The following is a 140,572-nucleotide window of genomic DNA, read 5'->3' as shown; positions in this document are numbered from 1 at the left end:
CATTTTTTAACAAGACCAGTGATTAAATATTTTTATAGTTCTATATCAATATTTTTTTTTTTAACCTCCGGATCCACCATTAGGCATTCATCAGAGGATGGATTCTATATCAATATTGAGAGTTCTTTACATCACACAGAAGGCTTTTTAAAAAAAAAAAAATAAATAAAAAATAATTTAAAAACTTCTTGCGTTCATAAAATTTTTTTGATGTAAGGATACCATCACATAAGAATAATATTTTTAAAATGTATTTATATTATCAAAAAGATTATATCAAGTATATATATTATCAAAATAAAAAATAAATAAAAGAAAACAGTATAACATTAATGTAATAGATTAAAACCAACAATAATGTAAATTGATACATCATTTGACAATTTAGCTTTATGTTAAAAAGTGTATTGTAGGTGTATGTTCTTAAATGACCATGCTCATAAAATTTTAATAATTTGGCTAACTTTAATTATCTTTTTACTTATAACTTTAAGACTACAATGTAAAATAAATAAAAACGTATCCTGAAAATGTTGCTAGCCATTAAAACAGAAAATAAATGTAAATAAATAATTCAGCAAGTTTGAGCTGTAATTCATAGAAAGTAATTTAAAAAAAGATAATAATCTTAAAATACTGAATATTTCAAGCAAGAATAGTATAAGAATGGCCAAAGATAAAATCAATAATTAAACTAATAATAAGTAGCATACCTTTCATTTACTATTTAAGTACAGAAACAAAAAAAGTTAAATTGAATAGAAAACAGTCAAATAACAAAAATAAACTAGAAAGTAATTAAAAATCTTGTTATATAGAGAGTTATTATTAAGGAATGGCTGTAAAAGGCAAATAATGAAATTGCCACTCATAATCGAACAAAGGTGTACATGCGTAATTACAAAGATTGTAACTTGATAAGATACATTACAATCACTGGTTAACCAGCATGTATGTGAAATTGAATCTTTTTTTTAATTATGTAAATATAAATAACATCTTTTTAAAATTGGCTACTTAGATAAGGATGTTTTTGGCATAAATTAGTTGAATTTAATTTCTTAAAAAATATTTAGCATGCGATACTGCAAATTAAAAGTAATCTTAAAAATAAATAGCAACAAATTAAATAGAATACAGATTTTATTGCAGCCATAGAATTGCGATAAAAATAATAGGTATCTTGGAAAACTATAATAATGTCACATCTTTTGTAAGATCAAATGCAGTAATAAATTGTTTTCCATGATTAAAACAAATGATATTAGAAACTACATCATTATAATAGTGGCAATTTGTAATAGACATCCTCAATCTTACCTATAAAAATTAAAAGTTTATCCTTCATAAACTAAAAGGTAATATACATGCCTTACTCTGGTTTATTCATTTAGTACAAAAATCTTCAATGAATACTGTAATTAATAATAATGAGGAAATTGTATTGACTGACAGTTATAAATCAGAAACAGCAGCCTACATTCAGATCAACACATTAGCTTTTTGAAAAAATGATACATTTGAAGATTTTTTCCAAATGGAAATATTTATAAAGAAAACCTTTGATTACTAATTTTTATATCCTCCGGCAAGAATGAATTTCAGAAAAAAATTTGTCTTAAGATGACCAAAATTTCAGAGTTTCTGGCACAATCAATAAGATCTTATAAGCCAGATCTGTCACTTAACGTCTGATCAGATTCTACTGGCTTTCTTGGTTTTAGTTTACAAGAAATAAGGAATAGCAGTGTTTACGATTCAACAGAAGTAGAAACACTAAATAAGGCTGATTCAATGTGTCTTTTCCTACACATATTTTCCAAAATGACCTTTTTATCAAATATATGGTTTCCTGAAAAAAATTTCCTCAAATCCATAATTTTTAAATTTTCAAACTGCTGTTATACTAATTTTTCTCATTACAATGAGTTGCCAATTAACAATCTTTTTTTACTAACAAAATTTCACATTATAATGGATCTTAAACCAAAATCATAGATGAAAAATTAATTTATAAAGGATTATTTTTCTTTTGGCGATTAATTCACCATATAACCTTTAAACCTTGTGGATGTAAATTTGTAGCATTTGAAAGCTGCCATACCTAACTGGGATTTGAACCTGGGACCTACAGATGAAAGGCCGAGATGCTACCACTCCAGATAATTTAATTATTTTCTAAAGAAAGAAAAAGAGTCAAACATATTAGGATTGTAAGGGATTGAAAATAAAATAAAATTGTGCAGTAGCAAAACAACTTTTTTAACACAGATATAACTACTAAAATTCAAAATCCATTAGCAACAGATCTTGCATTTTCTCAGCATGATCATTCGGCTAATATAGGAAAAGCAGCAACTGTGATATTGGAAAAAAGAGAAAAGAGCACCCAGATTTAATTCCTATTTAAATCTTATGCACTCAATTAAGAAGAGTTCAAAACGATATTTTTGTTCATTTACCAGAGAAAATTGAAAAAAAAATATTTCAGGAAACAACATGGACAAGACTTCCATCTAACCCAAAATCTTTGAATAATTTGATTAACTTCCTCTATGGTTTATTTACACATTTTTTCTCTTTTAAGAACTACAATTACAATTTAAATACATTTTATATTTTTAGATAGTTCAATCTACTTTCACAATTTTGGTAACTGCTCTAAAGAATAAATTGAATGTAGATGATTTAGTTGAAGTAGTACCACTGCCATTGGTTTATGCTTGCTATCTTCCAAAGAAAGTGTACAGTGTGCTGTATCACATGCTGCTAAGGAATATATCATTAAAAACTTTGAAATCAAAAAATCATAAGATTATAATTAAGAGATTTTTTCCAAATAGAGATTTTTGTTTTCCAAATATATTAGATTTAAACTGCTGTTATAATTTTATCAGAAAAAAGGCATTTGCTCCTTGTAACCAATGAGTTACAAGAAAACTATAATATATCATATAATAATGAAATTAAGTGAAATCACATATGCTAATGCCCTGATTTTTGTTCCGGTTGATGATGTAAAAAATACTTTTCTAATCTTAAGAGATACAGTACCAGACATATTACAACCAACAGTGAAATTCAATAATTTTATAATATGGCCATCATTTTTTTATAAGTTTAAATAACTCATAGACATCATTGTAGCAGAATTAAGCCTCGGAAAATAATTTAAAGATCTCAAAAAATAAATGACACAATATTCAAGATTAGATAAGTAATCGCAGAACATAAAAATTGTAAGGCTAAAATAATATTGATTACCTTCATGCAATAATTCATAATGTTGTGATTTAATCAACTGTATTACTGAAATTATTAATAAAATATATTTTTGGTTTTAGTTTACCAAATTGTATTTTTAAAAAACAGATTAAGAAAAATTAATTCTGTAAGTTTATTATACTGAAAAATGAACGTTTGGTAAATTGATTGTGGGAAAATATACAATAACCCAAATATCTTCTTACTGTCATAAAGGGTATTCTTCCCTATTAAATGTAATTCTTCCTTCTGAAAAATAATAGTATAATAGGTACAAAAATAAGTTAAATTCCCACCTGAAATATGCTAAAAAAATTTTTATTATAATTTATTTCTAAATATGGTTTAGGATACTAAAACTCCGTGTACAATTGCTGAGTTAATTTGGGATTCTACAGAGTGATTATAAATTTTACGGAAATCTCTTGGGAGATGATTCTAAAGCCAAAAGTAAGAAAAAAGTTCACACAAAAACTAGGTCAGAAAGTGGTTCTTTGGCGAGTTTCAGCCAAGCAGGTCGAGTTTTGGCTCAACCTATTTTCTGCTTCCTCTGTGAAAATAAACTGTACTAAACTTCTTGGGGTACAAATCAAAGGTAAAAATTTGTGGCTTCCTTATGGTTTTTGAACCAAGAGATTGAATAAAAGTGGTCACAGACCTGTATCTCTCTTAGGTTTTAAGAAAAACGGGGTAAAACACGAAAACGTTTTGTCGGAAAATACACTTTTTTAGGTTTGAAATAAAATAACTTTTTTAATTTACCAATAAACAAATAATTTCTAGTTAAGTATGTAAACAATTTAACGGTGAGAAAATTTATGTAAATAATGTATATTAAAATTAAACACAAATTTGAGAAGTTCAACCATAATTAGAAACAAAACATAAAAACTGGATTGTTAAAGTGATACGATTTTAAACACAACAATTTCCCACAAATGCTAAAGATGATAAAAATAAATTTTAAAGACATTCTTCTAAACATATTTAAAAATTTTTATTTTTTCATGGGTTTGCAATAACAACTGATTAACAATTAAGCTTAGTGTTTTGCATTTGAATATTATTTTGGTAGGTGTTTGTGCTATTATTGTTCTGGCAGAGATTTTTTCATTTGGAGAGCTAATGGACATGTTGTTCATCTTTGGTAAATTAAATAAAAATGGATTGGCTGCTGTGCATGAATACTGGGAATATTACCCAGATCAAAGAGTAAAGGTCATGAAACATTTGAGCATTTGGAGAGGCGAGTTTGAGAAACAGGTAAGCTTAAATCACAATGATTTGATGCTGGTCATGAGAAATGCCAATGATGAAGCAACATTGAATGCGGTACAAGTATCTCCCACCTCAAGCACCAAAGGTTTTCACATTGCTTTTATGTTTTGCAGTCAAGTGTGTGGTGAACCTTATTGGAAAAACAATTATATCCATTACACACAACACATCTACAAGAGTTATTTATTATACCACCTGATTTGGATAAATAGATGAAATTCTGTTGATGGTTAATTAGAAAACATGAACATCTTCCTGATTTCCTAAGTAATATTCTAATTACTGATGAATTCTGTTTTACAAGAGATGGCATTGTAAACGATCGAAAAACTCGCACTTGGGTAGCAGAAAATCCCCATGGGACTGTTTCAATGCACCTTTTTATTTAATGTACGGTGTTCTTTTCTTGGTGATTATCTCATAGGTCCTTTTTTTAATGCCAAGACTCAATGGAGAGCAGTACTTGTACATTTTGCAAACATATCTGATGAAACTCTTGAAAGATATTCCATTGGCGGATTTAGTTTCTCAATGATGGCACATCTGCTCACTAATGTCATGGTGTGATGAGTCATTTAAGTAACATATTTATTTAGTAAGCAATAGATTGGTCGAAATAGACCATTAAAATATGCATTGAACGAATGGTGACCACATTCATCAACTGCTTTGAAGAAATGTTTAGTCTTAGCAAGTAAATTTTGTTATTTAATCATTTTTAGAAAAAACAAAAGTATATCATTTGTATTTTTTTTAAATCTATTTTTTATTAATTTTCTTTGTAATTGAGTTTTTCATTTTCATTATAATGTTCAAAATTGCATGACCTTTCCGATCCAGTTTGTTTCTAATTAAAGTTGAATTTCTCAAATCTGTGTATAATTTTAATAGATGTTATTTACATCAATTTTCTCACAATTAAATTCTCTACAAAGTTAACTAGAAATTTTTATTTGTTGACCAGGGGCTTTTAATGACTATTTTCTAAACATAGCAGAAATAAATTAATGATTGTAACAGAGGTAGTGATGATCTATTTAAAAACAAATTTAAGACAGTACATAAAAATGCTATATTTCTCAACCCTACTGATCTGTTTGAAGTTCATAATTTTGACTTTGCCTAATAAGAATTTTGCTAGTTCAGATGATTTAATTTTCTAAGTTGATTACTAAAGAAATTTTTGATAAACTGACTTTTCTATGCAATTCTTCATTTAAGACAAGAAGTTTTCCTGAAATACTCAAACAAGCTGTGTAGTATTGATTTAAAAAAAGGGAACCCTAAACCCATTGTGAATTAATGGCCTATTATTCTTCTGTTACCAGCATCTAAGGCCTGTGAAAAAATTATCAAGTCTAGATGACTTTAATATAATGTTGAACAAAAACCTATTTGGTTTAGAAAAGATCTGAGTACTGAACAGATCATTTTAAGATTGTTTTCCTGCATACAAAATGACAAGACCTACAAAAAGCATTTGACATAGTCAAACAGAACCAATGATGATTTGAATAAAGTAGACATTAGGTGTTGTTGGTGCTGTAAACATACCCTAGCAACCGTTAACAACGCTAGGTTACCACCAAGATTTCAACCAAGTAATTAAAAAAAAAAAAACTAAAAAATTTCAAAAGAACAAGACAAAATAATAACAAAAGTAATGAACCAACAACACAAACAAATAAACTGAACAAGAAAACTAAGAAACTTTGAAGAAAAAAGAACGCAAGACGGAGCGGAAAAGAAACACAACCATGTGTTGGTGAGTACAATCAATGTCCTCCATCTAAGGTTATACGACATGATCCTAACAAAGATTCGATGCTGTCATGCTATTATTTATATGGATGGACAAATTTAAATACTACAGTTATAATAAAATGTATTTATAGCTCAATCGACTGAATTGTAGGACTGGGCGAGTGATTTTGAAAAATACAGTTCTTTAAAAACACTGATAATTTTAATTTACTATAAATTAGTAACAATGGGTTTTGTATATTTCACTTATTCTTGCTAATATTTTTCTTATTTCTTAATTATCTTTACATTTTGGCATTTGCATCAAAAAATAAAAAAGTATAATTTTTATTTCAACTTTCCCATTTAAAATTTTCAGACGACTGTGATTATACATAAGTTGACTAAAATTATCTCCATATTTTTAAGCTTTATTGACATCTACTTGTGTCATTCCAGACACAAGTCTGTTTATACTAACTAGACATTATAAACATGCTAGCAAAGAATTATCTCCCATAGATATACCAAATTCTTTCCACTATATCTTTACAGTAAAAGATTTTCTTTAATTTCCTCTTTATTAATGACTATACAATGTGAAGTATTAGAATTATTTCTATTACAAAGGTATTATGAAGGTTTTCTCGCATTTTTTTCAGTGCTTGTACAAATGTTATTTGAGTAAATATCTTGGTTGTGTGATAGGAATTCAATAGTAGTTCAATGATTTACAAGTTTACATGATTTTATCATAACAGTTCCCTTACAAGTTTTTACTACAATTTTTTATTTGAAGTAAAACATTTTATTCTGAATCTTGCTTTTTTATCCAAAAAAATGAAAATTGTAGAGCTAGCGTAAATAATGTAAAATAAACATTAGTGAAACTATACTAATTTTTATAATATTTTATCTGGCTATTTACAGTAAAACAGTCCAGTTCAAAAATAATGTAAAAAACTGGATTAATGAATAGAACTAACTGGAAACAGGAGATGTAAAAGAGGAAATAATTTGTTTTATACACATAGCGCATGTTTTTATATGTCTATTAAAAAAGTATTACAAGACAATATTACACTAGAATTATTTATTTCCATAACAATCATTATAAAAATGTGAACATTGGGTAAAACATGTGAAAAAGTATCTTAAGAATAGTTTTCTTTATTTTACAAATTATAAGAAAAATAAAAAAAAAACATGCATATATTATTTTTAAAAATGTGTAGCTCCGTACTTACAAAAAGACATGATTGTCACGTACAATTTCTTATTAATTAAAGTACATCAAACTTAATAAAATTTTACATACAAATATAAGATTAATGAAAATGAGAAAATTAATAACTTATCTACAAATGTAAAAAAAGTGCTCCTTACACAATATAAGCTGAATAATAAGTTAATTGTTATTTCATCCTTAATTCTATCACACAAAATTATAGTCGTGCAGTAATAAATAAATAATGTCAAATAAAAAGTAACTCATCAATCTATTCGAAATAATATACAAATCCTCATAAGCTTAACACCAATTATTATCTAATTATATAATAACAATGATTGCAGTAGTAAATATAAAATATACAAAAATCTAATGATTCAGCACTGTAAATCAATGGACGGAAATTTTATCAGTACATATTTTATTCTAAGACTAAGTAAATCACATTAAAGGTTTGACATTGTAATAAGACTGTATTCATATTTGAAAGTGACAATATAATTCTAAAACATAAAAAATTCTGAGTTGGAATATCTTTAGCTATGTACTACTTGATCTTTCATAAAATATGCAGAAACAAACTTAGTTAACAAGCATATTCACATATCAAATTACTAAAGAATATACCCAATGCCAGAAAACATAACATAAAAATGAAAAATTAAGTAAACAACAAGACTATTTTTAGTCTTTTACTTTTTCAAGTAAAAGACTACTGATATTTTTACAAGTATCAGTAAATGATATAAACATGGAAAATTCAATATAAACAGAAATAGCAATTTATCATCTGAGAATATATAGATCCTTCAGATGAAGAAAGTAAAACGAAAATAATGAAAAATTATTTCAAATGCTCATCTATGATGGGCAATTAAAAAATAAGTGACTAGCAAATATACAAACTGTTAAATTATTGAAACCCAAGTTTGCACAAAAAAAATCAAGTAGTGTCTAGCCCTTTATCACAACTGCCTAATACCAGAAAAAATAAGGGAAATGGTGCAGTTACACAGGCAAATAATAACTGTATGATGCCTTTTGTTATAAATAGAAAATCTGTATTTGGTATTACAACCAAATGCAGATAAAGACAATAGAAAAATGTTTAAAAGATTTGTGCTTTGTCAAATTTTGTTTAGTTAACTTCCTATAAATTTCCACTTACTACTAAACATCTATGAAAACACATGTATTATTGTATACTTTATGAAAACTGATCTGGAAAATATTGATTGACAGTAAAATGGAACAATTTGTCTTGACCACGATATTTCTGAGTTAAGTAATACGGATTCACCAAAACTTCATGTTATAGTGCAGGAAGTTAACACAATGGAATTTGATACAAATGTTAGTAGTGTTAAAAAGTCAATACAATTTTAACATTAACTTCATAGATTAAGAAAATTCAGACAAAGAACGGTTTCAGCATTTCAAAGATTAGGTTGTAAAAAAGTCATCCTCTTATTATGACAAAGGATGATAATAATTTTAGGCAACTAAACTTGCAAACCTACAAATCTTGGTAAAAAAGTAGATTACTCCTAGATAAGATGTTTCTCTAAGACAAGTAGAACACACAACAGAATTTTTGAGTGAGATTTGAATGACAGTCTTAACTTTTGTGAGAATATGATGGCTGTTGTTAGAAACCAAACAAGGATCTTCAGTCAAGTAGTCATCCATGCAAATTAGTGTGGTGGCTTATGGCAACAGGTATGTTTAAAAACACAGACCTTATTTATATGCAGAGTACATTGATAATGAGACAGTGCAGAAAGTGTTATACGTAACTAATTTTTTTGTTTAAAAATATTTACGGTCTATAACAGCTTAACTTATTTATACCTCAGAAGGAATGTTAAATGATTAAAGAAATGTAAACATTTAAAATGTGCATCAAATACACATATTACATTAATCTAACAATATTATTTTTTTAAATAAGCAATATTTACAACATAAAAATCTTATCCAAAAGTTGTCAGTTATAAAAGTACTTGTCTTTTACAAATTGTCACTTGTAAAAGAGTAACAAAAAACAAAGCAAACAAATCTCTAAATTATTAAATCTGCTCACTTCACTGTTCACACACATTTCACTTCACTATTTTCACTTTTACACATACAAACACAAATGAACATGAATCTTATATACCATTATCAGTAATTTTAAAAATAGTTAAATCTCAATTCTAGGTGTAAAAGTCGATATCCTGTCCCTACAGACAGCAATTCATGTAGATATTCAGATGAAGTTACTAGATGAATAGAAATTATAGGAGAAAATAATTTTTAGTTTGTAATCAAAATCTTGACTTTTATGAGTTGCTTGGAGTAAAACTTTAACTTCCATGTAACTCAGAAACTCGAACAGCACTTTGTTTTTTACTACAGCATTAACTGAAATATTTTGAAATACACAAACATACATTAAGCGTATATTATTGTTTTAGGTAACATGAAAATAAAAAATCGAGCTACCGTCTACAGTTTTCAATGTCCATTGTTTCAAATAATGTTTATCAAAGATTTCAGTCTACAGTAAGGTTTTTTCATACAACTGATACACATAGCTTAAAAAATCATATGAAAAATTATGATTTGTGTGCCAGTTAAAACCTATAGCTGATCATGAAAAGATTGTTCTTTACACAAAATAAAAATGATGGAAGCATGGCATACAACTAAGGCATATTCTTAACTTCTAAAGAACTTGTTCAAAGATGAAGAGAAGCTAATTAACATAAGTTAAAGTGTGCTTGTGGATGATATAATGCAGTCACCGCACTACTATGTGAATTTTTTTGTGCACAGACAGGGTAAAGGATTAAAAAGGAAGAAATTCAGAAAATGGTTTAGCTTATATTATAGTATTTCAATAATTAAAAATTGGGAAATTTTCTTTACAAAGGATATTACATATTCCTTGACAATTTTTCTTTTAAGTTAAATCAATGAAACAATTATATGTACTTTAATTACTGGAACTCAAAAAAGGAATACAATAAGAAGCATCGCAAGAAACCAACATTTGACATTGAAGAAATTAAATATAAGAGGGGAAATTATGTTGATGTTAGGCTATAGAAATTTTTTTTTTAGAAATCACAAGAACTGTTATTGTTATCATTAGATGCTGTAGCTAGCAATGGAAGAAAAAAAAAACAAATATTTACAAGCAACTCATAAAAGTGTTGATACAATTCTCCCCTCATGAAATGATGGAGAAAGGTGTTATGCCAATCATATAAAAAAATGAATTATAGACACAAAAAATTTGACATTTTTATGTAAGAAAGAATTCATTTAAAAAAATTTTCAACTCTTATATACTGTATAAATTAAATATCCAAAAACTATTTTCTCAGAATTGGATAATCTCAATGACAACAGATTTATCAAAAGTCTGGTTGTAGTTAAATGAAGTTAGGTCAAATTTATGTGAGTCTCTCAACACAAAAGTACAAATCACAAAGTATTAAACTGAAAGTTTTTGCAAGAACTTTGGAAAATGTCTAGCACAGATTAAAGAAATTAAAAGTTTTTACATATCATTAAAAGGAATGATAAACAAAAAAGAGTCACACCATAGATTCATTCAAAATATGTACAAAAAATAATATAACAATATTTTTAAAAAATATTTTACACTCATTTTCCAAAGTCCTTCTAGACAAAACCTAAAGGATTTGGCTTTACATCATCCTTAATTAAATTAAGGAGGATTAATCCATAGTCATTAAAAAATTAATGATATGAGATGCTTTTTCTGACACTGCTCACATGATATAAATAAAATATTGCTTTGTAAACTGTATTAATCATTCGCTGTATTTAAACTCAATATTTTCAGATAGGGTAAAAAACTTAGTAACAAAATACTTTATGAAACACCCAAAATTTGAAGATTAATAATACATAAAAATAAAATGGCAGCATGATCTTGACAATTACTAAAGTTGAAATATATATTTTATAAAACATACACCTCAGATGACATATAGTAATGAAAATAATAAAATAATCAAAAAGTAGAAAATCATATTATAAATATTTAGATGTTTTCTTTTATTCAACATTTTATTGTGGATAAACCAACACAAAGATTTACATTTAACTTAATTATTCACATATTTAATTAAAAATTATAATAAAATATTCAACAATTACACAAATAAAAATAGATATCTTCAATGTCACTTATAACCTGTACTTTTATGCTTGTATGTACTTTTATAAAAGCTGAATCAATGTCAGTTTAATTATAATGACCTGTGCTTTGCACAGAGCAAAAAATTTTTAATTATATGATATGTAAACAAAGAATACATGTTTTACGACCTCATGATATAACATTAGTTCAAAATAATATGGCTAGGCCTATCGATACAGAAAATATACACTCAAACATAACAAATAATCAACTTTTTACAAATACTATATAAAACAAATTATAAAAATAGCATTGTACAAAAACAGAATAGTATTCATTTCATAAACTCTAATATCAAGCCAAATAATTAAAAAATATTCATAAAATACTTGAGTATTTTGATTAATATTACATGTTCATGCATCATTATATATAGTATAAAAAATATTCATAAAATATACTTCTTAAAAAAATAATAGTTACTATCTTCAAAAAAATAAATATATGACTAATGATATAATAACTATTAGATATGGAACAATACTATTAATTCAAAGTGCGCAAGTAACGCATATGGACAATGTATTATTGTACAAACATCCTTTAGCATAATAAGATTGGTAACCTGCAACTTAAAAAGTATCTTCGACGAAGATAAAAAACTACTATCAAGTGAATGAGCATATGTGTCTGTAAGTACAAAGTAATATCTCACTTTCAACCTAAAATGGAAATTCAATGTCAACCAGGCTAGAATCAATTAATACTTGAGGACCACTAGCAGTCTCATATAATAATCATCTTATAAAATCAACAACTACAAATAAAGGTAATTTTGAATAATTGATACGGTACCAAAGATAGGACTTTTTCTTACAGAAAGCTGGTGTGTTTGCATTAATTATTTCCTTATAAAAAATTCTAACATCAGCACAGAGTATTTCAAACTTTAATCTTTAAACTGGTACTGAATAAAATGTAAAACACATAAATTGCACAAATAATAAAAGAAGTACTACATTCTCATTTTCTTATAACCCAGTTTTTAATTAGCAATGTAATTCTATTTCACTCAGTGCTGCAACGTATTTGGTTCAATATTAATATTAGGGTTGCCACCTATATAATCTTTCATACTCAAGTCCACAAAAAGCTCTTTTTTGTGGAAGAGTAAAATATTCTTATTTTTCCACAGAACAGATTGTAGCGACACTTTCTACGCCCAGAATTATTTTAAAAGGAGAATGTGTGTTTTATAAATTCAAAAAAAACCAATAAATGTGTTTTCAAGGAGCAATATATTTACTGCCATATCTTTTTTTTGTAGGTAATTTTATGACATTTTTATTATTTAATATTGTATGATTTTTTCATTTGTCAGAAATATGTATTCGAAAAACTTATGTCAGTGTGTTTTGAAGCTTAGTATACATGTTAATTTAGTTATCTAATCAACTGTTGAGTTTTATTTTATTATATTGATGTCTTTTTTTAAATACTGTTTCTGTAGATATTTTTTTAAATTTAATTGAAACAATTATTTAAATTTCATTTTTATTACAAAAAATGTTGTAATGCCATACTTATTTATATTTCCTTAAAAAAGACTGATCAAGTATTGTGGAATTTGTTGATCGTAATTTCTTTTTGAATTTTGTATTTAATATGTTTTAAGTTATTGATTTGAATGATAAATATTATTTCCTAGGCATGTGATATTATATTTAAGTGTGTATTATGAAAAATTATTCTATTAATTCGCTTACTGTACCTTGTGACTGAAATACTTTATTTTACCAACTGTTTTAAAAATGTTCACTGCTTCGTCTTAGTTTATTAAATACTCTTAATTAATACTGTGATCATATAGAGTTTATGTTATCCTATTTGATTGTACCTATTGTCATTTTTATAAGTTTTTATGTATTTTTTGTACATTATATTCCAAGTATCTTGTTTTATTTCACTATTTTCTCCAACTTCCACATCTTATCATCTATCATCAGTCCAGTAACAAAATGTCAGATCAGTAGCGTTATGTCAGTACGCTAATTCATCTCTAACTGGAATTTCCCATTGAAGTAATAATAATTAATCTGCAGGAAAATCATGAAATTAATCACTTACATACAGATTTTGAAAATAATCAAATTTTATTTAAAATCGGTGCTTTTGCTCTGTATTTTTCAAATATTACATATTTAACTCACAAAATGATAAAAGTAAAACTTTTTGTCATTTAATCAAAATATGCTGTAAAAATTTTTTTTGTATGTTTTATGTAAAATTAATAATTTAATTGTATATAATAAAATTGATTTTTATATTTACCATATTTTCCTTCAATTATTATGTCACAAAAATTGTTACCGAAATGACGCATTTTGTATAATCCGTAACAAGAGATTGACAATAAAATTGAAAAAGTAACGCTTTAGATCTGCTTCTATAGGTCTGATTTTATTGTACTGTTCTATAATTATTAGTTTTAAAATAAATAAATTATATTTTGGCTTTTTAACATTTTCTTTTTATTATTATCCCTCAATCTGAAAATGACCCCTAATATTACTCTTATTTTGCAAGAATTTAATTAAATCATTAATATAAAAAATTAATTAATAATATCATAACATCAGCTCATAATATCGAAAAGCAGGAGTGAAATAAAAGTTCAAGAATTATACAAAACTGAGAACTGAAGAACATTCTTAGAAATTGGACTCTATGACTCATAATCAAGATTGCATATTAACTAATATTAACATAAACATATCGATTTTAGCCTGCCTGATTAATGAATACTTTTTATAGTCATTTTTAACAGCTAAGTTAAATGCCATATTTAAAAAAAAAATCTTTGGTTAAAATAAAAAATACTTCAGAGAAGTGCTCATAGTATGAATTTTTGGTACTTGTTGGTTAGTGTCCCACTTAATTTATTTTCACGGTTATATGGACACCACCTATTTTCTACCTTTCTACCCTTTCTTTTGTCAAAGTGCCATTACAAACTTATATAACCTTAAAAAATGTTGATTTTTAAAAAATTCTTTATGTTAATTAGTTGAGATTACTGAGCATTAGGTTTTGTGTATCGTATGAAGTTCAGTACACGGAATCAACAGTTAAGTTATCAACATAACCTAATGCTTGCTAACCTCATATAATTAAGATGAAACATTCAAATTATACACAGTACTTGGGAGGAATATAAGCTTTTTAACTTTTTAGTGTTTCATTTTTTTTAACAGCGCCCATATTAAAAAATAAATTAGGTGGGACGATAATTGAAAAGTATTGAATGTTTTGTAAAGTAACAGTTATTTAATGACAAAAAGAAATATTGTTGTCTTTTCTACACTACTATTTAAATATTATTATCAGTAAGGAGAACCCAACACTAACAAACAAGCAACAATAACTAGTGTAAAATAAACCTAAAAATTTTATAGTAAAGATTTATTAATGTGAAGAGGAAACAAGTTTGGAAATTAGTTCCTCCACCAACACTCAACTGCACAGCCACTTAAGCAGGTTGGGAATTATATCGAACATGCAGTGGCAGTGATGCTCGAAGAGAAGGCATTCATGTTATATTGTCTCCTCATCAAATTATTTCTTTGAAAATCACTTCTGCAGTCAACTATTTAAAAAATATTCCATTTTAAAAAAGGACCTAAAATCTGTATATAAAAAAATACAAATACTGCAACAGAAGAATCCCTTGTTATTGAACTCATTCTTGAATAAAATCCATATCACCCTAAGTATATAATTCATTATTTACTGTTTGTACTCACCTATTTCACAGAATAGTATTCTACATTTTTTCTGATGAATTAAATAACATTTTTATAAGTATATGGCATGTATATAAAAACCATTACCTTAATGAGCTTTAATATCTTTTGAGATTCAAAAACGTATTATGTATTCAATATGTTCTAAATTTCAAACAATTACCTAAAAAATAATATTGGAAAAACTGCTGTAACAACAATTAAAATGATTGAACAACTTGTAAGTGCAGCTGTATTACAACCATCCTTACTGATACAGGTACAATACTCCATAAATATGTTATAAGAACCAGTACGCATCAAACAGAATCTTTCATCACCTTCAATACCTGGTTCTCCTAAGTATGCACAGCTTCGGAAATATCGCCATTCACCATTCACTGAAAAAATGTATTTATTACTACATCAGATATCTTTAAAATATTTATATAAATTTAAGCATTAAACAGTAACTATGGAGTATATCATTCCTACTACATTAAATAAACACATGATCCAACAAAAGTTCTGTACATCTTTATGACTGCAATTCTATTGATTAGAAGTAAAGTATAACATTCATACATTATTAGACACTGGTGGAAGATTTTAACAGTTATTGCTATACATAATGACCAACCCATTTTTATATTTTATGATGAGATGGACAATTTAAGATGAAACAAAAAAAACTACTAAGTCTTTTTCTTCTCTACAATCTTAATCTTTTACTTGTTCATAGTGAGTAGTTTCAGAGACACTGACTAAACTCTGAAACAAGTCATTTAAAATATTTACAAATATGTAAAACAACTGTAAAAGCTTTAAATAACTTCTCTAGCACATGGCTGTTGATCTCTCAATATGAAGAATAAAATAGCAAATACAGTGTTCCAAGTCAATGCCCATCAGCTCAATAAAAATCCACACAAAAACTTATAAATAGAACTGCATTTATATACAAGTAGGTGGTGAATATTACCTTGAATGCTGCAGTAAGGAATATCTATTCCAACTTATGAAGTTCATTTAAAGAAAAATGTTGAGACAATCTAAATTTACAAAAGTTATTTTTATACTTTCCCACCTGTTTAAGATAGACCCATCCATTTTTTAACATAGAAATTTAATGAAATCAACCGTTCTAATAATACTTAAGCTATCATACCACATCAATACTATGATTAGTTCAAGATCTATAACTTCACAACAGAGAGTGCAGCATTAGTAATATCTTCTCAATTAATCCTACATACACAAACGTACAAGAGGAATAATGCTCTACCATACTAGCATCTAATCATCATTTGTTTATTAACCCTTCATGGGCGGCAATGTTTTATGGCTGTAGGCGTAAGACATTTTCAAAAAAAAAGTTCATGCAAAAACTATTTAAAGTAACTCAAAACATGCATTCATGCATAAAAACAACATATAACTTGTGGTTTTGCTGAATTCTGCCACTAATCTGGTTAAGGAACACTGTTTAATTATTTTGCGAGACAAAGCTTAATGAAAATGGCACAAGTAATAATTTATATATTCTTTGCACTAGAATTTGCAAACTATAGGTGATGATTTTGGTTATGTTTTACATTGAGTTCTTTTCATGTAAAAGACAATGAATAATAATAGTAACATTGATGGTAATATAATAACAATAGCAATTTTGAAGAAGTAGTGCATCTTGGCAAGAAATAATATAATATGGTTTTATTATAATAATAATATAAATATTTTTATTCATTTCCTTCTGAATTTGTCTCAAAAATTTTGTTTGAATTCAAACGAAGCAAGCCAAAAATGAAGTTTTGGAAGGAACAGTTTGTAAAAAAATTAGTTTAAAAAGAGCAAAAAATAAAAAAATAATGCACGCATTATTACATATGCACGGCTATTGAACTCATCTGATAACTGATGTAAAATGGTTCCCAATCACGTTGTATCAGGAATTCCCACCTCAAAATGATTGAAAGAACATCTGTCATCCCTTGGTATTTATGTAACTACATGAAGACAAATAACTGATCACATTCAGACATTCATATATGGATTTCTGCCCTCCAGCATAAGTATAGGTAACCCATATACGAGTATCCACCCGCAAAGGGTTAAATGTTGTGATAAACACAGATTCTGCAAGTATAATAACATCGAAACAATTCAGCAACTATTAAATAAAACAATAGTATATCGCCTATACACTTTACTTCATTAAAAAAAGTTACTATGAAACTGTATAACTTAATAATAAAAATTAATTTTAATTATAAAATTCCAGGAAAAAAGCATTTGATGTAAAATCTTTTCATGAAAAATAGATCTTTGTTGTTATAACCACAACATTAATATAACTCCCTCTATATCATACTACAAGTATACACCGTGAACAATTTTATAATACAATAATTCCCTTTATGCTTTGTTTATTTATTTTTTGTTATGCTTGCACAAGCACTGTCAACATAATATTCATTTATTTTTTTAAATGAACTTATAAGCAAATTGTACTGTTAAAAAAATATGTAATTAATAACTCAATTTTGTTTTAAAAATAGAGTCATTTTATACTTAATATGTACCCTTAATTAAATTATAATGCTTAGAAGTAAATGGAGTAAGTAAAAAAAAAAAAAACACATTACTTTGTTCTGGTAGTTAGTATAATTATTAATAAATTATACCAGAATAACTTATTATCTCTCTTCCTGAAGATCAAATTTTTTTTTTGTTTAATAAAAATAATGTACCTCTCTAGAAGTTACAGAATTTTCACTGAAGGTTTTTTACTTCAAAAATCTGTTTCTTGCAACATCAAAGTACTTGTTTTAATTTGGTGGAAAATTTATTTGTAGAATAAATAATGAGTAACAAAAATGGTGATTCATTTTTTGCTTTTATTTAGCTTCATTAAGATTAAAACTTCCCAAACACCTATTTTTTATGTGTAAATTTTATTTTTTTAGTGTCACTTTTTACTACAGATGAACGTGATTAAACCACATTAAAAAAACTAAAAAAAAAACTTGCAATTTGTTAATTAATATAGGAGAATAACTCATACTTAAGTGAACCACCACGAAGTAAGTGATTTTAAACAAGAAACAAAAAATAAACTAATTTCCTAATAAATATTTAACAAAATTTCTGCAACTGAACTGGACTATTTAGAGCAATTAATGCTGTATCTGATATAAACCAACAGAATTTTTGTAGATTTTCCATCTGGAGTTTTAATAATGCTTTCTGAACTATAAATCTTTTCCACAATTATTAACTACCCCTCTCTCTCTTGTTTTTAATTAATTGGTATAAACATAGACAATAGTTATTAAATATATATATATATATATATATAAGATCTCTAACCCCTCAATTAATAATTTATATATGTGTAGACACATGTTTCCTGTAAGCAATTTATTAGATCCATCTTGAGGGAGTGAAGACCTGTAGAGATAAATAGTTTGGTAAGTTTTTTATGGGTGAGAAAGGATATTACTAGAGATGGATTTGCTTATCAACCTGTTTGGGGATTCTGTTTTCTATCTGTTGGCTTTACAAAAAGCCAAGGCTAATGTGCTTATTGTGAAAATCTTCTAACCCCTTCTTTTTACAAAAAAAAAAAGAGGTAATTTCAAATGAAACAAATAATTATGATAGTTTAGATAAAATTTAAATAATCAATGAATACTTTTCTATAAGGGAATATTTTTAATTTTAAGCCAGAACAACTGTCGATACTGACATCATTATAACTTATTATGTCACAACCAGTCCTGCAAGTCGGCCACTGCTACTGTGGAGAAAGTTTTTGATGGCCTGAATTTGCCAAAACAAACTCTGTTACTATCCAACAGCAATGCTTAAAAAAAATACTAAATGCCACTAACAAGATGATTCTTCTAAGATTAGAAAAAGCAATTAGAAAACACGGGAATCGGGTAAAATTTTCAGAAAATCTCCCACATCAAAAGAAAAGACTGACTATAACTGCGCAATATATCAATATAGTCTCGATAAGTCCACCAAGTCAGTGAGTTTAGAATTACACATTCTCTAACTGATCATGTGAAAAATTTTGCAGAAACTGTTGAATTGATGTATTATTAATTACAATTAGTACAACATTTAGGTGATGATAACAAAGTTTTATGTAAAAAATTGTAAATGGATACACAGGAATATGTTAATAAATAAGTTTTCTTTCATTAACAAATTTCTTGAGATGAATGTATGTTCTACATTAGTGGGAAGGTCAACAGACACAATGTCCAAACATGGGAAAAAGAAAACATTGGAAAGAAGTGCACAATATATATGCAATTCACCTAAAGTGAATCTGTTTTGGACTTTTTCCCATGAACTGTTCTGTTTTCACAAACACACAGTAACTGAAGGAACTTATCTCAAAATGTTAAGTGAATCACTAGTGTTTCAAGTCGAGGTAAATACTGAGAACTTCATTTTCGTACAAAAAGGAGCCATACTGGCAGGTACATTAAGAATTATCTGAATGAACAATTCCCAAGCTACATTGGCCAATACACAACTGACAAAAACATGGAAGGGATACTTTGGTCACCAAGAAATCCAGACTTTATGCCTTGTTACCATTTTTTTGTGGGATTTTATAAAAGACAAAATTTTTATTCTTCTCTTTCTTGATGCTGTAATGACTTACAATAACATATCACAAGCACTATTGCTAGTGTTGAGTGGGATATACCTTTATGTGTTGGGGATAAATTGGACTACTTTGTTGATAAGTGCACACATGAAAATGAGATACAGTATAGAGAGAAATTTTAAGAAATTTTCTACAAAACCATATCTTAAAAATAAATTTCTTACAAATCATCAAAAATGTCTGTTATTTGTAATTATCCTACAACAGAAAAGTCATAATAACTAACTACAGTGTGGCCGGGAAGTCACTGTTCCCCTAAAGTTAACAAAAAATATGAGTTAGGATATGTGTTTAGAACAAACAGTATTTCTGATGAGATCAGTTGGCAACAGTTTTTTACGTCACACACTCTGAGTAAAAGACATTTGTGCTGAAATGGCTGACACAAGTAGTTACAGCATCTAGGAGCGGTTAGTGACAATTGTATGGCTTCATGAACAACAACAACATACAAATCAAACAATGAAGCCAATTAGTGATATGTTTTGGCAATGCTTTAATAAGTCGCCACCAAGGAAAGCAAAAATGTTGGCTTAGGAAAGGCATTTGAATTAGACACTGTTAAAGGTAGGCTGCGGAGCAGACGAAAGTTAACATTCTAAAAACATGTGTTGCTATTGCAGTTTCCGTTGAACAATCCCCAATGAAATCAACTTGTAAACAGTCAGCTGAACTTCGTATACCTTGGACAATGCAAGACCGTATGAAAAAGGAACTGAAAGTTAGATCATTTCATCTGATGTTCATCAATGAACTGTCAGATGCAGAGATGTAACATCATGCTGTATCCTACTGGGTTTTACTAGAAACATTTTCCGGTGCAGTGCACCATGGAAAGGTGCTTTTTACTAACAAATGTGCAATCTCTCAGAGTTCATGTGCCAGAAATGTGTTTTTTTGGGTGAGAGAAAATCCTTATTATGCAACAGAGTTTGAAAGAAATCCATCGCACATATATGAGCTGGAATGATAGCTCGTCATTTGTTTGATAGGCCAGTGAATGTAAAAATTTATTTAGATGTTGAAGGCATGGTTAATACCACAGCTTCAAGAGAAGGATCTCATGGAAGGAGTATGGTTGCAGTAGGATGGAGCACATGCACATTTTGTTCTATCCATCTGCCTGTTTCTGAATGAAAAATTTCTACGACATGGGAGCCGTGGTACTCCAGTATCACCAGCTGTTATCATGGCCATCATGAAGTCATGATCTCACCACACCAGAGAATTCATTACGAGGAATTATCAAGGCACATGTATCTGCAGATTGCTACACCACAAATGAAGAATTGTGTGACATTGTGAGGAACGTCTTCAATAATGTAACACCAGAAATGCTCCGTCGCATGTCACAGAGGACATGGTGACATATGGAATTGTGCATGCAACATGAGGGCAAACACACAGACCCACTGAACCATTAATGCTATGTATCAAGTAAGTAAATAAATAATTCATTATCATATTGCACTTTTCATTTATAACTCATTACAAATTGTTAGTTCTATCTTTAGGGAGTGACTGTGGAGTCACTCTGTACAATAGGTTACCAGTACCAGTAGCTGATGCAGCAATTGAATATTTTGTATCCACTGCACTAAAGATTCTCATTTGAGAATACCACTTTTTACAACAATTAAATATCACTCCTTTCCTACACATAAGGAACTAGCTCTTAAAGTAAAAGAATAATTTTAAATGTGCTGTTTGGACAAACAATTAATAGTCTGTGAAATACAATATGGTAAACTACTCAAAATAACTGCAAATTAAAAAAAGATTTATTATGACAGTCAATTCAGAAAGATTACTGAACTAAAAATAAAGAATTTATACCTTTTTGACGAATCTTGCGACACATTGTAGGTCGAACATTTGGAACATGGGGAAGATCTGCTTCTTGTTTACAATCTGTTATAGGTACAGTAGTATTGTCAAATGGATCAGCACACTTAGGATCAGAATCTGATCGGCATACCCAGCATTTAATGCTGTTAACTGGAATCAAAGAACATTTCAATGTAATATTTGTCATTTGACATAATATTCCAATTTCCCTACTATGTCAGTAAGTATACACTGACAAATATAGACTTAGTAGATAAATATCGACACACAAATGCATCATTTCTTAATACATGTGATATGTTCACTTTATACATACTTCTTTCTTATGGCTCAACAGATATAAAGCACCCAAGGTAAAGAAATACTAAATAGAGCAGCAGTAATGGTGTTCATGTTGCAGCAATCACTACAATAATAGTGGAGGTAACACATGTAGAACTGGACATCTGCATTTTAGTGGATCTGGTATGCCAATGTAAGAGTTAAGTTTGGCATTTTGAAGAAGCAAAGAAAAAAAAACTACTTCACTCATGACTTTAACTTAGCAACTCTAGCTCAGAATGCTTGTTATCAACAGGAAAGCCATACCAGTTTCAGTTCATGGTTATGGCACCTAAAATATACATAAATACACAGAAGAAGAAAACAAAAACTCTCTCTATAGTGTATGTATGACACCAGTAGACTGAAAAAGAACACCACGGTTTTAAATTAAATTTACTTTATTACATGACTTTGATTTTTATTACATGACTTATTACATACTCTTTTCTATTTTTTAATGCAATTAAAAATGAGCAGTGTTTATAGTTCTGCAGATATCACACCAATAATCCACTTCACTTCCCATTCTGGCAAGTATGTCTGCAGAAATTGCTTCCACGCTTCTGTTATTCACTGGCACAGGAGGCCAAGTAACTGGATTTTTTCTTGGAATATGATATCTTTTACGTAGTCCCAAAAAAGGAAATCCATCAGTGTCAAATCGGGATGAGAGAATCTCTGATTGCCCAGCCATTGGGAACCTGTAGAGGGCAGTCTACATAGCTTTTGCATGATGTAGAGAGGACTCCAGGCTGTTAGAAAATTAGGATTTCATACATTTTGCGAAAATAAAATTCTCTAACCTGTCCAAGTGCAGGTTAGAGAATTTTTTTCACTGTACACTATGACTGTAATAGTTTACTCATGGAAAAAAATAGCTCAAAATTTTGATTAAGCCACACATGAAATTAACTTTCCAACAGTTGTAGTCAAATTCCGCAAATTCAGGTGGTTTTTCTTTGAGCCCCATACTAGACAATTACGGCAACTCATGACTTCATGAAGATGAAATGTTGCTTCATCAGAAAGTAAAATACACTGTACTTTTCATGAACAGAAATAAAGTCTTAAGGTGGTTGTTACAAATTGTGGCATCTCATTAGGTTTAATTTCATAGAGTAGCTGAAATTTATAAGCAAGAAGTTTCAATCACCTGCGAACAACATTATGAAAGTGCTTTACACATCTTTAACTGATGACTAACCTTACGAACTGAATCTTTTGGACTTTGTTGGAAAGGCAGTTGAACCCTTTCTATTTTGGCACTTGTCTTAGCCTACCTTTTCTTTTTCCTGTTTAGCCTCCAGTAATTACCGTTCAGATAATTCTTCAGAGGATGATATATATATGTGTAAATGAAGTGTAATCTTGTACAGTCTCAGTTTGACCATTCCTGAGATGTGTGGTTAATTGAAACACAACCACCAAAGAACATCAGTATCTACGATCTAGTATTCAAATCCATGTAAAAATAACTGACTGACTTCGCCTACCTGGTAAGTGTCCTTTCAAATGCTTCTGGTTTTAAAAAGCTGTTCACACCATTTATGACTGCTTTTGTCCCTTGAGAATTTCTACAACAGATTTGTATATAATTTCTTTGTATGGCAGTCACTGATTTTTTTTCTGCAAACCAGTACATGCACTGTGCTTTCTCTTGCGATGATGCCATGAACTGAAGCCCAGGCTCATAAAAGCTTGGTCTGTGCAACAGTCTAATGTAGCCGTCGTCTGATACAGAATGTATAAACTAAAACCTAATTATTGTTGTCGTGTCAAGGCAACACATAAAATGCTATTGAATACTGCAAAATAAAGACTATATTCATTCTTGAAATCCTATACTTCTTTTATTAACACCTCGGGCCAGATTTACAGCTAAGTAGAACTCAGCTCGAGAGAGTTCCTTATACTCTAAGGAGGCCTCCCCACCCACTGGCAGTATGTCCAGCACGACAGGCCAGCCCCTCTCCCCTCCGGATCAGATCTTTTAAATGCCTGCCTATAATCCCCAATTTGAGATAAGATATATTCGCATTTACTTATAGATAATTCCATGCTGTGATTCCCTAACCATTCATTGACCGTCTGCGACACCAGGTTTCCCTTCTCTTCCAGCTCCCCCTCGGTTCTGTCTCTAATCAGGACGGAGAGGCGGGCAGTGGAAGATGCAAGACCCTGTCATAAACTATGAGCTACAGGAGGGGACCCAAAACCGATCACTGAGATACTCCCCAACTAAGGCTACACTCAATCGGACCGTCCAACGTGTTAGCCATCATCCGTCGTTCCACCAAGAATTCACCAATCTGACACCTTAAATAATTGCTAACACCCTTGGCAGAAACAGCAGTCATTATAGAGTCCCAGAGAACCGACCCAAAAGCATTACGCACGTCAAGTGAAATTATTAGCGACATCCATCTGGTCCGCCATGTACCCTATCTATTTCTTCGAACCCATGAAACCTACATGCTGCAAGGCATGAAGAGTTGAACGCCCCGTCTGAAGCCATACTGATTAGTATGGCCGGTAATCTGTGCCAAACATGTTGCCGGTTTTCTTTGGGAAGAAGACCACGCGGGATTCCTTCCAACACCTTGGGAAGGGCATGTTTTGTAGACAACGACTTGCTATGTCTGTCATTTCCCAGGGGACCACCTGCATTAGTCCCTTGAGAACGGCGGCTGGGATACCGTCTGGTCCCGGACTTTTCTTATCCCGTAAGCGGGCAAGTGAAATGGCAACTTCTTCCTGCGTGAAACGGCTACCGTCGCACTCTATATGCTCCAAAAATATCGTGGTCTGCACCCGGAAAGAGCAAATTAATCTGTACGACCGCCTGCGAGGCCGAGGCAGGCGCCTCCCTAACTTCTTCATTACCACTTGATATGCCCGCCCCCACGGATCAGTATCAAGGTCGAGGCATAGCTCCTGCCATTTCCGCCGTTTGGAGTCCTTGACTTGCAAAGCGCACGTCCTCCGTGCTGTAATAAAATTGTTAGCGGCTTCTTCATAGGCAGGATCGACCGCCTGCCCTTCTTAGCCGTTGTTTCCTGCGACGATGTGCCTGGAGAACTCGCGATCTCGTTAGTCCACCAATAGACTTGGTGGAAACGCCCACGCGTGATCGAAAGCCGGGCCATTTCTCTTCTTACGAGCTCCTGTAATATCTCTGGGGTAACAATCCGGCCGTCGGAGAGTTTACCAGCAACACAACCAACAAAAGTCTCGATCTGGACTCGAGTAAGTCTAGGTGGTTTATGTCCACCTGAGTCACCAGGTAGTGCCTCACGGTATTTCAGGAGCGTAGCTCAATGGTCACTAGCAATCTCTTCATCCAAAATTTTCCAGTGAAAGCGCTCACCTTCCCACCTTCCATCAACTATAGCTAGGTCCACACGCCACGTACGTGGGGGTACCATCGATCAGGCATCTAAGGCCCAAAGTGTACAGCATATCAGTAAGAACTTCGCCCCTCCTATTATTGTTGACGTGTCGACAAGATGACTATGCGATCCAACAATGACGTCCTGTAGTGCACCAATATAGCAGCGTACTCGTTTAAGATGTTATACTACTAACATACGCTCCAATGTGCGTGAACCACCTTAACTGAACAGCCTCGATACCGTTTACCACGGTCAACAATTGTCATCCGTGTCCGTTCCTGACGGTGAATAAAGCAATGTTCCCGGCCGCATCAGAACACCAATCATGTCTGGCAGCTGTGTTTATATTGGGCTCCGAAGTGACTATAATATTCACATCATACTCCCTTGCAAACTTCCCCACCAAATCGTGAGAGGATGCTACAATTGGCATTTGTAAGCATGATCTCAATCAAGCTTATATCTGGCGCAAGTCTTGGCTCCGATGCGGGGGTCGGTTTGATTACAATCGAGGCACCTCATACTCTCACGACAGTCCTTTATAAGGTGCCCACTGCCTCCACAACTATAACAAAGTGTCGCCCTGTCAGGGCCTTAGCAGTCGGCACTCCTGTGTCCCGTAGACCAACATTTGTAGCATCGTATCGAATCAACCCAGATGTAGGCCCGACAGTGGACCCACCCGATCTTAATTCTGCTAGCAACTGGCTTGTTGGCAGTAATGTTCTGAGTGTCGCCGTATGCCCTTCCCAATGAGGAAACGTGAAAGGACTTATCCGAACCAATCACATCCGCTATTGCCTCACTGATCTCGGCCTTTGCTGTGTCCACATCTAAGTCCTTGATACGAACTACCGCACGCCTATCGCCACGGAAGCGCATATCGACTTGCAGGTCGTGGCTCTGTTCCGAAGGGTATTTGTCCGTTTTTCTGCCTGTTGAACCCCCTTGACGCGGACTTCTAGTTCCTCATTTTTCCTCTTCTAAGGGAGAGGACTTCGCCTGCCTCCTCCTTAGTGACTTTTGTCTTGAGCGTCCGAAGATCATCATAGGACCTTCTCTGAGCCTTTACAACAACCAAGTTGCTCCCCCTCAACCGGGGGTGTTACTCGTCGAGCTGAACCAGAGCGGGAACGCGCTTTGCTAGTGTTCGTTGTCCTAGGCACAACTAACGCAACCGGATGTTCACTAGTCCTACGCAACTAGATAGCTATCTTCTGTGCCAAAAGGCCCGCCGGGCAATACCAACACTGCTCTGGGCGCCTTCTTTAGAACCCTTCTAATAGAGCTGAGGGCGCATCTGGCCACCTGTTCATCTCCTTCGGATGGGTCATAGAAAATAGTGTATTTGTACCTATGGGTAGTGTCGTCCTCATCATTAATTAAAGAGGACGCGTCTCGGGAGATCATACCTGCCTTGACCTGTTCTCCTGAAGCAATTCTCGGTGATTTCGCGAGATCGGCAAATTGACATATATCGCCGGCTCCAGCCAACGGGAGAGTGACCAGCTTGGCTTTACTCATCGCCCAGGTAGACCTCCTCCGTGGTAAATACTCTATTAGTTTATCGTCCGTAAGATCCTGTTGCAATATGTCGCCCTGATCCATGACAGGTGCTGGATCAGTCAGTGTTGAGTGTGTGGTCGTATGTAACGGCGGAGACACCTCTTGTAACTGCTTCATTGCTAGGTAGATATTTTTGAGCTCCTTCTCATGCTCATACATATAATTTTGCATGGCCTTGCCAATATGTTGTTGTTGGTTTGCTGTGTTGGGTAACTTCGTCTTGGCGGCCCCCAATCGGTCAGTAACTTCCTTGAGTCCGGAATTCGCCACCTCCTCCGTTTCTTGCCTTTCTGGTCCAAGACCTTACGTTGCGGCGCGCCAGCCGCCCGAACTGCTTTGTTCAATCTTTTCGGCCATGAGGATAGTCCGATCGTCTAATCTATATTTTTACCGGGCTCTACGCCCGATTCCTTATATTTGATACCCCACTCGTGGGGGGCGGTTGGGGGATTTTAGAGGGGGTACGGGGGTAAGGAAAATGTATGACCACAAATTTCGATAAAAAAATTTGTGGAGGTGGGGTAGGGGGTACAAAAATGTATCTCCCCAAAACTGAACCCAAAAATGGGGGGGTAAGGGGCTAAACTGGTTGAGAAGGTCCTGGATCAGATAGGTCCAGGGGATTTTGAAACTGAAGCTGCGGGAAGGAAGTTATTAAGGAAGGAAGATCCCTTTTATATTGGTCTCTAAGAATAGAAAAATTCAGCTCAGTTACTTACTGTTGTAGGAGAAAAATGACTAAGTCATTGTTTACTCCACAACACTGATGTCAGAGTCCTGTAGTGTCTCGTCGAAACACTTAGAAAAAAAAAACAGCCAACTCACCAATAGGTTATACATTGTAGTATATGACTAAAAATATTTGTCTAGAAAAATCGTAAAAAACAATATTATCAGTCAATCAAAAATCTTAAAAATTTACAGCCGTGTTCAGTATAATTCCACACTACGTATCAATAAAAAATCACCAAAAAACAATGAAAATCGCGGAGTTAGATATACACCACCTCTCGGCAAGAGCATCCACACTCGACTTTTACGAACATCTGGTATGTATTAAATGACAAATTATTTCTCTTTTTTAAAACATATTCAGAAATATTGTTTGTTAATTAATTGCAGTCATTGTTTGCAGAAGTAAATTATTTTTATTATTCTTAAAATTCTACAAAATTTCATTCAATTAAAATTAAAAAAAATAATCAGAGATAAAAACAAATTTTTTAGTTTCCTACATTAAATTAAAAGATTTTATAGTAATATTTGGTTTCTAAAAAATTAAATGTACCAAGAAGCATGTTGGTACATAATGACTGGACAAATAACTGTCCAAAAATATATTTAGGATTTTTTATAACGGTTCACAAAAATACCCTTCATGAAAAATTAGTGGATTTTAAAACACACGTTTCAATACAATGAAACATTTCGAAAGTAGATTCTCAACAAAAAGCAAAGAAAAAACTAATAAAGTATAAAGAATGATTAGTTCCACACCAGAAGCTTCACCAGAAGCCATTATTAAAACAGCAACCTTTTCTAATGTTGCTGTTAAAGTCTGATGTGGACACCACATGACTTCCTTGTACGCCTATTAAATTACATATACACATTTTTAAAAAATGAGAAGTACAAAAAATTTTATTTCATTACAACTTCTGATATTTTTAAATTTTTTATTGTTATTAAAGTATTATTTATAGTAAAACCATTTTACACTCAGAGAATAGTATTAATAAATCAATATATTTAAAAAAAAAAGGAGATGAAGTCTGATTTGAATCTATGTGGGTTCCCCTTGTAACACACAAATTTTTCATTAATTAAAATTTTATTTGGCTATAACTCTGGTACCAATGAAAATAAATAACACTTATGATATATCATAGAAAAGGTCTCAATGAGGGCTTATTACTGCAGTTAAGAAAAAGTCCAAATTTTTTGGATTTTGGGATGGATATTTCCATTGAAATCTGACATTTTTTGCCATCATAATTACGTCCTTTACTTTTTACAAGGAAGTAAAAAGTAAAGGAAAGCACTTACATGTTTTTTTTTTAAATGTTTACTCTAGTAAACAGGAAATTAAAGAAAATATTTCACTGTAGAGTAACAATGGTTTGAAAGAAGTAAAATAAAGTTATATTGATAAGATTTCTTTTAGTTTTAATGGGTAAATTTATCACTGCATAATATTTTTCAAAGAGATACAGAATTCTTAAATTCTAAAAATTAGCTTTCCAGCCATTAATCTGGTACTGGAAAGCTGATAGTTGTAAAATAACAATTTGCTTAGTTATTACCACACTAAATGGTTTTTTCTGTTACTGTGCTGTCCTGCTTTGAATTATTTCATGATATTATGAGTGAATACTTATATAACAATACTGCATGCTGTACTTTATCTTTATTACTTATTTAAATTCACTGTTCTTTTGATTTGTGCAGTTGATGACTTTTTTTTTTAGAGCACACTATAATATGCTCTTGCAATTCATTACAATTTTCTTTTCAATACTCTAATTTAATATTAATATGGGATTTCTAATAACAAACTAAGAATGGAAGAAGAACAGCAGTGTTATTTTGTCAATGCTCTGATAAAAGAGCAGAGGTAATTGGAACAGTATGTTGTACTATACTTCTCTCTGTTCCACATGAATGCTGTTGTTTATTAATATCTCTTTATTTTTTATAACACAAAATGTGACATGTGAAACAGTGAGTTCTGTAATATTCTTTGTAGAGTGTTAATATTTTCAGTACAATATTCTCTGTTCAAGTAGCAACACATAGCAAAAGCACAGCACATCTCTTTATTAATTCCTTAAAATAAACTTTCAAACCCCTATCAGGTACCAATACATTTAAGTACCTGGTACTTAATCGTATGTTGTGGAGTACTGCTTATGGAAGTATACTTCACAACCTCCCCTTTTTTTTTAAATAAGTGACAACAAGCTCCTTGGTCTGCATGAGCACTCAAATCTGTATTGGAGCAGTTACTCATGCAGAGTAGCGTGAAATCACTACTACTTTTCAGCAATTTACCAGTCTACACTCCTCTATAAATGAGCAGCTGGGCCTGTAGGTAACAAATTGTTATTAGTGATAGATGTTATTTTACAATCTATATTAAAAAATAATAACCATTTTAATAAAGATTGGCCAAATTACAAAAACTAGTGTCTACTTTAGAAAGGTTTTCCGGTACTTACGTATTAATACCACCGCAGCTACAGCTTTAGGTTATGTTGACTTCGTGTATTGACAAATCGTACGTATATCAAAATAACCTAACTAACAAAAATAAAATAAAATAACTAACAAGTAGTCAATCGGATTTCGGTGGAAAATGGGCAGAAACAGATTCAAAACAGAATATAAATGGTTATTTATATTTATTTATTTTATAAATATAATTTAACTAAACTTAACCTACGCTCCCTAACCTTGACTAATTAACACGGTAATTTTTTGAGAATTTATTTAATAAATTCAGTAATTCTGCATATTTAATGTTAATTATAAGAGGTTAGCGAGCGAAGCGAGCGTAGGTTATATTTAGTTAGGTTATTTTGATATACGTACGATTTGTCAGTACATGAAGTCAACATAACCTAAAGCTGTAGCTGCGGTGGTGTTAATACGCAAGTATCGGTTTTCCTATGTACATTTTAAAGGATTTGCCCAAACAACAGCATGGTTATAACATTTAAAAAATAATATTATTTAATGGAAAAAACTATGATTAAAAATTGACATGAAAATGTAAACATTTAAATAATCAAACATATGTAAAAAATTAGTTTGAAATTAATACTATTGCAAACAGAAAAAAACAACCAAATGAAAAAATGTGAAATTCCTTACAAGTATAAGATTAACAGGTTTAAAAATTAGCAAATATACATACATACACTATAAAAATGGTACGTTACTGACTCCCAACTTTGATTATATTATGGATAAGTATCTATTACACATATTAATTTATCTAATGTAGACAGATTTATTACCTTAATAAAACAATATCCACTTTATATTTAGCATATATAGTTCCCATTCACCATGTAGTTACCCCACCAAAACTTTAACATTTTCTGTCCTAAGAAATCTCTGTGAATTGGGAAGGCCTAATTTTTAAAGTAACTTGGACAATTATTTGAAAACTTAGTATGGTTACTTTGCCAACAAAAATTCAGATATTAAGAAATGGCTATGTTGCAGTTTCTCTTTTAAATAGATCACCTTAACAATCTTTCAATTTATTTATATAAATTAGATTTACTTTCACAGAAACAATATTGCTTTGTTAATGAGTTGTTAAATAGTTATTTTTATGTATTAATAACCATCATACAAATTCTCTTTTGTTATTCTGTTCTGATTTTTTCACCTTCATTCTTCTAACAAAGGTTAGAACTGTTACTTTTTATATTTTGATTAGCAAACCTACAATCTAACCTGACGCAATCTATAATGTAAAATTATGTTATCAGAATAAAACATTTACTTATTTACCTGCAAGGATGGCCTACACTACTTCAAAGCATTTATACCTTTAAGTTTTTACTTACACCTTGATGTACGGCGATACATAAAAACCAGAATATCTGCTAAAGAACTTAGTTGAGATTTGTCCAAAACTGGAATTTAAGAATAGCAAATAGAGTTGAAGATTTAAAAATCAACTCTTGAAAGATTATTAAAAAACTGATATTAGAAGAGTTGTCATTTAGTGAAAATAATAAATTGTAACTTCAGCATATCAACATTAGTTCTTCAATTAACACGATAAAACAGATTCCCTTACCTCTTTCAATTAATGTAAAAATAAAACAACACACAACTAACGCCAAACAAAGTGAAATCTTCATTATAAAAATTACAGCAGTTAACAAGTAAAAATTGATATTTATCAAACATAAATAAATTGGGCGGCACAAGCGGACGGATTAGTGTTTATATTCGACAGGTTAGAACTACCTGAAGCTTCCAATTAATAAAATGCCATTGATGCCACGCCTTTTAGAATATTTAATTGTTTTTGCATTTAAAATAAAAATAAAAAATCAACACGTAAATATTTTAGAAAGCGTTCCCATACTTAACTAAAATTAATACCGTACGAAAATAAACAAACTAATTCATTTTTAGTCATACATATATGACACACACTCAGATTCTAAAATTAAGCTGTGAAATTACAAAAGTAGATTTTAGGAAACTATATTTGCTATCTACTGAAGGCAAAGTATATCTGTTTAAATTGTTTTTTTTTAATAATAAGTATGTGGGTGAGATAGGTTTTCGTGATATTGCATTTAGCTACAGTACGATATTTTTCGCCATTATGTTACTAGCTTGCTATGTTTACACGATGTGTGTTGACAATAACATTTATTTGGGCGTGTAACGATTTTGTAAGGTTAGTTTGTATGTCATCAGGTTAGTGTTTGGTGTACATTAAACTAGCAGAAATGCATTATATATTTATTTTCACTGCATTTTTAATTGTAATTTTTACACACATTCCAGAAGGTAACTTTTTTGTTTAAGTATTTTTTTATTGATTATATTATAATTATGTAAGATTATTAAATCATTGATTGTGATACAATCTTTACTCTATTGATTTATAAATGTAGTTTTTATTTCATCAACATATCTATTTTTCCTTTATTTTAGTAAATAATACCATTTTCGCGTGTTTTATATATATGCTTAATGTAAAAACACCTTCATAAATTATGAGTCATCTTAATAATTTGTGATTAATCTTGAATTATTGTATAATTTATATATTATTTAAAATGATTATTTTCTTTTTTAAAGAAAAATGTTAATGTACAAAATGTATTTTTTCACAACAGAAAAGTATACGTTAGTTTGGAATTATATTAAGATAATATATATATATATATATATATATATATATATATATATATATATATAAAGATCCTTGGTATTTCTTATGGCTGAGACTATTGTATAGTACCAGAAATGCAAAAGGAAGATATAATTCTTTCTTCATTAATGTATTGTGGTAACTGTACATCCTTAAGGTGAACTTAGTGAAGTTGTCATTTGTTAAATTTTTTCTTCACTTAAATGGGCTATTAAAATTAATGTAGCTTTGGCACCTATATTACATTCTGGACCCAAACTGAGAAGAAATCTTTTTCATTACTTTCATAAAAGTTACACTTTAAAATAACACACTTTTAAATTAATTTTTTTTGTTGTTCACTTTATAAATAATTTTTTCCTAAATTTTCCCCACAGGTACAGATGGTAGTACCTGAATGGTGAGCATAGCATTATTTAAAATCAAAATTTTGTATTCAAAATGTGATAATTTTGGTATTTAAATCTTATTTTGGTAATCATCATCAATAAAAAATCCCCTTCTGATAGCTGGGCCCAAATTTTTAAAAAATCAGAATTTTATTCAATCTTTTTGATTTCAGCATTTACAAAACTAATTTTTTGTGAATATTACCATTATTAAAAGAATATTTTAATGTGGCTAAACTGTGCAAGAACATATGACTTAGGTTTTTTTTATTTGTAGAATGTTTTGGAATTGTATTTTTTTTTAAATTTTGTTTTACTTTTTTTATTTTATTATTTTTTTTACAAAATTGTACAATTTTATTAATCTATTTTACATTTTTTTAGAATTTCTTTTGATTTTACAACCTTGTAGAATTTTCACAATTTCAGTTTGAGTATATTTAACATTGTAGTGCCTTATTATGAACATTAAAAAATTTGGTTACCAAAAACTTTTTATAATTGTGTTACTACATTTTGTTACTGTTTTATAAAAAGAGTACATTAGTTTATTATAGAAATAATTTACTTAAGCATTAGCCTGTTGACCATAACCATAATGATCCTGTAACTTTGAAAATATTTCTAAGTTACAGGATCATTAATATATTTTACATATTAAAAATATAAGCATTATTGTTTATAACCAGTCTTAACCAAATTTAACCTAAGCTCACTTCACTCGCTAACCTCGACTAATTAACAATAATGTTTTGATTATTTAAATAAATAATTGCAATAAATACTGAATTTATTATTTAAATATTCAAAACATTACTGCGTTAATTAGTCAAGGTTAGCGAGTGTAGGTTAAGTTTGGTTAAATTATATTTATAAACCCACCGGGTTGGTCTAGCAGTGAATGCATCTTCCCAAATCCGCTGATTTGGAATTCGAGAGTTCTAGAGTTCAAGTTCTAGTAAAGTCAGTTATTTGTATACAGATTTAAATACTAGATTGTGGATACCGGTGTTCTTGGTGGTTGGGTTTCAATTAACCACACATCTTAGAAACGGTTGAACTGAGACTGTACAAGACTACCCTCATATATATCATGCTCATTCATCCTCTTAAGTAATACCTCCGAGAATAGTAATTCTCGGAGGCTAAACAGGAAAAAAAGAAAAATTTATAAAGTAAATAAATATAAATGGTTATAAAAATGGTAATATAATAGTTATATCAGGTGATATTAACAAAAACCTAAAAGTTTGCATTTTATTGGTTGACAGGCTAATATGTAAGTACCAAAAATAATTGTCAGACCTGTAATGTATGGATTGAAAAAGCTGTGCAAGATGTATAACTTGACTGGCATAGCCAGGAAAGTCATGTAATACTTTGCCAGCTTTATTTTTTTAACAATTACACATGCATTATAAGACGGACGGATAACTACTTTACTTCACATATTCACTAGTAAGTATGATGAGAGATGCTTATTATGCTTGGTAATGAGTTTGTACTTTTTAAGAATAACTTGAGACATATTTCATTGTCATAATCTAAGTTTATGGCACTCAACTTATACTTATACTTGCACACATGTATTTATACATTGTTGTGTAGAAGGTAATACAAATATTAATAACTGTAAATTGATATTATTATTAATAATTTGTATTAAATTAATAAAATTTTAATAATGTTATAATTTAAAACAAGTTGTAATAAATTTTTTTGAAAAATTTTATATAATATAACTAATGCAGACGATTAAGACTTCTTTAAAAGACGTTATATTTAGTTATTATGAAGTTATACTCCAGCCATCCAAGATTTTATATGATAAAATAAGTGTGAATTGAATAAACATTTTAATATAATTAGTATTTTATAATATATTTTAAATATCACATCAGATCAGTTGGTGTGCTAATACACTGGTAAAAGAAAGGAATTTCTCATGAATAGTCTGGATGGATCAAGGGCATAAAACCTTGATTAGAGGAAATTCACAAAATACACAGTTTATAAAATCAAATATAGAAGTGTTTAAAAATTCATATAGATAATTTCAAATATAAACAAATCAGAAAGTAATAAATTAAAAATGTGAAGATTGCAAATAAATAAAATAACTAGAAAAAAACAACAGTTTTGAAGATGTTAATGGAAATTGAGTACATACTGTATGTATATTAAAAGAGATGTAAAAAATGTAGGGTTTTGTAAATTTTCTTAATTAGTATTATTAAACGATTTATCAGTAGAATAATCTATAAAAGAAAATCTTTTAATTTTATTTTAAGTAAATTTGTAGGAAGCAACTGCAATTTATTAGCAGCAACTGCAATAAGAATAATAAGTAACCAAAGTCTAGCAAATGAAAGAATACAGATGAACTGAAACTGTAATAATCTATCAGTAAATCATCATAAAAGAAGCAATATATGCCAGATCAAAGCTTATACTTTTCTAAATTAGTTTATAAAGAACTTACTCAAACAACAATAAAAGCGACATTTACATCCCCAAGAAAAGCTTGGAAAACATGATTTTTTTTTGGCCTTTCTTCTGTTTACACTATTTCTAGCCTCTAGAACTTTGATAAAAAAATATTTATAGAATGTCTGCATATGTTAAAAATATTGGACTTCTATTTTGACTCTCGTCAAATACAGGGTTTTTTTATCCAATATTTTAGCAATGGTGGGCTTTTAAAAAAATTGTTACTTCCATACTCTGTTGCTGTAAAATAATTCTTTCACCTAATTCATAGGCTTATCTCAGTGAAGTTAAAAAGATTATCATGATTCCACTTTTAGCTGTATTTGTTTTAATTCAGAATTGTTTTTTAAAGATTACCTATAATACATTATCGATTTTATCAACTTAATATTTATTTTTTGTTCAGACAGTTATAATAACTTCTGTTAAATTGCAGGTATTGCTATTCAGTGCTACCAGTGTTCTTCTGCTGAAGATGGTAAAGGAGAAGATAACTGTGGGGCGTATGATAAATTCCATAAGGAACGTCATATTGCTGTTGAATGCAGCAGTGATGAATCTGTGACACCTGGCACATTTTGTATGAAATTAACACAACAGGGACCTAGAGGATTTATCTGTAAGCTGAGTTTCAATGTTATTTATTTTATTTATTATCTAACTTCTATTTAGTCTTAAAAATTCCATTATATGTAAATTTTTTTTTAAAGTGGATGATAATTTATTTGATCATCAGTACAATAATAATTTATTTTATCAGTACAATAGTTAAATACTTGCCTTCCAGTCAGATCAAGAGTACTGATTGAATTTTAATATTTTTAGTTTTATCCCCCAAGCTATCATTGATTTTGGGTTATATTTAATGATTTTCTGGGGTTGAATCTTTGGTGAAACAAACTTTGTGTATATTATTACTTCTTGAGCAAGGAACACTATACCTTTAGGTCTTAACTAAATTAAGTTGTACTGTAACTCTGGAGGTTATAATAATACTCTGGAATTATGTAATGTAGTAATGCTAAATAAATATTATATAACTCACTCAGTAGTTTGATTTTCATTTATCACATATTTTAAAATGTTGCAACAGTTGTGCTATATAATAATGTTGCATAAGAAAGTGTATCGGTAACTAAATATAAGTTTATTTGCAGATCTGTTCTATCCATAATAGTGTTTGATTGATCTGATAATGTTTTGATGAACTGCTATAAAATGCAGTAATAATTGCTTATGTGGTCACTTGAAACTTTAACTGAAGTTATAATGTATTACAGATAACTATATATCTGTCTCCAAGCAGCAGTCTACTTAGTCATACAGTGACACTTCATAAACACTGATACTGCTCAAACATTCATCATGTATGCACCTAATATGGTTTCATTCTGTTTGATTTACAGCTACTTTGCAGAGTATGTTGTGTTAGATAATAAATATGCTAAGGAAGTATGTGAATCATTCAGATAACTTATATTAAGTGTATAGCGATTTGAAAGATGAGTGATAAAGTTTGAGTCTACTTGTTAAAAAATTATATTTTTATTGTACACTGAGAGAGTAAGCTAAGAATTGGGCTATCATATCGGCTGGTCAGCTTTTGTGAAATAAACACTTCTCGGCTCAGAAGCTTTGTTACCCAATGTAGTAGCATGAATCACAAGATCATTAGTCGCACTTCTGAGTTACAAAAATTAAAGGAATATTGTAAATAGAAAAATACAGTAAAATACCTGAATTAGCCATCTGCTATCTGGCCAATATTTCACAGTTATGGTGTAATATAGCCTTCAACACATGTAACTGCACTAATTATATTGAAAGATAAAGCAGCTACTGAAGTTCAAGATGAGGAGCAAGGTGAATCTACTTTTGAAGCATGTACATGTTCATGTAAACCTCATCTTATAACTCAAGGTGAACTAAATGTTCTTATGTAAATGCTCTTTGACGTCTAAAAAACAGGCTGAGTATTTTGGTTCTAGACTGAAAGGTTGGATTCTCCTTCAGAATGATAAAGTGTATTTCTTTTGTAACAGCCAGGAACTGTTTCAAGATTTCTATTCTGAAGAAAGTGATTTAGTTTATTGCATCAATATTTTCATTATGGATAGATGTACATAGTTATATATATATATATATAAAATATCAGACTGGAAACTATTAATTGATTCTTTGAAAACTAAGTTTGAAGCAGTTTTTTGCACAGTGGGAACAAATTTCCTTCTGTATCATTGGTTTATGCAGCTAACGTCAAAGAAACCAAGGAAAACGTTAGAATCCTGTTGGAAAAATTCATTGTAAAAAATATTGTTAAGCTGAATTTTGCAACTTAAAAGTCACTGTTTTGATTTATGGGTGTTGAATAACTGCCGCCTTGGTGAAGTACCTCGGTTAAGTTGAATTATTCATGTAGTTGATTATGTGCAGTTCAGTTATTTAAATAAAAAGCTCTGAACTAATTTTGAATAGATATTGTATTTGTTATAGTTTTTGTCTTAATATTAATATATTCACAAATATATTAGTGATGAATGGAGCTATGCAAGACAATGTGAGTCTTCAAGTGATGGAACAAGACTGCGTGATTCTAATGTGGAGCTGGCTTATATAATATAGATGGAGCCAAGTGAAATGTCAGGAGCTGTGTGTATCGTACAGAGCCGAGTGAATCATGTGGAGCCAAATGAACTGTCAGTAGCTGTGTCTCAGCAATGGATTTATAGTTCACCTGTACTAAATTCTGTTGTTTTGTGTGCAAGTGGAACAGAAGCCACAAGAAATATCATTTCATCAAGATGGAATGGCCAAATTATGAATCATTTATGTCTGGGTAGTAAAATATTGTACATCCCTCGCAAATCAACTCTGATGTGATTCTTCTACCTCCATTTCATGCAAATTTAGGCTTTTCAAAAACTGTTAAGATGATGAATAAAAATATTGCTTAGTTTCATTATTTGAAGGAAAAATTTTTTTGTGTTAGTGATGCTTAAATTAAGGAAGGCATTTTTGTACCCCTCAAATAAGGGATTTAAGGATGTAAAATTTGAAGATCTATTGAGCCAATTTGCAAAATTAGCATGAAGGTCATTCAAAAGTGTTGTAAAAAACATTTATGGAAACTTAAAGCCCCAATCTGCTGTGAGATTGTGGATGAATGTTATAATCATAGCAAGATATTGGGTGTAATGTGCTCCTCAAAATTAATTTCTTGGGTCCTACCTAAATTCCTGCCTAGACAATCTTGGTGCCAGTCATGAACAATGTAATGTTCCCACCAAAGAATCACTGTCATGTAAAAGAGGTATAAACAGGGATAGTGACCTGCAAGAATGCTTGCTAATTACTGTTGGGCATTGAACCGGGATGTTCCAGTTGTCAAACACAGAAGGAAAACAACTACCATCCCTGTTATTTTCTATGTAGAAAATCTAGCCTTCAGAAATATAGTTTCATTCATCTTGTTCTTTCATGTATTTTTTATTGTTGTCTATATTTTGATACATCTAGGAAAACAGTTACAGTTGAAAAGATAATATTCTGCAATCTGAAGCTGCAATTCCTCATATACTGTTGAAATTAAGTGAATCTCAAAAAAATACAAAGTGCATTAGGAACTTTGTCACTCATATTTGTAAAACATAGCAGTGCAGTGCAGTGGTAGATATGGTTTAGTGTATGTAAGTCTGTTTTTCCATTATGAGTTCCCTCCCTTAACCTCTCAGGTTAAGGGATGAATCTATCTGGGATGAATAGTATTGGAATGTGGTGGTGCAGCTATATGGCTACATAGTCATCTAACTATAGGGGAAGTACTCAGATGGATGGTAGAAGGTGGTGGCCCAGGCATATCCTGAGACTTTTCTTAGTGTATTTAATACATATTTACAAGAGGGTGTGCTTCCTTGGAGGTGGAGGTGGCAGGACCTTGTCCTGATTCCCAAGCTGGGCAGGAACTTTGTGCTTCCAGCCAGCCCGATACAGGCCCTTATCAATGATAGATGCTATTGGTAAGATATTGGAGAGGTTACTCCAACAGAGGTTGTCTGGTGTGGTGGAGGAGGCGGGAGGACTGCTTGACATGCAATTTGGTTTCTGCAGATCTAGATATGCGCTGGATGCTGTTATGAAAGTGTATTCCCTGGTGGAAGGGATAATGGTGAGCCAATGGGGAACTGCAGGGGTAGAATGTGTGTCCTGGTTGCACTTGATGTGAGGAACGCATTTAATTGCGTTTCTCCTGGTGCGATCAGGCGTGCTATGGATTGCTTTGGTGTTCCAGTGTATATGAAAAGATATGCTCATATCTCAGAGACAGGAATATTGTGTGTGAGGTGGATGGTGGAGTTCTGGAGTGAGGAGTAAGCAGAGGGGTCCCCCAAAGGTCAGTCCTTGGGCTGACTCTATGGAATGTTACATATGACAGTGTATTTTATGTTTCTCTGCCCTGTAAAGTGGATATTATGGGCTATGCGGACAATCTTGCTTTAGTTGTGGAGGCTGATACTCTTAGGGAAGCCAAAGATAAAATACGCGAGTTTTATCAGGCGGTGGCTGACTGGATGAACAAAGTAGGATTAAGTATATATCTTCTGGTTGCATTATGGGTCAGAATGCGTGAATCTGGTGGCTTGACTCCTGTGGATAGGAAGATGGTGAAGGCGGCAATTGAGGAGGACATGGCAGGAGAGTTGTGAACAGGGGACGAAGGGTAGGTGGACCCACAGGATAATTTGTTATACTAGCAGATGGATTGCGAGAACCCATGGCTTGGATTTTTACATCACTCTGATGCTGATGGGCCATGGGGGCTTCAGGGCGTAGATATGTCATTTTGGACGGAAACTTGCCCTGATTGCGGAACAGAAGAAATGGCCAGGCATGTTTTCTTTGAGTGTCCCCACTTCATTATGGAGAGAGGCGAAATGCTTGAACTCCTGGGTACGACAGTTTTATTCCTGCCTGAGGGGCTTATGGACTTCATGCTGGCCAAAGAAGAGCACTGGCTTGCTGTGGCCAGCTATTCCAGAATAATCATTGAGAGGCTTCAAATGGTGGAAGAAACGAGGAAAGTTGACAGGCCTGAGAGCTCTGGTGTGAAGAACAGGGCTGTGGGCAAGTGTCTACGGAGTCTCCCGACCGTGTAGGAGTTGATTGGATGAGGTGAACCAGCGGTCATTCTAATGCTCGGAGCAGGAAGGTAAGCTCTGCTTTCTAAAACAATTAAAAAAAAAAAGGAGTAAGAAAAAAAAGGAAAAGAAAAGTTAAAGTACTCCTGGGTGTGAAGGTTGTGTTTCTGCCCAAGGGACATGCTAACCAAAGAATTCCAGGCTAACCAAAGAAGAGTTCTGGTTAATATGACTTAGTCCATATGGAGATGCTCCAGACAGAGGAAGAAGCAAAAAAGCAGATGGGTGCCTGAGAGCTCTGGTGCAGAGGACAGGGCTGTGGGTGAGTGTCTGGGGGGCCTCCCCCCCAGTGTCTGTGGGGGATCTCACCTGGATGTGGTGAACCCATGGTCACAATCCAGTGCAGGAAGGTAAGCTCCCTCTTTCTGAAGTAATGCCACACAGTAGTTTCCAGAAAGGGGAAGGACTATCAGAGGTGAAGGTTTAGTCGGTAGGGTGCAGGCACATATGCGCACTCGATAACATTTTGCGGAATGTGTTAGTGAGTCCAACACTTTTTACATAAATTGTATTCCTCCCCTCTAAAAAAAAAGGTTTCTTTGAATATTTCTCTTTTTTATATTTATTTATCATCATACAGACACCATTACAAGCATTATGATTGTCATAACATCATTCATAAAACTAGTACAGTATACTAAAAAATAAACCAACAGTAATAAATTTATAAAATAATATAAATTTCATAATAAAATAAATCAAACTAAGAACAGAAACAGCGCAAGAGTTGCAACAGCACATATATTTCAATTAAAAAAAATTATGTTAGAGCACTAAAAATTCTTCAAAAGATTAAAAAGCTGCTGTAACAAGTTCATTTTTAAATTCCCTTTGAGGAGCCTCTTAATGCTTTCAATGACCTTGTTATAGGTTTTTAGAGCCCAGTAATTAGTAGGGTGTTTTTGTTGAGATAGCCTGAATTTAATAGTAGCAGACCACCATCACTTCTGGAAATGGTTGTCATACCAGTACTTAAACTTGGTAAAGACAAAGCAGGCCCCACAGGCTACTGCCCTTTCTCCTTGACAAGAATTTTGTGCAGATTGATGGGGAGAATGGTGAACCACAGGCATACGTGATATTTAGAGAAACATGTTTTTTTATCTCCAGAACATTGTGGTTTCCACCAAGGACAATCTTCCATTGGTCATGGGAAACAGCTATACAATAACTTTTTTGTTCCACTATCTTCTTTGACACTAGGAAGGCGTACAACATGGACTGGCGTCCAGGAACTGAAACCGAAGGATGCAGTTGTGCGAGCACAATTCTGTAATGTAATGCTTCAGAAGATAAACGATAACGTAGAGTTTGTTCACGAACTGTGGATGTCAGACGAAGCGCATTTCCACCTCAGTGGATTTGTTAACAAGCAAAATTTCAGATACTGGGCACAAGAAAATCCTACGCAGCTACACCAGCGTCCATTGCACAGCCAGAAAGTGACCTTGTGGTGTGCTATGTCATCTTACGGTGTTGTAGGCCCTTATTTTTTTGAGGATGACAACGGTCTTGCGATTACAGTGACGTCAGCTCGTTACGTAGCCGTGCTTGAAACCTTTGTTGTGGAACAACAAAGGTTTCAAGCATATTCTTAACACAGCCTGGTTTCAACAAGACGGAACAACATCACATACTGCACGAATATCGATGGCAGCTGTACGCCGATGGTTTGGACAACGTGTCATTTCACGAAATGGTGACATTAGATGGCCTCCCAGATCGCCTGATCTCTCAGCTTGCGATTACTTTTTGTGGGGTCACCTTAAAAGCAAAGTGTTCCACAGTAGATCTGCTACAACGGAAGAACTGAAGGCAAAGATCCGAGAAGCAATTGCAGAAATTCCAGTTGAGATGTTACGTCAAACCACGAACAATTTAACGAAGAGACTTCGTGAGTGTTTACGTAGAAGAGGAGGTCACCTGCAAGATGTCATCTTTAAAAAATAAACTAAAATGTATGTATCCTAAAATGGCAACACTTGTACTATTACATGAAATAAAATTCATTTTCTAAAAAAATTGTCATTAATGTTATTTAATTTTTTTAATTTCCCGTTTCTTTGAATCACCCTGTACTTCTCTTTAGTAAGGGTTTCCTAAATAACTGATATTTACATGTTCATGTTGGAGATTTTATATCGAAGAGTGTCACCTTGGAGAATAGTGTTTCAAGGAAGTGTAGGTGGCAAGTGCCACCTTGCTTGCTATAGCCATCAATAGTATTACAAATGTGTGCAGCTACCTGCTTCATATTCTTTATTTGTTGATCAGTTTGCTATATATATATATATATATATATATATATATATATATCACATCTTCAACAGCCACAGCTTAGAGACTACTCAGAATACTATATCTGGCCTTGAAGCTTGGTCCAAGGTTACTGGCTTCTCCTTCTCACCTAAGTAAACAAAATGTATAGTCGTCTCACCTATGAGACCCTTTTATTCAAGTCTTTCTCAATGGAGAGTCAATTACTATCTCTCCTGGTGTTAATTTTTGATGTTCGTCTTTTGATAGCTCTCTTATGTGGATCAAATACATAAAACAATTAAAAACAGAATGTTTCAAAATTCTAGGTATGCTGCAAGTCCTTACCAACACCAAGTGGGGAGCCGATCAGTCATGCATGTTGTCCTTTTTATTTTTCTTTAGTTAGGTCTTGTTTGGATTATGGTTACGTTGCCTACTCTTCAGCTTGTCATACCATGCTTAAGATACTGGAGGTTGTACACCATACTTTCCTTCATCTTGCTGTAGGTGCCTTTATACAAAGCACTGTCTCAAGCATACTTGTTGATTGTAGTGAGTCATCACTTTGGGATAAATAGAATCAGCTGCTAGCATCTTACTCTGTCTTAAAGAACAACCGAATCACCCAGCTTTTAAGTAGTCCTTGTGAACCCTTATTTACAACAGTATGAAGATCACCCAGTGTTTAATGTACCTTTTAAATTTTCAGTCAACTTTTCCCTGTTCATATCCTCTGTGGAGACTTGACTCCATGAATTTTAATATTGACCTTACCGTATGTAATAAAAGATCTAAAATTCCTACATCTTTCACCAAATGTTTTATGAATTTCTGTCCAAGACAAACGCAGATGTAATATTTGCTGTATCGTAGGCAAATGTTGAGAAGGTTTTAAACCAGGTATTGTTATTCCTACAGAATACTAATATATTTCATAAAATTTAATATTTACCATGCGACACCAAAGATCAATTTTTAAATCAGGTAATGTATTTGTGTTGCATATTTTATTCTACAACGAATGATTTTTATTATTTTGGTTTTAATTGTATTATTATTATTATAGTTTAAATTTTAGTTCTTTAATTTTTTGTTATCCAAGAAGGGACCCTTTACACTCCTCTTGGACTTCATTAATTTTTTTTTTTATGTTTGCGTTCTTTTTAAATAAATACATATTTTCTGATTCCAACTGTGATATTAGCTTTAAGTGAGTTTTTAGTTATAATTTAGGTGCGATATTAGTTGTAAGTTTTTGTTTTTTTATATTTTAGTTTTTTGTTATAATATGTTTGTTTTGGGTGATAATAACAAAAGTGTTTTTTTCATCCTCTCAAAAAAAAAATTATGAATATATAAAAGGAAATTTAATATGTTTATAAATAAAATAATTTATTAAGAAATAATAAAATAAAGTGTATCCACTTTTGGATAAAATTTGTTACTTGTGCAGTGGTTCACAATATAAACGAAAACAGCAATCTAAATATAATCTGAGTTGCAGACTTTCCAGCAAGTGCCAACTGATCAAGATAGGTAAAATATGTAATTAAATACATATATTTATGTACCAATTAGGATGACAGTGACAGCTGAAAGAAATTTGTTAGTTCGTCTTTTATTACTGCTGCTAGTGTTTTGCAACCTCAAAAACTTTCCATTTATTTTGTTGTCTGGAGTTATTTAAATTGATTTTTTTATGTTAACTTTAGTATTACAATTATTCATCAAAGAATAATTTTTATTTATATGTAGTTTGTTCATTTCTTATATGTACCAAATTATGGAAATTTTTACTTGTTTTTAAGTGACTTTTTCCATACTGAATTTGTCAAAATTTTATTTAAGAATCCAGTTTTTGTTGTAAAACTTAATTAGTAATTGACTTTTGTTTAATTTTTCGTATTGGTTATTTTGCAGGGGATGGCAGATGGCGTCAAGTTATTCGACGATGTGCATCTGTTGCAGAAACAGGCGTTACTGGTGTTTGTAACTGGGGGGTTATGGATAACGGCATATATTGGGAAGAATGTTACTGTTCAGAAGATGGTTGTAATTCTAGTAATGTATTTTCATACTCTCCTCTATTGTACCTTGCCTTAATTTTTGTTAGTGTTTATCAGTGTTTTTATAATTTTTGATTGGTGTAATGTAACCGAGGAAAAAATCTAATATGAAATTATTTTTAAATATTAGATATCACACAAAACTATTTATAAAAAGTACATATCTTTCTTAATAATTATCCTTTGTGATATATTGTATATTTATCAGAAAAAACTAGAAGTGCCTTTACTGTTGGTATTTTTTTGCCATTTTAAATAGAATACTTAAATAGTAAGTTGATCAAGTTTACAAAGATTATTACAATTACATTTTATAATTAATAGAACTGTCTTACCATCTTAATTACATGAATTGTTACGATATTATCTCTAAGCTGTGATTTTGTTGTAAACTATGTTTGATGATTACATGATTCTAGTTAAGCTGCGTTTCATCTAAAAAAAAACCTTGTAATCCTCAGCAGGAACTGATCTGTGAAATTAAGGTAAGACCAGTGCCGTCAAATAAATGTATAATACACTTCACGAATGAGTAAAAAGTCTAATCAATACTATTTATTAAATTATGTTCATTCAGATATGAATATAAAACAAAAAAAGATTGAATGTTAAGTAAACTGCATACCTCTTTCTTCTTTGCAGTGGCCATAACATTCATTTTGTAGTGTTTTACCCATTTCTAAAGCAATTATAAGGTACAACATACACGTTAACTATGTGAACACAGTAGACATACAAGGTTTTGGTGCTGAACTGATGTATGTGGTTTTATGTGTTTTACATTTTCATTTATAGAAAGCTCTGTACTGACAACAGACATACAAGTTATTTACCAAACTGTAGAGAATGAAATTCTGAATCAATTGATGTGCATAACTCATTTTCGACCAAAATCAGACTTATGAGGTTTTGAAAGTAAGCCATTGAACACAAAGGAATACAACAGTACATATCAATATATGTACTGTTGTATTCCATATTTATACTTGATCAAACAAATGAATAATATTAATCAAATACCTGTTTACAAAATAAAAACTTAAAAACAAATTTAATCAACAGTATACTTCATACTAATCAGTATACTTCCATAGATTAAGTTCAATGAGTTATTAAATATATGCATCAGTAATGTTTCATGAACTACTTAAATGAATAATAATTTTTTTCAAGATTATTTTTCATAAATAATCCAAGACTTTTGTAGTTTATTGCAGTGTATCATTTTATAACTCTTCCACGATTAAAATAATCATAGACTGATCATCATGAGTAGCAATTAGGATAACATCAGTATTGTCTAGAGGCAAAACAGTAAAAAAAATTCCCAAAAATAATTTTGGAATTTTATTTATAACATAAATTTTGTTGTCTGGACCTGAATGAGTTTTAGTTATACATTTAAACTCCACCACAATGCAAATTTTGCTTTTATGATCAGTAAATTTACTTATTTGATTATGTGTAACTGCTCAGATAAGTCTGTTTTTAGCTGATACTTAAACACATTCATTGAACTATACTGGAATCTGTTTGTAAAATATGTGAAACTGTTGCCTTAGGTGTAATAATTATGTAAAAAAAAGATTCCAGTATAGTTCAATAGTTTAGTTTTTACTTTAATGAACTCTAATAATATTTCTACAATTTTTTTTTAATAATATTTCCTTTTTTTAATGTCCAATGTAATTATGTAAGTTTGTATAATTAATATATATTGTACGTGTATTATTATAAATATGTGATAGTTATTGTAAGGATATTTTATTTTTATCTGTTTTTTTTTTTAAAATTAGTTAGTAGAATTGCATTCCATTTTTACAAAGTAAAAAAAAAAATATATATATATATAACTTTTTTTTATAATTAATTATATTTTATATTGTTCTGTATATTTTTTTATTGTTAATTTAAATATTTTATGTTTTTCAGTACGGTAAATATTATTTCTTATTTTATTTCATTGTGTTTTAAAAATATTTAAATTTTATTTAGAATCTTTTATAGATCTGTAATCTGTTAAAATTAAATTAATATGGTATTTGTACAGTTTTTTTTTACTGATAATTTTTATTCATAGTTTATAATTTTTATTGTTGTGTTATTATTTATGATATAGTCTAAGAGCCTTTTAAGTGAATTTTTAAAGCCTTTTTAAACACAAATTTTCTCTATAAGTATTCTAGTAATTATTATTTGTGAACTACAAAATAATGTAGAATTAATGTGGCTTGTACTCACAGGCTGATTTTTCACTTATTGTTCAATTTATTTTTGATTTGGCACGATTTAAAATCTACAGTTCCCTACTCTGCCAGTGAATTTTGTCTATGTTTCATTTATCTGATTTTTTTAATTAAAGTACGTTTGTAAATGTATGAGCAAGCATATACTATAAGAAGAATATAATACTAGATATATATTGTATTGATCCTACAGATTATTTAAGAGCAAAATATAATGTCTTCATTCAAATTATTTTTTATGAAAATAATAATAATATTGTTACTAAAATTATTCTTTTGTCAAGGTTATTATTTTTTAAATACACACTGAATGAATTTTGTTTATTTATAAATAGCTTATTGATATTTTGTAATTAATTTTATTTTTGGGAGGGGAGAAATTTAATGGAAATTTTTTTTTATTAATTCTTAATTACGTATGAATAAAAATTTTGATTGTATACATTTTCTGTTATCAAGTTATGGGACATTGGTCAATGGTTATGGACAATTGCCAAAAAAAAAAAAACAACTAATTAAAGATAACATTTTTCTGAGAAATATTATTATCATTATTATTACTTTTTTTTTACAAATTATATTATTTAACACTACTAATTTATTGAAAAATTAATTACTAAAATCTTATTTGAAATTTATTAAATGACCGAAATATTATATGGATGATAGATTGTTTGTAGAATGAATTAATTATAAACTACTGTTTTATAAATTTGGAAGAGGAAGTATGAAAAATTTAAGAATTATTTAGTTTATTTTAATGATTTTTTTTTTGAGGTATATAAAGCATTTTTTTTTTAGGTGTCATTGGTAATTCAAGCAGTTAGATTCAGCTGGATATGAAGTATAACTCAGTAAATAGAATAATTACACACTATTCAGTAAGAAAAAAGTTATTTTGTTTAAATGTAATCCTGCAGGTGTTTTAATTAAGTTTAAAATGCTGAATCTAAAAATGTTTTCAGTAGCTGTATATCATGTCATGATAAACAATTTATTTACTAATAATGCAAAGCATAATTAAATTCTGTAGTCTTATATATAATATTCATTTAAATTTGGCTAAATCAGCTAAATTGTTTTTTGTTGATTTTCCTTGATTTGTGATCTATTATAAATATGCTCTTTAAGTTTGGTATCATTGAATTTAAAACAAGTTTTTTTAAATTATGCAAATCTGATTCATCTTTGTGCCTTTGTATCATAGTTTTCCGATACAAAAGAAAAAAAAAATTAATCCACCTTGTAATCTAAGAGGTTATTCAACAACTTTCCAGATAATTGCAGTCTTGCTACTTGTGATCTTTATATATTATTACTATATTTTGTTTCATGAAAGCGTGCAGAAAACCAAAACATAACAGTATGATGATTCTTGCTTTATTTAATTTAGTGCAATCCATCTGTGAAAGAATTTAACATAAAAATGAAGTAAAAGTAACAGAAAATTGTGATATAAGGTTATATTTACCTTAAAAATATAAATTTTAAGAAAGTTTGCTACTGCTATATTAAAATTTCATCAAGTAAAACAGAAAAAAATATCTGTTACCTCAATGTAATTTCTTCAATACCCAATAAGGCTACTGTCTGCTGTACTATTATCATTTCCCAAATTAATCGCTATATCTTCAATATTGTTTTCACATAAACTGCCTGCTCACTTCTCATCCTTTTTTTCTTCTTTAATTATATGTTGATGCAATTTTTCCAAGCATGCACTACCAAGTTTTTTTTCATTTTGGAGAAAATATTTTCTGTTAACAATATTACTCTTCTACTTTATTACTTATAAATGTATTTAAATGCAAATTAATAATTATTATCTTTTATTTTAATGTTACTAGTACCATAAAAGCTATATGATAATCTTTGTTTATCTGATAAAAAATAATGTATTCGTATGTGTTAGTATATTTGTAATAAAAATGATCCGTCCATTTATTTGGAGTACAAAATCTTTTAAAAATTGTACACTGTTAATAAATAAAAGTGAATTAATATAAGTTTTTTATTATTTTATCACCTTTCGTCAGGAATATTTCATTTATGAAAATGGGAACTCTGACATACTTTTATTTTTATTCTTCATTGAACTAATAATTCATTTTAATTTCAGGCACAAGTATTATTTATTTTTAACAATTACCTATATAACAGTTTTTCTGACTGCACAGCGATTTTTATATTTTTGATTATGAGTAAACTGAAAGTTTACTCATAATCAAAAACCGTATAAAGAATTATAAATTATACCTTATAAAGAACTACACTTATTAAGAGATAGTAGTGCATCATACCCCAGCTAAGACATATATGCATCTTTTCATATATTATTATTACAACAGTGGTTGTTACTCCCATGATGGGCCACTAAAAGATTCATGGAAGGCAATTAGCAGTAATTGAGTAGTGGCTATATTTGAAATAAAGCAATTTCATATCCAATTTTAACAAAATTATGTTTATATTATCAACAAATAACTTACATTTATTTTGTAAATAGTTATATCAGCTTATAATATAAAACACAATTTTTCTAATTCCAAATGAGTATGTTATCTCAAAAGCACAGAAATATTTACTTCATCATAGGTAATTTGTGATCCTTTATCTAGTTAATACTTATATCAAGTACACATACTTATACTATCATGCATTTAAATATAAAAGAATAGTATTTTGTAGAAACATATAATGAAAAAAATTATTAAATGGTTTAATATTTTTATAGAGAGGATGATGAAGAAATGTTTGCTTAAGAAGGGGTTATTAGATGGAAAAAGATTGAAAATTATTGTGCTAATACTTCTGAACTTAAAATTTTCTTTTTTGTTATATTTCTCAGAAAGAATTAAATACTTCCTAAATTACAAATGACTATAAATATATACTACGTCAATTTATTTTTAGAACTGGTTTTCTCATATATATATATATATATATATATATATAGAGAGAGAGAGAGAGAATAAAATAGAAGAAAGCTTTTCTTTAATAGAACTTTAACAATAGTGGATGTATTTTCTTAACAGTTGCAGCATTTACTGCTTTTGTATCCTCTCAACATGTACAAACACTCAACTGCTATTAAAACGTGAAGCCACCATGCTTAAAGCTATGTAGTAAGTTAGTGTTCTTGTTTCTATTCTTAGATAATCCACTAAATTATGTTTTTGGATGTGCAAAAACAGCTTTAAAATTTGTTTTAATGGACTATGAAAATTATATTTAGTTTAAAACAACATTTTGGAGTTTCATAGTCTTTCAGTATTATATAGTTTACGTTACATATTTTGCAACAGTTTTTACTTCATTTTCACTTTCAAATTATCTTAATTTATTTTGAAAAGAAAATAGATGTAAGATAATTGTTTAAGTATATATAAATTTGTTAATACAATGATGTGTTTTGTTAAACATTTGTACTTGGTTATATCCTTTTGTTGATTTCTAAAGTAAAATTTATTGATATTTTTTTGTAATTTTCTTAAAAGTCTATATCAGTGCAATACATTTGCTGCAATAAATGTATCACTTCTTATGGTAAAAAAGTGGTTATAATTTTGCCATTCATCAGCATTAATATGCTGAATTTGGCAAATATTTCACTTTTGGTACAAAATATTTGTTCAACCATTCTGTACATAATTATGCCATGTCTAATCCCTATTTTAATTTACAGATTTAAAGGGAAGGGCACTATGCAGTATAATTTTAATAGTTCCAATTAACTATTATTAAAGAATAAAGGTTTACAATTTCCTTGCATTACAAAGAATATTAGAATCCTTTTTCTAACTTCACTTAAATATAATGAGCAGATCATTCTAGTTTAACAGCTACTGATTTTGATGTTAAGATTTTAATTAAATTCTAAATCATGGTTTTTTGTAAGTGTGTAGTTAATAAATACATTTTTTTAGTTTCTCTGTATTAACAGAATTTAGCGAGTTCAGAAATGTTTTAATTACTTGTTTCTCTATTACAATGTCTATCATAATAGTAAAAGAATTAATAATTGCAAACCATTTCAGACAAACAAATCCAATACTGACAACAAACTGCACTTGGTAAAAGTAGTCAAAAATGGACCATATCTTAAACGCACTTGAACATTATGAAATATAACTGACTATTATGTAAAGAGACAATATCTTTGTTCCCGATAACCTTGAAAACTATTGAACTAATTAATCATTAAGAAACTTTTTAACTAGTTTTCTTACGACCCTGTCAAAATTTACCACAGTTCAAACCTCATTACTATATAAATTGTAAATAATATAATGTATAAATAACAGAATTTCTTTTACTAAATTTAATGTAGTTTTCTTTATTGATTGTCATTGTCTATGTCAATATCAACTTCAGACAGATAGTTATGTTATGTTACTCGGTTTAATGTCAGTAACCATAAAAGATCAGTTAGTATTATTATCATCATAATAAACATAAAAACAAATTAGTTTGATAATAAAATTCAAGGGAATGATGACTACTTATATTTTTTGCAAAGTTTGATGAATATCTCTATCCACATAGACTTTTTGGAAAATTGTTGTTTTACTAAATTTAACGACATTGTTAATCTGGTAGAGACTCGCGAGAACTCATCTTATGCCAGTCAGTCCTACATAGATTTGTATTCTGAATTTAGAAGTTTCATTAGAGCATGAATAACTGATTGTACATGCTGAATTTGTACACATAATTGGCAAATTTCACTTTCAATTTGGTATTAATATTTTCATGCTGCCAAGATCGGTGACCGAGACAGTAAGAGTTTTTAGGGCTACTTGAAATTATGATTGTACACAATGTGAATCTATGCCAGAACGTTCTCAAAGAATTTAAGAGCAACAAATAAGCTCAGCTCAAAATCGAGTTTAATTTTTGAGAGATATGTTACGTCTCAAATCAACTACTGATATCACCCTGAAATTGATTATTTTAATTTGAAAGCTATTCAAATACCAATAAATTGATATATAATATATATATATACTATATAATATATAGTGTATTCAAATATAATGCTGATCTCTGCGGGGAGATTTATGGTAGTCTCAGCCTTTTATCCAGAGGTCCCAGTCAGGCATGGCATTTTTCATATGCTACAAATTTTCATCTTCATATCCCACGGACATTAGTTTCAACTTATATGGTGAGAGGTAACATGATTAAAATATGTAATCATTGCAATGCCAAAAATGTAATGATAAAACTCTTGGGCTTTTCTGTGGGAAAAGGTAGTTCTGGAATAACTTCCACATTCTCCTGATTTCATTAAAAATTTGATTTTTGAAACACATCCTTTATCTGAACATTTATTTTAGCCCTGAAACTGTAAACGACTATAACTTTTAATAACAGCCCATACATAATTACTAAAAAAATTCCTTCCATTTTTTGAAGTTGTAAATGCATATAGCATGGAGGATGCTAGTGTAGGAAATAGAGTAATAGAAGGATAATAAAGGGTCACTGTATAGTTGCAGCAATTTAAAAAAAAAAAAATTTGTACCTCTGAAACTACTGGAGATAATCAAATGAGTATTTTTTTAAATTCATCAATTCAAAAAGCCTTTTTACATCCTTTAGAATGTTTCAATATGTTGGTCACTCTGCAAACATCCAGCCGATAGTCGGCTTTTACCCAGGTTCATTGGATCATCGCAGGCGTAACTGTGGCAATAGCAATGGTGATCTGTTGTTTTAAATGTTTTGACATAATTATAGTATATGGGGATCTCAGCAACCCAGTGAAATTATTGAGTATGTCAGAGATTCCCCAAAAATAATTGCGTGGTGGAGTTTAATGTCCGATTGTGTGATTGGCCCATTCTGTTTTTATGAGCCTACTATCATAGGGGATTTTTATTTAGACATGCTGCAACTGTATGTTTTCCAACAAGCTGGCCGAATTGAACAAGAAAGTAATATTGCTGTAATGTTTAACGATGGTGCCCCCCACATTTCAGCCTAGGTGTTCTAAGTGCTCCCAATGAAAGATTCTCTAATCATTGAACTGGTAGGGCTGCTCGTGCTTCCTAAAGGAAGGTAGGGCCTCCTAAAAGCCCAGATTTGACAGCCCTAGACTTTCTACAGGGATATATTAAAAACATTGTTCACAGTGAAAAAATCAGGGATGTACAACATTTAAGACAACTGTCACAGTTACGCCTGCGATGATCCAGTGGACCTGAGCATAACTCGATTACTGGCTGGATGTTTGCAGAGTTACCAACAGTTCATAGTGAAACATTGTAAGGTATATAAAAAAAATTTTTGAGTTGGTGAATTTTTAAAAAAATACTTGTTTGATTATCTCTAGTAGTTTCTGATATGATGTTTTTTAATTGCTGTAACCTTTTTCAGTGACTAGTTTAAATAAGGTTAAGGACAGAATGATATAAAAAAATGAATACTGTATGTTAGAATTACAAAATGTGATCATTAATAAACAGTTTAAATTAACGTAAAAGTAATTATATGACACGATAAATTGAAATATTCTCTAGCATCCATTGATTAGATATTCAGATAGTGTGTAGTACTGGCTTGCCTTTGTAAAAGTAAAAAAAAGTAATACACAAAGAAAGATTTTTTTTTAACAATGTTTAATCAGTCAGTAACTTAATATTTTTAAATCATTCTTATCAGAATATTCAACTGAAATACAACTTAAAAATTTGCTTTAATACTAAAACATAAAAGTTAAAGCTAATACAGAAAGATCTTAAGTGCAACCAAGTATCAGGATGTCCTCCTGACATTCACAGGATGACTTTAAAATGAAACCAAAGAAAAGCATGAAAACGTTTACCTTACAGAAGTATGAAATAAAAAGAGGTATTTATAAAACAATAAAAGCTAAAACAATTTATATAAAAAAAATTCAGGATGGGGCCCCATCCTGAAAGCTGCCTTTATTTTGAGATATTTTATATGTGAAGCTATACAGAAAAAAGGTCCAATGAAAAAATCACTTATAATAAAATTTGTATAACCAACTCATTTTTAGTGTTCATAAAATAGTTAGTAAATAATGACAGGGATTTATTGAAAGCCTCAAGCAATTTAAAAAATATTATGAATAGAAAATTCTTTTCATTTAATTACTTTTTAAATATTACTGTTTTTATACATAAAGGGATTTAAATGATATTATTTATAAAACTAAAATCCTTCAAATGATTACCATGTTTGTTATTGCACCAATCTTAGTCTTCTGCATAATTACCATTCATTTGTAGTATCTGCATAGGAATTTAGAAAATTCAGATGATGTGTTTGACCACATAATATTCCCAAACCGTAAGATAAACAAAGTTAGGTAACAAATTCTGCCTAATACTCGGGCAGTGGTGGGGATACACAGGAGCATGTGGTCTGTTACGTCGGTGACCCCATTTCAGTAGCCAACATACATGGATTGGATCTGAGCACATCATGGCTTTGCCCTGCGTGTGTATTTTGAAAACAAATGATTTGTCATTGCGATGAAGAGTTTCTCAGCAATGGTTCAACATTCCATACAAAAATGCCATAATTTAGTCCTGTGTTAGGCAGCTGAAGGAAACTGGTAGCACACTAAGAAAAGATACACACATGGCCAACAAAGATCCATCAGAACATCAGAAAATGTGCATCTGGTGAGAGCAGAGATTGAACAATTGCCAAGACGTTCTGCTCAGAGGCATACTGTTGCCTTGGGGATGTCAGACTACAGTTTGAGGAGGATTCTGCATTTCAATTTCAATTTTCAACCCTTCAAAATAATAATGTCTCAAGAATTGACCTCAGCAGACTACGCCAAAATCTGTGGGAGCAAATGCTGACACAGATCACTCCCAAGACAGCTTTCTTTAGTAGCGACGAGACATTTTCACCTCAGTGGGGCTGTGATTAAGTAAAATTTCCACAACTGGTCTGAAAATAACCCCCAAATTATTCACAAAAGACCACTACATTTCCCTAAACTAATGGTGATGTGCCGTATCATGATTTGGTGAGAGAGACCCATGCTTCTTTGAGGAGGATAGCATAACCATGACTTCCAAATGTTGTGCCTCAATGCCGCTAATTTTTTTGCAATCCAAAATGGAAGGGACTGTTGAAAAAGAGGGATTAGGGGACATGTGGTTCCAACAGAATGGGGCTACAGCTTACACAACCCAAAGTTCACTCAATGTTTTGAGGGAAATTTTTCCTGGACATTGGTTTTTGTGAGGGGTAATGTGGATGGCCTGCAGTCACCTGATTTGAGCATTTGTGATTTCTTTCTTTGAGGATATCTGAAGGAAAATGTATTTGAACATCGGCCCTCACACCCTAACAGAATTAAGGGAGTGGGTTATTGAATAAGTTAACACTATACCCTGCGATATTATGTGAATGTGCTATACAAAGTTTCAGAGATTGACAGTGTGTTGCTGCTAATGGCTGCCATCTTGAGGACATTATTTTTCAAAACTGCAAAATTTATTATTAAACGGTGTGTACTGCTAATTTGGAAAATAAAATATTTTTTCTCTATATACAACTACTTTTTAATAACTCTAAAATCTGTTTAATTGGTTCTGCCGCACCTGTATCATATTGGAGATTCATGTGTTGTTCAGAGCTCTATTTTTTTTTTTAAATCTTCCCTTACTGGATACTGAGTAGATTTCAAAATTAAAATTATATATCCAATAATAATTAAGATATATAATTTATTACAATGATATTAGATATATAATTTAATTTTATAAATGTTCTACATGAACATAGTGTGTGATCTAGTGAGACAGTCTAGAAAGCAGCTCTTCAAGTAAAATTTTGAGATATGGGATCAATTGTGACCATATTTCCCTGTCCCCTTGACCAATTATGGTGACCAAAATAAAATTACATCAACGCCCTATACAGAAATCCAAATCTGTTTTATCTAGTAATACATCAAAACATAACATTAATTACTAAATGATTACGCACAATTCAAATCACACATTTTAAGTATGTGTATCTATTTGAAAAAACTATTATGTAACATCAGTTATTCGAGTGTGAAATTAATATTATCACCGACTGTCATGGACAAAAGACATCAATATAACTAATTTATTTTTTTCATTTTTTAAATTAAAGTTTCCTGGTCAAAACTTGATTAATGGTTAATTAAAAGATTATCAGCTACACCAAAAGCTCCTTGATATTTAAAAAAAAAAAGAAAAGAATATTCTAGTGCAATAATTGCTGACACAGAACAAAACAGCAATAAGCACATTCATCAGTAAAACAAGTTAATAGCAAAACTTGTCAATTTAAATATTGCAAGAGTTTAGAAAAGGGAAGAAAAATCGTTAAAATATTGATGAAAATTGATTTACAACACGCATACAAAAAATAGAGTGGAAGAATACAGAATTAAAAACATCAATGATTAGATTACAGAGAGGACTATCAACTAAGGTTAAATTTAACTAGAAAACAAAAACCATCATAATAGCACACACTTAGAATGATAGTGATTCCCTTGAATGGATCTCTTTAATTTTTTGGTAAAAAAAGTACAAGCAACTACCAAGAAGAAATAAACGAATATATTTTCAAAGTGGTTTAAAAAATCACTAGAAATTATAAAAAGTATTATAACTGTTGTAGATAAGGCTCCTTATTGTAACATAAGATCAGAAAATAATTCAATGCAAATAGTTATCTTTAAAAAAATATTAAACTTAATGAAAACAAAGTGAGTTTCAATTGTAAAAGTACGTCTTATTAAGCTTGTAAAAGAAGTCAGTTCAAAAATGAAAAATTCTGTTAATGAATTACAAAGCCAAAAAACTTCCATTTTGGAAAGTATAAGGTGGGTTACATAGGACTTTTGTAAGTTTTTACTTTCATTTAGGTGGATATACATAGTTGCATTTATTCATATTGACTGAATTTTTGCTATCATCATGATTATAAGGCACAGCTCTTACCTGCAGATAACTGTTCAGTAATAAAAATGGAAAAAAAAACAAATTAGTATCTATAAATCCAACCACAACTAAGATCCACCAAGGTGGAAACAAGATCCACTCAGTTGAATGCGGATCCAAAACGAACTTGTAATTACAATCGGTATATCTACAATAAATAGCAAACATGATTTCAAGCATGTAACAATGTAATAAATGCATCACACATTTCAAAAACATATTATTATATAAAATAATACTGTTTAAAAATAAATGAAATAACACGTATGTTAAAGTCAATAAATCAAGTTTAAGGTTTTTGTGCCTATGCTTCTTTACTGAACATAAGGGAGAAATATTTTTTTATGAGCAAATCTTTTTGACTTAAAAAAAATCAGTTAGTTACTACTACCAATTTATTTTTATTGAGTACTTCAAATCAAATTAGTAACTTATACAATATCAACAATGGCACAACATGTACTCTTTCGTATACTATGTACACAATGAAAAATAATAACAGCATTATTTACAATTGTACAACATTTATAATGCTACTAACAATAAATTACACCGAAGGCAGCATTTACTTGATAAAATAATATATATACTTAACTGGTTCTGACAATAAAATATATTACACTACAAAGTAAGATACTCATATTCATGGATATAATGTATGAATTTTTTTTTCTATTTACTAATATTTTCTATCTCAATGCAAACAGTTAGAGCAAAATAAAAGTAATATAATAAAATTCACATATGATGTACAAACAACTAAAACCTGCAATTTGGAGGAGTAGGATTGGATGGCCGATGGAAATTATTCTGGAACGTCTGAAGGGTTTGTCTAAACAGCTGTGGTGACCCGTTCCCAGGAAGTGGTGGAGGAGGACGAAAAGCAACTGCATCCACCTGATTAGTGCGTGCAGAGGAAGTATTGGGCAAACAAAATATGTCAGAGGAGTGAAGAGGAGGAAAAGCATTTATCTCATTGTTAAATGAAATTGAGGGAGGAGGAGACGTGAAAGTAGTTGGATGGTGGTGAGGTGGTGGAGGGGGAGAACTGAATGTAGCTGAAAGGTGATGACGCGGTGGAGGGGAAAGAGGAGCGAATGAGGAACAGAATGAATTATTGTGAGTAATAGGTGGTGGTGGTGAAGCGAAAATGTTAGGGGGGCAAGGCACAGGATTTGATGAACGAGGATGAAAAGAGGACGATACAATTTGGGTGTTTTGAGTTAAATTAGAGGTTGAAGAGTAGACATTTTGAGGAAGTGGTGGTGGTGGTACATTAACTGGAGGACAAAAGGTAGCCATCCTGTTGTGCTGTACATGAAATGGGGAAGAGAAGCCATCAGAAGATAGGAATGATGTGGATGATGAAGGTATGTTAACTGAATTTGAAACAGGAGGTGTAATCCAAGGTGATGGAGGTGAAGCGTGTGAAATTAACAAATTATTTTGATTAAAAGCTTTTGAAAATGACTGTGGAGAAGGAGAAGGTGGACACTGTGAAAATACTGAAGAAGAAAAAGATGAAGCTGGTTTACTGTAACCAAAAGAAGACAAAAAGTTTGGTGGTTTGCAATCTGAAGCAGGATTAAATGAAGACTGAGATGGAGAATTTCTTAAAAATGAAGACCTAAAATCTAAAGCAACATGATTATCAAAAGATGACTGTGGAATTGTAGAATTATTAGAATCACAAGAAGGAGCAGGTGCCATAAACATAGGTGGACGAATTAACTGATTCTGTTGTTTCCATGGCTTCTTGTTCTGTGACTGACGTCTTTGCATTTCAGTCATTCTAAGATTCCGTTCATTCATCTGTCGTTCAAAGGCAGTTGGAGGTCGCTTTTTTTGAGGTTCATCAGGGTCTTCTTTTGGTTCCTTTTTAATGGCAACCTGTAAAAAATAATCATTACAGTTTAATAGTACAGTATTTATCATTAATTAACTTAAAGTAACAAATTATTTACCTGATCTATTTATAGACATGATATGTAGTGGTGAGCCCACTTTCAAAATTAATAAACAATTCTGTTAGCTCCTTATGTAAAAGAAAGCTACATAATATGATTATGTAAAATACAAATAAGCAATTTAAACACCATCGCAATCATGATCCAACAACCTGGAGCTGTTTCAATCGCCAAATGATTGTTCTTGAAAAATAAATTTCTTGGTTTAGTTAAGCAACTAACAAGATAAATCCTTATACCAATTATATTTTCACATAATTTATATTTAATAATTTTACAAACTATGACTTTTGTTTTCCAGTTAATAAAATTAATGAATTTTTTTTTGTATGTTTTTAAGCTATCAAAAAATAATTCTTCAGATAAATCATTACAAATAATAAAACTAAATAGTACAAGATACAGCAGCTGATTTCTGCAGGTACCTCTTTTTTTAAGGAAACTCGATTTAAATGAATGATTAATGATAATTTAATACATTACTGCTGCGTTGCCTAGCAAAAATTAGCCACAATTACCTTTAATTAAATATACTGTAATTAATTTATTTTAATGAATAGCAACTATATTTTTTTGAGTGAATTAAAGATCATTTGAAAGAAAATGTGAAGATGTAAAAAAAAAAAAATGGTTGCCAGCTCTCAGTCAGCCACAACCTCCAAGTTGCCAAGTGTAAATAGGTGTTATTGTTAATTATTCACACTCATTGTGTTTTTAAAAAAAAATATGAAATTGAAATTTTTGCACAAGATAACACATGGTTGCCGGTAAAAAAATGGCTGCAAGTAGTGGTTGCCATTGAACTAACTACTTTCAGTCTGGATGAGTGTGAACAAGAGAGAATGAATGCGTACACAGCTTCATGTTGTATACAGGGACACAATGTGATATAGTTAAAGTAATAATGCTTTTTTTAATTAACATGCAGCAATGTGTGCATTCCTTCTCTCTCGTTCATACTAATCCAGACTGAAAGTAATTAGTTCAAATAATGGCAACTACTACTTGCAGCTATTTTTTTACAGGCAACCATATGTAAAAAATAAAAAATTAAACTTCAATTTAGTATATAGTTTTTTGAAAAACACGATAAGCGTTAAAAAATTTAGTAACATACCTATTTGTACCTGGCAACTTGGAGGTTGTGGTTGACTGAGAGCTGGCAACCATTTTTTTTTTAAATTCTTCAAATCATTTTCTTTCAAATGATGTTTTCACTTAAAAAAATATAGTTGCTATTCATTAAAATAAATTAATTACAGTATATTTAATTAAAGGTAATTGTGGCTAATTTTTGCTAGGCAACGCAGCAGTAATGTATTAAATTATCATTAATCATTCATTTAAATCAAGTTTAATTAAAAAAAAAAAAACAGATATTTGCAGAAATCAGTTGCCGGATCTTAAGATTAGAAACATTATAAAAAAAAAAAAAAAATCAAACAATAACACCTTATAGAATATTGATTTTACATATTTCTTTACTTTACAACTTAATTTTATTTTATTACTTTTTTTCTAAATAAGACATTAACAGGAAGGGAAAAGTTTTCAACCTTTATTAAGAGTCAAGGTGAAAATGATCTCAAATCACAAAAGTATCCAAGCTGTTTATATATATTTTTAGTGTTTCTATTTACTGACCTAAAGCACTTACTATTAAGCAAAAGAAGTATAATTAAGTTTTATTACTATTCATTTTTAATGAGGCTTTATCTAGAACATTTTGTTTTATACTTTTACAATGGAGGAACTGGATAAACAAAATGTTTTTGTTTTGCAAATAGGGCCAAAATTATTTATAGATATATTTTAACTACATATTAAACTAACAAAATTTCTGTGGATAAATAATAAACCACACAATGCTTTTTTACATTTACTTGAGAAAATATGCAAGATCATATACCATTCTATTTAAAATTTTCATTGGTTAATGGGTTATATTTTTAGCTCTATGTAATTACTGAGAATATCCAGTAACAAAACAGCCAGATCTTTTCCCCAACAAACACGTTATTTTAAAATTTATAATACTTACTTTAATTAACATCCCACAAAAAAGTAGGACAGGACATTTTAATATTTATTATATAACTGAAAAGTATCAATATCACTTAACTTCAGATAAGAAAAATGAAAACTATTCTAGTAAGAACCCTCGATTTGCAACTACTGGCTATAATAAACCCATTAATTTACTAAAAAATTGGTAGGTTACATAATAAAAGGATATTTATTGCTGCTTACTTTTGTATCCTCGCAGTATTACAGTACTTTTTTTTAGTTATACTGTGTATAACCCTTAATCTAAACTTTACTTAAAACAGCATTCTATGCTGTTTTACCCATTTCATTTTCACTATATTTGAACTCCAATACAACATTTTTAACATGAATGTAGTTTTTACAGTGGATTTCATCATGTTCTATGTTCAGTTGTATAATGTGCAAATATTACTTTACATTTTTATGGTACTATATTAACAATGCAATTATTAACTTTAATAAAATGGGTTAACAAATAATTACAATAAAAGATGTCTATACAGACATATGAAGATTTTAATAATATAAAATATGCAATAACACCTCAATTTAGCCAAGTCTCGTAAAATCTCTACCTTGAATTTTGTGTCTGTCTGTCAGCAATTTGTTGATGTAAACGTGTGATTTCACAAACTCCCAAAAGAAGAATTTTCCTACTGTCAAATCAGAAAACCTGGGTGGCCAATACTAGTTACTAGTTAATTATTTTGCATGAGATGAAATGGGCAAGAAATTCTATTGCAATAATTCAGTTGTTTGTATGTAGTGTGACGAGTTGCATTGACTTGCTGAATCCATGTCTTCCGTATCCTTATCATCCAATTGAGGTTATAAATACATTATTTTTTTGCAGAAACTTTTACCATTCAGTTTCTGCATTTCTCTCATTTTTGAAGAAGTAAAGGGCTAACATTCTACCAGTCAAAAATCTGTTACCAACAGTAGCTCACTGTGGATATTAGGCTTTTTATAAATAATTTTAGAGTCCTTAATGCTTAACTGGCAAAAAGAGGAAAAAGAAAAGAAAGGGTGTCTCTATTGTGGATTGACTGACACAATTAGCTGACCTTCTTCAAGTGTGTCAGGTGGGCTGAAGAGAGACAATGAAGAACTGTGCAATTCCAGCATTATGGGCAAACTATTAGAGAATAAGACCTTCTGGAATGCTATATCACCCATGAGTAAGGCCAGTCTTCAAACTAAATGTCAGAAGAGGACCACCAGGGCTTGCCACTACTGTTGATATGCCCAGGACTCTCTGAAATGTCCATTGCAGTCCCACAAGGAATGCAGCATGCTCCTGAGTAATGCCAAAAGAAAGGTATCGGGACTTGTTGTATTGGGGGTTGTGGTTTTTAGTCTATGAGAACCTGACACTGCCATCTGTGCGGGCATGCAGTGGGTGGTAGAGGCAGTGGCAACTGAGGGTCTTTAATGACCTGGTCATAGATTTACACGTAACTAAGCTCATCTACATGCAAAATTGTGGAGATGTGATTATAACTATGGGCTCAATTTACAATTGCCTCAGTAAGACCACTCTTCAGGAACCAACTAGGTAATTACATAGGAAATTACAAATGCATTTAAGATTGGCTATACTTATATACTTACAATGTGTAAATAGCTAGCTGTTATGATCACACTACTATTTCTACAGCATGTCATTATTAGAACTAACAATTAGATAAAATAAAAGAAGACTGGTAATATGAAGGATGAGGAATGTGAAACAAAGTTCATTCATAAGAATAAGAATCCTTCACTCTCCTATCACACATAAATAACAAAAAATATATCTATTAATTAAGTACTTTTCTTAACATAAATTAAAGAACTGAACTGTACTACTTTTTAATAAATTTGAATTTTATCATCTGCTTAGTTATAAAGCGTTAAGCTGGAAGAGTTTTACATTAAAAAAACTTTTATTTATTTTATTAAGTATCATAATTTTGACGAATTAATTTGAGAAAATAAGTTTCTAGTTTTTCTTAAAGAGATGTATAATTTAATTGCTAACTACATCAAAGAAAAAATGTTAACATAAAAAGAAAGCAATGGAAGTGAAAATAATTACCAACCGTAAAAAAATAACTCATAACAACTGTAAAATAAATTCATTACTCAGCTTATTTTTTCTTACCTAACTGTTTTATGTTTTGATAAAATTAATAAGTAACTTTTAGAAGATGAAAACCTTTTAAGTAATTATTAAACAAACAATGAAAATAAAAAAATGCATGAATATGTTTTTTAGGAACGGCTTGACAAAACCTTTTGCTTCTTGTGAAGGAGCACTACAAAGTTTCACTTGGGTATGAAACAGTTTTAGTCAGAAGGCAACATTTAATTTAAATTTTCACCTTGAAAATGTCAATAATTTGGAGGACAGACCAAGGAGTTATTTCTGTATGAACAAAAAATATTGTTCAAATCTATAATAGAAAAGAACTAATGACATACATAATTTGTATTCTTACTGGCATGATTTCACCACATTTGATGAAATCTATGACATCATTCTGCTTGGGACAAAATTAAATTTTCAAATTTATTCTTCATTTATGGAAGAAAATATTTTCAACTTTTTGTGAACGTGATGATTGTACTAAAAAGATAAACTATAGCGGAGTGGATAAAACATTAACAGAATTTACTTTCTGGTCTAATCTCATAATTTATCATGCATCAAATACAAGGTAACTGATAAATAATGTTCAGATACAAATAATGGGAGAACAAAATATACAGAGGCATTCCTTCATATTGTAACTACATCTCCAAAATAAAAATATGTCAACATTTGCACTGAATATCATTCACTTGTTCTCTGTCAATAGCAAATGCTGTGGTGTCAAATATACCTGCTATTTTAATGAATTTAAAACAACGTGTACTCAATGAATTTTAAGAGCTGAAAACATGAACTCTAGTGAAATTCATTATCATTACACGCCATTTATGATAAAGAAACTATTACTCAAGCTCCCATGAATAGACGGGCAACAAAATTTCAAGCATTGGAAGTTGATCAAGTGATTGTTGAGTGAACCTTGTAGCTGTTGACCAGTTTCTATAGTTTTGAAGATAATATTGAAATAAGTGAGAAATGATCCAAAATGACAATTGCATCATGCAACAACATAATCAGGTGTCTGAAACAATGAGTAGGACAGATTATCAAGCAGTTGGGTTATCAATAATTCTGTTCTTGATGGGGCACAGAAAGATCACAAAAGAAAACAATAAAAATAATGTTGTAAATAACTTCTAAAACATCATTATGATGGAATTAACTGAAATTTCAATTTTATCATGGGGGCGAAAATTGGGTGCATCATTATGAACAGAAAAAAAGCATGGAAAACTGGCACTTCAATTCATTACAATCTAAGAAATTCAACATCTGCAAAAAACTTCTGAATATGGATCTAGAATGCCAAATGTGTGTATGCACTGGACTATCTGGAAGCTGGAATGACTGTAAATTCTACACAGCTTGTTAAATCACTCAAAAAATTTGTGCATTGTTTTCAAAAATCCACTGAGGTTGTTGTGAAATTGAGCTTTTAATTACTTTCACATCCTCATAATCACCAGCTTTGGCACTTTAAAATTTTCACTTTCTTTTAAATTTAAAGAGCAACCTTTGGATTTCATTTCATTACAGATGATGAAATAAAGGATAAGATGAGAAAACTGCTTTACCTTGGGGAGAATATATTCCTGTAAACGGTGATTATGAAGGTAGATCAAATGCAAACAAGACTTCTAATTTTTTTTTTTTCAGTCATTTGCCTGGTTTGATGCAGCTCTCCAACATTCCCTATCTAGTGCCAGTCATTTCATTTCCGTATACCCCTACATCCTACATCCCTAACAATTTGTTTTACTTATTCCAAACATTGCCTGCCTGCACAATTTTTTCCATCTATCTGTTCCTACAATATCAAAGCAACTATTCCAGCATGCCTTAAGATATGGCCTATAAGTCTGTCTCTTCTTTCAGCTATATTTTCCCAATGCTTCTTTCTTCATCAACTTGCAACACCTACCTCTTCTTCATTTGTCACTTTATCCACCCATCTGATTTTTAACATTCTCCTGAAGCACCACATTTCAGATGCTTCTAATCTTTTCTTCTCAGGTACTCTGATCATCCAAGTTTCACTTCCATATAAAACTACACTCCAAACATATACTTTCAAAAATGTTTTCCTGAAGTTTAAACTAATTTTTGATGTAAGCAAATTATATTTCTTACTGAAAACTTATTTCGCTTGTGCTATTTGATATTTATATCGCTCCTGCTTCATCCATCTTTAATAATTCTTCTTCCCAAATAACAGAATTCTTCTACCTCCATAATCTTTTCTCTTCCTATTTTTATATTCAGTGGTCCATCTAAATTATCTCTGCTACATTTCATTACTTTTGTTTTGTTCTTGTTTATTTTCATGCGGTAGTTTTTGCATAGGACTTCATCCATGCCATTCATTGTTTCTGCTAAATCTCTCGGCAAGAATTACTACATCATCAGCAAATCGTAACATCTTTATCTTTTCATCTTGCACTGTTACTCTGGATCTAAATTCTTCTTTAATATCTTTAACTGCTAATTCGAAGTAAAGATTAAAAAGTAATGAGGATAGGGAACATCTTTGTTGAATTCTCTTTTTTATTATGGCTTCTTTCTTATGTGATTATTACTGTTGCAGTTTGGTTCCTGTAAATGTTAGCAATTTCTCTTCTATCTCTATACTTTAACAATAAATTTTTTTAAAATGCTGAACATTTTATTTCAGTCTATCTTATCAAATACCTTTTCTAAGTCTATAAATGTATGTTGGTTTGTTTTTCTTTAATCTTCTTTCTACTATTGATCTGGGTGCTAAAATTGCTTCCTTTGTCTCTAAACTTTTCCTGAACCAAATCGGTCTTCTTCTAACACTTCTACCACTCTCCTCTCAATTCTTCTGTACAGAATTCTAGTTAACATTTTTGATGTGCGAGTAGTAATCTAATTGTTCTGTATTCTTCACGTTTATCTGCTGCTCCTGCTTTCTTTGGTATCGTGACAACAACACTCTTTTTGAAATCTGACGAAACTTACCCTTTTTTGTAAATATTACGTACCAGTTTGTTTAATTTATCTATTGCTTCCTCTCTTGCACTGCACAGTAATCCTACAAGTATCCCGTCTACCCTAGGAGCCTTTCTGCCATTCAAATCTTTTAATGCTCTATTAAATTCAAATCTCAGTATTGTTTCATTTTAAGCAGGTAATATAGGCATGTTGGAAGGGAATGTCAGGGATAGGGAGAGGGGTGAGCCGGCCTTGAGATCCTGCTAGTGGATTACATATCTGAGAAAGAGGTACATTCTTCTGTTGTGCAACCATCATAATCATCAAATTTCTTGCCCATAAGAGTATAAAACTGGTCAAAATTCTGCACATGACGGCACAGTTTGGGGATCAAACACTGTCAAATTTAGGCATTTTTGCCTGGCACAAGAAATTCAAGCAGGTCCATGAAGAGGTTGAAAATGAGAGCTACAATTGTTGCCCGTGGATGAGCATAATTGAGCAGAACATTCATATCATTTGTGACCTTTTGCTGAGTAACTGATGTTTGACAGTTTTTGAAATTTCTTCTGTGGTTGGAATAAGTTATGGGGATACTCAATTCATAATAAAAAAGTACCTAGAGTTTTGTAAAGTATCTGCCCAATGAGTCCCTTGTATTTTGTTTGCAGATTAGAAGTTGGCACATTTGCAACAGTGAGACTTACATAAGGTGATGCATTTTTAAATCCTATCATTACTTGCGAAGAAATGCAGGTACATCATTACATCTTCAAATTGAAATAAGCCAGCATGGAGTGGAGAAAGAAGGGTGAAGCCGCTCCCTTGAAAGCTAAAACTCTGTTGTCAGCTGGCAAGGTGCTTGAAACTGTTGTTTGGCGCTGCACATTAACTTTTGCATAATTATCACACAATCATTGCAAGCTTTTAAGTAATGTTAAATTTTCTTATTATCACAGCCAACTGATAAGAAATGTGATTTTTCTCTATGACAACAAAAGGCCCCTCACTGCAGCTGTCACAAGTGAAAAATTGAAGGAAATGAGATAGAGACACTGACTGATCATCTCCCATTCAGCCAGATTTATTTCCTTGATCTTTATCTCTTTGGACCACTCAAAGAAGCTCTATAAAACTGATTCAACAATGTCAATGTAATGGTTTGTACTTAATTGGTTGCTGACACAACCCACTTCTTTTAATGATGACAGTATAAAAAAGCTACAGATCCAATGGGAAAGATGTATTTCCAAAGGAAGAAAATATGTAGAAAATTGATGTACCTTGTTACTTTTATTGCTGTGAACAAAAGAATATCAAATGAAAAGTTTTGTTTATAACTGATCCACCCTCAAACATTCAAAAGAAAAAGTAAGCTTCTACAAGCTCTTGTAGCTAATACAATGTACTTTTTTGTTTCATCAAAATAATAATTACAACAGTATTCCAACTAGATGGTGGAGTTATTTGAGTAAAGTCAGGCTGAGGCCAATGAGAATGGTATGAATAGTAGAACATGAGCATACTTTTTATATAAATTAACCTGCTTATTAACTCACTTATAAATACTCACTTAAATTAACTCAAATAAAATACTCTTAAAACTCACTTATAATACTCAAATAAATTAACTCACTTATAAATACTAAATAAATAAGTAATTAATTAACAATTAATTTTACCTTCCTCAACATTTTTTTTGCACGGCGTTCCTGTTCATCATCAGAGTATTCCAGGAATTCTGAAGGAGGCTCATTGTTATCTTCCCATGAAGCATCACTACCTTTCATTCTGGAAAAAAATAATTAAACAAATAACTGAAATCATGAGTATTAAGAAGAGTAAACAGAAATATAAATGTTGAAAGGATAAGGACAGAATTAAAAACTGCAAGATGGCTTATAGTTTTAATGGCAATTTTATAAGTGTTGAAAATAGGAATAAAAATTCAATAAAATTTATTGTTAATTTTCTACCTTATTTCAAATCTTCTCAAAAACTATAAAAGCTAGCAGAATTCTCAGTTGAGATATGTCTCTTACAGTACTCTAACAATGTAATTCTGTAGGTAGAGATGAAAGTTTAAATTAATTGTACAGCTAGGTTTATTAACTTAGCTTAAGGAAGACGTCAATTCAATAATTCCTATTGCTGGTTTTTAATTTTTTTACCCAGCTTATTAATATTTTTACACAATTTCTGAAAACCATCTTTAATACCCTTTTTTTCCATTATTATGCTTTTACTTTATTTGTTTTTAACAATACCATTATATATAATACTATTTTCTATGAATCCAAAGCTAATGAATTTTAAATTCATACTTTTTTCTATCTCATACTCTAAAATATTTTAATTTAATTTTCACCTTTATTACAACAAAATATACTTACAATAATTATTTATTATTTGCAACATAATAAATTGTACATGTAAGTCAGCTAAATTTGTGGATTTATTGCTACACATTTTCAAACAGTTTCTTTCTGTAAATATTAGATGATGAACATGTATTTTTTTTTCCTTTTTCAAATATGTATTACTGACTTTTACTGCCACATAGGAAAGTGAAATTTCAATAACAACACTGATTTATAATATAACTTCTGATAAATAAATCTAACTTTACTTTGGGCCCCACTTTGAATGAATAACATGATCAGTCGTAAAAATTTAAATCGTAATGAAAGGTTTTTTGATAAATATACTTATCCCACAGCTGTGAAAAAAGTAGCAGCAACCAACTCACCTTACTATTATAATCACAAATACACATAAGGTAAACATTTCTGAAAAACATTTGCAGTAGCTAATACTCTTCCATATTAGATGAACAAACGCTAGTTTATATTAGTTGATGTTCCAACTAGAATTATCAAGGACATTGCCTTTGTGCCACAATTAACATTACTAACTGTTAGTGTTAATAACAACGGTATAAAAACATTTATCACCAAGTATTATTCGTTTAAAATAACCAAGATATGTTTGCGTTGTTAATATCAATGACAACAAATTTATTTATTTTATTTAAGGTGTAAATATTTGAAACAGGTATTAGTGTATAGAATACAGTAGTATTTTAAGTCAAGTTCTGATATTTAAGATGACTTCTGTTATTTTAATTATTATAAAGACTACCCAGAAAGTAAATTTTTGTCATACCAGTAATAAATGTGACTTCCAACAAACACAGGGTCATATAGTTATTTGTTGTATTAGCTCAATGTGAGCCAATTTTAATCTATTTAAATACATTATTACTGTTTTATAATGTCTGAAATGTGTGAAAAAACAAACAATCCTCTAAACGTGAAATTTGAACCCTAATCTAGGTTGTAAATGTAACAAAAGTTAATCTTATAAAAATATTCAGTCAAAAATTCATTATCAGTTCAATATTTCAGCATTTGATAACTATGGTCATGTCATGCTCGCCACTCTCTAATTGTGTTTCGTCTTTTCCTGTGTCTGTAGATATTTTCATCTAGTATTTATCTATTAATATATCAATTTCGCACAATTCATCAGTTCTAAAATAAACTAAATATTTTGTTTTTGTGGGGTGAAAGTTAAAAATGACATTGTGCGAGTCAAAAAGTTAAATACTTAGGAATTTTCATAAACCCATACCTAAAGTGGGACATGCACATTAAAAACTTGAGTCAGAATTTAAAATATTTAATTTTTAAATTTTATAAAATCAATGGACTGAAAGATAGAAATATAAGTAAAAGAATTTATTCTGTAAATGCACAATCTGTACTCCAGTGTGGTATACGAGCATGGGATGGCGCTTTTGACATGCACCTTAACAAAATATTTATAAAACAAAATAGTATAAAAGAAGCATTTTGTAGATCAAGATTTTATCTCAGCAAGAATCTTTTCAATGAGTTCTATATTATGACCATCAAATAATTTTATTTAAAAAAAATTAAAAATGTTTAAAAAAGAAAATAGACATTTTTAATGCTCATTATACATGTACAATTTACAAACTTTTAACTGTGTTATTTCTTGCACTGATTTAACGATGTGCAGAAAAAAATTTTCTTATATTTATAACAACTTAATAATCTTATTTCAGTCATTCATGAAAAAAATTTCAGACCAATTATTCTCTTGTTAAACAATTGTAGAATGGGTTAAATGTAACAATATTTTCTCACTGTAAGTATTTATAGAGGTAACAACAGTAACTTTATGTACTAGTGTTAATATAATATTTATATTAAAATTATTTAATTATTTTTTATATTATTGATATACTTATATTAATAAAATCATCCATTTACATGTTTTACAATATAAAAATGGATAAATCACCAACCTTAATTGTACTTTATCTAAACAAATAATTGAATCACCAATAGTAATTTTTTTATTTTTTCTAAAGTAGGTGGTACTTGTTTTTCTTTTTTTGTTACTTGAACTATACTTGTTGCTGCCATTCAAGGTTTTTCTTTGCTGGCAATACTCATATTATCAAAGAGATTATTTTTAATATAATTTTTTTTCTTATAATATATTGTTGATCATTGTAAATTCAATAATGTTGTAAAATATGGCAATTAAAATAAATAAAAATAAGAGCAATATCTGGTGATGAGGTTACGAATGATAAGTCATATAATAATCTGAGAAAATGGTAATTTCAATGAAGAAGGTAGAATAATTTTGATGATGATAATTCTGAGTAATCATCTTGTTGTTGAACTGAAGGAAAAAAATTGCTAATGAAATTCAAGAAGATAAACAATTCACTATTGATGGATTAAATGTCTGTTCCATCAGACTTCAAGGCTTCACAAAATTAACAGTAAACATAATTTCTATAAAATGATTTGTGCCAAGATGGTTTCTAGATTATTATCTAAAGAAGATAAGAAGAGTACATAAGACCGACCTTGAAAACTTTCAATCAACATAAGCAAGAGAGCAATGAATTTCTTAATAAAATTGTTTACTAGTGATCAAATATGGATCTTTTCACAAAACCACTGAAAGAAAATGCATCATTAAGAAACTTCAAATCTAAAATAAATCAAGCAAACTGTGAACAAATGTGTGATAGTAATGTGATGATGATAACAAACAAGCGATGGTAAGCATTTTTGGAAATAGAAAGACCTTTTAATTGTTGAATTGATACATATGGAACAAAAATAAATTCACAGGGTAACTTTGAAATAGTTAACCAGTGCTGAAGTACAATAATACAAATAACATAATCTATTACCAAGCAAGACTGTTTTGTTTCCTGATAACTGTCAGAAAAAATTCAAGCACTGTTTGGTATGGTAATTATTCTAGCAATCAGCATGAAACTGTAAATAATTTTTTATCCCTACAGTAATGTCAATTTTAGTCAGTAATTACCATATATATTCGAGTACCCCGCGCCCTTTTTTTTGGAATTGGAGAGAAAAAATAAGGGTGCGGGGCTTACTTGAAACACAGCCTTTAGCCAGGATAATTTATGTAAAGTAAACGTTTTCTTAGAAGTACCTAAATTCAATCACATAAATATAGTTACATTAGGCTTTCATTTATCAATGCCCCTTATACAGAATACATCCTTAATTATTAACATCCTGTTCGTATTATCGATAGGAAAGAAGTTACGGTATTTTTATAAAACTAATTCATTCTGTATAAGCTGCATCCGGTTCTAATGACACTAGACACTACAGTTGCAATATCAGTTACCCATCGTCATCTTGTCTATTCGCCATAGTCATTGTACTGTTTGTATATATGGATGGTTATGTGCATTTTATCTGTTTAGTTTATCTTGTAAAGTTTAATACGGTGATTTATTTTAATTACGGTAACGGTATTAACATGAGTACAAAAGGACTGCCTCTACGATCTTTTACAGTAAATGAAAAACTGCGCGGTATAGAAATTGGAAATTGGGCGGCAGGAAGAAAATTTGACGTAGATGAAAGCTGCATTCGAGACTGGTGTAAGAAGAACAACTTCTGGTGAAAGACACTGGCACTAATGACACTGGTGAAAGGGCTTCTCATCGCTTAAAACCAAAACACACAGATATAGAAAAAAATTGTAGGACTGTTATTGCTAAATCATGATTTGTCAATAAGACAAAAGTCAACCATTTCTCAACGACTTCCAGATGTTTTAGAACAAAAAATATTACATTTTCACAAATACATAATAAATCTTAGAAAAGATAAAGGCTATTTGCCTTCTCAAATAGGAAACACTGATCAACCCCTATATATTTTAAAATGCCATTTGACAAAACCATAAACAAAAAAGGTGAAAAAGTGTTATGATTTGCACTCGTGGTAATGAAAAACAAAGGTGTAGTGTTATGCTTTGCATTACTTCTGATGGATCAAAATTATCTCCGTACATTGTTTTTAAAAGAAAAACTTTTCCTACCATACAGGTAAATGGAGTTATTATTAGAACACAGGAATCAGATTGGATGGACGAAACCTTAATTTTAGATTGGATCAGGTGTGTATGGCAAAATATGACTGATAAAGTGAAAGTCATTTTAAAAAAGGGTATGACAGACCAAGTTCCAGGCGGATTGATATCTCTATTGCAACCACTAGATTTCTCCATTAATAAACCGTTCAAATCTGCATTAAAATAACTGTACAGTAAATGGATGGCTGATGAAAATTTCTTTCTCACATCTACAGGAAGAATCAAACCCCCACATTTTAACCAGATTTGTATTTGGAAAGTGTATTTGAAAAGATGGTTGGGAAGGTATTTCCACAGAATTAGTAAGGAAAAGTTTTAAAAATGCGGAATATCCAATGAACATGATGGTAGTGACGACGACCACCTTTGGCAGAGCGACATGGAGACTACCGGTAACTGTTCTACAGACATTGACAGTGACAATTAAACATTTTTTTTTTTGTCTTCAGTCATTGACTGGTTTGATGCAGCTCTCCAAGATTCCCTATCTAGTGCTAGTCGTTTCATTTCAGTAAAAATAAAAATAATAAAAAAAAAATAAAATCCCATATTAAAAAGTGTATTGAAATGATCCTTTTCAACATGATACTTTCTTTTCGTTTTACTGGCCTACTGATTCTGAACTAAACTAGTACTTATGGTAATTAATTACTAAAGTAATATTAATATTGTAATTTAAATGAACAAACTAAATGCTTTACTTTCTGAATATTTTTGTATTTACGTTCTTTTTATGATATCGGTTGCACTTTAAAATACCGTATATACTTGGTTATTTTTTTTAGATTTTCGGTCCGGAAAATCAAGGTGTGGGGCTTATTCGGTGGTGGGGGGTACTCGAATAAATACAGTATTTTGAATGATGTGATTAAGTCAAAATACCTGTCAGTGAGAACCTGAAAAAGGCTTTCTGTAGTAGCTTAATATAGAGCTTTCTATAATAATGGAATAGAAAAACTAGTGATATCTTACGATAAATATTTAAATTTAAATACTAAATAATTTCTGCTATTATCTTAAATGCTTAAATTCTAAATATATTTAGACATGTTTTCTCCACGTTACATACAAATACTGTTTAACTATCATATGCTTTTTAATTTATTATTGCGTCACATTTTTTAAGTTTTGAAATCTTATTTATAAGACCAGGATTTACAGTAATTACAGCCTGAGTGAATTTATGATAACCTACATTAGTTTAGTAAATAAAGGTTTTTACACATGTACAGAAAATAAATATAAGTTGAATGTAAGATAAATGATAATAATGTATTTGATGTACTTCCATACAGTTGAAATTAAATTTTTAATACTTTGCAAAAGACGATCTTTAGAAATTTTCTCTAATTTATAAGACAAGGAAATATTGTTTTGATGAGAAAATATTTATAACTAAAGTGATATAGAAAATATCTTATTATTTGTAAATAAGTATGACAATATTTCAGTGCCAAACCGATCATGTTCAAACTAAAATTCACAGAAAACCTTCACTAATGACAGCACAGTTCACAGTATACGATGAAAAACTTAACGTACTTTAAAGAATTATTTAAAAATTAATACAGTACTGCACATTATTGATCAGCTGTTGTAATTTTATTGCCTACTTTAAAATAACAATTTTTCAAATAATTTATTGCATTTCTTTCATTAATAAAACGATTAATTATTGTCTAAGAAATTTTCATTTATTTATTTTTATTTTACAATTGACCAATTTTTAACAAAAATTAAATTATTATTCATTAAATTTTGTTTTAATAAATTTTTCAGATCACCAAAAAAGAATTTGGTTTTGTTTACATTACATAACTACTTTTCTGATAAAGGTAGTAAAGTACTAAATAAAGTTAAAATTTTTCTTATTTTCCTTTGTTTTGTTCAACTTACCTTACACCATTTTGCTCAGAATTAAATTCTCTATGAGTTTTGTTTAAAAGTTTCATGTATTTATGTGTTTTAACAAAGTTATTGTATGTCAAATATAAAAAAAAAAAACAGGATCTCTTATCCCAATTTATTGGTTTTCACCCCAGATTTCTAAAAAAAAACTACTGCAGATTATGGAACCTATTATATATTTTCAGGTCAAAAGCTGCAAGAAATCACTAATTCTGTCCTTAATTAATGTAAAAATTTCAGAATGACCTCATTCAACCAGGGTAGTAGAAATCTGAGCTAAATCATTGCTAGCCATAACCCACTAATGAAGCAGTGTAGAACATATATTTACATGAACGTTTTTCATTACTTTGACGACTAAAATAGGTTATGAAACTCCTGAGAAAACTTTGTGATACCGCTCTACATTAAAAAATTATTTTTCTGACTGCTCTGTCTATTATTAGTATTATTATTACTAATAACCACAACTATTATTAATTATTTTCAATATTTATAATTTGTACTAATTAAAAATCTGATATTCTTCCAAATTAAATAATTTTGAATTTTCATTTTTTTTTTAGCATCTAATATTTTATGAGAAAAATTGTTTGAATAATCAGTTCAATTTGTTTACCAACATATATGTTTATTATTGGAATCTAATACATTTTATTTTTTATATTCCTCTTAATTAAATTAATTTTTAATTTTCTCTTAACCTTAAATTTCTATACACATCTGCATTATAAAAGCTACGCCTTTCCTATCCTGCTCTCAGAGTGATGCACCAAATATTAAACTATTTCCCAAGCAGCTATCACTCTCTATTTCAACTTTATATCCATCTTAAGTCATAAACATCTTTTTTCCTTGTACCAAGGGACATTAGCAATTCTGGCCTTTAGAACATTCAGGCAATAGTTAATTTACTTTCAAGACACAGAAATGGATTTACTTGTTTTAATTTTTCTTCATCTACTAATATTATTTTTTTATTAGTAAATATTTTTAACATGATTATTTTGATATTATGCATTATCATAACATAATCCCTTAACTGTTATTTGCATTTCATTTAGCACAAATTAAAGTTTTTTGTCAGTCAATATAGTCATAATCATCTGCCAATCTTACACAGGGTATTTTCCTATCTTCTAAATTTATTTAAACATGGTTTTGATAAGCAGCATTCCTATCTTACGTTTCTTCCTAAATCAATTCTTTCTGTCCTAGTATTTTGTAATTTCACAGCTGGTTTTTGTTCATGTATGGTTATTTTAGTTCATGTACAGTCTTTTGAATCCCATTTTTTGCCTATTAAAATATGAAAAGCTTTTTGCTGTTTAAACTTATCAAATGCTTTTTCTAAGTCTTTTCTCCTACTCAATAAATTTTTCTGAATAATTCTGATAAAACTTATTTTACCTCTAGGTTATTTATTTTCTCAGAATTAAATTCTAAACAAATTTTATCATCACATTTTAATTATTTATAACAAACTTAAAAAGTAAATTTTCAACAGATATTCAAATTTCTTGGGTTTTACAATTTTCTCAGAAACTACTGGAAAAACAGTTTTGATAATACATATATATACACATATCTCGTACATATATCAATATATATATATATATTTTTTTTTAAATTCTAGGCTAAAATCATACAATACCATCATCAATACTGCCTTATAATTTGTCTTACAAATTTTAGTACAGTTTTACCTTAACATTGGCAGCATAAATCAGGTCAAAATCTTTTACTCTCATGACTCAAAAACAAAGATTTTCTGGACTTACCAGAAATATTTTACTTTTTGTTTTTACCAGTAAAAATACTATGAAATTATTTAATTTTTAATAAAATACAGATTGTAAGACACTCTGTATAATTGTAAACACATATAAAATAGTTTTTACATAAATGAATTTCATGAAAATTTTATAATTTTACATATACAATTTTTTTTAATTTAATTTTTATGTTTTGTTCTATTTTTCTTAACTCAATCCATCGTATTATATTTTATTTTTGACTAAGAATTAGTAAGTAGTATTCAAACCAAATGAATTGTTGTAATGTAATTAACTGATGTAAACATCAGTAATTGATACCTGAAAAAATACTGGGGTATCCTATAGTTATTCTCATTATCTGTTGAATAACAAAAGAAATAATATAAAAGACTTACTTCATCAACTGTGCCACAAACACATAATTTGTGTAGTTTGATTTTGGAACAAAGTATACTGGCATTCCAACTGCGACTTCTTTTTCTCTGATATGGTCATTGGAATTGAACCGTACACAATATAGAGGTTCAATAACTGGACCGAATACATCAAAGACCTGTCCTAAAGGTTTGTTACATTCCAAAAATAATACAGTGTCCAAGTCTAACGCTGGTAAGTCTTTCAAGCCCTGAACAACAACTGTAAAATAAATCATTAAATTAAAAAAAAAACATAATACTGTCATCAATGTTTGTAATATCAAGCATTACTTGGTATAAAAAGTACCTACTGACACATTTACAGATTCCTGTAATATGCACTTTTAAAAAAACTCATAATAATAAACTGAATTTCATCTGAATAAAGAAAGCAAATGTAAATCTAACATGTTACTTCGATATGCATTGAATATGGAAACTGAAAATTCCCTGAAATTCTTAAATAAGAAAGAGCAGTTCCAGTACAAATAAAATTTAAAATTTGAAAGGACAACCAAATAAAAACATTACTATATTTTGTATTCTCAGTTTATTAATTATGTCACCTTAAAAACAATACATCAAGACGTTGACAGTTACAGTATTTGTATGATGAGGTATGTGAAAACTTAAAAAAATATTGAAAGTTATAAAAAACCTGAATTCAAATTAATGGAACAAGACAAAAAACAAATAATTAACACCACAAACAAATATTTCATCTAACAATTGCACTCCCTACAACTATACAGAGCGTTTCATAATGTTCTTAGGAGTTACAAAAATTCAGTACAAAAAAAAGTATTTCACTTACCTAAATGAAAGTTGTACGAGGTGATGCAAACAGTTTTTGTTAAAATCTATAAATGTTCAATATGTGCTCTTCTGGTGACACGGCACACAACAACAAGAAAGTCTAGCTCTAGCCAAACTCGTTCTAACATGTCATTTTTGATAAAGTTGACTGCATTGATTATGCGATCATTTAGCTCAGCGATTTTGAGCGGCATTGGTGGGATAAACACATTATCTTTCACGTAACCCCAGAGAAAGAAATCACATAGTGTGAGGTCTGATGATCTTGGTGGCCACAGCATAATGTGTTGGTCTTCTTCAGACGCACAACCTACCCAGCGCCGAGGTAATGGTGTGTTAGGGTACTCTGTCGAACCTCTTTATGAAAATGGGCAGGATAACCATCTAGCTGGAAAATGAAGTTGTTGAGTAGTTGAGGCATAAGCCATAATTGTAACATATCCAGGTATATCATGCCAGTTACTGTCGTTTCATAAAAAAAGAACATCCCATACACTGCCTCACGAGAGATCGCACAAAAAACGTTTACTTTCAGAGAATCCCGAATGTGTTCCACATAAGTGTGTGAGTTTTCAGTTCCCCAAACTATGACAAGACACATAGTTCATAATGTTCCCCACAATAAATAATAGTTCATAATGTTCTCCACATTATGACGGTTTACTTTGCCGCTAACATGAAAAGTAGCTTCATCGCTGAAAATTATCTTGTTTAGAAAACCTTCATCTAACAACATCTTTTCCTGTAACTGTAAACAAAAATCGAGCCTGCGTGTTTTATCTTCATCAGAAAGACGCTGGATTAATTGAAGATGGTACGGTTTGCATAATAAACATTTACGGAGAACTCTCCACACTGTTGTTTTCGGAATTCCTAATTCTCTGCCTGCAGCCGCAGTCGATTTTGACAGGCTGCGAATGAAACTTGCATGCACACATTCAACATTGACTTCTGAGGTTGATGGACGACCAGTTGATTTTCGCTTGCACAAGCAACCAGTTTCACTGAATTGTTTATACCATGCACGAACTGAATTGTCACTTGGTGGCTCCTTATGAAATTTCAACCGAAACGCACGTTGCACAGAAATTACTGACTTTGACAAGTGAAATTCTAACACACAAAACGACTTCTCGCTTCCCGTGGCAGCCATTTTCTCTACTGTCGACACCTAGCAAGCAAATGGTTTACTAACTGCCTAGTATATGTAGAAAAAACTATTTGAAGTACTCTTTTGTACAGTACTTGTTTTATTCTTATGAGTGAAATACTTTTTTGTTAATGAATTTTCGAAACTCCGAAGAACATTATGAAACGCCCTGTATTAAAAGCACGACTTAAAATACCCAAACAAGACACATTAATTAGACTCATTAACTACAGTACAACCTCTATACACAAATTATCTAGATAAATGGACGGAACTATTACATCACATTTAACAACCAAAACAACACATATATACTGTTACATACAAATACAACTAACTTTGAAAAGAATCAACAAAATTAAGGACGCACACAATTCACTCAAATTCATACTTGCATCTTTTGATGTAACCAATCCCTACTCCAACATAGCTATATAAGAAACCATCAACATATTAGCTAACTCACTAAAAATCAGAACACAGCTTCAGGAGACATATCTGAAATCATAATTCAACAAAGCCATAAAAGAACAAAACTACTTCACATATATCAATAAATAACACTCAGCTGGCCTATAAATGAGTTTATTCAATTCTACTTTCCAAGCTGAAATGCTTTTACAATTCGAAAACACTCCCTTATTATGCACATAGCAAATATTATATTGTCGCTGCTATGACACCTTATGATATAATATTGTATATGATGAAATCATATTTTGTACTAAGGGAATATAGATACTACATAAAATATTTCTCTTGTCCGTAACCAAATTAACTTCAATTCATATTTTTCATAGAATACGAACAAAAAAAAAAAACATCTTAATGACCTAATGAAATCGAAATTAGATTAAACATTTTAAAAATATGAAAACTCACTATAACTTCACACTTACAATACAAATAGCTGATCTACACAGCAAGCATATGAAGTTGTCTTAGCCATGTAACATGACCCACCCACATTTCTATACATGTGCTTTTAAAAATACAAACAAAAAAAAAAATTAAAAAAGTACCCAAGACAGAAAATACATAAACTTTAATATATTAATATATATCAACAAACTAGCCATAAAAGATTATCAACATTTTTAGGAAAGGTTACTGTTATTTTTTAAAAAGTAATGCAAAAAAAAAATTATATAATAAACTAACGAAACACACTGAGAAATATATACCAACCAATTAAACTGTAGTGTCACATTAAACACTGTAACATTCTGGATGCTGCTTATTGACTTACAGGTAGAAGGAATGTACATACACAGCACACAGCAGAATCAATTTTTGCAAATCATCTCAATGAAATAGTTTGTATAAATAAACATTAAACAATGCAAATAAATTTTATACTTAACAAAAAGAGATCAAACTCTCAACACACTAATTTTAACTAAAACATCATACTAAATGAGCTAATACGATATAAATATAATACATTATTCAACCATATACTGAAGAGACTTTGTGACTTTTAAAGATAGGTGTCACTAACAACAGTGGTATCAGAAACTACATCGAAGTTCCAATATTTATTATGTTGAAATCACTTCTACATACTTGATTTAGTTATCGATTTCTTCAATTATCTTTTTTATTGAATCATCTGCTACAGACATTAGATACAGACATAAGTATCTATAAGTATAATGGTTTGCTTGGATTTTTTTTTTTTTTTTAATTTTCTCATTCTTATTTATGATGGTATACATACTGCTAACCCACCGGGTTGGTCTAGTGGTGAACGCGTCTTCCCAAATCAGTTGATTTGGAAGTCGAGAGTTCCAGCATTCAAGTCCTAGTAAAGCCAGCTATTTTTACACGGACTTGAATATTAGATCGTGGATACAGGTGTTCTTTGGTGGTTGGGTTTCAATTAACCACACATCTCAGGTATGGTCAAACTGAGAATGTACAAGACTACACACACTTCATTCACACTCATACATATCATCCTCATTCATCCTCTGAAGTATTATCTAAACGGTAGTTACCGGAGGCTAAACAGGAAAAAAAAGGAAAAAGGTATACATACCGCTTTACATTGCTCATTATCCCCATTCTACACTTTGATTATTTTTGTCTTAATAATCCTATTATTTCTTAATAAAAAAAATCCTACATCCTACTCATTTTGCTTACATAGGATCTAAATTTTTGACTAGGATCTACTTTGGTTGCTGTCAATTCAATGTCTAGTAACACTGAGGAGAAATGTTTATTTTTAATTTTAAATGAATAAGTCTACGTATCTTATAACCATATCTCATTGGAGACAGGAAAATGCTAAAATTGTAAAAATACCATAATCAGCCCTTAAGAAATTACAGAACCACTACTAGTTGAAGTAATGGTAGGTAATGTTCCCTGCTGGTAATCCAGTAAGTTAAAAGACTGACATCCTTCATTACAATTTGATTTTTTTTTAAATATAAATACCCTTACATGTTAAATTGATTTATTATTCATTTAATAAACATTCCACTTTATTATTTTTGGTTTTTGTTTAACAGCTGTATTTGTTTTACAAAGGGAAACAATTTTCCAAAATTAAAGTTTGCTACAACGAAATCTCCCTCTATGAATCATGAGACCTATGGTGAGGGGGCATGAGTACTCAATGATACAAAGTAGCTGGACCGAAGGTACAGCCATATCGGAAAGGTATCTGTTGAGAGCCAGATTACGGAATGATTCCTGAAAGAGGGCAGCAGCTTTCAGTACTTGTTAAGGGTGTAGGTCAGGAGGACTTAAACGGCCATGGCAATGGAAAACTATAGCTGCTTTTTTTCAAAGAAAATATAACTCTCTATAGTAACAAAGATGGAGGCGCCTTCCTTGGTAATATATTCTGGAGTTAAACTAGTCCCCCGTTTGGAACCGAGTGGGAACTACTAAGGAAGAGGTCACCAGAAAATTAAAAAATAACATTCTATGAGTCAGAGCATGAAATGTTAGAAGTCTAAAAAGGTAGGTAGGTTACAAAATTTAAAGAGGGAAATTGATAGATTAAATGTAGATGTAGTAGGAATTAGCAAGGTTCGGTGGAGAATGACTTTTGGTCAGGTGATTTTAAAATAACTAACACAGCTTAAAATAAAGGACAGGCAGGAGTAGGTTTCATAAAGAACAAGAAGATAGGGAAGAGACTAGAGTATTTCAAAATGCATTGCGACAGAATCATTGTAATAAGGATAAAATCAAAATGTAAGCTGACAACGACTGTTACTGTTTATATGCCTACAAGTGCCCATAATGATGATGAGGTAGAGTATGTATATGAAGAAAATGACAAAGCAATTAAACACATAAAAGGGGATGAAAATTTAATATAGCTGGAGATTGGAATGCAAACATTGGAAAAGGCAAGAAAGAAAATATGAATATTGGCTGGGCACAAGGAATGAAAGAGGGGACCGACTTATAGAGTTTTGAACAAAGTATAATTTAGTAGCTACAACATCCAGTTTAAAAATCATAATGGAAGAATATACACATGGAAAAAGCCAGGTGATACAGCAAGGTATCAGATAGATGATATCATGGTTAAACCAAGATTTAGAAATCAACTCATTGACTGCAAAGCTTACTGTAGAGCAGGCATTGATAGTGACCACAATTTAGTGACAATGAAATGTAGATGAGGGTTTAAAAACCTGAAGAAAAGATGTCAGATTAATTGGTGGAATTTAGAGAAACTTGAGGAAGAGTTTCAATAACGTAGACTGGAATAAAATATTCAGCACTTCAAAAAAATTAGGGTTCAAGTATAGAGATAGAAGAACAATTGCTAACATTTACAGGAACCAACAGCAACAGTAATAATTGAAGAACATAAGAAAGAAGCCGTAATAAAAAAGGGAGTCCGACAAGGATGTTCCCTCTCCTCATTACTTTTTAATTTTTACATAGAACTAGCAGTTAATGATATTAAAGGACAATTTAGATCCGGAGTAACAGTACAAGGTGAAAAGATGAAGATGCTACGATTTGTTAATGATATAATAATTCTAGCAGAGAGTAAAAATGATTTAGAAGAAACAATGAACAGCATGGATGAAGTCCTATGCAAGAACTACCACATGAAAATAAACAAGAACAAAACAAAAGTAATGAAATGTAGTAGAAATAATATGGATGAACCACTGAATACAAAAATAGGAAGAGAAAAGATTACGGAGGTAGAAGAATTTTGTTATCTGGGAAGTAGAATTACTAAAGATGGACAAAGCAGGAGTGATATAAAATGCCAAATAGCACAGATGAAACAAGCCTTCATTCACAAATATAATTTTACATCAAAAATTAATTTAAATGTTAGGAAAAGATTTTTGAAAGTATATGTTTGGAGCGTCGCTTTATATGTAAGTGAAACTTGGACGATCGAAGTACCTGAGAAGAAAAGATTAGAAGCTTTTGAAATGTGGTGCTATAGGAGAATATTAAAAATCAGATGGGTAGATAAAGTGACAAATGAAGAGGTGTTGCAACAAATTGATGAAGAAAGAAGAATTTGGAAAAATATAGTTGAAAGAAGAGATAGACTTGTAGGCCACGTATTAAGGCGTTCTGGGATAGTCGCTTTAATATTGGAGGGACAGGAGAAGGGAAATATTGTGCAGGCAGGCAACGTTTGGAATATGTAAAATAAATTGTTAGGGATACAATACATAGGGGGTATACGGAAATGAAACGACTGGCACTAGATAGGAAATCTTGGAGAGCTTCATCAAACTAGTCAAATTACTGAAGACAAAAAAAAACAACAAAATATTTCATTTACTATCTGTTCTATCACATAACTGATAGAACACCAAATAATAAATGTAGTATGAATTTGGAAAATTATTCATCCTTCTCAATAAGAGTGTTACTTGCTATTAGTCAATAGAAATAGATAAAAATAGCACTAACAGCTGTTTCATCAAAATTGATAAATTAAATAGCAAATCAATAGCAGAGTTATCAAGCTTTATTTCTATGTATGCATTTCTTTGTTCAATTGACTAGTTTGGTCAACCCCCTACTTACATGTTTAAAAAATATCTGGTAGCATTTTTTGAAAATCAGTTAAGTTTACACCGATATAGTTTATATAATTTGCACTATTATATTTTTCTATTTTCTTTTGGTCAATTTATTTTTATTTATGGTGTTAAAATGTTTACTTTGAAATTCAAATTTAATAAAGATCCATGATGTCCTTCCAGTAAAACTTACAAAATAAGTTTTACAAAATGGGAAGTTACCAAATTTACCACTACGTAATTCTGCTGAAGTGGTATATTCTGGCTTTTTATACATACATTCCTGATTCTAATGGCAAAACTAATAGTGAAAATTATGAGAATTTTTACAGCACTAGATAGACTGAACAGAACTGAGTAGGGGTCGATTCTCCAGAGAATCTATGGATATGCCAGAGGAATTTCAGGTTAAGAACAAAGGCATCTGAAACTAACTTGCCACCTCCTAGAAACAGTAGCTATATTGAATTTATTATTTTTTTTACAAATACTATTTGGAAACTACTGATTATTAAAACTAATAAATATGCTTATCAATAAATTGAAAAAAATGTTCAGGGAATTTAAAATTAAAAATCTTTGAAGAAGTACATTTAAATTAAAATTGTTACTTCACTTGAAATCAATACAGAACTAACATAAAAAAAATTATAGATTTTTCACTTCTTTATAATTCTTTTCTGCTATGGCTGCAGACTTCAATTCCATTGCTTCACAAAAAAAAACAAAAAACGGCGAGAGGTTAGCTGGGTTGCAATCCTAATAAGTCACAGTTTTTCTTCAATGCCCTAACTGATTGATTTTGTATAATCCAAAGATTTATCATTGAATGAAAATATGATGAGAATAGAGAATTGATGTACCTTCATTCAGTACATGCACAAAAAAATAACACATGAGATTTGGAATAAAAAAAATTGAAAAATGTGCCAGTCAAAGTAGATATGTACTTCATGTCTCACTATAGTAGACTTTTACAAGATGTGACACCACCCATGACAAAAAATAGTGACCAGATTGTTGGCAAAAATACATCCTGATAAAATTTATCATTTATTTATGGGTATTTTTTATGCTACTTTAGTTCTTGCTCAAATCTTGATTGACAGTAAATTATTCACATTGATACTGCAAATAAAAATACACAAAAAAAAAAAAGCAGTACAAAAAAAAATTTTCAAAAAAGCAGTACCGAACATGTCCTACACCACCTCCCTCCTTTAATAACAAGAATGTAATATATGGCCCCATAAAAAAAATCATTATTAGTGTCCAAGATATAAGTGGCTGGGTAGCAAGTTAACCAAACCTGCTACAATTAATTCCAAATTTCAGGTGGCATTTGTAAATAAGGAAAGACACGGAATTGGACTTAACATAATAATATACTCTATAAATCACCAATAACCTCAATTTTATGAACTAAATCATACAGACCTTGGTGACACAAGAGATTTTAGATTATCTTTCTCTTTCAAACATAATAATATTTAACAGTTAATTTTTGTTATTAAATTACAGAGCAGATATACAAGTGAACGAACCAAAGTACAGATAAGTACAATATTGGTGTGCAATGTATATTTTCATTTCAAGGTTATGTTGTAACTGAATACTTAAAAATGTAATATTATCAAACTAAACACAGTAATGATAATTACACATGCATACAAGTCAATAATACTTATATAACATACTCTTTCCTAATACTTCAAAAAGATGAAGGCACTACCAATTCAAATGAAAAGTAACCATATTGTAGTACAGAATACATAATTTCATCTTAAAGTTAATACTAAATGAATAACTGTACTAAATGGTAATATTGTGATTTACATTGGTCCATTTTCCATTTCATAAATCTCACAGGAATATTTTTTTAACTACATACACCTTGCAAGATAAAGGCAGTAGATTAGTTTTTTTAATTTTCAGAATGTTTAATTAAAAATTATTCGACCGAAGTATGCTACTGATATTACTCACCCAATTTATCAACAATGTTTAGAATATTACCCAGCAAAACACACTGATCCTGTGGTACAGAAATGCTTAAATCTTCAATAGGTGGCAGATCTTCCAATGCCAGTTCTCCTTTAGTCATTAAAGATTTTTTTTTTGGTTTCTTTTTATTTTTTTTGGCTAATCCTGATTCGTTTACGGGATTTTCACCATATGCATTCTCATCATTGTCATCACTGTAATAAAAATAATTATAATTGATAGCAGAAATATTTAAATAATCTGTAACATATACCTCTACAGATGCCACTAAGTTTAACTAAAATAACAAAAAATAATGGGAAAGTCACCTGAATACATCATAGATATCCAATAAAACTTTTATCACAAGTAATCTAAATAATGAAAAGATTTAAATCTCAAAACTTTCTTTTTTTTACATTTGCAATTAACAAAGAGAAAAGCCCAATTTTTTTATGAAATAAGTTTCAAAATGAGTGAAAATTAACAATCTTACCAGATTTGAACCCAGAACAAACTATGGATTACAAAAGTGATGCTATATTTGATTATGGAATTCAGTGACAAGGCATTTTCTTACTACTGTGACAGATATTAATATGTACCCAAATAATAGATAAGTAAAAAACATTTCACATAAAAGACATATCACATACAAAAAAAATGTTCAAATATATAAATATACAGAAGTATAAGTGTTGCTTAGTCTTACAGTTGTTGCAGTGGGTTATCAGCTGAAACTTTTACCTAAGACTTATTTTCAATAGATTTTAATACTTTTTTCTTACTAATATCTTATAATTATTATTTATTTGAGATAATTTAATTATAAAGGGCAAAGCACAAGCTCAATCTTTATTTTAAATTTAAGCAGAGAAAGGCATCAACTGGCTTTTATAGCTTTTTTGCACACCTTTTTACATTTCCTAAGAGGCTGTTGTACTTAATATTTTTATTTAGCCAAGTTAACCTTTTATTTTTAATTATTTTTCTAATGCAATTATTAATTTATCCCAAGTATGAATAGGCTTAAAACACACAATGCTCAATTCCTTTATGTGTTATTAGTTCTCCCCTGTTTCATCATCCTCTATTCTTTCTTTCTTTCAGAGGCAGATAACATAGTTAATCTATGACCATATTCACTTCATTTGAGGCAGCACAGTAAAATCTTCCATTAGCTAAATATATTTTTACATTTAATTATATGTACAAACAAATTGACTAACTTTAACAAAATTTGCAAAATGAATTAATATTTCATCATATTTTTTAGGGTTGCTCATATTTACTTAAACACAATGCTTTTTTTCTCAACTTGTTCAGGAAGATGCATTCAATAAAAAAAATTAAGAAAACAAAAACTCAAGCTAATGAAATGTTCAGCATTTGTAATAAAAAAAAATTATAAACATTTCTAATTCTTGCTCCATAACAAAAAGATAGTTTTAACATCTTTTGTAGAAAGTACATAACTGAAATGTCTGAAATAGCATTTCATTTCTGTAATTAAAATAATAAATATGTTTTACTCTAAAACAAATTTGGTTTTATACAATATTTTAATGTGAAAAACTTAGTGAGCCTACTCAGAAATGCTAATAGAACAGTGAGCAGTACCTACGCAAACCTGGGTAAAACTACTGATAAATAAGGATAAAACAGAAATAATGAAGTATAAGAGGGAAGGTAATAAATAAGATATTAAAATAGTTATAGAAGTTAAAAGAATGAATAAACAAAGGAAGGCATCAAAACCGAACAAATGAAAATGGTTTTCTACTTTCATACAAAAAAAGTTTTTTTAGTGTTGGTTGTCTTTACTCACCTAAAATCACTATTTTCAAAAAAGACAAGCGAAGATGAGCTGTTAGATAATACTGATGACGATGATGATGAAGAACTATCATCATCATCTTCTACAGAACAAACTGTCTGACTTACTGTAAAAGCAGTAGATTCATTATTACTGCTTGAACTAACTACATGATTTGTTTCACTTCTACTAAAATCAACAGATTCATCCACCTGGCTGTCATTAATATTGTTAGTGTTAAGACAGGCATCATGAAGCTGATCAACTATTATAACATTATCACTTTCGTTGACATCTTCATTACAAGGTTCTTGGCTCTGAGACATAGCATTGCATTCAGCATCATCATCACAATCATCATCAGAAGAGGTATCACCATATGTTGTTATCGAACTCAAAGCACTATTCATCAAGGCAGATTTGATTATTCCATTATTAGAATTAACATTTTCACAAATCACGTTACTATTATTACTATTACAGTGTTTATTACAGTCATCAGAATCATTATGTATCTCATTATTCAAACTGTAATTTGTTGCAACAGGTAATGAATTGCAAGTAAAATTTGAATCATTCTTATTCATATCAAAAAGCTCATCCAACTTTTCACTGTCGTTATTATCCAGTTTTTCATTACAGACTTTCTTGTAACCATACTGAAACTCCTTATCAACATTATTCAAATTTGTGTCTGATGAACAGTCTTCGGTTCTGTTACCAATTACTACAGGCAGTTTCAAGTCAGGCGTAATTAACTTTTTTTCAAAAAAATTATCACAGGTATCTGAATTTTTGGTACTGTCATCTGCAGCAAGCTTATGATTCTGTGTATTACCTGGAAGAAACAACAAAACATGAGTGCTCATGAATAGCATAAATCTAAAGATAAATGCTAACTTCAAATTAACATCTACACATGATAACAATACGCAATTTATATGCATTATAAGGTGTATTCAAAAAGTAAAGAGAATTTTTAGATTTCGTGGGTTGTATTAGTCCGATTCTTGGGATTTTTTTTTGTTGTATTAATAAACATGTCTGAAAAGTATCTGTACATTTTTAGCCACATTGGATTATTAATCTGCTGTCACCTGTTAAAAGGATAACTTGTGTTTTGGTATGATCGGTGATTTTTTATTTGTATAAATAATGGGTCAGAGAATTTCTATTAAATTTTGCTATATGAATGGAATAAAATGTAGCAATGTTTTAAAAAATTTTAAATATAGCTTTTGGTGAGTTTGCTATGAGTAAAGCAAGGATTTACAAGTGGCATAAGCGTTTCCAAGAATTTCGTGAAGACGTTGAAGATGATAAGTGCCTCGGACGCCCCAGCACATAAACAACCGATGAAAATTTAAAAAAAGTGAAAGAAATGATTATGAATGATTGCCAAATCACAATCAGAGAAGTTGCTGATGATGTTGGGATATCAACTGGCTCATTCCATGACATTTTTTCAGATGTTTTGGGATGGAACATGTGATGGCAAAAGTTTTCCAAATTATTGAATTTCAAACAAAAACAGTGGCAAATGGAAGTTGCTCAGGAGTCGGTAAAATGAAGTCAACAATGATGCAGAACTACTGAAACGTGTCATAACAGGTGATGAAACATGGGTTTAGAGATATGATGTCAAAACTAAGGCTAAATCGTCCCGGTGGAGGCATTCTGGATCACAAAGACCGAAAAAAGCTCGACAAGTATGGTCGAATGTGAAGGTTATGCTCAATGTGTTCTTCGATTTTAATGGCACAGTGGATCATGAGTTCTTGCCACAAGGTCAATCAATTTAGCTACAAGTTCAATGCCATTTGTGTGAAGCAATCCGAAAAAATGCCCGGATTTGTGGCAAAACAATTCATGGCTTTTGCACCACGATAATGCGCCTGCTCACATTTCATTGCTTTTTCATCAATTTTTAGCCAAAAACAACACTTTAATGATAGTCCAGGCGCCATATTCACCAGACATGACCCCGTGTGACTTTTTCTATTCCAAAAAACAAAGCGAACCTTAAAGGTCTGTCATTTTACAAGCTTAGATGAGATTATGAATAACTAAAAGAGCTAAACACTATTCCAAAGACTGACTTCCAGAAGTGTTCGGGAATTGGAAGAAGCGCTGGCAAAATTGTATAATATCTAATGGGGATTATTTTGAGGGGGATAACATTAATGCAGAAGAATAAATAAAATTCTTTCCATAAAACAAAAATTCTCGTTACTCTTTGAACAGATCTCATAATTCCTAAGGATCTCAAAATTATCTAACTTATGAATATAGATTTATTATGTATATTTCGATTAAAAATAGTTCACCAAAATGCCATTCTTAAATTAATCATGAATCTAAACAAATGTCATCAGAAAATTATAAAGAAATGCCTCTGCTTTTAATTGAAGACTCTGTTCATGCAAGTCTATAAAAAACTCTACCAACATTACTTTACAAAACTGACTTAAAATCAACAAACAATTATGAAATAAATATACTAATTAAAGGTATACGACTAAAGTTTTAAAAAATTTCTTCTACAAACAATTTCAAAATTATGATACCCAATAATACCATAACACATATTATAAAAATCTAACACACCGATTCTAAGTCAGGGTTGTTTATTTGCTATTAAAAAAAAACTTCATCCCTTAGAAAGTCTTATGAAATAAAATAGTTATGAAAAAACAACTAAATACACTGTCACAGAAAATAATAAACTTCTGTTGATTTAAATCTCTTAAAAAGTATAAAAGTCATCTTCAACAATAAATCAGTTAATAAATTTTTAATTTTACCTATTCAAGTTTAAAAAACTATGTATTATTCAATTTAGACTTAAATAGCTATTTTTCAAATCAAATAACTGACAAGAAGAAATTATGTGGTGACCACCTGCTAATTTAGCTGATCTGTTATCAAAAGCCTACAAAAAATTTTAAGTTTTAAATAAACTTAGAACATAATGCCACAAAACCTTTAATGCATAAGTGTTACAACTAACACATTTGAGATTTGAAGTAAAATACAGGAATTATCGTGCCTAAGGGTTCAGATAAATTCTGAACCCTTATTTATGTTTTTGAGCTTAATTAAGTATATTATCTTTAAAAAAAAAAAAGATTTATCAAAATAGAATGTCTTAATCCATTCACGTTTCACAAGAAGGTAGTAATTGAATAGCTGTGGAAGAGAATATATAATACTTGATTGTTACAAAATATAACAAACAGTTGCTGGAACTTATAAATGAAAAGGGAACACTAGCAATACTAAAGTCACAGAAACAAAATCTCTCAATAAGCAAAGAACTGTTCAGATAAAGAAATATGCATATCAATCTTTTTAAATAAAAAACCTTGAAGAAAAAACTTATTTTACATTTACTATAAGTAGCAGACTGCTCGTATCAACACAACTCTCAGTGCCAATCAATAGAAAAACTGAAAAACTTCCCTGCTTAAAAAATGTGAAGAGTGGGATATTGTTTGGTAAAAAACATATTTTTTTCAATTGGAGAGAGAGTAGAAATATTATTGTTTACTTATAGAAATAAAAACATACAATGGAAAAGGAACAGCTAATCATTTACAACATCCTAATCATACAATTCCAGGACATCAAAAGTTTTGTAGAAATATTTTAACGCACTGGTAGCATTTCAGATGACAAAAAGCCTGACTGACCTAATATAGATGAAGTTATTAAGTAAGGAATATTAATAGAAATCTCTGGTAATAATAAAAAATCAGCAAAAGTGATTGCGCAAAATAATTTATCTAGGTGGTCAGTGCAAAAAGTATTAAAAAAACATAAATACCATACACACATATTCAATTTGTACAAGAACTTACAAATGATTCTGGTAGATGATTATTTTTGATAGAATTCAGTGAAATTTTTACAATGAGATTAACATTAATTACTAACAACACTGAGATTAACACTAATTTCTTGCTAGAACATATTGTTCACTGATGAAGTCTGAATTAATTTATATGGGATTGTTAACAACATAATAGAAGGTACTGATACCAAGAAAACCCTCAGTGGTATCACAAGTCATACCCAGCATCTAAAGCAGTTAAATTTATGTGCTAGAATAATAGGTAACACACTTCTTGGACCACTTGTCATTAATGGAAACTTAGATGGTGATATGTACTATGCCTTGCTGAACGAACAGATAATTCCAGCTCTGCAACAATTTGACTGAAATAGCTTATTTTGACCAAATGAACAATCTTTATTCATGAAAAATTTGTTGAACCAGCAGTTTCCAAGTAGTTGGACAGATAGACACGGTAATATAAATAGCTAGCCAGGTTACCTGATCTGAATTCCCTGGATTTCTTACTGTGGGAACATTTAAAATCAACTGTTTATAGCTCACAGCCAACTTCTCTCAATGAATTAAGGGAATGCATTGAGATAAAATGTACAAAGATTTCACCAAAAATTTTCCATAATGTGAAAGAAGTTTTCAAGCAGTATCTATATAACTGCATGGAGGAACAGGGAGGGCAATTGGAACATTTAATATGAGGTGAGAGCAATAATATTTTTTAATTAAAATAATTTTAATGGAAATTATTTTTAATTCATGATTGTAGGACTGTTTTTAAATAAAAGATAGGATTAATTTCACAATTAAAAAGTAATTAAATTGCAAACTGTTATTTACTTAAATTAAATTCTTCAAGACTGTAAGTTGAATTAAAATAAGTGCAGTGGAGTCTCAGTAGTCCAGCACGTCCACTAATCCGGCACTAAATATATTATGATGCATACAAGTTAGATGAAAAACTTATTTTGAAAAAAAATCCGGATCCTGATAAAATTATTGTGACAGGTTACAGATAAGCACTGTAAAACATGTATGTAAAAATACAAACATTATATATTGTATAAATACGCCTATAAGCATGCCAGGTTATAAATGTAACTCTTGTAACGACAACAGAAATTATCTTCTGGCTTGACAAATTTAAGAAACAGTACAATATTCGTCCTTTGTGTGTGACTGGAGAAATGCAAGTGATTCTTCAGCTGTAGCTTCTTTTATGGAGGAGTTAAAAGATAAAATAAAATCAACGAACCTTGCCCCCGAATAAATTTAGAATGCCGATGAGAGTGGGTATAATTGAAGAGTGTGATTAAATAAAACTTTTTCTCCTTTTCATAAAGGAGAAAAGTGTGCTCCTGATCGTAAAGTTGCAAAACAACATGTAACATTCATGCCATGCTCAAATTTATTAGGTACACTCAAGCTTGATTTGTTGGTTATTGGTTTTAAGATCAATAATTTTGGGAATTTTAAGAACTAAACTTAAAAAACCTCGGGCGTTTTAAGAACTAACAATGAATAAACTTCCACTTAAATATACAAACCAAACCTGAGTGTGGATGATGTTTAAAGTATTAAAGATTGGTACAAAGATCATTTCATTCTTTCTGTAAAAGAGTATCTAGGAGAACACAATCTTCCTAGAAACCTCTCTTGCTTGTGGATAATACTCCTGGCCATCCTAGTGAAGTTGACGACTTGAAAGTTAACACAAAGGATGTGTTCACTGAGGTTATGTACTTGCCAACTAATACTACAGCATTTATTCAGCCAATGGACCAGAATGTGATAAAAAATGATAAAGTCGCATCATAAAAAACATGTGTTTTTAACTTTGCATACACTTGTATTGGAGAAAAGTACCCATGAGTACTATAATTAAGTCATGAAGATCATTGTTGCCATCACATCCACTTTTAACTGAAGAAGATGAAAATAATACTAGTAAAACTGACAATCTCAAGGAAGTTATGAAAATTTCATCAACAACTTATTAATTTATCATTATTAAGATATGTATATATATATATATATATATATATATATATATATATATATATATGGTACTTCTCTAAATTGTTGGTAATGTGTAAATTATTTGAAAAATCAAGAATGTCAGTAAAATTATCTGGGTTAAAATTATGGTTGTTATTTATAATATGCTTAGCGAAATTAGATTTTTCTATTTGACCTTTTTTTTTTATTATACCATTGATATGTTCTCGTATTCTACAATGTGAATTAAAAATACATTGGCAAAACCAATCGATCATTCTCAATTAGAATACAAGAACATATCAATGGTATAAAAAAAGGTCAAGATTTGAAAATTATATATTATATAAACAAGTACTAAAGAATAATTATAGAGTGAGTTGACCATACCAATCCCCCCCCCCCCCATTTTACCATAATGGTGGAGACATTCATTATGACAGAATGTTAACGTCGATGCAATTTTTACACATGATGACCACCTTTATACATTTTACACACTTCACATAACAATTCTCATGACAACAAAGTTTTAGTTCAAAAAAAAAAAAGTTCCTGTAGATTGAATTCGTTTCCTAAAGGGCTAGGATGCATTAAAAAATTGTTGGTAAGTGGGTTTTATATTTTAATTATTTATTGCATAATCATACCAACAGGCCATGTTTGATAAAATTATTATAAATCCAGTATACGGCTCTGTTTAAGGATGCCCACCAAGTTGTGTATAAGTCCATCACCAGGGGAAGCCCGCAGGGCTCCTTTCTCAGTACCTTGCTATGGAACCTGGTATTCGACCAATTTTTGGGACTGACATTCCCGGAAGGGGTCACAGCCAAGACTTTAGCCGATGAGTTAGTGTCTCCTGTTAGTTTGCGGTAACTCACGACTGCAGGCGGCTTTGTCAACTGCAGAGGGCTGGATGAACATTCAAAATTTAATGATTTCTGTGTGCAAGACGAAGTTTATGCTTCTCAAGGGTACAGACAAATTATCATACAGTCGTAACCCCCGTATTAAGTATAAAAGTTGTGTAATCAGCCGAGTTCGAGTTCATAAGTACCTAGGTGTTTTGTTTGATGAGATGTTGCTGTTTAGCAACCACATTAGGCAAGTAGCGGCGGACGCCGTCTCTGTGATGCAAAGGATTAGGGCGCGAATGGATTACGGGCCGTCATTTGTACATGGTGTACCAAGGTGTCTTCGAAAGTATGACCTCTTACGCTGCGTCCGTTTGGGCGCATAGGTTGGAAAGAAATCGAGCACGTATTCAAAATTTAAGGTGTGCCCAGCGTAGAGCCTTAATTGTATGCACTGGTGTTTTTAAAACAACCTCCTACAAGGCTACCACTGCATTGGGAAAGGCTCTCCCAATCGATTTGATGGTGAAAGTTCGGGCGGCGATGTGGAAATTGCGAAGTGGCAAGGAGGCCGAGGTATTTGGGATGCGGTTTTGAGCCGGGCCTGTACCGGAGCGGAAAGGTGATCTCAATGCACGATCTAAATTTCGAACAGTTGCCCATCTCCTGCCCGCGGAGGAGGCTTTACAGCCTTGCGATGGAAGCATGGCAGCAAAAATGGAACGCCACGACTAAGGGACGGTCCTTGTATAGATTTATACGGGATCTGTGGTGATGGTATGCCTCGCCTTCGTTTTTAAGGGCAACGGAAGCCCGAATGCTCTCCAACCATGTAAATTTAAACCAATATTTGTTTCGGTTCCGCCTGGCAGCTGATAAGCTGTGCGTTTGCGGGGAGGTCCAATCGAACGAACACAAGATGTTCGACTACCCAGATCTTGGGAGGGCCAGAACTCAGGCCACCCTGGAACTTAGAGATCAAGGGGAAAACTGGCCACTCACAAGCGTCGAGTCAATGTGGCGAGAGCCGCATTGTCGGACCGTGTGATAGTTCCTTGATGCGGTTGCTTTGTTCAACCGACATCAGCGGTTTGACTAAGGAAAAGACTCCTATCGCTCTGCTGTAGAAAGCTAACCGAAAGATACGGCTGGCTACCAGCCACATTAAGGCTTGAAGCGCTTTAATGGTGGACAGGTACTTGCTGGCATTCGGCAGCCTAGGCGTGGCAGCGAATTTCTGTCTTTGACGAGATAAATTTAATTGTTGATAGTAATATATGTTTTAGTAGTTGACGGGGTGCACCTACCGATTTTAGTGATATATGACAAGTGGGCGGTAGGACACGTAGGCAAATGGTGTATGGTACCAGGCTTTTAGGTTAGCTTTAGGAGGTAGTTAAGGATACTGGTCGCCAACCTGTTTCGAGGCTCAGTAGCCGTTTGTGGCACAGACATTCGGTCTTATGCTTTAGGGCGACTGAATGCCAAGCAAACCTAATAAATCCAGTATAGTCCAGGCGGTATCTGTTTTGGATTGGACTTTTTCTATGACCGCTAACTTTTGCTTTAATGTCTCTGGAATATCATCAGAAATGATTATTTCGTTATGCGCCAGTTGAAAAAGGTGTTTAAATTTTTATTAAATAAAATGTAAAAAAAAAATCGTAAAATATCCATTTTTATTCTACTTCCCTTGATAACCGGATAACTCTTCATTTTAGAGAAAAGATCGAGAGAGAAAAAAGTTTTGTTAAATTTTACACACAATATCCTCGGTTGCAGATCGAAAAATAAGTTATTATTGATGCAAAAATAAATAGATATAACTGTCAAAAAATGAGAAAATCAAGAATTTTTGGGAATTCTTTTCGACTACTTATACTATACATAGGACCTTCAGAGTTTGCCTCAATTAACTTTTTTATATGATAAAGCAACACGCCAAATTTCAACAAAATCGGCCGGACAGTTTTTACAATAATTTTGGAATCCAGAATTTAAAAAAAAATTGCGATTTTCCAAATTGTGTAGAGCCTGAAATAAAGTCTGTAGATACTAAAAAATTTAATCATATACAAAGAGAAGCACTCAAATTTTCAAATGCATTTTGAAAAATTTAATTCGCATGTAAATTTAAACCTAACTAAAATTTAATTAGGAGAGCCTAGTGAATTTTTAAGTTGAGTAAGAACACTCGTACGTGTTGTTAATTTGCTCCATGTTTATTGAGTTTTTGGTTGGTTTAACGGTGTGTTATTCCGGCTTGGACTATTAGAATTGTTGGTAGAAATATTTGAGAACGTGTTTTAAAGAAAACTACGACTAACGGATAATGGACAACTTTTTATTACGTTTTTACTGTCATCGACTACATTTGAGTGGCTGTTCCACTTACAAGACTTAACAGGCAACTGGATCGAGTAAACAAGTACTTAGGAAATTTTTCTTCTACTGATCTAGTGAGTAACGAATATTTTTCTAAGTTCTTAGACAGTCTTATAAGGGGAACACTTTTTTCTTAATAACTCCCTTCCCCTTCCAGTGACCCCCTCTCAATTATTTTCTTCTGCTTCATACATTTTACCTACCCACCACAACCCCCTTTTTTTGAATACTGAATCCCATCGTGTGGGGTATCAGGAATTCGAGGTTTATTACTTTGATAATAGTGAAAAATTTTTAAAACTTCACTGGTGGCTACTGGAACAAAAAGCATGATGGAGGAGGAAGAATCACCCCCTACAACTTCGGCTGGACCAGAAAAACACAAACCTGGTAAAAAGACAATGGAAGAAAAAGAGAAAGCAGTGGTCTACGGAAAAGGAAGACCCTCCTCCGGGAAACTTGAAAGATCTAACCAACAGACTGCGACTTGCTTTATATTTACTGAAACAAAATCATGGTACTGGACTGAATAACTTTATAAACACGCACGGAGGAAGCTACAGGCAACCCTTAGCATTAAGCCTTCCATCTTGGCTTAATGCCGGGAATATTATTTATGCTTGCTTTGTGGATCACATACAATCATTCGCAAGAAAAAAAATAAAATAGAAAAACTATATAAAAACCAGTTCCAGTGTTTTATAGTAGGTCGCTAGGAGAGATATTTCACTCATGTAAAAAAAAAATCTCAACGCGCCGTGGTTGCTGATGTGGAAATGCAACTGGTAAATAGGTACAGTTTCAAGATGGATGTTGATATAGCTGCATCGGTGTGGTTAGTTCATTATTTCTACTATCGTCGTGTAAGGACGTTGCGACATCTGATTAAAATTGTAAACGCGGCGTTCCCGCACGCTTTGAGTACGACTTGATTTAGATCGTTTCAATACGGTTAGAGTGGTGTTCACGTATAACGCGACCTATGATGAAATTCACAGTCAGTTGCAAGAATATCTCGATAGTTAGTTTTGAATCCGGCGCTGCGATTGGTCGGTAGGGTGTGGCGCTTTCGCGCCTACCACTGTAACGGCCGTTCAAAATAAGACGCTCAACCTTCGGCCATATTCGTCAGCTGTTCTTCTTCAGTCGCACGCCACACATCGCACAGTCAACAACCCGCGCCGCTACGTCAACGCACGCATGCGAACACACACGCAGCCACGGCCGCCGCCTCCTGGTGCACGAGCCACGTCGGGGCCCTGGAATGGCGGTGACGCCTCCCTGTGCAACGGCCACGACGACCAGGATTATCCTCGAGATACGTCTAAATTTTTATTCACACACACACACACATTTATAATATATTTCATTTTTCTCCCCCGCAACTTATATACATTTTTCAGGGAGCCGATGTATATATATACATCAGGGAGCAGCTATAGCGAATTGGTTTAAAGCGTTAGTCAGTCTCGTCCCATCATGACACGGTTCGAGTCCAAACCGGCCAGGTTTTTTTCACATTAAATATTATTTATTTATTTAATTCAAACCGACCGCTACACAACAGCTGTTCAACAGTGCTACCAACCTTTGAAATATTACTTCAATAATTTAATACAAAATATATAACCAGGTTGGCAACACTAACACAAAAAAAATCAATTTGCTAACAATGACAGGCTACAAGCGCCACTGACGTCACAATCCAAGATGGCCGACCACTGCCATTTTGATTTCATGACGTCATTCCAAGATGGCGGACAGTCCGCCATCTTGGCTACGGATTTGGCACCCGTATGCCCATTTCCGTACTAATACTCTGCGACATTTTATTCTCTCTGTACCAATCCAATCATTAATTATAACGATAAGCCGTCGTGGTAATGAAATTTTGGCTGAATTTGTTATGCTGTCGTGGCATAAACATTTATTGTAATCGCTCGTAAAGTGGGTACTTACGGTAGTAGGTGGAATTTATAGAATTTTCAGTTAGGCGCGGAGTCTTTGATCTTCCCCGTGTAGGATTTTAGCTTGGTTTCTAAGGGCTATGTGGTAAATTTAGGTGTCTAATGTCTTCTTTGAAGGCAAACTTGACTAGGGCGGAATTTACTAGTGTGGATGTCTCTTGGGGCATCTGCATCGGTGGCATCTCACGAGGCCGGACTGATGACTGCGGAATGTGACCATTTTGAGGGCAAGATGTCCTGCAATTAAGCCACTCATGGCTAGGAACGGAGGGAGTGGTGTAGGGACCAGACATGCTGCGAGGCGGGTTTTCTTCTCCCTCGGGAGGGGAATTGTGATATAACTGACAACAGCATACTAGTAGTAAAAACTGTGGGTAGATCATAAGCTGACGTCCTCCGTACAGTAAAACAGTCGGTCACTAGACAGGAAACAGGCGAAGTACTGGCATTGCGTAAGGGCGGAAATGACGAACTATGAATTCAGATCAAGGGAAACCTTAACACGGAAGGCCTAAAAACAGTTCTGAGACAGAGCTGCGGAGCTACAAATTATCTCAAAACGAGAGGTACTCGCAGGACCATGGTCCACCTGAAAGAGTTGGACCGTGATACAACCGAAGGGGAGATAAGAGATGCAGAGGCCTACGTGATTGGAGACCACGACGAAATTAAGATATCTTCGGTCCGACCAGCTTACAGCGACACGCGTCAATTACTACAACACATAGAGCGCGATGAAACACAGACGAGAATTTGTGTCAGACGGGTCCGATGTCGTTTTCAGATTAGGTCGAACATCCCAACCCTGTAGGGGGAAGACACCCACCTTGTGACGTTACCAATCGCCACACCGCCCCCTCCGTTCCGAGCCCTGAGAGGCTTTATCGAAAGTTGTATTTAGACCCTCTGATTATGTCTCAGTCATCAGCCAGACCTCGGTCGGGATGCCACCGATGTAAATGCCTCGGTAGACATTTGCATCAGAAAAAATACAAATCAATTTTGCCTTCTCGTAGGCCTCAAACGGACATCTTCACATCCAACCTAACATGATTCCCTCAAACTAACTGACCGAAACCTCGAACCCCGCGCCTAGTCCAAATTTGACAGCACCATTCGTGACTGTGAATGCCTCAGAAAACGAACGAGTTAAAAGTTAAATCAGTGCTACACTCATACCAATCAAAATTATGTTTTACGTAACATAGAAATTCAGGAATTTTTTTACCCCAAATAAATCGACTAATTTAAATCACCTAACAAGGGGAACGTAACCTCATACCGGTCCGCGCAGAAGCCGGGGGGGACACAAACCCTGCACCTACACCCGGTCCCATCATGAAGTCTCGCGTGGTATTACCAAGTCACAATAAAGACAGCCACCGGCGGAACAAGCCACGCTATAGGTAACACGGCCTATTATACCCCGGCAGCGTGGCCATCCCCACCAGCGGGAGTCCCAAATCGAATGAATATCAATATAATCGTGGCAACATGCCAATGCTTTTACCTCCTACCAATCCAATGCCTAGAACGGGACCCTAGCCAGATACTACCACGATCAAATACCTCAATTAAACTCTCTCTGCAGACTTAAACACCGCAAGGGCGCAAAGAAAACCAGCCACTATAGATCACTCCTCGTGGATTATCCAGTTAATACGGAGATCCAGAAATGAGCGTATTCTCCTATGAATTCAGATCAAGGGAAACCTTAACACGGAAGGCCTACGTTCGACCTCGTATCGGGGACAGACGTAAAGGACGTGTTCCACTGTAGTCCCACAATCCAGGCATTGACTTGAATCTACCAAATGAAACCTATCCAAACTCGCCTGAAAGGCACCATTTCCGGAGAGAAACTGTGTGATATACCGATTGAGGGACCATTTTGAACCTCCAAAATGGAACCTAAATTAATAGAACCTAAATTCTCTGAAATTAATGATGTTCTACACACAGGCAGTCCTGTTGAAAGAGTGAAGATGTCACCTGAATGAGGTAAATATCACCTGAATTTCAGTAGATTTTGGAGTAATTATATGCAACAGTATATTTAGCTAAGTGAGCCATGGCAATCGAAACCACTTAACTCCTCATTTTTATTGGAAAACTGACATAAAATGCTTGTTATGCTTGAATGGCTACCATTTTTTTTTTTTGTGACTCGTAACTAATTATCAGGTCATGATACCAGCAATTAACATATAAATACAAAATTAATTTATGACCAGTTTTCAAGCACTTTTGGGCTACAGTATTTATAATGATTTCTCTGGCTTTTGTAATTACAATAAGTCAAACTTTCTTTATTCTAGATTTCAATCTTTTTTTTTAGTTTACCCTAACATCAAAAATTAGAATTAATGTTCTGATAAATCAATTATAGATGTGTCAGCTCTCGCCATGGTTTAGATTAGCTTTATGACATAGCTGAGGGCACAGGTAAATTTCCAACAATTAGGTATGGTATCAGTGAAGTTATGATTTTTAAGATCTTTTTTACCTTGCAAAATGCACATCTAGTTTCAAAAAAAAAAAATAATAATAATAATGGTTTTTCAACTCTTTCTATTTATTTAGTTTCTTTATCAACAGGAAACATGCTCATGTCCATTACATTAGAAATCAATTTACAACAGAAATCTGTAAAGCAAACTTTAAACAACAATTTAAAAAATACGAATAAAAAATAAGGCTCAGATTAAAATTTAGTATTAAATAAGTTGTGTTCAAATCAAAAAACTAAATTACAAAAAGAAAAGTTGATCTCATGCATTATATGAAACTTGTATACATATATATATACACACACACATAGTATTTTACATATGCTGTTGTTTTTCACCAAACAAGAAATATTTTAATTTCTTTAATGCTCACTGCATATATTAAAAAATATATTTTACAATTTCCCAAATTTCAACTCCTGAATCTAAGAAATACAGGTCAGAGATGAAAAGATTATTCATATTTCTGTAATTTTACAGTAATACGAAATATAGAAAATTCCATGAAAAACCAAGTCAAAAAATGACAAGCCCTTACTGAATTGTTAGTTAGAAGACCCTATTATTACGTAAAGAGGAGGAAGCAGAGAACTGAAACGCCCGTTAAAATTCTTTTATTTGGCTACATTGATATAACATTCTTGGTCAACCAAATAATGAATTGCCTGGATTAAGGTTAGCAATTGTCTTTGGTGGCAAGACAGAACAGAATAAAGGTACTGGGGGATATTTTACATCGATATTTATCACAGAGCTTGAATGTCAGTCCCTTGTTGCTGGGTCTTTCTAGGCAAAATTTTTAGTGGCAGTTATATGTTTTGTTTTTATTTTAAGGTGGATGGAGTTGGGGACTGCATTTGGTCCTTTGTAGATCGGGTTTTGAAATATTTTTAGTTGGGTTATTGCGTGGGTCATCAGCAAGATATTTATGTCTATCTCCCAACGCGATTCCCTTTCAGTCTGTCCACTCAAGGCCTTTTGGTGCTAGTGCCTTTCAGTCTTGTAGGAATGCATCTGATGGGGCCCTAGTTTTTGGAGGGTGCAATACATTCCCTTCACAAAGGATTGCATGTGGTATCAGTAGTCTGCTGTGGCAAGACAAGAGGGCCCTTTATAATATAATGCTTTTTATAATAAATGATGCCATGGCTTTTGCTCATTATTTTACTCCTGATAACTAAATGGTCAAATGTGACAGCCTTGGTGTTGTACAGAAAAAAAAATAATGTTAGACCATGGTCTATGCTGACATAATTTTTACATGTTTGACTTTTTTTTTCTGAAACAACCCAAAAAAAATTAAAAGTTATTTATATATATATATATATGTATGAAATAAATCCCAAAAATATAAAAATGGGTACTAAGAAAAACTCCATCACACTTAATTGCCTAGGATTTGCAGATGACCTCGCTCTTTTAGCAAATAATATTCAAGAAGCCAAAATACAAATCATGAGCCTTCAAAACCTAGCACAAAAGATAGGGCTTCATATCTCTTTCGAAAAAACTGAACTAATGGCCATAGATCCTCTGGTAATAGAGCACATTACGGTAAACAATCATAAAATTAAAATAGTAAGACAATTTAAATATCTAGGGGAAATAATAACTTATAATTTAAATGAAAAAGTGACATAGCAAAACAGGACAAATAAAATGATTAAATCCCAAAAATTAACTTGGTCAACATATAACAAAAATGCCTTTCTGCTAAAACAAAACTTGAACATTATAAAACTGTAGTTCAGCCAGAAGTCACCTACGGAAGCGAGACCCTTTTCAAAATCACTCAGAAAAACCGAATTGAAAAAATTCTGAAAATAGAGAGGAGAATTTTCAGAACGTGTATCAACAAAAAACACCAAAAAGAAGGCCAATGGTGGATTGGCCACCATTGATACTATGCGGAAAAAAAGAATCTCTTTCTTTGGTCATCTCATAAGGACACCGGAAACAAGACTGTCAAGAAATATAATTGAAAAGCTCTGGTTCCAAAAGCTAGAAGTAGGATGGATCAAAGAAATTAGAGAAGATATGAAAGAATTGGGAATTTCCCTGACTGACCTACAGAATAAAACTGGAAAAATTATAAAGCTAAAAGACAAAAGCATTAGATTTAAACAAAAGACAGACAAACCACAAAATACAACGAAAAGGGTGTTTACGGATGAAGAAAAGAAAGCAAGATCTGAACGGATGAAGAAATACTGGGCAGCTCAGAAGATAAAATAACACGCTTTTCTCAGAAAAGATCCAACTAAAATTGACTTAAGTGGTCCCATGTTGGCCGTAAAAGCATAATAATAATAATATATATATATGGTTTGTTACCTCGGCAAGTTTAATTGTTTAATTATGGAACCCACAATAATTTTCAAGTACCTTTTTTAGGCACATTACAGGGTGAATTCAGAAACAAAGCAGTTCTGAGTACCTTGTCATTGAAAATTCTGAGAAAATGGTTATAAGATGAAGGGGGATTCTATTTCTGTCTTGGAAATTATTTCTCTCTAAAATTCTTTACAAACCTTCTCAGACTAGTAATTAAACGAAAATTAATACTGTAAATCATGTACTGACAATTAAGGTCCTGAAAACCTGACCTTTGTAACCTAAGTTACCAACTTACTTAGTAAAACTACATTATTTTTACTTAGTAACACTAAATTACCAGACCTGTGTTATTTTAGCGCATGCACTTTATTTTTAGTAAATAATTTCCACTGGCTATAATAATTACCATAGAACTCCCTCTATTTTTAGTAAAGGACTCTTTTGTACTCTTTTTCATACTGTGTATAAATTTTGAAGGGTTGAACAAAACAAGAAAAACGCTTTTGCATTATCATTGCCCGGGCATGAAATATTGGTGGCGCCACTGAAATGCTACATTGAAATATGAAAATAAATGAATAAATAAAATCTAAACAAACTTAACCTACATTCGCCAGTCAAGGTTAGCAGGCAAAGTGAATGTACGTTAAGTTTGGTTAGACTATATTTATAATTTCATTTATTTACTTATTTCAATATAGAATTCCAGTGACGCCATCTAAGAACTAACTAACTACAGCACTAGTTCGCCTACTATATTAATAACGATATATTTGTTGAAAATAAATAAATTAAAAATTAAAACACAGCAACGTAAAAATACATTTAAAAAAGGAAAACTTCTGTAACATATGGTAAAAGTGAAATAAAAACACAAGGATACATAACATTATTAATCTCAATTAAAATAATGAAATTACCATCTGCTATATGGCAAATGGCATAAGGAGGTGAAACACACTACAGTAAACTCAAATATTTGAATATAAACGGACGCCCCTAATAAAACGTAAAAGATTATCTAACATCATTTCATTATCCCACAGTTTGCGTGTTAGCCCCTAGTTTAAACTTGCAGTGCAATACAGCATAACAGATGCAACCCACAAGGATAGGTGCACTGTTAGTTGGCAGTCGCACAGAGCACAAAGAGGTGCATCTGTTCGTGTCATCAGATATCCATGAGTGAGCCTAATGTTTCCTAATCTTAAATGACAAATAATAACCTCCTCTCGACGGTTATTTCTGCACGAGGAGCTTCAGTGTTTTTAAATGATAGCAACACAGTGTTTTCAACTTGATGAGGTTTATTGTTAATGTAGTACCCCAATCTTTTGCAACTCATCAATGAACCCACCCTCTTCAAATAACAGACAAGATCGTTTGAAAACACGTGATAAGTGAAAGGAGGCTGCAAACAAGCCTCTTCTGCCACACTATCAGCGCACTCATTGCCTGAAATTCCAATATGGCTGGGGATCCGGCAGATGCTCACAGTTGTATTACATAGTCATTTGCAAAATAACACCCTGAGTCACACGGAAGGGTAGTACTGATTCGTCTAGAAATGTAGTCAAATACTTTGTGTAATAAATTACGGCAGAAGAAAATAGGGCATAGGCAGTAGAGGCTCCACTGGGTTTCCATACAGTGTCCGACCATGAAATTATTTAAGTGAATTTTTAGCGATTCCTCAATAGCCAGTCACATTTCATTGGCTAGAACAAAAACAGAACCTACAGTGAATAACTTGTTGACCCCTAATTCCTTGAAAATGCTAACAGGTGAGTCCAGTAGTCAGAAAATGAAATATCTTGGGTGTTGCAAGTGACAGTTCCAATCACAGAGCAACAAAAATATCTTCTATTACAATATGCCACATTATTTGGATACATATCCTACTGTGATGTGAAAACAGAAAGTCATAAAAGCATTTAGATGTCACATCTAATCCAGATGAAAAAAATGATACAGTTTCTAAAGTTGTAGTTAATGCCTTACAAAACATTCAACTGTCTAATTAACGTACAGCCTTTACTAGTACTTAACTGCAATAGTAATTTTGGTAGTTTAAAAAGAAAAGCTAAGAAAGAACACTTATAATATTTTGCATCATCTTCAAAATTATCTTCAGAAAACAATATTTGGAATAGGATGTTCTGCCCATATCTTAATGACTGTGTATGCATAGTGTAGATGGTTTGGCAACTGATATTGAGTCTTGTGTTGAATATATTTAATTATTTTTCAATATAAACTGTCCAAACTTCAATATGCACTCATCTTTTATTGATTTAGAGGTACACATAACTTCTTTATCACTCAAACTTTTCGTGTTTCCTGATATCAATTACTTGAAATGTTCCCACCCCTGAAATCCTATTTTCTATCCCAAGAACACTCCCCAGTTATCTTTAGTTTTTGAAAATACTTTAAATGAATACTACCTCTGGTTCCTGCATTCATTAATATTTGTATTACATAATTAAATCTAAGCTATGAAATGTGAAAATAACATTATTCACACGTCACTGGAAAGGTCACTAACAAGAAGGAAGAAGGCAAATTTTTGCCAGCGAAAGTAAAGGAGCTTAATAAAAACAGCAAGTAAAATAAACATCAGTGTTTAAATAAACGATTATTGTATGTATATCAGAACTGTTTGCAGTATCTGGGAAACTAACTGGATATGGATCCAACATTTCCATAGTTTCCAGTGATTGGAATCAATAAAATTCCACAATGGGTTAATATTGAGAAGTGTGTAATATTAATATAGGAGAAAGGAGTTTATTATTTGGGAGTCCCTTCTATTCCATCAACTTTCAAATCAGAAAAACGTTTTACCAAGAAAAGAAGGGTGATACAGAATTCAGTGAAGCATTATCTCATAAAAATATTATTTAGTGGGTGTAATATTTCAGTGTTGGTGAAGTGTTCACTTGCTCTGAATTTCTCAAGGTATACAAGTTTTTTTATGATGCTACACCTTCTTCTTTTTCCTGTTTAGCCTCCAGTAACTACCGTTTAGATAATTCTTCAGAGGATGATATGTATGAGTGTAAATGAAGTGTTAGTCTTGTACATTCTCAGTTCGACCATTCCTGAGATGTGTGGTTAATTGAAACCCAACCACCAAAGAACACCGGTATCCACGATCTAGTATTCAAATCCATGTAAAAATATCTGGCTTTACTAGGACTTGAACGCTGTAACTTTCGACTTCCAAATCAGCTGATTTGGGAAGACGCATTAACCACTAGACCAACCCGGTGGGTTTATGATGCTACACCTGCACATAAAATCAATGTTGAAAGATTTTTAGCTTAATGAAAACAAAATCGATACCGGAAAGAAATAATTGTTAGTGGATTCAATGAAAAATTTATTGTTGAACCAGTTTAATTTTAAAGGCTTCAGTTGCACCTAGTTTTAAGAACATTGCATGAAGGAAAAGGAACTAATTAAGAACATCAGAAGTTCATCAAAATATAAGTAACTTTTAAGATATGATTAATTATAAAAAATTAACACTTCAAATAATTATGGTAAGCTTGACTATGAGTTCTTTACCTAACAATTTGAATTATTGAATAATAATAATAACTAATGTTATTATTTTGTCATTATCTGGCCATTTTTCCTTGAATCATTGCAAAATGTACTCTTTTTTTTACTTTTGCAATCTGGTAACCCTACCTAAAAGAAATTCTAACACTAACAAGACTACTGAATGCAAAATTCAGGAATGAATGCAAAATTTTCATTACTTTCTGTTTCCTATTGCCTTAAATAAAGTAGCATAATCCCAGATTTTACTTTTTATTGCCAATAAATATAATAGCTAATTATAGCACCATTAACAACTTCTACAAAAATAACATTTGCTTTGTAAATAAATCTGAAAACATTTTATGTAATAAGAATCAACAGATTTTATATGTGATTTTAGAACACTAATACAGAGACTATTTTAATATACAATTAAATTTATTCATGATTACAGTTTGCAAATTTGAATGTTGTGCAATTCTATTTCCTGCTTAAATAAAAAGTTATAAATAAATCAAGATCTAGTTTTTAACTAATTCTTTCTAAATAAATAAAGTATTAAATGTCTATGATCTCTATCCATTAATGTAATGTAATTATATAAATACAAACTTAAATAGGCCTATTTTATAATCAAACCCTTCAATTCTTTAATTTTATTCTGTACTAATTTTTTTTTTGTTGAGGCGACGAACACAGATTACTTTGTGGTCACTTTGCCCTATGAGAATGAAAACTGCCTGACCAAGATATGAACCCAGGACCTTCGGATGAAAGGCTGGGACACTACCACTCTACCATGGAGATTGATGGATTTGATTTATTACTCTACTATAATAGCAACACTACCATTTCATATGGGTAAATATTTTTTCTTCTAGCAACCACAGGCTAATGCCAATTATAACTTCTTACGGGAGATAACATTTTCAGTGTTAAGAAAAATGACTAATCTAAACCCCAGGTCTTTCCAAAAAAATGACAAAGATGGCTAACATTCTGCTACATAGGTTGGGATGTTAGGGTTTAAAACATTCTACGACAGTATCCCTGATTCTATTCATAAAATCTTTATCTGTGATACTTTTCTAATCAAGGTTACCCTTGGCCATTTCAGACAATGCTGGAAGGCTTCCTTGAAGCAGCATAAAACTTACTTCAAAAAAAGTTTAAATCTTAGACTTGTTACAATCAAATTACTTAACATTCATTTCACCTAAAAGGGGTTAGAGTACAGTTAACCAAACATTTGCATGCATCCTTTTACTTAACGGGCAAAATGCGATTCAAAAACAATTTTTCACTTGTCTTCAACGAAAACCACAAAATATGACAATACAAACTAAAATTGTAAATATGTTGACAAAAACTGAATTATACTCACTCATTTTCTCCATTTAATGTACAAAAAAAATCGTATAACTTAACCTCAATTAACACAATCCAATAAATTCCCTTAACGATCGAAAATGATAAATATTACTTGAAATTCTTAACATGTAAAACGATTTCTAATGTAACTGAATTGTAACTACGTAACCACTAACATATGACAATGCCTAGAACTAATTCTTCAACCGAAAACAAAATAGTAATTTCAGCATGTTCACACATCTACGACGGAATGAAACCAAAACTTCAGCATCACTTATTTTCAAAAAATTTTCCTTAATCTCCAAGTAGAGGGCGTCTTAAAAAGCTTTTACACGGCAATACATTTTTTCAAAATACAGTGGGAGAAAATCGTAACTCAAACTACCAAAATGATATCCACAGAATCACACGTATCAACCGGCAAATTAGTCACAGTTCACCATACTGTTATACATATTACCAACTAAAATAATGTAAGTCATTGATAAAATAAATATCTATTTTTCTCTTTATTATTACGATCTCGGACGCGTTGCATGCGTATTTAAGGAGGGAAACAAGTGAAAAAGTTCCAGGAAAACGTTGCCGGGAATCGAACCCGGTAAGGAATTTAATTGTGGAATATAACATTTTAGAAATCTACACATTAGCCTAGAATTATAAAACTAATTTGTTTCATAAGATATAATTTTTTTAATATACAGGATTATAAAGTAACTATTAAAGCTGTAAATATAAGTCTTAAACAAAAACTCTTATGAAATATCACGGACCTGATGAAATGATTTTTAAGGTGTACTGTACTTGAAATTTGCAAGCTGAATACTCGTATCTGCTCAAGTTGTTTATTGTTTATTAATTAATGTTCCGCTCAAAACCAAATTCCCATACGCCTTTTACACATACCAACCCTCTAAATAAACAACTTTAACGAATCATAGAAAAAACGTTCTTGAAAGATAATTATAGAAAAAGAAACGATCTGGTCCATTAGGACCAAAAATACATATAGGAAAGGGAACCAACGAAATAATGAAATCGGAAGAACACAGAAATGGTGGGTATAATAATGAGAGCATGATACAATTTAGGTAGAAAATTTATGTTGATTTGAAGATAGTGTACTGTATAGGACAATGCTAGGTCTGGAACAATCTCTTGGACAGGTATGAGAATGAAGATATTTGATATATAAGATAAACAATATTTAATGACACTGTTCACTAAACTGTAAGACAAGTAAATGCACGTAATGAAATACTCGCTGATGGAGTGGAGCCGTGTTACAAATAAAGCACTAAGCGCGACTGACTTGCGGAGCGGAGGCGATCTTGCTCACAAGTGCTAAACACGACTGATGTAAAGATTGGTTAAAACCAAACCTTATTACGAGAAGGAAATCCCATCACTTCTCAATGTCCAACATGCCGGCAGCCAAAAAGTATATATTTTTAATTAATTAACCATAAAAAGTAATAAAACAAACAAAATTACATAATGTTAACCTAAACAGTTATACAAAATACACACGCGCGCGCGCGCGCGCGCACACACACACACACATATATATAAGAAAAATTAAAGGTAAAGTTCATGAAATTATTATATATCATATTTATTGGAGACTGGAAGTTTGCATAATTTCAGAACAGGTCGCTTAAACGTTCCTTGATCATTACGGAGTGTTACCACACGCACCAGTTGTCAGCGCCGGGATGAATCTCATCAACAATCGCCAACTTCCAATGTAGTAGTGGTAGGTTATCTTCTTTATCGATGACTACATGACCAACCTTGAGATTGGCTTCTGTCGCAGTCCATTTTTGGCGTTGTTGAAGGATGTTCAGAAAGTCCACTGACCATTTCTTCCAGATCCGTTGAGTCATATGCTGGACATGTTGCCAACGATCCAACCTGTTAACAGCTATATCACATAGGTCTGGGTTAGGAATGGGGTAGTTAGAAGTTCACCTATGAGAAAGTGACCAGGAGTAAGGTAGGATGTATCTAAAGGATTGTCAGATAATTTTGTCGGAGATCTTTAATTTAGAGAAAACCTCAATTTAAGCTAACAGAACCGCCATCTCTTCAAATGTTAAGCTGCTACTTCCAGCAAAACGTTTAAGGTAATATTTCATAGATTTAACGGCCAGATCCCATCAAACTTTGGAGAATATGATGGTATAAAAGTCAACTGACAAGATTCCGATGTCAATTTGTCAGATATTTCGTTGGTTTTATCAGTTAAGAATGTATATAGTTCATTTACCTCATGAAGCGCTTCCTTAAAATCTGCACCATTGTCACTATACAGATTCAGACTCTTTCCTCTTCGTGCCATAAAACGACGAAGTGCAGCCATAAAGGCTTCTGTAGTTAGATCGCTTACTAATTCCAAATGAATTGTTCGCGTTACAAAAACAATCACGTAAGCTTTAACCTTGGTTTTAGAACGTCGTGTTCCAGTATATACAATCTGGTCCATATACACACGGCCTATATAATCAGTTCCTGTGTTAAACACACGAGCAGGACGCAACCAATACGATGGCAAGTTTCCCATCAATTGAGAATGAGTTACACAATTTAGTTTAAAACAGATCACACATTTGTAAAGAACAGTTCTAGTCAAGCGTCGTATACCTAGGATCCAATATTTTTCCCGTAAAGACGAAATTAATAACGGCGGACCGGCATGCAGAAGATGAAGATGCTCGTTTTCAATGCTGAGACGCGAGAAGTGATGGGTTGAAGATATAATGATCCAATATTTTGATTCTAAATTTTGTAGGCGTCCTCCTTCTCAGAGTATTCCTTGATTGTCCTTTTTTGCAGTAACCTGGTACTTTGCAAAAACAGAAACATCCGGTCCAAAATTTCGTTATTATTGTAAGGGATATCACGGATGTTTCTGGGTAGATGAAATTTACGACGCAACGCCGCATAACATATGAAGACTATGAGAATGTGGTTCACAGTCAAGCGGCAGTTGCATCATGTGCATAGGGGTGCGTGTCCTCCTGATATAAGGAACTCGTGTGTGATCCTCGTATGTCCTATCCGTAATCGGCAGAGGACTACTTCCTCACGACGAGTTTTTCTGCAAGAGGAGTCCCATGGCAACACTGAATCTTTAATCCGTCGGAGTTTATTATCGACGGTAGTCGCCCAGTCACTTTGCCACCTTGCTATCAGTGATTGTTTTACACGATTAATAAAATCAAACGTAGTAACTCGGGTGGTTGACTACACGCTTGGTTGTGAAAGGAGGTTGACTACACGCTTTTTTGGCAGCATAATCTGCTTGTTAATTACCTGGAATCCCTAGGTGGCTAGGGACCCAGCAAAAATTTACTTCCGTGTTGCGATTACTCAACTCAACGATTGCATTGTAAATTTCAATGACGACAGGATGTTTGGAATAAAGGTTTTCTAACGCCTGGAGACCACTACACGAGTCACTGCAAATAAGAATGTTTCTATATTTAATGATATTTAGAGCCCTATTTATAGCGAGTAGTTCAGCGGTGAACACACTCGTAATACCGGGTAGGCCAAACATATAAGTTCTTTTATTGACAACAAAAGCACAACCAACGGTATCGTCTTGTTTCGATCCATCAGTGTATATCACCGCGTCTGGGTTCGTCTTGGTGAAAACACACTGAAACATTTACCGGAAAACAGTAGCTGGTGTTGATTGTTTATCGTATGTTGTAAGGTCAAATGTAAAATTTACTAGGTTTATTCTCCACGGAGGATATCAGCACGGACATGATGGAAAGAACGACGGAGTGTCAACATTTATATGTTGCAGCAGACGACGAGTACAGACACCTACAGGTGCAGTACAGCGTGGACGGTCCTCATACTTTCTTAAATTAGGATTTCTAAGAATTGGGTCAAAAGCCAGGTGATTTGGCTGTCCTTTGAGACCGGCAAAATAAGATAACAAAAGCTGGTCTTGTCTATCCCAAAGTGATGGCTCGCCACAGTATACAAGTAACCTTGTGATAGGGCTTGATCTAAACGCACCTGTGGCAAGCCGAAGAAAAGCATGATGTACACCGTCCAGCATTTTAAGCACGGTTTAACAAGCTGAAGATTAAGAGACACAACCATAATCTAAACGGGAACGAACAAGGGAATAGTAAAAACGTAACATACATGACCGATCGACTCCCAATTGCTGTTACTAAGGATCCGCATCATATCTAAAAGTTTAGAATATTTTGTCCTTACTTCCTTTATATGTTTGACCCAAGTAAGACGGCTATCAAAAAGCAAACCTAGAAACTTGACTTAAGGAGAGAGCAATATGCTCTCTGTTCGGAAAAACTTACGGAATAGAAGGGTTTCGTAGCCGAGAAAAGACTACACATTTCGTTTTGTTGGATGAAAATGTGAAACCAGTAGTTCTGGACCAAGCCTCAAGGCGAAAGGTAGTGTTCTGTAGTAGTCGCTCTACAGTGGGCGTCTAACGGCTCACAATGTAAATAACAAAATCGTCAACAAATAAAGAACATGAGACAGGAGCCTGTACACAGATGGTAATACTGTTTATGGCTACAGAAAATAAGGTGGCACTTAATACACTACCTTGGGGTACTTCATTCTCCAAGACGACACTATCTGAAAGTGAATCGTCTGCACGAACACGAAACGTTCGGTGATTTAAAAATCCCCGGATAAAAGCAAGCATATTGCCCTTGATTTCCCATCTCTTGAGGGTGTTAAGAATACCACGTTACCAGGCTGTGTCGTACGCCTTTTTTATATCGAAGAAGATAGCAACGAGGTGTTGTTGGTTTAGGAAGGAGTTTTATATGGCTGTTTCCATTAATTCTAAATGGTCAATGGAAGATCGTCTTTGTCGGAAACCACACTGTTCCGAAGATAGAAAGCCATGTTTCTCCAAGTACCACGCAAGCCTGGGGCTTACCATTCTCTCCATTATTTTACACAACATGCTTGTTAAAGAAATAGGGCAGTAGTTTGAGGGATTGGTTTTTACCAGGCTTTAGTACTGGTATAATAAATGCCCTTGACCAGTCGGGAGGAAAGACTTGTTCGGAGAATAAACCATTGTAAATATTGAAAAGATGTTGTAGTGCTGAGTTAGGAAGGTGTGAAAGCATACCAAGGCGAACGTTGTCTGGTCCAGGGGAAGTGTCACGTGAGTTCCTAAGTACGTGTAACAATTCTTTAAATACGAATGGAGTGTTCAACTCACCAACCGAATCACCTATGTTTAACGACAATATTTCTATCTGTACTTTGTACCTCTGAAAATCGTTATTATATGATGAAGTGAGAGACGCCGAGCGGATAGATTTTGCTAAAGTATTTGCTACAGCCGAAGATGTTGAAAGGAGTTCTCCTTCATCAATGAGACCTAGAATAGATTGTCTTGGCGATCTGAAGATTGCATGGACTTCTTCCACACAGTAGACGTAGGAGTAGTACGTGAAATTGTGTTCACATATTTCGTCCATGAATTCCTCTTAGCGTTCAAGAAGACCCGACGGCATACTGCTGTAGCCCTCCGGGACAAATATAAATGTTCAGTTGTAGATCTATTATTAAATTTGCGTAGTGCTCGCCGTCGATTGTTAATAGCTCATTTGCAATCATCATTCCACCATGGCATGGAAGGACGTTTAGGATTACCCGATGTTTGTGGAATATATCTGCTGGCAGTTTCAAGTATCATGGACGTAAAAGAGGGACATTTACTCAAGGATGTTCGCACCATCGTCATACTGTGATTGGAACGCTTTATGATATCCATCCCAATCTGCTCTTTCAACAATCCACCTCCAAGGCCTTCTCTTAACCTCGTGGTCTACACCGAAACCAATAATAATTAGTTTGTGCTCACTGCCGTGAAAGTCATCACAAACAGACCAATCAAGATGAGGGAGTAAATTCGGTGAGCATATGGAGAGATCGATGTTAGACATAGTACCAGATGATAAAGACATGAATGTGTGAGATCCATTATTCAGCAAACAAAGGTCTTGTCTCACATTGTGTACTATATTTCCTTGAATGGAGCAGAAGGTCGAGCTCCAGGAAACATGGTGGGCAATGAAGTCTCCTACTATTAACGATGGAGATGGTATTTGTGTGAGGAGATTTAAGATATCCAGAGCACTGAATTCAGTGTTTGGTGAGAGATACAGATTGCAGATATGTAACTTGAAGGGGATAGAGTTCTTTTCTGCAACAGCAGGAGTGGTCAGTTGAATCCTTGTAGCCGATACCTCATCCTTCATGAAAATAGCCACTCCACCACTCTCTCTACTGTCTACTATACAGTCGTATCTCTCACAGAAGTATCCTTTAAGTACTATTGGGTCATGTTGTAGAAGATGAGTTTCCAGGAAACACATGATTATTGGATCATGTACGTGTGCCAGTTTTCCAATATCTTCAATGCGAAGAGGACTTAAGAGGACCGAAGACCTCTTAACAATCCACTGAATAATGTTCATAAGGGAAAAAAATATAAACAAATAAAATTAAAAAAAAATATATATATATATACTTAGAAAACTATATAAAATTTAGTTGTATGTGATTCAATTTTTCTTTTTCGTATTCTTTATTTTAGATATCTCCGACGCCTTTGGGTCGGAAGGTTCTTCAACCATATCCTCCAGTATATAGGGTGATGGTGGAGGTGACTTATTAGAATGGGATGCCGCTATTGACATCCCAGAGGGGGTGTTTATGCGGGTTCCCTTTACGGGGAGCTTATTAGTTGACTTACTGCCAGCTGTGGTAGTCTCTGCCCGTACCGGTAGGACTTTTGGAGCAGAAACTTTCGTATGGATCACACTGTTGGATTCATTTACTGCGACGTAGAACTTTTTATTCATCTTTATCAGCTCTGAAATATTGGCTGTAAGCGAAGTAACTTGATCCGAAAGCATCTGAACGAGTTTCTTAAGTTCATTGCAGGATCCGCACTGCTGATAATGAACATTTAAAGGAGTTTGTTTTGACGTAGCGGTGGTGAAAGATACATCTGGTTTGACAATGTTCCGTGAGTTAACTATCTTTCTATATTCCCTGCTTGCAGCCGGGAAAGATAGTTTCTGTTCAGTATAGATCTTGAGAATTGGCTTTTCTTCCTTAAAGGTTGGGCAATCTCGGGAGCGGGCTGTATGTAAACCACTGCAGTTCGCACGTTTTTCACTTCCCTCGCAGTTAGTGTCATTGTGACCTTCGTTAGCATATTGAGCACAGATCTCCGTTCTCGAGCAAGATGTTGTAATGTGACCATACCTTTGGCATCTGAAACATCGCCGTGGGTTGGGTATGAATGGGTGTACTCGAACGGAGGGGTAACCCACTTTAATCTTCTCTGGTGGAACAGGAAGATCGAATGTCAGTATAAGAGACGATGTCGGTTCTTCTGTTCCGTTCTGCCTTTTCATTATACGTTTCACTTTTACAACACCTTGAGTACGAAGTTCATTAGCAATTTCACTTAAATTCATTTTCAGAAGGTCACGACAAAAAATGACTCCTCAGCTGGTGTTTAGGGTCTTGTGGCATGTCGTACTTATGTTTATGCCACCCATATTGGTGAGACGTAATAGGGAGCGACTTTGCTCATCGTTAAATGTTTCCACCAGAATTGTTCCATCACGTAATTTCTTAATGTTCCTCGGAGAACCAATACAACCTGTGACGCATTTGTTTATCAGGAAAGGTGAGACCTTTTGAAGGGAGCCACCTTCCTGATTATTTCGAATAATAACAAAGCGAACATTCTTACACCTCACACCATCTTCGTTCGCTGTAGCAAGATTATGCTCGTCAGACGAAGCTGACCGAGGCCTTTTCACTAGACTGAAATTGATGGTTTTTCACATGGACCACCATCATAGAATTTGCTGAAAGGAACTGAAATTTTGGTCCCACGAGAACCGGCGATATAATAGACCACTCCAGCAGAGCGCACGCCTACTGGAGCTATAGCTAAATACAATTGGGTTTGCTCTGGTGCCCAGAGGACATCGTTCGAGACTCACTACGTAGAGCCATTCACCTATTGGCACGATGGTTCCCACCTTAGGTTACGGTTACATTTCGTAAGATGTCGCAGCACCACCGAGTGTATATGAAAGAGAAAATTGTGTTTGATGTTATGTAGTTGAGTAAATGTATATGTTGTAATTCATGTAGTGTTCTTGGCGTAGTATATGTGTATAGGGTAAAGTATTCTGCAGCTAAGTGTGTAGTGGGAAGAAAAGCTGCAGAGGCTAGATCCGTGGGGACGCCAACCCCCAAAGTGGCTTGTAATGCTGTTTTACTCTGGTGTTACCTGAATTATTGTTGATGGATTTTTTATATAAAGCATGCAATGTGTGTGGGTGTGTGTATGGAATTTCATGGTGTTCACCAGTTATTGATAGATCTATAATTTGTATCATCCACCTGTTGATTATTTTTTTAAATTTTAAATTACCTATTTTAATTAAGTAGTATAAAATATTTTCTGCCTGACTAAATCCCACACAAAATTGCCATTCCTTTAAAAAGTATAAAATATCAAGAGCAACCTCCTTCCCATGTTCAATTTCCTGATTATGAGGGCACTCTTTTATTGACTGATTATCTCCTTACTCTTCCCAACCTTATTCTTACATTTTTTTTATTTTTCTTGGGTCAAGTAGGTCATCAACCTTTATTCTATGCATCATTGTTCATGGAAGTAACCTTCTGGTATTAGCAGGGCAACCACATTTTTAATGATGCTCAGTAATCTGGATACCTATTTTGCCTTTGAAACTACACATAAATTTATTATCTTATTTGGGTATTATACAGAATGCCACACCAGTATGTGAAACTTATAGCATAATCTTGTTGTACTTGGTATAACAAGAGATCTCTATCAAGTTCAATAAGACTCCTATTTCTCAAATATAATTTTAACTGCATAGATTAACAGTGTATTACTTGATAATAAAATAGTAAAAACAATTAGTTTTCTTTTTACTCTTTTGCAGAATGATCTATAATTCTTTAAAAATATTAGCACATTGAAAATAAAAAATGTAAGTGTGTAACCATGATTACAAACAAAAATAGAATTAACAGATTTCCATAGTGATAATATCTCCACAGTCTATTAGTTGTCTTTAATACTTTAAACTAACAAGATTAAATAGAAAAAAGGAATAGAAAATAAGATAACTACAGCATATTAAATATTAGTTAAAATGAAAGGACAACTAATAATATTATCAGTCATTACTGTTACTGTAGTAATTTTGTGCTTGCGGTATGTGAATTTTTTAATTAAAAAACAATTTTAATATTTGTGTTTTAAATTTAATGAATATTTCATATTCTTAATTTTTTAGTAATAATTTTAGTGTAATGATAAATCCTTCTCCAACAAATAATAAAAATCTATCCATAAGAAATTAAATGAACAACTGTAAAACTAAATTATGAAATTAGTACAGTGGTTTCAAGTACTGGTAACCTTTTTACCAATAATATTTCATTTCCAATTAAAACTGTGTTGGAGGTGGGATCAGAGTGATTTATGTATGTACATTTAGAACTAAGAAAAAACAACAATGGACATGAAGATAGTTTATAATCAAATTAAACCAAATTTCATTTTCATTATTTTACTTCTATGAACACACACACACACACACACACACATACACAAGCTTGTATGTTCTACATAATTATTTTATCAAGGAGAATGAGATGAATGAAAACGTAAGAGAAAAATCGAATCATTACCCACATATTGGGAATTGGATGTAATATCTACTAATCTAGAAAAAGATAGTAAGTTTAACTGTAACCACTTCACCATTTGTCAATTTGTTTAACCCTCATTTCTATGGTAATAAGATTACCTTCATTCTGGAAATGGATCACCAACTCCAGCATCAGCCTAGAGGTATGAGAATCACTGCAATGTTATGTCTAATGAATGATTTTTGTAACCCACATGATTTAATGTATAAAAACATTAAAATATTTAGTATTTTTTTATTGGAGAAAACAACTGGAAGGGTCATTACTATTAAAATGCCGCTATCAATAAAATAATGCTGCATAAACTTACAAAACACAAATTTTCAGAAAGAATAATAGCATTGACACAATAAAAAAGTGACTTTAGTACATAATTCAAGCAAATTGAAATATAATTCTGAGTTGTATAGAGACAGCCTGCAAAGGCAAAAGATTGAATCAACATGATTGTAACTATACAGATAGAAAAGATTAAAAGTAATACAGAAAGGTAAAACTAAGCAACAAAAAACATAAAATTATTATTAGGAATTTGTATATTTATAACTTTATTTTGTACAATACAAATATATTAATTATAAACTGGATTTTTGCTTGGTGGTAGGTCCCTTTGATGTTCTCTTCATCCTCTATTACAAACCTTCTCCTTTATTCCCTATTTTAAGCTGTGTTCATAAGCCTATATATCGTTCCCCTACATGTAAGCCTGTCTATTTTTGATAAATCATTGATCCTTTTTGTAATGTTGAAGTATAATTTTATAAATATGCAATTATAATGGAGCAATACATACTGTAATTTCTTTGATGTTCTGCATAGAAGGTGTTCTTTCACCAAGTGTCATCAGTAACAAATTTTCTCTTTGAAGTAACAAATTTTCTCTTTGAAGTTTTAATGTGGAACAGAATGTTGTGAGTAGGCCAAAATTGACTAATTGTATTTTAAAAATGACTCCTAATACTGTCATTCCTCAACCATTCTGTAACTGGATTCTGATCAGCTGCACAACCTGTGTTTGTGATCATAACTTGTAACAAGCACAGATGTACTCACTACATTGTCAAGGATACAGCAGATACTATCTTATAAAGCTGCACAAGATAACTTGAGACTTCCAGAATATGATATGAATAAATAATCTATCTTGTTTATAAACCTCATAAAACTTGTTTATAAATGTAGTTTTGTGCCAATTTTGAAGAGGTTTCAGTCTTTTAACCTTAAGTCAATAACACTGAATTTTGGACAAACTAAGCTCACAAACCAGATCATTAAGGTCTGCTTAAGTAATTTAGCTTTGAGGTTCAGTGCTCTAACCTTGAAAATCTGGATCCTCTTCTTCATTACTTTCTAAAACTAAGTCTTCTTCATCATTTTCTTCTAAATTCCATATTTGTGACAGAACTGGAACAGGTTACTGTTCCAGCTTTATGGCTGAAGGAAGACAAAAATCAGGAACAAATGTCTTGAGTTTACTTGTAACAATAAATGTGAGAGGCCCATGACTTGACCTCATCTCCCATTTTACGTCTAAAATAGCTTATATGATTTTTTTAACCAAAAGAGTAACATTTTTTGTTTGAGATTTAAAAGTTTATTTACTACATTAATGGCAAAAATTGTTTGGATGATCTATACAACTGAGGCATTTTTATATAAATTACTAACAATACCCAAAAAACAATACTGTATGTATGATGCGGTACAGTCATTTGTATTCAGTTCATTATTCATTTAATTATTTACATATGCAGTGAAAAGAAGAGATCCCTAAACAAGACTTTTCAGGATTGTAAATTTTACTTTTCAAATTTAATTTTAATTTTACTTTAATTTCAATATACTCGGTTCAATAGTGTAAAATCAGAGCTTACACTCTAATACCAGTTAGTAGTAACTATTAATACTGATAAACTATTAAAAACTGTAACTATTAAAAACTGAAATTGTATGGAGGTCGCAAACATCTTTCTTAAGTCGATAAATTCAGTAATTTATAAATATTTTTATAATAATTAATCTTATTCATATAGTTTACAAAACTAATTGCTTATATATGTTATTACTATATATTTTCCACTAGACAAAATCAAGCTGATTTTCAGAAAATATATTTATGGAAAAAAACTTCAGTTTCTAGTGCTTTTAAAATGACACTGAAAACACTGATATGAGAGATGCATGTAGTTCTCATCACTTTTTTTTACAAAGCATTACTTATTGAATTAATTAATAATTACAATAATTTATATTATTATTTTTTAAATTGTTCATGGAAAATGTCAAACTTATATGATTACTAATTAAATTTTAATTAAATATTAAACATATGATTAAGTTTTTAAACTTTTACTTTGAAATTATGAACTTTTTTAACTAGTAGATAAAAAACAGATTATAAAAAATCAGATTATATTAAGTTGATTATCTGTTTCACTTCAAGATCAAAAAATAAATGTTAGTATATTTAAGTAGAAAGTTGTCATCAGCTAAATAATTGTTTGGTATTATTTTGCTACAGATATATATTCTTTATTATTTGAAGGTATTCAATTAGCAGCACCTTCCATTTTAACTTTTTTTAAAGCTTTAATAACATTTTTTCTTCTGTTGCAAACAACTACCATTTATAAATTTCCATGTTTGAAAACGTATTTGATTAATTACCTATTGAGTTTAACTCAATCACATCTTTATAAACTTGTTTCAGCAAATCTTTAAAATCATGCCAAGTAGTGCCAAGCTGATTACACATAATACAGAATGATTCATGAGAAAAGGGAGATAACTTGGTAACTAATTCTAAAGCTTGAAGTAAGGATTTTTCCTTATTTGGAGTTCATACAAACATATGTCCGAAAACACTTTGTTATGAGTTGTGGCTAATGAAACATTTTGCCTGGATTTCAGTTCCTCCGTTGAAATGAGATCATACTGAAATTTTTTAAGCATAATATAAGGGATAAACTTGCTGGTTTCTTATGTTTTTTGACCTGAAAAATTGAATAAAATTAATCCCATAAATCCCAATAAATATAGGCCCTTTCATATTAAAACATGTCATGGGGAGAAATTATGTGCAATATTTAAACAAGGAAATTCTTAGAGAAATGCATTACTTAAAAATTTTCATTGGCTATTGAAATGTACTAACAACTTGATTTATTCATGAATAAAATAAACAATTCTTAGATGAAAAATGTACTGGTAACTGGATTGGATGTCGAAAGCCGATTATTATTAATCATTACTAATTACTAGCTGGTAATTATTATTTCCTTAGGTTACTGTTTATGAGGATGGATGAAATGCAAGGTACACAAGGAAAAAGTAGGCACATGTGAAAAACTGATCTCACATTTTCAATGCTACTGGTCTCATCAAGGAACGGGAAGACATTTTTAGGTTAGTGACAGAAAATGTAAGGAAATGAGTTGAAACATGCATCGATGTTAGTGGTGGAATTTTGAACATTTATAGTACTGTTATTAATTAATCAAAGCTACACAAGATTGCAAATACTTCCAGAATAATACAGATAAATTATCTACCTCATTTGCAACCTAGTAAACAAAATTTTGCCTAGCAGTTAAGAATAAAAGAAAGCATCCAAAGGATTATTCTACTTAAGTTAATAAAAATTAATAGATTAAAAATATGTACTTTTCATTTAGATTTTTCTTAGCGTTTTTAATATTCTGTGGGTGCACATGAGCTAATTTTAGTTTAGATTTCTTCTGTCTTATATTTCATTTTAAGATTATTTGATTTTAAATCAAATATTCTATATTCAAGTAAATTTTATTTGTTGTAGATTCCCACCACCTCCATCACCACTCCCATCACCACGACTACCAAAATGCAGTAGGGAGTGACAATACATTCCCTGCTGAGTTATAGCCCTGGCAAAAAGAATGTGCTACAGGCCCAGGACATAACTACCATCAGTGAGGTAATAATATTTAAATACTATAATACTGTCGGAAAAATTATCAATATTAATAAACAAATATATAATTTTTATAAATTCAATTTTAATTTTTTCTCTGTTAGATTAACTTAAAAATATTTAACAGTACATTTTGAATTTTTATATTTAATAATCACTGTCTGATTTTTTTTGTATATTCTACAGCTAAGAAATTTCTGTAAAATTTACAAGTTTTGGATGATAAATTAAGAATAATATTCTTGTGGAAAAATTTCAAAATAAGTGGTGGAACATGAACGTATTTATTAAAAGGATTAAGGTATTTGAAACTGCACATGTTCTATTTAATTCATAGTATTGTTATATTTAAATATAAAAATAGTGTAAAAATGTAGGATTGTTCAGAATCACTAACTCTCAGTGGTGTTAGTGCTAATGTGCACATGTAATGATAAAGTAAAATGCTGACTTTTAAGGAGCGTCTTGCTTACAACTTAATAGATTTTTATATGTTTATAAAAGTTGTTTTATAATCTTTGTGTATTAGTGGCAATTTAATGTTTAGTTTTTCTAGCTGTAACTTACAATTATTTTAGAAATAAGGATGCAAAGTTGTTTACGAACAATTTAAAGAAAAAGTTTTTGGTTTACCAGAAATTCAGATAATTTAGAAGTTTGATAAACATATAAATTTAAAATCATGACACAAGTATAAGTAATATTTGACTATTACTGTTAGTGGTGGCTAAGAAATAGATTCTCTTCAAAACACCAAAGTAATGAGACTGAAAATATTAACAAATGCTCTAAGTATAAAAATAAAACAATTAAGAATAAAAATAAGGCAGGAAATATTTCTTATATGCCTGTAAAAATTGTTCCATTCATCCAAACATTCTCGAAGGGAGTTATTTTAATATATTTTCCCTCTTAATTAGTTGAAGCAGTCATTTCATTTTATTAAAAACCAAAACCCACTGGGTTAAAGGAAGTTATTTTAATAGATTTTCTCATGTTAGTTGAAGCAATGAGTTCATTTTAAAACACCAAAATGCATCTGGTTGGTCTAGTGGTGAAATCACAAATCAAATGTTTAACAGCTGACTTTTTAAAGTTGAAGGTCTTGAGATTCAAATTCTAGTAAAGGTTTACTTGGTGTAGGTAATATGGATTTAAATACTAGGTAGTGGGTATCAGTGGACTTTGGTGGTTGGGGTTCAATTCACCTCCCATTGTAGGAATGGGTAAGCTTAGTCTGAATAACACATTTACAACTTATTTACAAGAAATTTATTTGAGAAAAACTTACCTTGATAAAGATTTTGAAATAAATTATCATTAACATAGTATCATTTATACTTTCTATTTACTTTTTGGATATAATTAATGCTGATTTTTTTGTTGTAATTTTGGAAAGTATTTAGAAAATTCATTGTATAATTCTGCTAAGGGAATTAATTTTTTCAGAAGTTTTTTCAATTAAATTATATTTCTTTGCATTTAAAGTTAATTTTTAATTTTTATGTACAATAGTAGCTGTTTTATATTTAGGTTTTTCTGACTGTATCTCATTATTTTAGAGGTTTAATTTACGACAGTGAGGATGAATTATTTAAAACTCTAACAATACATGTTTATATCTCTGATTGCTTCTGTTTTCAGTTTTACGTAAACATGTTTGTGTAACTCTAAATGTTTATTTTGAAAATTAATGAGGTAAAAATTACAGAGCTGTCCTGAAGTATGACCAATTTAGTTAGAATATTGTGGTTTCTTGCCTACATGATAATGGAAAAATTCTAAACAAACAAATTTAAGTATTCATTTCATGGAAAAACATAAAACATAATTTAAGATGAGATGAAGTACAGTTGAATGCTTTGTCCCTAACATAATACAACAGTGAGCTTCTGCTAGATCCCCAGCCATACAGAAATTTTTCAGCCTCCTTTTACCAGTTGCATTGCTTCTAATTCCTGAAGAAATTAGTTCATGATGAGTGGTAAAGTGAGTGGGTTGGTACCATGAACAATAAACTAAATAGAATTAACAGCACTGTTTCACCATCATGCTCTTCATGCAGAATTTAACCATTGGGGAGAGGTTATTATCTGCTGTTTGCGAATACAGCACACTTGGCTTCACTCATGATTATCTGATGACTCAAACGGATCCACCAGTTTGTGCTTGCTGTGACTGCCAACTGCATCACATCCTTGTGTGATGCAATCCTTGTGGATTGTATCTGTTATGGGGCATTACATCACAAATTTAAACTAGGGACTAACGTGCAAAATATTCTAGGGGATAATGGAACAAAATTATCTTAATGTTTTACGACACCTTAGGACCATCCATTTGTATTGAAATATCTGAATTACTGTGTTTCAGCTACTTATGCCACTTGTCGTAAAGCAGACAGAAATTCTATCTTAATCTGATATACCTTTGTAATATTTTTTTATCTTAGCATACGCTACAGGCATTTTTATTTTACGATGTATTATAATTGTTTTTGAACATGTTTTTGTTTTTAATTAATTTTTAACATTAGTTTTTAAAACACATACATTGTGTTTGGGTGATGTGTGATTGTTTGGCCGAAGTGTTTTTCTCTTGGAAAAAACAAAAAAAAACAAACCTACCTAGAATCATCATAAGGAAAATGAAAATAAAGGTTTATTAAAAAAAAAAATCAAATCTTACAACATCCGATGTTCAGTTACTTTACTGTTTATTCACTACAGTTTAAACATTGTTAGTCTATACTTTTTGTTTATAAATTCTGTTTAACTAATGAAACCAATATATATATATCCTAAGCCTTTTACATTATTTCTAATTGCTGTGATATAAAATCTTGACCTAATTTTCCTTTGTTCAAGTATAAAATATTTGTAAATCTTAAAATTATTGGATGCTATAATAATGAAATTATTCATTTGGAATCAAAATTAAAGATCGGTGGTGAAATTCAGAATCATTTTTTCAGCTTTTTGAAACTTTCTAAAAATTGTTATAAATTCTTTAAAATTATTAATAAATTCCGTTTTGAGTTAGTAGACTAAATATTAAATATCTCTCAAATAGTTGCTTCATAAAAAACTATCAAACTGCAATAGTATATCATATATTAGTGAAAACATATTATGAAGTGATAATTTTACTTGTTTTTTTCAGGCAATCAATAAAAATCAAGTGGACATTTTAGTCTTATTGACAGAAAGAAGAATTGGAAAAAGTAAGAAAGCTTTTATGAAATATTTAACATTTTTTTAAAAATATTTTCAAAATATTTTTTTAAAAAGAATAATGCTATATATTTTAAAAGAAGTCAAATGCTATTAACATTCTTCTTATAAATTTAACAACAAATTTTCTACCTAAATTTTATAATTTGGAGTATTTTAAAGCTGTTAAGCTTGTTATTTCCATCTGTATAAAAATGTCCAATCGTAGAATTTTTTTATTAGCTATGTTTTCTAAGTATTTGAAAAAATGTATGACAAATTATCTTTAAAATATATTGAGAAAATAAAATATATTCATGAGAATCATATTTCCATTTTTGATAATTGTATTTCTGTTGCACATTATTATATGTTTGGTCTTTTAGCCAATAAATTATCAAATAATCAAATTCATTTCATTGGTATCAAAATAAATTGTCATGAACAAGAAAAATTAAATCTCAGTGCACCGTAAATCAGAAATACACTTTAACACTGTATATTAAATAGTTGTAACTGCTGTACGTAGATAATTAAATATTTTTTTAAGTTTTTCTTTGTAGGTAAAAAAAAATTGGAAGAATACAAAATTCATCAACCCCAGGGCAAGGATTACAAATGAATAAACAAGAATATAAAAACAAAATTGAAATAAGCAAATATTTGTTTCAGAAATTCATAAATATTGTAAGTAAACTGTAACTACTTAGAATGAAGAGTAGTCTTTCTTTTAACAAAATAATTGGTAGTGATATTTTCTCTGATGTAATAAATAAATAATAATGATCTAGGTCATAACAAAAATAAAAGCAATTTGTCAGAATTTAATTTGTATTTTTATTAAAATTCGCAATTTTTTAAAATAAATAATTAAAGGCTTAAAAACTGAAAGGTCATTTGAAAAAGTGTAAGATTTGGTAAAATTTACAATTTGTAAAAGTATTAACTTATAAAATAATTGAAAGGTCATTTTAAAACGTGTAAGATTTGGTAAAATTTACAATTAATTTTTAATTAAAAATTAATAAAGGCATTAAGCACCTATTTCTCATATTAGATATTAGTAGTTTCATCACAGTGTTCTGGTCTGTATTAAGGAAGAGTAGTTACAATCAATGATTTTCCATTTATAAAATAATTGAATGGTCATTTTAAAACGTATAAGATTTGGTAAAATTTACAATTAATTTTTAATTAAAAATTAATAAAGGCATTAAGCACCTATTTCTCATATTTGATATTAGTAGTTTCATCGCAGTGTTCTGGTCTGTGTTAAGGAAGAGTAGTTACAATCAATGATTTTCCAAGTAGTACATAAGGCCACAGCCTTCTTTCAATTGTTGAAAATTGCTAATATTTTGCTGAGCATTAAAAAAAAGAAAAACCTGCTTAATCAGAAAACCAAACTTGTTCTTTGTTAGAAGAGCAAAAGAGTGGAACTTTGATTTTATACTTAATATCTAATTCAGAAATATATTCATAATTAATTCAGAGAAAAATAAATTTCATACTAAAATCCAGAAAGAAACTTGTCATGTTTATGGACCAAATGTTACAAGTGCAGGTAAAATGGTGTTGATTGTTACGAGAAACCACACAAGAATATTTAGACTAATCATTAAAAATGTATTTATATTTTGATTCTGAATGTAATTTTTTTTTTAAATGCATACAGTATGTGAAGGCATCTATAAAATTTTGGCCATCTTGTTTTCAAGAAATAAAATCAAAAAAGAAATAGAAATAATAAAATTAAAAACTTTGGTTAGTAATTTTTTAATTGTACTTCTCCATTAATAAAGCACAAGTCAAACTTAGATTTATGAAATATTAAGAAGTTAGGAACATTACTTCCTCTACCATTTTTGAAATTAGCAAAGGGTCCTCCTAGGAATGGAAGATTACCACTATACCTTGGTCACATAATGTTTTCTGATTTGGAAGTTGAGAGTTGCAGTGTTCAAGTCCTAGTAAAGGTAGTAGTTACTTTTACAGGGATTTGAATACTAGATCATTGATACCGGTGTTCTTTGGTGGTTGGGTTTCAATTAACCACAATGGTCAGCCTGAGACTGTACAAGACTACACTTCATTTACACTCATACATATCATCCTCTGAATTAATACCTGAACGGTAATTCCAGGAGGCTAAACAGGAAAAAGAAGAAAGTATTTGTTTCTAACAGAAGATGGAAACATAACCAAACTGAAGAAGAAAGAATCAGAAATGTGATTAAAACATACATTGTCAGGAGATGACATTATAAACAATCAGTACACTTCTGGTAGCTGAAATAAAGATATTTAAAGGTAAACGAGCAAATTAAAATCTTTTTTTCTTTCAAATTTGGTTTGCTAAGGTTTACTTGATAAGAGGGTAAACTTTTAATGTCTCTGTCTCTTTACGAAATTTATTTTTATTTAAATTACAGTTTTTCCAAAATATAAACTTTAATGGATTATAAAAAAAAATTCTTCGGAAAATCTATTGGTCAGCACATCAGTTAAGTTGTAAATTCTTTTTGCGATAGTTTATATGAATTATACTTCATTTTCTTTGCCTAATTTCAGCTTTATTAATAACAATTTTAAGCAATCTAAGGAAAACTTACTGAGTCAGAAAAATAAGCTTATTCTTTACTTTTTTGTGTATGGATAACTTAGATGTACTTAGATTGATAAATAAGGCTATTAATAATATTAAGATTCAAAATTCCTTATTTTCATAAACATATAGTATAGAAATAGCGTGAAAGGAATAAATTATACAATTAAAATGATGCAATTATAGATACATATATAGGATTAAAAAGCCACTTTTCCAGTTTAGTAATTCACTCTCTGAACAGAAGGGTTTCTGCTCTAGCCATTATTGTAGTTTCTTCTTGAATGTCTTGAGTGGCTTCTTAGTCATCTGGTTGAAGTATGTAAGTAGTTAGGTTGTTGAAGTATGGGATTCCCTTGAACATCGGCTTCTTGGAGCTTAGACTCAGTCAGTGTGATGGTAGCATAAGTGAGTTGGATGTGCTGTAGTGATGGGCATCTCTGTGTATCCCATTACTGTGAATCTTATAAGTTCCTTGAAAGCTGTCCTGTAACTCTTCTGGCAGTCAAGGACTGCCAGGCACCTGATTGATTTATTTTGTTGACCCTCTTCACATGGCTACTAGCTGCTCCTTCCCAAATACCAATTGCATATTTAAGGTATAACTCAAAGAAAAATAGACAGTTCTAACAGTATTAGTACTGCCTACTTTCTTGATTCTGTGAATAATGTACAGTCAAGTACTGATATTTTTACAGAGCTTATCTATGTGAGCCTTCCATCATGTTAGTCTCCTGTCAAGGGCTATGCTCATCTGGGCATAGCCTCAACCAAATATCTATTTGGTTGAGTATTCCATCTTGAGCTTTGGTAGTCCTTCCTCAGCCTTTTCTTCGTAGATTATAATAAACTTGCATACTATTTCACTGCAGCATGTTTGACTGCGTTGTAGGCTGTGCATGTCAGTATTTACTTGGGCTCTTTTCTTGTTACCTAGTGTTAGTACTCCTGTGTCTTCAGCATACATGATCACTTGGCACTGATTTTACAGGCAGTGTGGATGGTCAGTTATGAGAAGGAGAAAGAGGATTGGTCCAAGTACAGAACCTTGTAGCCCTCCTCTCTTGACTGGTAGACATTGTGACTACACTTTAAATAATGTCCTGTGCGATAAATGCCTTTGTCACCTTGTACTTTCCAATCTTTACCTCATCTATTAATTTAATCCTTTTTCTTCATTTTTTTCTTCTTCTACTGACCATTCCAATAGTTGTCAAGATTCCAATTCCTCTAACCACATGTTCTAATCAGTTTCTTTTCTTTTGTGTACGTACAAGTGCTCTTTCTTCTTTAATCCTGTTCATTTCACCTCATTCCTCACTTTATCCTCCATCCTTCACCTCCAATTCTCTAAATATGAAATGTGTAATGAGGGGAGAGGGACTGATTCCAATTGAATACAAAGTATTTCGCTAACAGCTCCTTAGCCTTTGTTATCCACCTTTGCACTCTTCCAATCATTGTCACCATACTACCCAAATATCTGTATTTCTGTAATATTTGTAATTTTTTTTCAGATTTTCATCTGCATTTAAAATGAATAATCCTACATATACTGTTCTAAGAGAAAGTATTAAGGGCCATCAAGTCTTAGTATTAGAGCTGCATCTGACTGGTAATTTTCCACCTTATATAATCAAAGTTCTGGATAATAACCACAAATGTGTTACTCCAGTACTGAAGAAGCTGTTCTTTAATTTAAGTTGTGTAAGTTTTCCAGTTGTTGGAAGGAAGCTCTGGTTATTTAATGAATCTGAAATGAGTATACTGACTAATTATATTAGAAATGGACTGATACAAAAAAATATATTTGTGTGTAACATATATATGAACTATGAATGATGTGTTTAATCAACCATATTGTAAATGTGTTATTTAATAAAATAAAATCTCTCCTTATATCTTTGGTTGTAACAAAATATCATGTATTCTATTTAAGAGGTTTTACTATATTTTCGTTTCCCCCAGAAACAGTACAGTTTTATCTAGATTTAATGTTAAATGGAAAAGTTACATAAAGTGAATCAGTTTTTGAACTTCTAAAATAGAATTAAATTTATTTTAATAATTTACCCTGGATAATGACAGTTGTATCATCTACAAAGATTATAGCAAATAATCATTTATGATTCTGATTCATATATTTAAATAAGATATATGTTTTAGATTGCAAGTGAAACTAACCTTCTCCTGTGATGATTTCTTTTGAAAAAAGTTAACTTCCTTTCAATGATTCTCACACAGACAACCTAAAAAACAACACAGTAAATTTATCATGACACAGCCATTTGTTAATAACTAACAAATACTCTTAATGCAGAACAGCCTTAGCCACACTTCAAAAAGAAATGTAAGTTATGTAAATAATAGTATTCTCAAAAGTGGGTGAGAGCTTGAGGATCAAGAAGAGCATGAAGGCTACATCAGATCTATCTACCCTGGAACCTAAAAAATCCTGATATTTTGGTTGCTTTTACTGTATCTAGAAAGAGATACAAAATATTCACATTATATGATGTCGATTCATTAAGTGCTCATCATACCTATACAGTACACATCATACTATATAGTACTATATAGGTATGATGAGCACTTAATGAATCGCAATGCAAGTAGCATAAATTTCATTACTAAATACAATACCTTGCATTCCGTGGTTCAGCTGAAAATTCAATAAATAACATAATCAATTAAGTCAGTTTAGTAGTAAGAAAAGTTATGTGGCCAAGGTTCAGTGCAATAATAATCTTCCATTCCTAGGAAAACACTGCTAATTTCAAAAATGGTAGGGAAAGAATTTTGCTCTCATGTTCCTAACTTTTTATTATTTTATAATCTAATTTTGATTTATGCTGTAGTAATGAAGTACAATTAACAAATTACAAACAAAAGGTTTTATTTACAAATTATCTGTCAAAAAGACAGCAACATGACAAATTTATTTCTGGATTTTAGCATCAGATCTACTTTTCTCCATTTTAAATGAGTTTTAATTAAGTTACATTTCACTTCGCTTCCCTACATTATTTTCCCTTGTAAGAATAGAAATAAAGCTAGATAAAATTGAATCACACAAAAATAAAAAGCCACAAAAATATATCGCAACACAAACCTCAACTACTATCGACATGACTAAACTATACTCACTAACTCTTCTAATGGAGATTTTGCACCTGAAGGAAAACTTAGACCTCCATTGTTATTATTGAATTTTTTATTGTAGGTTAATAATTATTAATAAATCAATATATTTAAATTTAAAAAAAAAGGAGATGTCACATTTGAATCGATGTGCCGTACCCTTGTAAGATCTGAATATTTTATTTAGCTATATGACATACATACGAACAAACGTCATACTGAAATAGCCAAAATGGATATTTCCATTTAAATCTGAAATTTTTCAGGACATACTTCCTTACAAGGAAGTAATAAACCACTTCCTTTCACTCTACAGGTTGCAAAAAGTAAATCAAGGCTGACAGTTCAAGCTTCACAACAAATGCAAAGCCACAACAAGCCCCTCTGTATCATTCAAGTGGATAACAACCCAGCAATAGCTTCATTTAAAACCTCGAAGGCTTCAGTGACTGTCTCACCACTCAGATTTTCATCATCTGGTTAGGAAAAACAGAAGAATATACAACAAGCTACAACTCCATTAAAAAAATTCAGACAAAAGTCCATCAATTAATGCAAATTTACTTCAGAAAAAATGAGGCATGAGTTTTATGCTAAAATATAAATCATTAGATGGACCTCTACACCAAAGATTGTCTCTCCCCAGCCTACAGAAAATTAGTTCAAACCTAACAGATAAAAAGCTAGTACTGAGCCAGTTATGACTCATCAAAATATTGAAATGCTACAAAACAAGCTTTGTAAACTGCAACAAAAAGCTGCAGAACCAGACTTGCTCATAATTACAGAACACAGACTCTTGAAAGAAAATTTTATTAATATATAAATACAAGATGGCTTCAGACTTACTGACAGGTTTGTAGGCAACACCATAACAAAGGTGGAGTTGCAAGTTTTGCTAAAAATAACCTTCAAAATAACATTAAACTTATAGAAACCAGCTAAAGCCAACTCCAAGTTCATATGTAAAGTGGCCCTGTTTGAAATAAAACTTAAAAAAGAAATGCTCTTAGTACTTTGAATATACCAGCCACCAAACGCAAATCTGAACACTGGCATAGCAATAATATCAGAAATATTATACAGAGCCGTCAGGATGGAAAAATCTATTGTGTTGCTAGGGAACATAAACATTAATGTAAATCAAAAACACACAAAGAATATCCAAGAGCTATTCTACGCAAAATCTGTCGATCTTGCCTATAACATTTTTTTTGAATAGTTTCCAAACTGCTTTTAGTGCCATCTGCCTGTACAAAAGCTCAGTAAGAAAAATTCTTAAAAAACTGCTGGGATGAGGAAAGTGAGGTGTTAAGGCACACATATCCAGGCATTAGAACAAGATCAGTAAATAGGTAGTGTAGATACTGCAAAAAATAAAAAGGCATACAACTTAAAGCTGAAAAGATTATTAAGAGAACAAACAGCGACACATAGAAGCTGACATCCAGAGCATTGTAAATAGAGAATTGAATGCGAAGTCACTCTACCGAATAACTCATCCTTCAGACATGAGGGTCACAGCTTACAGATCCTGAAGCAGTAGCAAATCACCTAAACATTTTTTTTTTATTAAAACTGGTGACAGAACTTGTGGGGTGCAAACCAAGGATTAATAGCATTAGGCCAACTCCAGGTCAGGCAAAACCAACCGCTTACTTCCAGGGCATTACATATACCTGCAACCCACCATCCAAGAAGAATTACAAAAAATTATAAACAGCTTCAAGCCTAAGATCTCTGCTGGTGTGGATGACATCTTCACAAAGGTGACAAAAACTTACACCAAAAAAAATCATAACACTGACAATTATGGTTAACAATTCTTTCAAGCATGGTTTCTTCCTAACACAAATAAAAATTTCAAAAGTATATCCTAAATACAAAAGTGACCCAACTACAAAAGCAAATAACTCTCTTACCATCACATCTCTTACGTTCTCCAGAATAGTAGAAAAAAGTTTTTACAAGATTTCTGGAAATAACAGCTTGCTTCTGATCAACAACACAGCTTCATAAAAGGTAGATAACAAACTGCAATCACCCAAGCTTATAGAGTATATCATAGATAAGATAAAAGATGGATGCAATATTACAAGTTTATTCCTGGACCTTAGCATGGCATTTGACTGCCTAAACCATGGCCTGCTGATACAACTTGCGTTTAGATAAGTGAAATACTTTTTTTGTACTGAATTTTTGTAACTCCTAAGAACATTATGAAACACCCTGTGCAAACTGGTGTGTAATATTTACAAAAAAAGGGATATTCCGTCAGACTTCAAAAGAGTGTTATTGTCATGATACCAAAGAAAGCAGGAGAAGATGAATGTGAAGTATACAGAACAATTAGCTCGTGCATCAAACATTTTAAATAGAATTCTATTTAAAATTTTTAAGAATTGACAGGAGAGTGGAACAAGTGTTAGGAGAAGACAGATTTGGTTTCAAGAAAAGTATAGGGGCAAGGGAAGCAATTTTAGCGATCAGATTAATAGTAGAAGGTAGATTAAAGAAAAACAAACCGACATACATAGCATTTATAGACTCATAAAAGGCATTGATACCGTACCCTGAAATAAAATGTTCAGAATTTTTAAAAAAATTAGGGTTCAAGTATCGAGATAGAAGAATAATTGCTAACATTTACATGAACCAAACTGCCACACTAATAATCGAAGAATATAAGAAAGAAGCAATAATAAAAAAAAGGAATCCGATAAGAATGTTCCTTATCCCCAAATGTTACGTTTTAATCTACATAGAACTTGCAGTTAATGATGTTTTTACAAAACTAGCGGCAAATTGATGTAGACAGAAGCATTTAGGAAAATATAGTTAAAAGAACCGAGAGACTTATAGGCCGCAAATTAAGGCATCCTGGAATAGTCGCTTTAATATTGGAGGGACATGTAGATGGGAAAAATTGTGCAGGTAGGCAACGTGTGGAATATGAAAAAAAAATTGTAAGGGATGTACAGGTAGGGAGTAAACCGAAACGAAACGACTAGCACTAGATAGGGAATCTTGGAGAACTGCATCAAACCAGTCGAGTGACTGAAGACAAAAAAAAAACCAGATATTTTTAGTATTATTAGATAATAACTCATAAAATTTCCGCTTAAAAACACTATAGTCAAATGATGCTTAATTTAAATTTCTATGTTCACAAAAACAAATAATAATTCGTTTTTACTAATTACCTTCTGTTTCGCCCTTCCAGCGTATTTTTTGACAGATTTGGCGATCAAAGAGCCCTTGCTTTCTGCCATCTTCTGATCACTACTGAAAAAAACCAAAAAACAACAAAATCGCTTTCATATACCTTCCACCGAGTAAACTAGAAAAAGGAACGAACAAGGAACATTGCATACACACGCGGAGTAAAACAAACACTACCTTCCAACAGCACGCCAGGGTCGGCACTGCGGGAGCGAGTGCTCTCTCCCTCGCAGCCTCGCGTACAGCTTCCTATGTGCGCACGTGCACAACAGCCAAACACCACGCCGCTGGAACTGTGAAGCGCCCAGTTCCATACAAAGATTTTTGTAACTTTCTCATAAACTGGGGGATGGCTACTGACATTAAGCTTAAGGATTATATATTGTACAAGTGTAAAGAAAGAATTAAAAACTCATTATATTAAATTTTATCGATAATATCAAGTGGAAATAGGGGGTGCTGCAGTTCCACAGTGCCTACACGCGAGCCGGCACTGCTTCTTACACTTAATATTAACCTACATCCAAATTACGTTATTTAATAATATCCTATTTTCTCTTTCATATAAAATATTATGGGCCTCATCCACTATAGGACCGCAGGGGGTAAACTTTTTTCTTTAGATTTCAGGCATTAAAATAACAACTCGACTGTTAGCAGTAATTAGTTAACTAACAAAAATATAGGATAATGTTAATTAGACGAGGTTAGCGAGCGTAGGCAATGTCTTGCTAGATTATCTTGATTCCGTGTACTAACGAATCTCGTACGTACATCGAAATCTAACCAAACATAACTTATGTTTGGTTATGTTAAACATTCGTTTTAATTATAATTTTATTTTTTTTAAATATCGCACAAATGATCAAATTACAGTAAATTAAATAAAACTGTACCTTCAAAACAAGATATATAAACATCATTAGCCAATGTACACTAGGGGATGATGATTAAGTTTCTTATTAAATTATATCTAATGTTCCAGCTTGATATAACTGTACGTATGCATCTGTTGACCCGTAATGCACGAGTTAACTCACATTCACGCACACGCGCGCGCGCGCAAAGGAAAAAGTTTTACTATCACTCATTTTTGCATAATAATTTTTATTAAAATAGAATTTATTTATTAATAGTATTATTCAGTTCGAGATCAATTGTCGTAGTGAATGGATGTTTACGATAGCCTTATCTGCTTAAAATCTACATGCGAGGTCCTGTTTTCTTTCTTTCTTTCTTTTTCTGTTTAGCCTCCGAAACTATGTAAGGTATTACTTCAGAGGATGATATGTATGAGTGTAAGTGAAGTGCAGTCTTGTGCAGTCACAAGCTGACCATTCCTGAAATGTGTGGTTAAGTGAAACCCAACCATCAAAGAACACCCACCGGGTTGGTCTAGTGATTAACGCGTCTTCCCAAATCAGCTGATTTGGAAGTCGATAGTTACAGCGTTCAAGTCCTAGTAAAGCCAGTTATTTTTACACGGATTTGAATACTAGATCGTGGATACCGGTGTTCTTTGGTGGTTGGGTTTCAATTAACCATACATCTCAGGAATGGTCGAACTGAGAATGTACAAGACTACATACACTTCATTTACACTCATACATATCATCCTCATTCATCCTCTGAAGAATTATCTAAACGGTAGTTACCGGAGGCTAAACAGGAAAGAAAGAAGAACCATCAAAGAACACCGGTATCCACGATCCAGATCCTAGTAAAGGCAGTTGCCTTTACTAGGATTTGAACCTTAGAACTTTCGACTTCCAAATCAGATATGGTTAATTCACTAAAAGATTTTAAATTCGATGCGCTTAAAGATCTATCTGCTTTCACGAATACCGTAACCAGTATGAAACACTCTTTTGATGAATAAAAATTCCGACAATTATGACACTATAGAGGTATAAGTTTTTATCCCCTTTTGACCCACTTCATTATAGTTGAAGTCTGAACGTATTACATATAAATATACGTAGCATTACTAAATGTTTTGATCAATTTCTTTATTATTTAAGTAATAGTAAATTAAAATTTCAGATAACAGAAAATTCACAATATAATTTTAATGTAGATGGACATCAAATAATTTATAGAATAAGTGAATATATTAAGTGCGACGATATCTGTTTGTTTGTTGACAAGAATAAAAGTTTAATAAAATTTAAAGTGAAATAGATAATGCAGATTCTTTAGGTATCAATTTTGAAAATGAAAACAAGGAGTATACCTTGATTATATCTATTTATCGATCGCCATAATTCAATTCGGTACTTATCGATTATCTCCCCGCCAGTAAAATCGTTGTTTAAATCGATGATTTAATCAAGCCGCCCGCCAGTCTACTACTATAATCCACTGCAACCTACATCACATGTTTTTTGCAGACTGCCAAGTGTCCTTAATCGCCTCAATTACAGCGTCAAACGCGTCTTCTTCAGGAACTTCTCGCCGCCACATGAACTTCGCTAAGTATGACTCCAGCTAATGGCGGTCCGTGCCTCTTTTTCCGCCATTTTACAGAGCCCCACAGTCTTTAATGGTTTGTGTGCGGGCACGTGTAGTTGGATCGACGAAGTTTAAAAGGTGGTTTACTTGTAAGGGCTTGAATCTCGCTTCTTCGATTTCGTTCGTTATATACGCGAATCCGTGTACAACGTTGATCCTTCCATCACGTGTTTTTTAATTCCTTTCATCGACGTTGAAAATGAACGATCAGGAACGCAAAAGTGAAAGCGTTCCTCGGTTTCTCAACATGTATCGCCAATGTATCCACTGTTGTGGCAAAATTCGCCTGGCATTGTTTTTGCGCCTTGTAAACAAGCTTTCGTCTGATTCAACGATTTTCCCAACACCGCCAATCTTTCGGTCGTCCTTTTTTGACAGACGTCCACGCATATTTCTAGTAAATAGTTATTCCGATCGACGGTCGTTTTATCCGACATATTCAGTTCCCGTTTACACCATGTAATAGACGATGTTTCTAGCACCCACAAGTAAATAAAACGTAAGTAAATAAACGTAAAACAAGTAAATAAAACGTAAATAAAACCGTTAAGAAAGGTAATCTGGAATTTTTGAATTGGTTTCCCTAACCGATAAGTACGTGGCGGGCAGATAACCGGACCTTAAATTCAAATTAAGAACCTTAAATTAATCAATTGGTTGAACGTCATTGAACTTATAATAACTTGGACGTGATCTTCAAAATTTTATAACGATAAGATTTTCGTATCGGACGGTATGAATATAAATATTTTAGACAACAGTAAACCGCCAAGTGAATATTTAACTGCCTTACATATAAATTGTTTTAAATCCTATATAAATAAACACACTACGGTTCAAATTGAAAATATTTCATGTATCGACCGTATTTTCCTTAAAAGTAAGAACATAAATACTGTTCTGAAAATGGAAATAACAGATCGTTTCTCCACTTCAATACATACTAATGTCGACAAACTAAATAAGCTTAAAAGTAATTCAACCATCACTAACGTAACTAAACTTAATTATGAAAATTTAGAACAAGAAAGATGGAACAACATTTAATCTAATAACTCTGATAATATAGCCGACTCGGTGAAAAATTTCACTACCACAGAATACATAAGAAAAACACACTTATACATTTAAGATATCCAATAAAAAACAACCGCTTAAAAATTGACAACTCCACGCAAAGTCAATTTCATTAGGAAGAAAAACAGTAGGTTTACCAAACAAATCAAACAACCGTGTAATATCAAAATGAAAAAGAACTATAAAAAATACATTTATTTCGAATAATATAATTAAAAAATCAAAACTTGGCTATTTTAATAATAAATTTGAACGTAAAAGGTAACGCAAAGAAACCTTACAAATATATTACCCAGATGATAAACCCGATAAAAGATGAACGTGAACCGAAAATCGACTCGGAAATCTTAGTGAGAAATATGCCAAAAAATTATTGAACGATAATATAATTAATATTAAAATTCAAACATCAATGTCATCATGTCCTGCAGGTAGCTTCGCTATCGAACCGTTGATACTAATGAAATCTATACATTATTATTCGTAATTTAAAAAGTAATTTATTTATCGCCAAGAATAGAGGATTGAAATGGAATCTGTCTAAATAAAATTCAACATTTATTGTAAATCTATTGGAATGCATGCTACACAGTTTTTTTATCCACAGAGTAACACATCTGCCGTCTCAATTTAATAAATTCATCAGAATAAAAAATGTATTTAGGAAATACTTTTTTAATTATAGGTCCTTAGTCATTTTTTTAACATGTTCCTCAGTCAGATAACGTTCATAGAGAAAGTGGTGTTTATAATTTCGTTGGCATGTTAAAATATCAATTTTCTTTTGTTATTTATTAATTTGTTTTATCCAGATTAATTTTTAATTATAATTATTTCTTTTTCCATAAGAATAAGTCATTAAATTAAATTATCTCACATAAAAATATTAATTTTATCATTTATTAGAGAACAGAATAAATTTTTCCAAACATTTTTTACAAAAATACTTAGAAAAAAACATATTTTTTTCATGAATTTTATACGATTGCTAACTTAGTGATATCGTTATTAAAAATTAGATATATACTTTATAAGATCTGGTCTACGTTCTACTGCAACAAGCAAATTAGACATGCATTAATAAAAAAATAAAAAGAACACAAAACAGAATAAACCATTTTAAACCTCTTCCTGGAAACTGATTCTTACGTAAAGTTACGAACCGCACCAAACAAATCCTAACTTTAAATACGGATAAAATGTGTCCAATCCACTTCTCAGGAAGACAAAAATGTATATATTATTCCCATTAATAGTAACATTTCCGTTGTGTATACTACGTAAAAGATTTGGAGTTAAAATATTAAGTCCAAATGACTGAATTACTTTTAAGACCGTTTTGGTTAATTGATATTAATATGTAAGTGAAAAAGCGGTCTGTTGTTCACAGGCCGCTTTTCAGCACGATCAATAACCATTTTCTTGTAATTTGAGTAAATAACAATAAATACTGTAAAAATGATTCATGTTTTATTTTATGTTTTCATTTCGCACCGACTGAATCGAGGTTATTTATGAATTAATTACATGGAAACTATATTTTAGTTTATATCAATGCTGAAAAACGGCGATAGAAAAATCCGGTTTTGAAAATGGTAACTGTACACGAAACTCATCTACCCCTGCCCAAAATTCAAAGAGCGATTATTACAAGATTGTCTTTTGCTTACGTCACTTTCTGTGAAGTCTATGAAGATTTCTTCTTCCGCAGTTGAAAGTCCTTAGGTAGTATTTTGAAACTGATCCCTAAGCTACTCGTAACTTACTATCGAGTTTTCGTCAGCAAGAAAATATTTTTTAAAATTCTTTGTCGGCACGGCTAAATGATTTTCAACGATTACAAAAACAACTTTTACATTTTTTTCTTCAGGATGGTAAGTTTTAACACATTCATTCGCATTTATAAATATTTCTAGAATTTTTGTTTAAATTTCTGCACCACAA

General features: G+C 31.6%; 3 protein-coding genes and 1 long non-coding RNA gene across 7 annotated transcripts; 2 read left to right on the top strand and 2 right to left on the bottom strand.

Moving 5' to 3' along the window:
• Positions 1-7,341: 7,341 nt before the first annotated feature.
• On the bottom strand, positions 7,342-32,287 carry crok (crooked). 4 transcript variants are annotated; one of them, XM_075378913.1, is made up of 4 exons: positions 31,858-32,065; positions 21,984-22,145; positions 15,642-15,858; positions 7,342-14,224 (listed from the first exon to the last, which is right to left on the bottom strand). In XM_075378913.1, exons 1-4 carry the CDS (start codon positions 31,877-31,879, stop codon positions 14,164-14,166), a joined length of 462 nt encoding a protein of 153 aa, XP_075235028.1. In that variant the 5' UTR covers positions 31,880-32,065; the 3' UTR covers positions 7,342-14,163. The 4 variants fall into 4 exon arrangements, with proteins under 4 accessions (XP_075235028.1, XP_075234887.1, XP_075234961.1 ...); XM_075378772.1 differs by lacking the exon at positions 31,858-32,065 and adding an exon at positions 32,094-32,287 and having other exon boundaries at positions 7,343-14,224; XM_075378846.1 differs by lacking the exon at positions 31,858-32,065 and adding an exon at positions 32,094-32,287 and having other exon boundaries at positions 7,343-13,771.
• Positions 32,288-32,674: 387 nt separating this feature from the next.
• Positions 32,675-49,833, top strand: LOC142332283 (UPAR/Ly6 domain-containing protein crok). The gene is made up of 3 exons (XM_075378659.1): positions 32,675-32,821; positions 36,504-36,686; positions 45,442-49,833. Exons 1-3 carry the CDS (start codon positions 32,761-32,763, stop codon positions 45,660-45,662), a joined length of 465 nt encoding a protein of 154 aa, XP_075234774.1. The 5' UTR covers positions 32,675-32,760; the 3' UTR covers positions 45,663-49,833.
• Positions 49,834-58,188: 8,355 nt separating this feature from the next.
• On the bottom strand, positions 58,189-109,544 carry LOC142332212 (uncharacterized). The gene is made up of 6 exons (XM_075378536.1): positions 109,121-109,544; positions 88,293-89,118; positions 86,468-86,679; positions 77,462-77,702; positions 68,595-68,703; positions 58,189-59,697 (listed from the first exon to the last, which is right to left on the bottom strand). The coding sequence occupies exons 1-6, from the start codon at positions 109,131-109,133 to the stop codon at positions 58,567-58,569; spliced, it is 2,532 nt and encodes an 843-aa protein (XP_075234651.1). The 5' UTR covers positions 109,134-109,544; the 3' UTR covers positions 58,189-58,566.
• A 29-nt stretch (positions 109,545-109,573) lies between these two features.
• Positions 109,574-126,059, top strand: LOC142318059 (uncharacterized). The gene is made up of 3 exons (XR_012754801.1): positions 109,574-109,711; positions 122,726-122,863; positions 126,023-126,059. It is a non-coding gene; the product is annotated as an uncharacterized LOC142318059 (long non-coding RNA).
• The last annotated feature ends 14,513 nt before the right edge of the window (positions 126,060-140,572 follow it).

The sequence above is a fragment of the Lycorma delicatula genome, chromosome 1 (assembly GCF_047948215.1).
Source record: "Lycorma delicatula isolate Av1 chromosome 1, ASM4794821v1, whole genome shotgun sequence".
NCBI classification, from domain to species: domain Eukaryota; kingdom Metazoa; phylum Arthropoda; class Insecta; order Hemiptera; family Fulgoridae; genus Lycorma; species Lycorma delicatula.
Note: the sequence above shows the minus strand (reverse complement) of the source record. Positions and strands in the feature narration are given on the sequence as shown.

Excerpts from the sequence above, each read along its gene's own strand:
- crok (XM_075378772.1), bottom strand. The coding sequence starts at position 32,157 with ATGAAGATTTCACTTTGTTTGGCGTTAGTTGTGTGTTGTTTTATTTTT. Across the intron at positions 15,859-21,983 it reads TCGCAAGATTCGTCAAAAAG|TGAATGGTGAATGGCGATAT; the intron begins GTATAAATTCTT and ends ACATTTTTTCAG. Across the intron at positions 14,225-15,641 it reads TTTCCAATATTATTTTTTAG|ATTGAGGGATAATAATAAAA; the intron begins GTAATTGTTTGA and ends GGTCATTTTCAG.
- LOC142332283 (XM_075378659.1), top strand. The coding sequence starts at position 32,761 with ATGCATTATATATTTATTTTCACTGCATTTTTAATTGTAATTTTTACA. Across the intron at positions 32,822-36,503 it reads TTTTACACACATTCCAGAAG|GTATTGCTATTCAGTGCTAC; the intron begins GTAACTTTTTTG and ends GTTAAATTGCAG. Across the intron at positions 36,687-45,441 it reads GGGACCTAGAGGATTTATCT|GGGATGGCAGATGGCGTCAA; the intron begins GTAAGCTGAGTT and ends GTTATTTTGCAG.
- LOC142332212 (XM_075378536.1), bottom strand. Across the intron at positions 86,680-88,292 it reads TTTGAAAATAGTGATTTTAG|TGATGACAATGATGAGAATG; the intron begins GTGAGTAAAGAC and ends TTTTTATTACAG. Across the intron at positions 59,698-68,594 it reads CAAAAAAAATGTTGAGGAAG|GTTGCCATTAAAAAGGAACC; the intron begins GTAAAATTAATT and ends TATTTTTTACAG.